Raw genomic sequence first — 123,578 nt, 5'->3', positions numbered from 1 at the left:
TAAGCTTCCTCCTAAAGTGTAACAAGGAGGGGACAGCCTCAGGTCCACAGCCTGGATCCCACCATGAAAAGGCAGAATTAGCTGTTGATGTTAAATGAATTTCCGGCAGGAGCTGCAAAGATACCTCATTAAGGTCTAGCAACATGGGTTGGACTTTCCAGTCATAGACAGTCTTGCACAGAATTTGATCCCAAGCTATTAAAGCTTTATCCATCATAATGAGTGCCTTGAATTTTGTTTGAAATTTTCAGCAGCGGGATGATGTTATTGGGGAGAGAGCAGATGATGAAACATGCATGACTACATTGTCATGCAAATGCCACAATTGACATACTTTTATCGGACATTGGGACACAAGTGTACAAGGGTGACATTTGTGTGATGCTGTGATTGTGCATGCGTTATCATGCTTTTTGGTATGATGATGCCGCAAAACATGGTGATGTGGGACTCCATTTACCACTAGCGCTGCCCCATTCGAGGTCAGGTTGTCAGCAAGGCCACTCTATAAAGAATGGCTGAGATTACGAGCTCATGTCACACTGATGCCAATCAGCCAAAGTTGATAAAAGCCTGTTTATTAACACCAGTGTCATGCAGTTGTCCAGCATCAGTGCTGGATTCAAGAGAGCTCCCAAACTGCAGATCAGGCATCTCTATCAAACTCTGAATCCAGGCCCTGGAATCAGCTGTAATTCTCTCTTATAGAAATTCAACTTCAGATCACCTTCAATCTTTCCAACCTGATCATCCAAAGACCCTTAAAATAACCCCATTTTAAAGGAAAGAAGGAAGTCCTTGCCCCGAGAATTGTTCTCTGCATGGCAAAGACAATCTAAAAAGCCTCCCAGAACCATTGGTAGGAACTTTTTGGAAAGGGCCAGTAAAAAAGGAGGGTGGTCTGCCTTGGAGAAACTTGGCATAATCTTTAATAAAACATAAATGAACTTTTGTGCCCAGATGAATAGAGGACAAGCTATTACCGAGTAAATGAATACAAATTACAGTATGTGCAACAAATAGAATGAAGTCTTCTAGCACTGACCAGAAATGAACATGCATTTCTTTTTCCTGTAACAGCTGGAAGCATAAGTTTCCAACCCTACTTTTTAGAGGACATGTGACTTGAATGCTTATTATACTGAAGCAAAAAGGAAATGTTACTCTTCCTTACCCAAATCTAAGGGAGAACTTTCTCTGCCCAGCCATCTCCCTCTCTTCTATTGTGGAGAATATCTCCTCTCAAACTCCTATCTTTGCTGGTATTTTCCCAAGACCACATAACACAGTGATGTATCATTCTCAAGATCCTTTACAGCCTTTCCACAAAAGCTGGTGACCATGTAAGCTTCATTGTAGTTTCTAGTGTTGATGGATTTATGAATGGTTTCATTAAATGTGTGTTTAAAGGATATCTGCTACCGCCCTTGTATTGGAAAGGGAAGAGAGGAGAAAAAATCTAAGCCATCACAGCAGATCAGAACTCAGGTGCTTACAGCTTATTACAGTCTATAACCAATTAACTAAGCAATTAATTGCAATACACTTGCCTGAGTTCAGGCACAGAGAGTAGATAGATATGCCGTGTGTAGATTTAAAGCATGCATGACACTGTTGTATTGCTAATAATTCCAGTTTAGGTACCCACAATCATAACTGCATTTCAGTTCTATTATTTCACGTACACTCTGTCCAGCAGTTTAATGCTTTTGTTTCAATTAAAGTATGCAGCCAGCTGGCCCTTGCATCTCTTCCTAGCTGTTCTTTTATTTCTCTTCTAGGAGATGGGAAAAATAGGCTGAGTTTGTGGATTAAGGAGATGTTTGGGATGAAGTTTGCTTCTCAGAAATGGCTGAGAATTGCAAGCAGTTTGTGAAATAGTCTGCTCTGGTGTGGAGGATGGACTGAGAATGTTTCAGTTAGTAATGAAGAATAGGGCCAAGCAAATCCTTCAGAATGTGCAGGAGCACATGTGAGGCATCCCTTGTCTGATCATTAGAATAGCTGTGCCTTCTTTCCGGCTCAGGATGCAATTTTGGGAGCTACTCCTGGCTGTGTCTCTGTGGGAATAAAAAGAAGTGTGGGCTTACCAAAATGACTGGACGTGGAAGCAGAGCATCAGCCTGGAAAAGGTGCAGCTGCTTTAACAATCCAAAAAGAGGTGCTTCCACATGCTCCAAAGGATCTCTATTGAAGTATCCATTCATATACTGAATGAATATATGGAGATATTCATTTACAAACAGTAAGTTAAATATATGGTGCATGTAACTGATAAAATGGCCATCTGAAGCTTATGGCTTCTTTATATGCCCTCTTTACACTGCTCCCAACTCAGGCTGGGCCTGCCTATTCCCATGACATGGGGTCATTTCAAGAGCTAAGCCAGCATTTTTCTGGCTCCACATTGATTAACCTCAAACTAGAGCAAAACTGAATATTCTGTTTTGTAGTGCTAGAGGTTCTGGATAGCCTGTTTTTTCTGCTGCTTTTCCTCTTCCTCACCATGCCTCCCAGCTTCTGGGTGCAATCAATATCTGCTGAAAATGAATTGTGCTAGGGAAGACAACTTTAACAGTAAATCTGGTCATAATCCTAATCAGTTTTACTGTCCCTGTACAAAAAAAAACACCCAACCCTACTCAGCTTGATTTTACCAGTTTTTTATAAGCAGCCTGGTCTCCTGCCTCAAATGAGTGATTGCTGTCTTTCAGATACAAATACAAATACACACACACATTGCAATATAAAAGCATGGGCACAGCTATTGTGAAAACTACTATTGCAAACATTTTGTAGAATAAGGAAATGTTTTTCCAAAAGAAGAGAATATGTGCAACTTAGGGTTGAACCATTAGGTTCTTGCTGCTGAGCTTGGTTGTTTTCTTACAGATGTTTCATTGCCAGGCTAAGTGTGAGGGGGAGAGGGGTTTACTGGCTGCTTATAATACCTTGCTAGGCTTGGTAGAAGTACGGCTTGGTAGAAGTATGACTACCTTTCCAATGGTTCCTTGATTAGGGTATTGTTTTTCCTTGACTGTTTATCAGGTGCAAACCCCACTCTTCCTGCACTGATGATGTTACCTAGCCTGGCAATGAAACATCTGCAAGAAAACAGCCCAGCTCAGAGAACACCAAGAACTTAATGGGGGAATATTTGTTTCTCCATGTAGCTGAGATCATGGGTAGTGCTTGGATCGTTGTTTTTGAACTCTCCTGTTGGTCAGCTGGAGAGAGAACTGATTGGCTTATGGTGCTCCTTGCCTGTTCTTAGCGTTTTAAGGCCAAGAGAAATAAATCTATTAGATGTTAGCTTTAAACTGGTTTTTGAGAGGTTGCAGAGTGGAAACAGACTGAAAACTGCCCTGGGTAAGCAACTCGAGTCTACCTTTCTGTAACAGAATGAAATGCAAGCAATTCCAGAAGACTCTTATTTTAAAATCCTGCTTCCTAATTAGCCAAAAGTTATGGAGCAAGACACAGCTTTCTCCCATCTGGAATCCTTCCATATTTTCCCACACCTTTTTGCTTACCAGAACAAAATATAACATGGAGAAAAAGATGGAATAGTCATAAGTTGTCTTTGCATTGATAATGCTGAGCGCTCTCCATTTGAAATCACCGTCAGGGCTGCAAATGAGAAATCCCACTTAAATGGTCCCTTGCATAAAAAATAATATCTCTGTAAGTCAAAAGTTAGCAGTGAGCCAGGCCAGACTTTCTCTCAAGGGGGTGTTTCCTTTTGTTTGGTTTTGCATTTCTAACATGCAAGTAGAGTTTTACAATAACTGAATTAACTTTCTGGAATTCAAAGTGGGGCTGACAGCTCTGCTGCTGAATCATTCTATGACTTGATTTCATGCATGTGTCAACTAACCTTTACCCGCAGATATTGGGACAGCCACTTCCAAAATTCCAAGCTGATATGGCTAAAACACTAACACATCCTGAATTGCTACATTTTATGCTGATTCTTGGACCAAAGACTTCTCAAAAGTATTTCCCTAAGATTATGCAAGCAAGGCAGAAAAATGGGGGGGGCGGGGGGGAGGCAATAAAGTAAAGGGCATAAAAATGCACAATAAAACTGGAGACACTAAAGTGCCTGGGCAAATAAACAAATTCCCTGGGTAAGTAAAAGAAATAAGGGTAATTGTCTAATGAAGGCATTTTACAACTGTAATGCCACAACTGACCATGTCTTGTCACTCACTGGTAAAAGCTGTATAATTTAACATGAAAAGAGATTGACCTCTCCAACAGGCTTTCTAAACCTGGGCACCTGCAAACATGTGGACTTCAACTGAGAAATTCCCAGCCAGCTACTGCTGATCATCCTGTAAATTGAAACACCCATCTTGCTCCCAAGCCATTACAGGCTTTAAAATGTAATGCCAATACTTTCCCTTAGTCCTGAAGAGTGATCTTCTGCCAGTATATTATATATAAACACACACACATACACAAATATACATACACTGTACACTCATACATACCTTTTTCCAGCAAAACTTGCTTTATATATTTTGTCTTGGGTCATAGCCTGTTTTGTATTAATTATAGTTTCTGAATCATTTTCAAGGGTATACATCCTCTATTGTATATTACATGAAAAATGGAAACTGAAATAAACCAAGTTATACACAAAACCAATATACCTAAATTAACTTATACAAATTAATTTATACAAATTATTTGTTTCCAAACTTCATGCATGTATACAAATCAGTAAGTTGTATATTCTGTTGAGTTGCTATAGAATTCTGCTTTTTGCCTGAATCTACACTTTATTTATTTATTATTGGGTGGATAACAAAAAAAGGTACCTTATAGAATTAAAACAAAAAGTTTATCACAGCTAAATCCCAAATCTCTTTTCAGCTGCCCCGGGTACAATCACCCAACATAGGATTTCCACACTCAAAAGGGGAAAATGCCTTCAGAGATTTTCATCTCCCAAACTGCTATTTATCTTGGTTCAAGGCCGAATCAGGCTTTGTGTAGCCTGTTAAGGGTGGGTGGTACCAGGATCCATTTGGAGATTTAAGATGTGGAATGCTTGCCCAAAATATCTGCAAGGCTTAAAGGCATCTCTTTTGGCCCTGAAGACTCCAACGCTTCCCAAATATGCAACCCTATTCATTCAGAGGCAGCTCCAGGGATTTGAAAAATGGATGTTAGAGGAACTGCAATGTTGTACCTTTGTATTGGTGGTATTACATTGTTGTTGTTTAGTCGTTAAGTCGTGTCCAACTCTTCGTGACCCCATGAACCATATTGCGCCAGGCCTTCCTGTCCTTCACTGCCTCCCTGAGTTTGCTCAGTTTCATGCTCATTGCTTCAGTGATGCTATCTAACCATTTCATCCTCTGCCATCCTCTTCTCCTTTTGCCTTCAATCTTTCCCAGCATCAGGGTCTTCTCCAAAGAGATCTCTCTTCGTATTAGGTGACCAAAGTATCTGAGCTTGAGCTTCATTATCGATCCTTCCAATGAGCAATCAGGGTTGATTTCCTTTAAGATTGACTGGTTTGACCTCCTAGCAGTCCAGGGGACTCTCAAGAGTCTTCTCCAGCACCACAGTTCAAAGGCATCAATTCTTTGGCACTCAGCCTTCTTTATGGTCCAGCTCTCACAGCCATACATTACTACTGGAAAAACCATAGCTTTGACTATGTGGATCTTTGTTGGCAAGGTGACGTCTCTGCTTTTTAATATGCTATCTAGGCTTGCCATAGCTTTCCTCCCAAGGAGCAAGCGTCTTTTAATTTCATGGCTGCAGTCTCCGTCTGCGGTGATCTTGGAGCCCAAATAAATGAAATCTATTACTGCTTCCATTTCTACCCCTTCTATTTGCCAGGAATTGATGGGTCCAGATGCCATGATCTTAGTTTTTTTAATGTTGAGTTTCAAGCCAGCTTTTGCACTCTCCTCTTTCACCCTCATCAAGAGGCTCTTTAGTTCTTCTTCACTTTCTGCCATTAGGGTGGTATCGTCCGCATATCTGAGGTTGTTGATGATTCTCCCTGCAATCTTAATTCCGGCTTGTGATTCTTCCAGCCTGGCATTTCTCATGATGTACTCTGCATATAGGTTAAATAAGCAGGGTGACAGTATACAGCCTTGTCGTACACCTTTCCCTATGTTGAACCAATCGGTTGTTCCGTGACCGGTTCTAACTGTTGCTTCTTGGCCCGCATACAGATTTCTCAGGAGACAGGTAAGGTGGTCTGGTACTCCCATCTCTTTAAGAATTTGCCACAGTTTGTTGTGATCCACACAATCAAAGGCTTTTGCATAGTCAATGAAGCAGAAGTAGATATTTTTCTGGAACTCTCGTGCTTTCTCCATGATCCAGCGAATGTTGGCGATTTGATCTCTAGTTCCTCTGCCTCTTCGAAACCCAGCTTGTACATCTGGTAGTTCTCGGTTCATGTATTGCTGAAGCCTAGCTTGTAGGATTTTGAGCATAACCTTGCTAGCATGTGAAATGAGTGCAATTGTGCGATAGTTTGAGCATTCTTTGGCATTGCCCTTCTTTGGAATTGGAACATAAACTGACCTTTTCCAATCCCGTGGCCACTGTTGCGCTTTCCAAACTTGCTGGCATATTGAGTGCAGCACTTTAACACCATCATCTTTTAGTATTTTAAATAACTCAGCTGGAATACTGTCATCTCCACTAGCTTTGTTGTTAGCAATGCTTCCTAAGGCCCACTTGACTTCACTCTCTAGGATGTCTGGCTCAAGGTCAGTGATCACACCAGTGTGGACATCAGGGACATTAAGATCTTTCTTGTATAGTTCTTCTGTGTATTCTTGCCACCTCTTCTTAATCTCTTCTGCTTCTGTTAGGTCCCTGCCTTTTTTGTCCTTTATCATGCCCATCTTTGCACTAAACGTTCCTTTCATATCTCCAATTTTCTTGTAGAGATCTCTAGTCTTCCCCATTCGATTGTTTTCCTCGATTTCTTTGCATTGTTCATTTAAGAAGGCCTTCTTATCTCTCCTTGCTATTCTCTGGAAATCTGCATTCAGTTGCTTATATCTTTCCCTTTCACCCTTGCTTTTCGCATTCCTTCTTTCCACAGCTATTTGTAAAGCCTCATCAGATAGCCATTTTGCTTTCTTGCATTTCTTTTTCTTTGGGATGGTTTTAGTTGCTGCCTCCTGTACAATGTTACGGACCTCCGTCCATAGTTCTTCAGGCACTCTGTCTACCAAATCTAATCCTCTAAATCTATTCATCACCTTCACTGTGTACTCACAAGGAATATGATCTAAGTCATACCTGAGTGGTCTAGTGGTTTTCCCTACATTCTTCAATTTAAGCCTAAATTTTGCAGTAAGAAGCTCATGATCTGAGCCACAGTCAGCTCCTGGTCTTGTTTTTGCTGTCTGTATAGAGCTTCTCCATCTTTGGCTGCAAAGTATGTAATCAATCTGGTTTCGGTATTGACCATCTGGTGATGTCCATGTGTAGAGTCGTCTCTTGTGTTGTTGGAAAAGAGTGTTTGTTATGACTAGCTTGTTCTCTTGACAGAACTCTATTAGCCTTTGCCCTGCTTCATTCTGTACTCCAAGGCCAAACTTGCCTGTTATTCCGATTACTCCTTGACTTCCTACTTTAGCATTCCAATCCCCTATGATGAAAAGGACATCTTTTTTTGGTGCTAGTTCTAGAAGGTGTTGTAGGTCTTCATAGAAGTGGTCAACTTCAGCTTCTTCAGCATCAGTGGTTGGGGCATAGACTTGGATGACTGTGATATTGAATGATTTGCCTTGGATACGCACTGAGATCATTCTATCGTTTTTGAGGTTGTACCCCATTACTGCCTTTCCCACTCTCTTATTGACTATGAGTGCAACTCCATTTCTTCTAAGGGTTTCTTGCCCACAGTAGTAGATATAATGGTCATCCGAATTAAATTCACCCATTCCCGTCCATTTCAGTTCGCTGATTCCCAAGATGTCGACGTTCAATCTTGTCATCTCATGTTTGACCACATCCAGCTTGCCTTGGTTCATAGATCTTACATTCCAGGTACCTATACAATATTGTTCTTTACAGCATCGGACCTTCTTTTCGCTTCCAGATACATCCACAGCTGAACGTCCTTTCGGCTTTGGCCCAGCCGCTTCACTCTTTCTGGAGCTACTTGGAATTGCCCTCCGCTCTTCCCCAGTAGCATATTGGACACCTTCCGACCTGAGGGGCTCATCTTCCGGCGTCATATCTTTTAGCCTTTTAACATTGTCCATGGGGTTTTCTTGGCAAGGATACTGGAGTGGGTTGCCATTTCCTTCTCCAGTGGACCACATTTTGTCAGAACTCTCTGTCATGACCTGTCCGTCTTGGGTGGCCCTGCACGGTATAGCTCATGGCTTCACTGAGTTACGCAAGCCCCTTTGCCACGACAAGGCAGTGATCCATGAAGGGGTGGTATTACATAATTTGGCCTAAATTTTTCTAGTGAATATAACTCCCTGACTTTGCTAATAAATGGACTTTTTTCTTCTTCCTTGTTTTCTGCCAGGCCAAGAACCTTGCTAGTAGTGTGGAATGAATGGCTTTTCAATTTTTAGAACTGGAAGAACTTATTATTTTGTTGTTGTTGTTCCTAAATGTTAATGGAATCTGACCCAAATTACATTTAATTTCAAAAAAAGCATTTGGTCTGCAGCCTCCATTCTGAGATTGAGTTTGCAGGATCTGTCTGAACTGTGGGCTGTCTTGCCACATCCACACCTCCCTGCTTTTTGTCACATCCATCTTGAAGAAGGGCTCTGGACTCCCCAACCTTGTGCACTCCTTTGTATCATTGTGGTTGATCCTAAGAAAGGGATTACCCAGCTGGATGTTTTTTTTGAAAGATCAGCATGGCTCTGATTGCTTTTTATAAGGCCATACAATAAAATGCAACAAGCATTAAACTCTAAATTAAGGTCAAAATTGAGTAATAAAGGACTGAAACTGATTTTAAAAGCTATAGCAAGATTTCAACGTCATGGGAAAATAAAAGGTCTAAATTTGGACATTAAATTTAGGATTAGATGAACTCCCTTTGAAAGGGCTTCTAAAACTAGGGAGTCCTATTGAATAATTTCATGGAGTTGGAAGGGACCACTGACAGCATCTAGTCCAACGTCCTGTTTACTGCAGAAATTCAAAATTCAAGCATCCCAGCTGCCTTTTCTTTGTTTGAAAACACCCATCAAAGGGGAGCCTACTATCTCTCTGAGTAACTACTCTAACTAAAAAGATCTTTTCGCTTTTTGTATGTCTCTTTGGTACATTTTGTGAAGGAGTCAAAATACAAAGGCTTGAAAACATTTGGTGGAATTTTAAATTCCTTTATCCATCTACCTTGAGCACTCAATTTTCTAAGGCTTATCATATTTTACACTTGCTTTTGAGGAGGGACACGACTGAACTGTATAAAATCAAGCATGCCCCAGAGAAAGTGGATAAGGAGAATAATCGGAAGGATTATTCATGCACTGCATATATAACCTGTGGAGTTCTGCTAATCTTGCTTGCTTTAACATCTGGACTGGATGCCTTCAGTGGAGGACCTCTATCAGGACTATTAATCTTGATAATTTAATGTTATATCCAGGCTGGGAGACCATGCCTCCAAATACCAGTTTCAACAGAAGGGTTATGATTCCAGGGTCTCATTGTGAGCATCCTTGAGGAATCAGGGAACAAACAAGATGTTGGACTAAGATGGGTCTTTGCCTGAACTAGCAGGACTGTTCTTATGTTCAAAAATGCCCTTTATTTGAAAAGGAGAGTTGCTACACTGCTTTTTGCATCTCGGTTTTTGGTCATCTTAAAAATGAATGTACAGCTTTAACTTCTAATGATTGTAGTGTTAGAGAAAGAGCTGAGGACCTAGAATGAATACATGAATACATGGACACACATACAGTAGCTGTAATAATACAAGGGTTTGATTTAATGTAAAAATGCATGGGCATACATAGTAGTAGTAATACCAAGTGTTTATATATGCAGACTCTTTTCTCTTGGTACCTATTCACAGAAACTGGATTTCAGGAAATATTGACATAACACATTCCTATTCTATTCATAATGTAGGAAAAGATAGCCTTGAAACTCAAGGGGTCACAAAGAGTTTGGCAGAGAATGCTGAGAGTCTGCATTTTAAAAGTGGGTGGAGACAGGATTCTGATTTTGGGCAGAGGTGGGGGTCTGAAGGGGTGAGATAAATGGCTTAAGGCTTAAGCCACCCATTCTGCTTATTAACCTCCTCCTATGAAAAGAAATGGGCCAACTCCCCCTCCCTCAGCAGTCTGGGAAGGTCCTGGGGGCTGTGGCAGCTAACAGGCAGCCTATGGACCACAGACATTTTGCACCTCATTGTTCACTCTGCCAAGTTGCCAAAAGCTGTCTTCATGCCACTGATCTCAGACTGTAACACTGGGTCTGTGAACAAATGTTAAATGTGCCCATATAATCATGGCTTGCCAGTGGCCCCTGGGTTGTACTGACTGCGAAACTAGGATTTTTAGAATATTTTCCTCTCTTCATCTTTCCATTGCCATTTCCAAAAACTTAATAATCAGATTTGCTTTGAAGCTGCATGATCAACTTGAGAAATTGCATAATTCATGCCATACTTCTTTTGTCTTTGTGTCATCTGCCAGGCATATTTCTTTCACGAAGACACATCTGGGGAAATCAAGGTAGTAAAACTAAGGTGCAGGTATGCGTATATAATTATACTAAATATATTAGGTGCTGGCAAATTGGTGCCTTCCAGATGTTTTAGACTTCGATTCATATTAGCCCTACATAGCATAGACAATGAGAAAAGATTATGGCACACTTGGAGGAGACAAAGACTTTCTGCCACACTTTTGAAATGTTATTGCATTTATTGGCCATGAAGGATCTTGGAGGAAAAACATTGTGATCATGTTGCTTGAAGGGTCAGCAATTGAATCTGTGGACCTTTAGTAAGCTTTTGGGGTCCCCTCCCCAGTTAACAAGTGTGTTAACACTGTCAGAAGCTTAACTAACCTAATTTATACTTTTGTTTTTAAGGTAAAAATTGTGCCATTGTAATTTGGCAGTTTGCCACCCAATGTCAGCACCTGGTTCCTGGCAGATTCCAGGAATTGCAAAGAGGAAAAAAAATTAAAAATGACTGTATTCAGTATATCTACCCACTCTAGTGCAGAGTATGACCCAGCCACATAAGTTCAATAAGGCTTTTAGCTTTTTTTTATGGAAAGGGAAGCAAAAGAAATGATCACATTTTCATCTTCTATTAAACTTTCTTAAGAAAGAGTAATAGAATAAACAAATTAAGAATTAATGGGTAAACTGCAAAAACAGCAGCAGCAGCAACACAGTCTTATCACACTTTTAAATACATAATTGTGGCATAGTTTCCCAACCTGGTGTTCTCCATGTGTTACAGTCTGACTCCCATAAAATTATGCTTAAGAAGTACTGGAACAAGGAGACCAGAAAGAAATGCAGTGCAGGAAGTATAGAGAATAGAAAGCCAAAGATATGTTGAATAATTGAGAAAACCAAAGAACATCAAAAAGAAATCAATATCTTGATAACAGAAATGCCTTTGACTGGGTTGAGCATATCAAGCTTTGGAATGTCCCTAGAAAAATGGGAATCCAAGAACATCTCATTGTCCTCATACAAAACATATACACAGGACAGGAAGGCACAATCCAGAAAGAATATGGCAAAAGAGACTATCTCCAGAAGCTCCATTAGCTTCTTGGTAAAGAAATGAGACAAGGCTGTATATTCTCCCCTTATTTATTCAACCTATATGCAGAATACAAATTGAGACAGGCTGGATTGGAAGAAAATGATCATGGTTTTAAAATTCAGGAAGAAAATTGCAGGAAGAAATAACTTGCATTGTGTTGGTGATGACACTACTCTGATTGCTGAAAATGCAAATGATCTGTAAGCTCTAGTAATGAAAGTCAAAAAGCACAGTGAAAGAAGATTAAATATAAAGAAGACCAAACTAACGACAACAGATACAGCAACCAGCCTAGAATTGACAATGAAGACACTGAAATGGTGGATAGTGTCTGCCTTTTAGGACTGATTCAATTACAGTGTTGATGGATTCACCGTTGGGAATCTTGAAGGGACAGGTTGGGAACAGATCATCCCACAGAAGGCCTATCTACATGAAGTTGATGGCAAATAATAAAAAATCTTATTGCATGACCACTTTTGATTCAGCTCTTGGGCAGGTGGCCTTTATATTCTGCTTCCTTCAATGATGGTAAGTTGTCCAGGTCCTGTGGGAGCAAGTGTCCTCAAACCATGATACCTTACTTCCATGCCTGACATTTGGTATAAGGTTCTTATTACAGAAAACAGTTTTGGCAAATGTAACATCAATATACCCTCATAGGGTATATTCTACCACTTCTAATTGATTGCCCACAGAACATTCTTCCAGAAATCTAGAGGCTCATCCAAGCACTTAATGGCAAGTTTGAGATGAGCATCAATATTCTTAATGAATCATCATTTCCATCCTGCTACTTTTCCATGAATTCCACCTTAACCCAGTACTTTTCTAATAGTGAAGCTAAGGCAAGAGAGGCCTAGATGTTCTGAGGTTCTCCATAAGCAACCTCATTGCCTTCTTCCTGGGTGTTTTTTTTTTTTTTTTTATGATTTCCTAGCTTACTGCAAAAAGTTTTGGAGCCTTTCTGAAAACCTTTGGTGACTGAACAGTGCAGAGAGTTAATTATGAGGTTGTTGTTCCTGGTAAGCAAGGAGAGGTGGCTGGATTACAAATGGTGGGTTACTGGAGATTTATTGAAGTACTGATTTGGCAATTCTATTGTTACATTTTGTTATGTTTATTGGATTGGAACTAAGACCCTCGAAACATTATGATTGAAACAGTATATAAATCTTAGTAAATAAATACATCTGCAGCACTGGGACTTTCTGGTGGTTTCCCATCTAAATACTAACCAATCTCAACCCTGATTAGATTTTTCAACATCAGCAAGGTTGTCTCCGTCTTCCCTATGATGTAGCTCTCAAAATATATAGTTTGTCATTGCAACACCCTAAAAATCAGAGCTTGGGAATGGAATTGTTAAAACAAAGATCTTGAGCTGTAGATCAAGCTTTCTCATCTCCCTCCATGGGTTGTTTGAATTTGTGGACCAGCCGAGGAGAGCCGATGAGAGTTCTCTGGGAGGGTAGATCAGCGAAGAGAAGCAACGTCTCGTCTGAAAGCACCAGGAAGTCATCGAAAAGAAGGCGAGAGGGAGATTTAGCTGGGAGGAAAGTTGTCCCCAGAGTGACTCCGCAGAGCAATGTCCACCGTTGGGCCAGTCTTCGGAGGCCAAATGCTTGGCCAAGAGCCACACAGCCTCAAGAGCAGAGTGGCGGGAAGATACTGCGATGAGGGAGGGAGAAAAGCAGGCAAGAAAGGGGAGGGGGTCACTCTCCGCGAGGAACGGGGAAAGGCACCGTCGCCTAGAGGTGGCTAGCAAATCGCCCACTCCCACTTCACACACTCTGCTCGGTGGGCTCCGGAGGAGGGGACACCGCGGGCGGCGTGAGAGTCCACGTTACCTGCGCGACGCCGCCCAGCCCCCAGCCCGCCCGGTAGCGGCAGGCAGCGGCGCGCTCTCCTCAGAGCGCGGAGAGGCTGGGCCGGGCGAGGCGAAGCTGGCGAGAAGCCGGACCTGCTTGGCGCTCCTCCCCGCCTGCGCCCAGCACGGCTGCCGCGGTCATGACCGATAACATCCCCTTGCAGCCGGTCAGGCAGAAGAAGCGGATGGACAGCAAGCACCGCGGCGGGTAAGCTGGCGCCCGACCTCCTCCCTCCGGGGTTCTTGCCGGGGCGGCGGCTGGGCCTCCCCTTTCCCCATTCAGGGCTCGCCTTTTCCGCGCCCCACCAGACCACTCCCGGAGCAAGCTTCAGCCATGGCTGCGGGCGCAACGCCCCGGCTCTGGTTCCCGGCCCCTAACCGAGGGCAGCCTCGGCTCTTTCGCTCCCCCACCGCACCCGGAGTTGCTACTTCTTGTGCCGCTTTCGGGAGAAATGCCGCTGGTCTGTGCCGGCCCTGCCCTCGGCGCCAGAGAGGCGATACCCGAGCTCCCGAGCCGGCCAGATTCCTCGGACAGCGACGGAGGGTATTTCCCTGGCTGGGTCCCTACACCGCGTCCTCCTTCGCCAGGCACCTTCCCCCTCGCCCGAACCGGTTCCCGCGACCATTTCCCCACCGTTCTTTGCCCCCTGCCTGTTGTAAACATCCGTTTGGATGCCGCCTCGGTGGCCAGAATGTTTCCCTCGCGTGGGGAAGATCGCAGTCGGCTTAGAAGGAGAAATAGACCCGGGAGATGGTTGAAAGGGCTGTGGTGGACCAGGGCCGGAACGGGCGGGGGGGAGGCTCGGGCAGCAGGAACTGACAGGTTGATTCTGACGCCATTTGTAGGTGGCACGCCCAGGCAGAGGCTGCCATTCCAGTCTGGAGAACCTGGATGAGGAAGGGAAGGGGGAGAACGAGGAGGCCCTGCCGGCAGTATCTTTCTCTAGAGCCAAGCTGGGAAGGGAAAAAGGAAGGAGACATCTCTTTCTAGGTAGCGTTCATACAACCAGGCGAAAACAATAGGGACTCAGACCAAATATGGATTTAAGGGAGTGGCTCCGCCCCCTTGACACATGCAGAGTCTTTCATAGACAGCTGAGCATATAAACTTTGGGCTGGTTCTCTTTAATCATTGGCATCAGTACAGTGCACCTTCTGGAATACTTCTGCCAGAGGTACCTGTGTTAGGCTAAACTTGTTCTATCTTAGTAATACAAATGCTTTTTTTCCCCCCTCCGGGAAATGACTTCCTTAATGGTTAATTTCTGGAAGAATTTTCTCTAAGATGTTATACTTGCCCATCAGGAAGGCCTGCCCCTAGAGTTGTCTTTTGACCTAGGCTACTGGATATTTTGTGCTTTTACAATTCCTGTTGAAGCTGCAAATGAGATAACAAGTTCCTTTCCTAGTCAGTTTCTCTGCTTGTTTGCTTGCTTCTTGCCTGCCTGCCTGCCTGCCTGCCTGCTTTCTTTCTCCCTTTCTCCCTTCCTCCCTCCCTTCCTTCCTTCCTTTCATGTAGCAGACCTGAAGTTCAAGTCATTATAGCTTTGGGCTCCAAGAACAGTTTATACTTCCTAAGAGACGCCTCTTTTGTTTCTGAAGACAAGGCAAACCATTTTTTGTCAAGGCATTTTATAAACCCGTATTTGCAGCATGAGGCAAATAGAGACATAGAGAGTGAAATGTAAAACAGAAGAATGTTGAATCTGTGCCTACAGATTCAGTGTATAATGTTAGAACACCAGATTCCATATGCATAAAAATGTGTACTAACACATTAATTATTCTGCTTCTCATGACGGGGGAAAAAGAATATTTAAAGCCAAGTAACCTGTTTCTGCATGGAATTAAAAGATATAAATCACTCATAGTAAACAGGTGTATTATATATGTCCAAGGCATGAAAGCTGGCTGGGTGATTTTGGGCCAGTCACACTCTCTCAGCCCAACTCACCTCACAGGGTTATTGTTGTGGGGAAAATAGGAGGAGGAAGGAGGATTAGGTATGTTTGTCGCCTTGAGTTATTTATAAAAATAAGAAAGGTGGGATATAAAAAAAATCTTATATATTATATATGACTGTATTAAATAAATTCACAACCTGCTTCCATTGTTTATGAGATGAGAGGAAATCTCTAAGCTGTTCATTTTTGCACATAAAAGTTCTCAATAAGATTCTGAGCTTTTGTTTTGCAAATGTGTACAAAAGGTAAGGTTTCTTTCAAGTCATGCTCAATTCCTGGTACTGGTTATTATATCATCCCTGTGTGTTTTTCTTGGCTGGCTTACAGAAGTATTTTGGCAATGTCTTCTTCCAGGATGTGTAAATGAGGCAGAAATAAAAAGATATGGCTGCTACATTTATGCTTCATTGTGCTCTGAAACACCTTTTTGAAATAAAGTTCAAAGCATTGTACAATCCTAGATATGAATGCTTTCCTGCTTTATTAGTTTTTGGACATGCATGAATGAGTTTTGGATATACTTAAGCCTTCCTCTGCCCTATTTCAAATAACCATTATTAACTGCATAGGAGAGAGGGGTGGCCAATACAAGAGGTATGTAATTTAGTTTGAAGAGTCAATATGGGAGAAACGGTTACCCTCTCCATTCAGAAACTCAGGATCCATTTCAGACATACATGCCTTCCTACCTACATACGTACCATAGCTACTTTGATCTAAAAGAGGTAAGAAACATCTGGTTCTCAAGGTGTGGTTGGACTACCACTCTTCCTGCTTCAGTCCTCATGGCCAATGATGAGGAATGGTTTGAGCTGTATTAGGACATTTGGAAGATTACACATTCCTGATATAAAAATGGTTAGGAGATCAGATCACAGATATTTCTGACCATTAAGTAAAGCAAGATAACATTTCAGACAGCAAGTAATATGGAGGGAGCAATAGCTGCATCCCCTTGGCTAATACTCCTCAGCTACCCTGAGCTTTTTACTTTATTGCACTGTTTCCCACCCTTTGCAACTACCTTTCTGTAGTTTTCGATTCCCAGAATTCTTAGCAATGGCCATATTGGCTGGGGAATTCTGGGAATTGAAGTCCACACATCTGAAAGTCACAAGGGTGTGAAGTACTGCTCTACTGGATATTGATTGATTATGTGCCATCAAGTCAGTTTTGACTCTTTGCAACCACATAGATACATTTTCTCCATCATGATCTGTCCCTAATTTGGTCCTTCAGATCTTCCAGTGGTGCCCCCCTCACCACTGTAACTGAGTCCATTCACCTTGCTGCTGGTTATTCTCTTCTCTTTCCTTCCATTTTCCTAGCATCAGAGCCTTCTCCAGAGAGCTAGGTTTTGCGTAATGTGTCTGTAGTAGCATAATTTGAGCCTAGTCATTTGTGCCTTGACTGAGAACTCTGATTTGTTTGATGATCAGACGTTTGTTTGTTTTCTTGGCTGTCCATGGTATTTCAGTTCTACTGGCTAACCAAGCTCTATATGCCACGTAGCCTCCCCTGTGTCCCTGTTCCCCCTCCCGATAGGGGCATCTTCTCTCAGATGCTGTGGAGTGCCCAGTATTGAAATGAGATCAGCCGAAATCCCATTTGGTTACCTTATTTGAATTGGAGTCAGTGCCATCTTGTTGTTCTTTGCTCTAGAATGCAAAGTTTCTTGGGTTTTCCTTCAAAGGCTGACTCATAAACCATTGCAGCAGAACACACTGCATTTGCCTGAGTCCCTAATAGACTAAAGAGCATATTGAAGTGCAGCAAACATGCAACAGCTAAGAGCTGATCATAAGGATGGGTATTTTGTTACGGATATGATAATGTCAAGCATTAGAAGATAAACACAGTTGAGTGAACTGGATTCATTTCTGGTGGTTCTGTTGACATGAAAAGCAAACCTCATAGTTGTGAAATGTATAGGCCAATTAGCACACCATTGCTGCAGTTCTTCCCTTTCTGAAGATTATACAGTTTCCACTGGAGTCTTCACTAACACTGCTGTGTATCTTGCCTTGTTAGTAATGCTTGCAGTAATTATACTGATGTAACCTTAGCTCCAGAGCTCTGCTAGTTACAGGCTGGAGAGTCTGTTTGTTCCAGCTGGGTCACGGAAGTGGTCTTTCCTATAACCATCAAGAGCTGTTGACACCACAGAACTGTGTTGCCACATTAATGTAGCTTTTTTTTTCTTTTTACCCTCAAACTGTCTACCTTCATGGCCTCTGGGGATTTTTTGTATTAGCTAGTTTGATTTCAGAAGACCAGCTTAAGTTTTCATTATTCCAGTTTAGTTCCAGTAAAGATGAACACATTTGATTGGTTAGCACCATTAGTTTGATAACATTTTGGTTAACTGAAAAAGTATTAACAGAGCATCAGACAGCCATGCCACTCATTTGTAATACTTAGTGAAAAGAATTTTTAAAGGTTACTCAAATTACAAAGGGTACATACTCCTTTAGAGGAGGCATCTCCATCTGTGTTTGAGGGATAGGAAAGTCTTCTTATAAGACAATGCCTGTAGCCTTCTGTGACCCATAAATATATAATTTCAAATTCCCAGTTATGGCTCGATCATTTCTTCTGCACTACAAGCTCCATCAAGTAATCTCAAAAGTATTAGATCCAATCTAAAATGTTGGCTTGAGTCATGATCTCCTAATGTGTTTTCTAGTATGTTCATTTATAAATTGCTAACTTCTTGTATTTTGTAGAACTGAGAAAGACCCAGGAAAGTGCACGCTTTTCATTTTGAGAAAAAACTATCAGCAGTTATGCTAGCATTGCTTATCAAGTTTCGGTAGTCATTTACTAGTTCAGATTGATATGCTAATTGTCCTAGCTGTTCACCATCTAGTAATCTTAATTTTTATTATCTTAGTACATGAGATATAGGGCTGTCTTGGAAGATGGGACTGAACCCCAACTAGTCCTCGTTGGGGCAATGAGATTAGTCTGGCCCAACTCAAAGTGCTGGTATAAGCCTTTAAAGTCCTAAAGGGGTTGAGATCAGATTACTTGAAGGATTATTTCCTAGCCAGACTCCAAGATCATCTTTGGAGATATTGAGGGGAGGCAGGTAGTTACTAAATGCAAGAACTTCTCAGTGATGAAACATGTTTCATTAATTTTTAGACATAAGTCAATATTTTTATTTTTTTTCAATGTTGTTGTTTTAATATGTAGTATAATATATAATTGGTGCTTGGGTGTTCTGATATACATCCTTGATGTCTTGATTATTTATTTTACCTTGCTTTTAATGATTTGCTCATTTTGTATATTTAAATATATTTTGTAGTTTTACAGTTAGGAAGAAAATGATTCATTGTTTATCAATACTATACTTGAAAAGACTGAGAAGCAGTGCAATTCATTGTTAATCCATAGCCAATATGAAAAGGCTGGAAATAGCTATATAAATTGGAACAGGAAGGCATTTCCCCTGGAAAATCAAAGCATGAATATTTAAATACAACACACAAGTTTCTCATACTGTAGACATATGCAATGATAGATTATGCATTCCAATCCTGAATCCACTTTCCAAGGCACTACCACAGTAGGTTTGCTTCTACGTACAAATCTATAGGATTATGCTCTTAATTGATTAATCAACACATTCATTGACTAACTGCTACATGTGATTGATTAAAGCTGTAATCTGTACCCACTCCTTGAGTTCAGTGGGACTCAGTCAAGTAGACCTATATTGTAACTTTCCTCAATCCCAGATTAATTTCAGATTAAAAGAAAGTTTTCTTTAAGTCAAGTCCAATTCTTGATGATTTTATAGACATCCCCATGTAGTACTGACAACAATACTGAACTGGTTCATTCTTGCCTTCTGGGATATTTTTCAGTTTTGAAAGGAGCTTGTATTATATATGTATTTGAATGATGAGGAAGCGAGGAACTTAACGCCAAGAACTGGAAAAAATAATAGAAAGATGTGCTATTATTCCCAAAAGGTCAGGGAAAAACATCTATTTCTTATTAAAACAAAAAACAAAGCAAAGAGGGGACATCTCCAAGAATAGTAATCTTTGAAAGGAAAACTGCCTTCTCCATCAGGATGTTCCTATAGTAATATTTCCATTTGTTCAGAGATTTTTCCAAACAAAAATTTAAAATTTTCAGGAATGCTTAGAGAAACCTTTAGAATAAAAATTCCTTATCTCTTTTCAGTCTCTGATTTGTTTACACAATGAAATGAATTGGAATCTTAAGGGGGATCTTGCAGAGAACCTAAAGAATGTCAGTACAATCTGGCTGAAAACTTGATATTCTTTTGCTTCACCCAGAATAAGAGATACACGAACAGGGGGTCTCCTGTCTGCTGGATAGAACTTTCCATTTCTTAGAGGTATACATGTAAATGTTACTAAACCAAGCAGGTGTGCCTCAGTTTGGTTGAATAAAATTAGGGATTAAATAGGAATAAGGAATTACATCTGCTCGTATGTTTTTATGGCCAGTTGTATATATTTTCCTTTTCTTTGTAGTCCGATGGGGTCCTTTGCTGTGTGCTTTGCTCCCAGCTATGATACGTGAGGCCTTGTGCAGAATCTGTATTAAAAATTCCAGGTTTTCCATGAAACTCAGTGGAAAGCTTGAGCATCCTGGATGAAATCTATTTAGCGCTTTTCACTGCAAGTTTGAAGCTTATTCTGAAGTAAATTCAATTTAATTTAGTGAGACTTCTAAGTAAACGTGGTTTTGGGGTAGGGCTATTTTTTTCTAGTGCCTAAGAATTAAGCACATGTTCAATTTCTCCCTGAAAATTAATTTTAGCCAAAGGAAGTGCTACACAGATAGTGCCTCTGAAAGGAGCTCCCTTTTGGGTGGTACGAGCCAGGGGAGATATATTGATGGAGATTATAGTGTCTGCCCTTTGAGGTAGGCCAGATCAGGAAGTGGACAGCACATGGATTCCAGGAATGCTACTTTATTATTGTAGGGTATAATAACAAAATCTTGAAAGCCTGACAGAGTTTCTCTCTGCCCCCCTTTATATCAAAGAGACTCAGGCAGGGTTGTTTTGAGTTCTTTCTTATGCCTTCTCCTATCCCAGCACTGAGAAGTCTTTTATTTTGCCTTAACTGTTCCTGCCTATATTCTTCATGTCTCCTCACTTCTACACATAAGGTAGGATTATTTGCAATTCCCCACCAAGATGGTTGAGAGTGGTGGCAGATTAACTCGGGCTGGGTCATGGGATGGAAGTAGCATTGGCTGCCATGATGGAGGATCTGTTGAGGGGGTGTACTAGGAGTAATGCATTCCTGCTCATGTTCTTAGATCTCTCAATAGCTTTTGATCCTATCAACCATTGCACCTGTTAGGTATCTCCTGGCAGGCTAGACTGGAACAGGCACAGAGATGGATAAGGTAGTTTTATTATAGAAAGGCTAAGAAGTCATTATGGAAAAAAAATAAGTGACTACTGTTTATTAAATGCAAGCTCTATTTATAAATCAGAGTTCAAATTCCTTGTGTCACTCTCTCCCACTTACATAAAGGTCTAAACGTGATTCATTTTGGGGCGGGGACAGAGTTTCTATCTGTTCCTTATTTTAGTAATGGCCTGATTATTATCAGGTTGTTTACATTTGACAATGTGAAAACTATCTTTCACAGTACCCTCTTAGACCAACTTAGGGAGTTGGGGGCTGGGGGCATGGTTCTACTCCTACATTGAGGGTTGGTTTCAAAGGTTAACATTGGGGGAGTAATGCTCCATCCACAACCCCTGTACTGTGGGGTGACACAGGGCCCTATTCTGCTCTGAAAGAATATCAGGAACTGCAGAAGTGAATTCTGTCGTAATGTGGATGATACGCAGGTTTTCTAGTTCCTCTGAGCTGGTTACTATTATATAAAATTGGTGATCTCCTGTTTAGATTATTGTAATGCTTGTGTGTATTAATGTATCATTATAGATTGCATGATACTGCAGTTTTTAAAGGTGCATTTTGATTGATACCTTGCTAAGGTTTTTAATGTGGTTAATAAAATAATAGTAATTGTTCTATGCACAGTATGAGAGATGCTGCTACTCAGGAAATGCTAATCTTAATTGATATGAAACTCACTTTGTCTAATATCCATTTCAGCTTGCAGTTGATAATACTTTACTGTACTTTCTTTTGTTTCAGGCCTGAAGGCACCTTTAATTGCACAAAAGACAGTATAATTTCAGCACCCTGTGTGCAAGATTGCATCTTTGTATTGAGAATATATGAGTATGAAAAAAACCCCTATTAACTCTGTGAAGGAAACTGGTAACTTTACTAGAAGTAAAACAATCCAATCTCTGTGAAACAAGTAGATTAAATAAAAGGCGGGGGGAAGATTGGGTAGTTTTGGATGCAACCCAAGAAGGAGCATGTTCCATAATAAACTCCCTTATACCAGAGCCGGATCTAGCCAGTCGTTATAGTTCATCAATGCAATGATCAGCTTGCTGAGGGACACATGATATGTGTTTTACCTGTCCCTCTGTTCTCTCAAAAAATCCATTATATTCCCTGATGATTGAGGGTTAAGGAAAGAAAGACAAGAACCTTTCCTAACAGAAAGGTTCTTGCCTAGAAAGGCGATGGACTTACCTTTTTAAAATTATTTGAACCGAGGATGGACAGACAATCATGGAGGATACTTTAACTTGATTTCAGCTTTGACTGAACAGAGGGTTGAATTCAGTGGCCTAAACACCCTCTTTCCCCTCTAGAATTCTTCCCATAATGAATAATTTGGCAATTGGGCTTCTGTTTGCTGCTGAATAAAATCTATTTCAAACCTGTACTACTTATGTAGATATACTGTATACCCATCACAGTTTTCCCTTTCAGGATAAGCAATGTTGCACTGCGTGTAAAAGAGAAATAGCTATAATAAGCCAAAGAAACCACAGTAAAAGCATGGAATAAGGAAAAGAGAAGAAAATATAGCCAGTGGAGTCCTTGGGGTTCTCTGAGCTTGGTTGTTTTCTTGCAAACGTTTCATTACCTGGCTAGCACTGAAGATGTTATCTAGCCGGGTAATGAAACATTTGCAAGAAAACAACCAAGCTCAGAGAACCCCAAGGACTCCACAGTGCAACCCTGAGCTACACACATTCTCTTCTATTAATATGGCCAGTGCCATTCATTATAGCTCTCCATTCCTTATAAACCAGGGTTCCTCAACCTTGGCGACTTGAAGATGTGTGGACTTCAACTCCCAGAATTCCCCAGCCAGACATGCTGGCTGGGGAATTCTGGGTGTTGTAGTCCACACATCTTCAAGTCGCCAAGGTTGAGGAACCCTGTTGTAAATCATCCTTGTTTCACCCATGTCCATATACTGATTTTATATATTAACTTTAAAAAAAAAATCTTACTTCTTTTTGATAATTTCATCATCTCCATACAACTACAACTTTCTCGATCTTCCCCTTCCTCTCCACTGATTTACTGTTCCTTCATGTAAGTAGATGGAGCCTAATTTGTTTTCTTTATTTGACCAAACCAGCTTAATATACTTCTTTCATGGTATTCACTCATGTATTCACATTCATTTAGCACCCATTCATTCTTGGGTACTAAATCCTATCTCTTCTTTAATAACTTCTTAATTCTCACTTTTATGCAACTCTTTATGTTTTTCTGACATACCCATCCCTCACTTCCATATTACAAAGTGGGCTGAAACATACTCTTCTACACAGCCATTTTCACTTCTTTCAACAAACATAATTACCTTGACATATCATCTATCTTTCTTCCAGCATATGCACACCTTAAAATTTCTTCATCCATTTTCCATCCTAATAAACATTCCATCAAGGTATACACCTTAATCGACTTGCTGTTTTTTTCACCATTTTGGTATAACTTCCAATCATTTCCTCCATTTTTCTTATTATACACAACTACACAGAATAGGTGCTTTAAACCTGTTAATATTTGCAGACAGAATATTGCAATGAAAAGAACATAAACAAACATGACAGGTAATGCAGTGGGCAACTGCAGTGCTATTGACCATTAAAAGACCTTTTAAAAACAAGAATAACAGGAAAAACCTGTAATCTCTTTAATTTCTTTGTGTTAGGGATCTTATGACATTTTCAACAGAGTTAGTTAAAGAAGACATCGTTAGTCACAGTGGCACCTAGTTTCTTAGGAGGCTGTTGTTTACTGACATTTCCTAAAATCTTTAAGGTAGATAATAGTAATGGCAAATGGCCTTAGATGTATTGTTTGTATCAGGATGGGACCCCTTTTTGGCATAAGGGGCTGTACTTTTTTTAGTATATTTCCAGCAGTTGCAAGCTAGACAAGGGCAAGGATAATTTGAAAAAAAAGTTGGGGATGAGTTATATATAAGTACATTTTATACTATGAGTTTTGAAGGCTGGCATACAAATATTTAAAATAAAGTGCTGCTTTATTGTACTGCTGTTTTAAGAGTGCTAAGCTCATTTGAAAGCTAAGAGTACCTGTACCTCATTTTTTAATGTTCAATTTGTCCAATAACAAATGCTTCCTGGGAGGGAGGGAGGGAGGGAGGGAAGGAAGGGTAAAAAGTAAAAACACAATCAACTATGTGACAGCCCTTTAAGTATTTGAAGAAAGCTTTCATCCTGCTTTTTATCCTCTTGAGGTTAAGCATATTCATTGCCTTCAATCTTTCCTTAGCAGTCTCTTGTTTCTTCTATGATGCTGAGCTAGTATCTTGCGATCCAGAGTTAGTGGAACTGCCAGTCTTTTCCTATTCTAAAAAAGGAAAATATAACATAAAGTATACATTATAAAGAAAGGAATAACAAAACCTTTCCCTGGGGAAAAGGGAATCAGGAATATCTAAACATACTCATCCTTTGTAAAACGTTTATTAAAACTTGTTTCTTACCTGTTGAAAATATTTAAATGTCATTATTTTTGGCTTTGATCTCCAGATCTTATCTATTGTTCTGCTGCATTTTCCTTGGAATTATACAAGCAATCTCTTTTCTGTGTGTGCATAGGAAGGTGTTGGCTGTGTTTGAATAATCAAATTCTGGTTTAATAAACCAAAACGAGCATTAACACTGTGACCTATGCAAGGTCTTATCACTCCTTCATTCCTGCAAGAGGCAAAATAACTCAGGAAGCTGCCTGGAAGCATGATCCTTATAATCCAAGATGCAGAAGTCAACCTTAAAACAAGGCGGTGTACCAAGGCAGTCCCAACCTAGGCATTAGCAGGAAGCTGTGGTGAACATTGACTTTCTTTCTTCCTGCTCAAAGAGGCTTCTTAAAGACACATGAAGGTTATGCATATTTTGACTTGTTAAATTAAGACTTGACTGCCTGAACAGCACCCTGCTGTTGCAAAGAGAGTTAGTTTTAAATTTCTAGATAACGATAAATGCCAATTTATAAGCAAATCTGGAAATAGGGACTGAATGATTGGTGGAAGTAAGAAGACAGCTCGTGTCAATCCTATCCCTCAGATACAATAAGTGATATGGCTCAGGGTTTTTTTCCTCCGCAAATCAGGATAACATAAGGGTCCATGATGTGGCTTAGGGTTAACTGTGGGTAATACACTTGTATATGAGTGTGCTGCCAGAAGACATAACTAATCATGGAAAGCAGCAATTTGTTCTCCCTATCAGCTTGTATTCCAGTCATCCATGTGGTAGCTGACCAGGCAACACTTACTATTTTCTTTTGATGTGGAGAGATCAAAATTGTTTAGTAAAGTGTGATTTTTTTTAAAAAAAAATGTGGTGGCCTGTTTGCTATTGGAGCTGCTATACATGGCTAGAAAGGCTGAACTTCCTCCCCTCTAACTTGTACTTAATTTTATCCTGCTACTCTGGCTATGCCATTGTCAGGTGAAATGAGTCAGGAGAAGCAGAGATGTTTTGGCTGGAGAGGGCCCATTTTGTGATTATTTCTGCTGCTCCTACTCATATTTGCAGGCCAAAATGGGGAGTTAACCATAATTTCACCCTTACCACATCCACAAAGTAGCATATAGAACACCTTAGCCATATATTAATCCATGGTTAATGTCAGGGTAGACCATACCACGGGTTAGCTTGTTGTGTGACCCAGGTTACCAAAAACACTCACCGCTAGCTGGTTTATACAACATGCTAACTCATGGTTTGTTTTAAATATTGTTTGTAGATCAATCCACTAGGTGAACACCATATTAATCAAACATTATCCTAAGCAGACAAAAGCTGTGCTAGTTTTCAAAATGCAGGTAGTCAGGAAACAAAAAGAAAACTGGAGAAGCATTCAAACTGGAATCTCCTACACACGATCCTTTTTTTAAAAAAATAATAATTTCATTGGACATTACAGTTAAAAAGATAAGAACTAATACAAACTAAAAAGAGAAAAAATAGAAAAAATAGAAAATACAGAAAAGAAAAAAAATATATATGAAGAAATGACTTCCACCTTCATAACAAGAAGTATAAAATTTTTAGTAACTTATCACTTTCTCTTAAAATACAATTTTCTCTTCCCATCTCTTATCTATAAACAAATCTTTAAACGTTGCCATTCAGTCCTGGTCAGCAAAAGTACATTAAGGGTTACCAGAGATAACAATAAATCTGTTTTAACCTTGATCAAATAAACCAACTTTATATTCCTTCCCTTTACTTTTAACAATCTTGATCTTTTTATATTCCTTCTCTACTTTTAACACTCTTAATCCTTAATCTGCTCAAATAATGTCCTAAAACTTGATTTTTTCTCATTTTTTCTTTGTCCCTTCTCACAAAATTCTTCAAGTCTCTTTTGTAAATCCAATACAGGTAGTCCTCAATTTATGACCATTCATTCAGCAACCATTCAAAGTTAATGATGACGCTGAACAATGGAACTTACGACTGGTCCCCAAAGTTACAGCCATTGCAGCACCCCCGCAGTCACATGATCAAAATTTGAGCACTTGGCAGCCTGCCTGCACTTACGACCATAGGGGTGCTTCATCTCCCCCCACCTATCTCCACCCCATCTATGCCCTTTTGGCCTCCTGCATTCCACGGCCCCTGCTGCCTTAGCTGGCTTTTGCCATCTTCTTGCTCCCGCTGCTGACCATGCATGCCTGGCCTGGATTTTCGCGAGGCAGCTGCTGGCCACATGAGGCTTTCTTCCCAAGGTCACGCACGGCAGTTTCCTCGCGAGACCTGGGGAAGATGGCCTCATGTGGCCAGAGGTGCCTCATAAAGGGCCAGGGTGGGCATCCCTCGTCAGCAGCAGGAGCAAGAAGATGGTGAAGGTCAGCTAGTGGCAGAGTGCAGGGTGGCAGGGGTCTTAGAGTGCAGGGCAGCGAGGGTAGCTGTGCTGGGGCAGCTGGGGCTTCCTGGGGCAGCTAGAGCTTTCCTGGGCCGCAGCTTCACACTGTGCTGCTAGATGGTAGGGCTTTGCGCTGGGCTGCTGGGCTGCAGCTTCACACCACACCGCTGGGGCGGCTACAGCTTTGCGCCACAATGCTGGGCTGAGTTTTCATGCTGTGCTGTTGGGCTGTGGCTTTGTACTGTACTGCTGGAGCGGCTAGGGTTTTGTGCCACACTGCTGGGGTGGCTGGGGCTTCCAGGGGCGGCTGTGCCTTTGTGCTGCGCTGCGGCTCGGGTTTTACATTTACCAAAACAGTTTCCACCTCAAAATTCTTGGGGATGTTTAACAGTCCTTACTACAAGTGTTGGCATCAACTTACTGAAGTGATAGATGTTATGTGAATAATAACGAACTGTGCAGTTTATTGGTTGCTATTTAACATTCCTGAAATAAGTACCTTTGTTTTCACTTTATTTTCCTAAGCTGCTATAAAAAACAACAGGGCTGATCTAACTGCTGCATCTGGGAATATGTTTTGCATTTCTGGCATTCATTCCTAAGAACAATGGCTGCCTAACATGAATTCCCAAGGCCACATGTTCTTCCCCCTCTCAGAAACATCTAGAAGTTGTTACCAAATTGTAATTTTAAATTTTACAAAAGGATGAATTATGAAGTATATCACTGAAGAGTAAATGTATAAACTATATTATATTTTAATAAATGTAAATCAAAATTTAGATTTTGTCCTGGCCACTTACTGCTTTTTAAAGCATGGCTCTGGATATACCATTCAAAGGCCAAGTCTTTAGTGCTTAGCTCAGGAAATGTGCATCTGTGTCCTAGAAAGTAAACTCAATTGAACCCAATGAATTAAATTTCTGAGAAAATAGGGTTATGGTTGCATTGCAAATCTTACTTCCTTGAAAGAATATTCAGGTGATTTGAATGGAATTTATTTCTAGACATAATCTGTATGACTGCAGACCTTTGAACAGTTCAGACATTACATCCTGACATTTATTTATTTTTAATGAATACTTAGCCATACGGTGCCAGTGCAGAAAACAATTGCTCCATTGAGGTGCATACATCAGCAGGTTTGAGCTAGCTGGAACCTTCTATTGGCAATATTTTTGATTCTTTTACCAAATAATCTAGACCATAGATAGTGAATAACTGAGTAGTATGTCCAGAACACCCTGATTAATACCTCCTTAATGCCATAAAGGAATTAGTTGCAGTAAAAATAATTCAGAGCTTTGTGACACCTTTAAGTCCTTTATCTCCACCTTTATCCATCCATCAATATAGATATAGATATGGAATGACATTTGTAGCTAGACTTCTCTTTCTCAGATATATGATATATATGTACCCACAAACACATAAACAGAAGGACAGAAGTTAAAAAAAAAAACAATTGTCAACAGCAGGGGCAAAAAGTCATTACATGCAACAGTAGCAATAAATCTAATATATTGGAGATCCCAGTTTTATCAAGAATAGATGAACAGAACATAAGAAAGGCCCTTCTGGGTTGGCCAAAAGCTTCTCAATTCCAGCATTCAGTTCCCACAATGGCCAATAAAATGCTGTAGGAACTCATGAACCAGAAGCAAGCTAATATCCTACAGGGGTAATATATTTTTCTAGCAATGCTAGGCTAATTAAATCTGATACTTGGAAAGGAACCCACAATTACAATTTCCCAGTTGGTTAGAATTATATCTGTTAATAGATTCTTATTTAGCTGTTTTACACTGAAGCCTCTTTGTTCAAAGTATTTTCCCCCCCTTGGTGAGTAATGGTTACAAAATCTTTAGCAGACTTCATGGGAAACTAGAAATTGCTTGCTGCCCTGATTTCTGCATGCTTATGATTGAACAGTTGCTACCGGTTTCTCTTCTACTTTCTATATTTTGTACAGTTAATAACTGCCCATTATTGTGTGTGTGTGTGTGTGTGTGTATTTTTTTTTTATTTGTATCACTGAATTACATGTTCATTCATCAAATTTCTAGGCTGCCCAACTCTGAGCAGCTTCACAAAATTAAAAAGCAAAAACATAAAAGAAGAGAACGCCATTATCCCAAGGAACAGATTAAAAATCAAAAACAAAAAACTATACCACATCACCACCAAACACTCTAACTTAAGACCTGGAGGAAAAGCCAGGTTTTTAGGGTTTGCTTGAGGGTGGGTAGTGTTAGAGCCACCTGAATCTCTGAGGAAGGCTGTTCCAGAAGGCCCGTGCTGCTACATGTTGTTTAGTCTCTAGTATTCCAGAAACTTACAGACTACTTGTGCTTTAAACTTATACTATCCATTACTGCTCTAATGCCTAAATCCTTTGACACACACATAGTGCAGAAACAAAGAGTTCCAGTAATAATGGAAATCTCATTAAATTTAAGTTGTATTGGCAAGAGTTCGAAGGCAGATTATTTTTTGCACGTCAACTAATATTATTACATGTATCATGTTCAAAGAACTCAGTTGAGCAGAATCAATTGCTACTGTGTAATTGTGCATTCAGCATTTTCTCTGTGTGCTTAGCAAGAGTTGTTGTGGAGGTTTGTGTGGGAGAAATTCCTCTGATTTTCCCAGTATGTGCCTTGGAGGTGCAGCAGTAACATCCCGTTGTGTTAATTCATTTAACTGAAGAGATAGGCCTTATGGTGGCCTCCAGATCTTTTGGACTCTAAATCCCACAAGCCTTTGATAAAAGTCTTACTGACAGGGGCTGATGGGAATTGAAACCTGGGATATCAGGAAGCCAGAAGTTGCCAATTCTAGCTTTAACAGAAGCTATCAAGAGTGCATCATGAAATACCTAGTAATTAAAATATAAAATATTTTAATATATATTATAAAATATATAAAGCACTTACTGAAAATTGTACTCATTGAATGCTCATCATACTGCTGTAAGTATCCAGGGGTAAGGATGGGATGTCCCAAGGTTCAATCCTAGCCCTTATATGACTTGGATGAAAAGGGGAAAGGAATCTTTTACCAGATTTGCAGATGACACATTGGGCATGGTAGTTAATATCTTAGAAGACAAAGTTAAAAATCAATCTTGATCGATTAGAGAAGTGGGGTAAAAAAAGCAGAATGAAATTTAACAGATGCAAAGTTCTTCACTTAAGAAGAAACTAAATCAAATGAACAGAAATAGAATGGAGTGTACCTACATAACAGTATGTGTGATAAGGATCTTCACATTGTGACTGATCAACTGGTGAATATAGTTCTGCCATGAGAATAGCAGAGAGACACACACACAAGGTTAGACCACATTAATAGAAGTATAGTTTCCAAATCATGAGAAGAAATCCTTTCTATTTTTCATTAGCCAGATTTCTTCTTGAGTTCAGTTCAGGTGCAAAGAAGGGCCACAGGGATGATCAGAAACTGGAAACTAAGTCCTATGTGGATCAATCAAGATAATTGAGTATGTTTAGCCTTAAGATGAATGAAGCAGGATAAGATACCAGTCCTTAAATATCTGATTCCTGCACTGACTGAGTAGAAAGTTGGGCTCAGTGATCTACATTGCTCCTTTTCATACTGTGATTCTGTAATTGTACAAAATACAATAATGGAGCTAGGTTTTGAAATGATTTTGGGAGTGAAGCTAATGAGGTGAGAAAGGAGTTCTCAGGCTAGAGAAAACCATTATGTCAACAGATATTGGGGCCTCTCAGGGCCAGGAAGAGAATGGCCAAGTACCCATTGACATGGAAAAGCAAGAGGAAAAGACCTAGAATTTAAACCTGGAAGCAGAGGTCTATATATAGACCTTGACTCTTGACAGAAGTCTTATAGACAGGACACTGTTAGAGTAGTTTCTTTATGCAGACAAGAAGGAAGGCCATACTATATCTGTGAATAAGCAGATCTGAATATGCAGGTTTAGTGTTTGGAGAGTGAAGCAGGCTCCTGAATATGGGGTTAAGTGTTTGGAGAGTGAAGATTTATTGTTGTAACAGGTACTGTGAAATGATCCTCTCCTTCAGTCTATTGACTTTCTCTCCTGGTACCTCTTTTGCCCTTTTGCCTTGTTTTTCTTCTCATTGTAATCACTTACTTGTTTGCCTATAAAGTGCAAGCTGTCAGTGGTGTTTAGTACAACTCTTCAACACCATTGTCTGGTGGCATGTTGTACTGGCGAAGAAGATGAGTAGTTTCGGGAAGCTCTTAGCAGGAGCCCAATCATTCTGAACTGTGTTAATAATCGTGTTTAAAAATCTGGAATCCTGATGAGCTGGAGTGATTCCTCTGGGAGTTTCTGGCAATTATGACATGCTTTAGTGCTCAGTTAATGAATACAATTTGTAGCTATTTTAACAATACAGTCATCTTTGTTGAGCATCTGCTTGAAACAAAGTATGCATGCAAAGAGATCATTCAGTGTCAGAGCAGAAGTTCTGTTCTAAGGTTACTGCTGAAGTAATGGATCTCCTTCCCAATGTATTAATTCCTAAAATGGAGAATGTGGATTAATGGAAAGGAGAGGAGGTATGAACCAATATTTGAATGCTTGTCATAAACACTTGAGAAAATGAGTTTTTATGTTTTTCCAAAAGGTAGTATTAAAACCATCACGCTGAAGTCATGTTCAAGAGCAGAACATTCAGCTATGAAAGTTGATGCGTTCTCTGTGTTAGTGGCTGAATAACCTCCTATCAGAGGTGTTGTAGTTCTTTCCTGTATTATAGATCCAGCTTTCAAGACTAAAGAGTCAGTTTTGTGTAGTGGTTAAGGCATCAGACCAGAAACCAGGAGACTGTGAGTTCTGGTCCCACCTTAGACACTATGCCAGCTGGGTGACCTTGGGCCAGTCACTCTCTCTCAGCCCTAGGAAGGAGGCAATGGCAAACCACTTTGGAAATCTTGCCAAGAAAACTTCAGGGACTTGTCCAGGCAGTTACCAGGAGTCAACAATGACTTGAAGGCAATTAAAAAAAAAAAATCAGGACTGGAAGACATTCAAGATCACTTTGAACACAGTAATTCTATGAAAATAATAAGTTCCTTGTCATCACTCATGAAATCTTATTGATAGGACTGACTGAAGAATTTTTTATTGACTGAAGAAAATAAGATGGCACCCTTGCACCTCTACTTTGAAGTCAGGCTGCTCAGATGTCATTTAGTCTTCTGAAAACATCCTCAGGGAAGGGAGAGGCTTGGATACAGCCAAAGGATCAAATCATCATCAAACTGGATGATGTATCAAATGGTTCAAATAAGCTGCACAACTGCCTTGCTGTTCCTCTCAAAGGAAGGCAAGGCAAGGCAATGGTAATGGTGGATGTTTGGGTGAGAAGAATGGCCCTTCATGAGACCTGTGGACCAGACGTGCCAACCTAGAAGGCCAGAGATTCAGTATCCCTGTTCTAAAAGCAGCAGATTAACTAATGCCTGACATCCCTCTGCCTTCTGCCTTCCTCCTTTACCGCTGCCTGAGGCAGCTGCCTTATACTCCTTCACTGAAAATTAAAATCTGCTGGTTTATCCCATATATAAATATTACAGCTAGGATTGTGGGAGAGGGAAATGGCAGTGTTTAATCTCTTGGCTTTCATTGACTATTTCCTGCTAAAATATTTAGTTTAGAAAGTATTGACCTAACATGGAAATCATGTTGGATTTGTTCTCAGCAGGATGTCTGAAAATGCCTTGTGTGTAAATTAATCTTTCTGCTACTGGGTGGAATATTTCTGATTTAAACTAAGCTAACATTTCCTAACTCATTCCTTATAACCCACTGGATTTTACAGCTGCTGCTTCTCTGGGGGAAGAGGGGAGTCAGAAGCTTTTTTTTTTTTTTTTTTAACCAGATAACATTCTTTTTACACTTATTTGCAAGCAGTTAGGTAGGGAGCAAGAAATGTGATATTTAAAGGAGAAAACAGAAACAAAACTACCTTGCTAGTTGATTGCAACTCCCCAACCTATTTCCTGTTTTGCAGCTTGCAATTTCATGGAAAACGTTTACAATTGAAAGTGTTGAATAATTCCTTAAGGAAAAATCACTTTTTTTCTAAGCATTAAGATATTTTAGTACTGAATTTAGTACTGAAGCATAAATATTAAAGGTTTAGTGGAGAATATTTAATCTGTGAGAGGAAACCTCTACATATGAGGGCTTTGTTCATTTTTTTCTATAACAGACATGCCTCTGCTTAATACGTATTTCAAAATGCCAGTGGAAAAATAATATATATTTCAGCTTTTATTTCTTTTGAATTCTCCCACATTAAACGTACACGTATACCTACCTATCACACTATTTCCTTTCAGGGCAAGTTTATGCTGAGTGCAGAAACTGAGTGAGAAGTAGTAAGCCAAAGAAATCAAAGGCATGAAATAACAAAAAGAAAAGAAAACATAGCGAAAACAAGTACAGGTAGTCCTCGTTTAGCAACCATAATTGGGACTGGCAACTTGGTTGTTAAGCAAAGTGGTCGCTAAGTGAAACCACAACTGTGCTTTTGATCTTACTTCAGCTTCCTTTTGCTTTACAAACCTGTGAAGGTTGTAAATGCAAGGATCAGTAGCAAAGTTATTTTTTCATCACCGTCTGCAAATGGTCACTAAACAAGACTGTCGCTAAATGAGGAGTACCTGTACATACCAATTCCATTCACTCAGCCTCTCCCGACGCTTCTGTGCTTGCAAAACATTGCTACTTACCTCATCCATACAACATGTTTATATTACCTTTTGCCATTTTTAAAATTTAATACTTGGATCCCATTAAAGACGTCAGCTTTGTAAGATTAATTAAGGAAGTTCATGAAAGAGCTTCTTCTAACCACTTCCTTCCTCCCCCCCTCACCATCCATCAGTGATTTCTCAAAAGCATAAAGTGGAGAGGGGGAGTCTTAAACAGTATGGGATACAATATTACAAGAAGTTCAGCCGTATCAGCCAAATGAAAATATGGCATTATTCCTGACATCTCTGCAAAAAAGTAGGATTGTATAACGGGTGAAGTATGGAATGTATATCTGAAAACACAGGTTGTTTTGTTTTTATTTGGCTATGAAACTTCCATGATAGTCCTGTGCAAGTCTTTCAAACTTTAATTTGGGATATAAGTACAATAGGTTTTCTATGCATACAATTAAATGGGAGAGAAATAAATTCACTAATAATGTGTTGAGAGGCCATGAAATGTCAGGTTAGACCTGCTGTTTCAGCCCCTAGTGTCTCAGTCTGGATTCACACACTGTGCTGCATTTACACTTAGCTTGCCTAGGGATGGTTTAGTGAATACTGTAAATGGCAAATGCCTGGATTTAAACAACATGCAAATCCATAAACTTTCAAGGACCACATTGGAGCTTTTTCTTATAGTAAGCTGCACTCAAAAATGGATTGGACTGGGTCACAGACAGAACAAAAACTAAGTTTAATTTAGTTTCAATTAAAGCTTAATTGAAATTAATTGAATACCTTAATTTGATTATCTGCCATCAAATTGGTATCAGCAGCTGCATAGTTAGAGCTTTTCCAGAATGATTCATTTAAACATAAATCTAAAGTTATTAAATACATGTATTTATAGATGGATATAATTCCAAAGGAATGCAAAAGTGTGTTGTACTTTGTCACTCTGCTTTTACTGATAAAAGTTGCAGAGGCCATGTTATCTCCTCTAATTCTTGGAAGAGATCTGTGGATCAACCAAGACTTTTGGAATCTATGTGTGCCTAAGACTTGTATTACTTGTGATTATATCACAATCATTAGGGTTGAAGTATCATTCTACTGTAAAGGATAAAGAGGGGGAAAAATCATGGCAAATTGTGATATGGACACTGTTCATTTAGAATTAGGAAGTCCTACAGAACTTTAGATTTACTATTAAGAAAAGTACTTGTCTGAATCCTAAATATTGCCAGATTAATGAAAAATATCCATAGAGAATAAGTGGACCACTCATAAATTAAATCCACCCCATTCCTAATGAGATTTTCTGAATTAAAGAATATGCATCTCAAATACGTCAAAGTGTGGTTTGAGGGCAGCGCTCCAGTTGGCCTCTGCAACTTTTATCAGTAAAAGCAGAGTGACAAAGTACGACAACACACTTTTGCATTCCTTTGGAATTATATCCGTCTATAAACATTGAAGTCAAATAAGCAGTGAAATAAAATGGGAGCCAAAGTTACTACATAGCAACTCTATTATCTCTAAAACTCTTTGAATCATTCCCCTCAAAACAGCTTGAGCAAATTCCAGAGTGGTTCAAGCATGTTGGTTTATGGGAAGAAAATTCAGAAGAAATTTAATAGAAAAAATTCTCAACAGAACTGCTTTGACACAGAAGCAAGTAGAGTTTGCTTCCAGTTCATCTTAATCCAATTTATGTTGATAGCATACCATACAAACATTTGAATTACATAGAATTCTCCCTCAGGCTGGCTATTAAAATAAAAAATAGGGAGGAGGAGAAGTGCTTCAAGGACAATGCAGGGTTCTGTGCAGGACAGAATGCTAATCTTAGAAGCTGTTCATATAAGATATTCTTGCTTTGCAATTCCTCTGTGATTTCTAGCAACTGACTCACCCAGAAATATGTACGAGGTGCTCAAAAATATGTTGATGAAGCAACATACTTGTTTCTTTTGTTGCAATATCACTTGTATATTACTTCAGCAAAAATATTAAAGATAAAGATGGAACCAAGCTATGTGTCTATTGCTGAAGAATGCATCACATTGTGATGCCCCTAGATTTGAAATATACAGGCATCAACTGTCAGCACTGCAGAAGTCACAGCATGCAATAAGAGAACAAATATCTGATTTCACAATTTCCAGCAATCAGCTTTAGCTTTAGGCACTAGGAAAAATCACTGGCCAGGAAAGTAACAGGCAAGTGTGAAAGTCACAGAATACAGCACAGAATCACTAACAAATCAACAGCTTGAAATCAGCAGGAAAAGATGTTTTCACAGTATGGAGATTAATTTTAATTCCTTATGTTTGTAGATAGCTTTGATAAAAGCATAGCTGCAAAAGCAAAGTGAGAAGTTGGCCATTCCAATAGGAACATGAAGCATGTGAGGTTTTCTCTATTTATGTGCCCATTTTAATTAATGTTTTTTATTTCTGCTTGCGCTAGTAACATCCTTGATTATCCTGTTGGGTGAAAAGTTGGGTGAAAAGGAAATGAATTAATTAAGCAAAATAAATGAATAAAACACTTATTTGTGCATTCCCAACTTCAGGGGATTTACTTTCAACTAATCTGCCTAAGACTCAAATCTGAAAGAAAACAAGGCCTGAGGCGCCACCTTCAAAACACACAATGACAGGTTGTAGCATTAAAATTTAGCAATTCAACAGCTATTGCTCAGTGAAGGCCAGACTGTCATTGGGTTTTTCTGGCATCTCCAGTGAGATAGATTCCAGATTTCAAGAGAATCAAAGATTTTAAGAGGAGAAATAAACAGCTACCTATCCCCCACTCCCCAAGTTTATAATTGGCTTGGATCTTCCCCTGGGAATGCAAGACAGCCTAGGCTTGGAAGGACTAATAAGCAACTGGATAAGAGCAAACATTAGGCAAGTTTCCAGAATTATACCAGAGAAATTCTTTTTTTCTTTGGCATAACAAGGGAGAGAAGGGGGGGGGGGGGAAAACGGTTTATCCAATCTGCATGTCAACTAATAAAGACATTTTTTTAAACTATAGGTAGTCCTTGTTTACACTAATTGGGACCAGAAACTCCATAATTAAACAACATGGTTGTAAGTTGAAAAACCATGTGACTCCGTTGCTTAGTGATGGCAGTTCTGGCAGTCCCAGTTGTCATTGTTAAGTGAGGACCACGTGGGCCATTAAGCGAGGACCTCACGTGAATGTGACTTCCAACTTCCTGCTGGCTTCCCCATTGACTTTGCTTGTGGGAAGTTGGCAGGGAAGGTCCAAATCGTGAGCCCGTCACTGCAGGACACTGCAACAGCTGTAAGTACAAGGCCCAGTTGTAGCTACCACTCATTCAGCACTGTCGTACATTTGAATGATCACTGAATGAGTGATCATTAAATGAGAACCACCTATATGGAAAGATTCTAGAGATGCAATAGTATGAGATGGTTACATGGTATCCTCAGATTGTTTGTATTTTTTTTTAATTTTTTTATCCCACCTTTATTATGTTTGTAAATAACTCAAGGTGGCGAACATACCTAATACTCCTTCCTTCTCCTATTTTCCCCACAACAACAACCCTGTGAGGTGAGTTGGGCTGAGAGAGAGTGACTGGCCCAAAGTCACCCAGCTGGCTTCCATGCTTAAGGCAGGACTAGAACTCACAGTCTTCTGATTTCTAGCCTGGAGCCTTAACCACTAGACCAAACTGCCTCTTACCAGATATTTTCTTATTGGCAGGACAGGATGCATCCAGAGGTTGTAGGTGGAAATATTGGAATAAGGTGTATTTATTTTTAAGCAATTTTTAGTCAAGCCAGCAATCTCTTTATTGGCAAATACAGAGCTAAATGCCCTTGAGGGAGGGTTGTCACTGAAATGCACTTTCTTCAAGGGAATGACAGCTTCTTCCACCACCCACCCAACGTCCCAACAACAAACAGGTAGAACATACAGTATGTGTTTTTAACTTTGTCCTTTTGGAGCTTTCATGTGAATGGCTATCCTTAAAGTTCTTTGGTTGAAACTGATGGTTTCTGTAGGTGGAATGATCATGCAAAACTGTACCAGGACTTTTTTTTTTAACCTCTTGTTGGTGGGGGAGGGGAAATTCCTCTCTCTCTTTAAAAAATAAAATTAAGCCTATTTTAAGCACACACTGTAGTTTTAATATATTCTCTGCCTCAAATTTTTTTAAAAGAGTCTTCCAAGAAGAAGTTGCTGAATTGATCTTGAGTCTGGTTACTTTATGCCCACAGCAACGGCATGGAAGTGATTTTCCACTGCTGCCTTCAAAAATGTTTTTCAACTTCCTGGTGATCTCCTATCCAAGTACTAAATAAATTTACCTAGCTTGAATGGAAATTCAGTGGTACAGTTAAGAGGGAATTCCAGGGACTGAAAAAAATAGGGAGGTTCTTGGAGACTGTGGTGTATCTGGGCCTCTTTAGCATATTTGTCTGACATCTGAAGTACATCTGCAACTTCTTTGTTGAAACAGTAGCTGCATATTTAAACATAGAAGAAGAGGGGCCAGCTCTAAATCGAACGAACTAAAGCTGTAAAGATTAAAAAGGTAGTGGATCTTAATTCCTGGTGGCTTCATGGAGTCAGTGTTGTTTTCTTGGCAGCAGAACGGAATTGGTCTCCCATGTCTTGTTCCAGAATATTTTTTACACTTCTAATAGAAGACCATTGAACGGTCATGATGGAGTGAAAGGGATTATTCAGTGAAGTTTCAGGGCATGCATATTCTCCATCCTCACATGCTCAACCAAATCCAAATAAGCCGTATTATGGCTAAGTGTGTTGTTCCACCTCAGTTATTATGGTTTGTAAGTTGTGGTCTTTTGCTTACTTTGAATCCAGCATCTCATGATTATTTACTTACTAGATTGCAATCGGCTTAGATTAATATGTGAACCAGATTATAGGGTTAAAGCTGCTCCTATTATTGTATGCATGAACGAGAGAGCCTGTATATACTTGCACAGCATGTTTACTCATGGTTAACTTAAGCCTTATTTACTCAGTAAACAGAACTGTGGGTTCATATGACATTAAACTATAAGCACCCAGGCTGGTTTTGCACAGTATACAGGGCTAAAATGTATTTGGCTAATTTGTGTTTCAGTGTGTTGTGCAAACACAGCCAGTACATTTCTTCCCGGAAATCCATCTTTTTCTTGCATTTTCCATACAAATGTTCAACCAGAAACTGTGAAGATTCCAAGCTCAATTGTCTTGCTCAATTTTTAAGGAAGAAGCATTTCAAAATCCTTCTTCAGGGTTTGATTTTAAGCACTGAAAAGCAGGTTAATGTTTTATAAATAAAAATAGAACAAAAAGTTTCAGAGGTAGAGAAATCTGATGTGCTAGAAGTGAAGTGGTCAATGTAGTATCCTGGTATCTGGAGGCTGGTTGGGTCTGGATGGAGAGAAATGCACTCAGGCTCAGTCCTGACAAGACTGAATTGCAGTGGTTATTTGAGCCCCCTAGGTCTGGGACATTTTCACCTTTGGTCTTGATGGGATTGTGCTTCCCCATTTGAGACTAGTGCACACTTTGGGAGTCCTCCTGGACTCGCAGGTGCTGCTTCAAAAGCAGGTAACAGTTGTGGCCAGGAGGGCTTTGTTTTGTACACCAGTTGCACCCCTTCCTGGTCCTGGAGGCACTGCTTACAGTCACTCATGCATTAATTCAATACATTAATGGCATAGCATTATGCTCACTTTCTTCATTTCTGACTCACTCAAGCTCTTCCAATCAATTTATGAAAAAGCTCCAGTGTGTCAGCCCTTGGGCTGATGAGCTGGTGTTCATGCAGCTCTTGTGACAATTGGAGTTTGAGTTCTCTGCTTTAAAAGATGGATACAAAAAAATATGCAAAATAGAATCAGTTTGTTCCAACACAGTGCTGAAGAGCTGTAAAAAACTGCTTTGGCTGAATTTTCTTCCTCTGGGCAACTAATAAAAGATACAACACCTCAAAGTGGAGAAACAATTTGTTCTGAGAGGTAAAAGACAAAAATATGATTTGGGAAGGCAATCCCAAATTACATTTTGAAACCATTGTTTGTTATTGGTTTAGAAATCCTAGTTTAACCATAGTTTGTTCTTGTGCTTGAATCTAGAATCCTGGATTATTTTTGTAGTTCTTCCCATTTTTTTGGCCCTGTCAGGAGCAATGGAGGAAAAGTGGCAACTATTGGCTGAACTTGCTGTCATTATTTTGCTTTTCTTGAGATAATAAGGTTTTTAAATTCTGGTTTTTCTATAGATGTTGTGAATGCCTAAGATGTTGTGGAAGAAGAGACCCCAGGCCTCGAACAGTTTGGCTTGGCCATCCAGAAAAGAGGGATCAGAGATATCCACGCAATGTCATCAACAACCAGAAATACAACTTCTTTACTTTTCTACCAGGAGTAAGTATGATCATAGGCATTGGTTAGGATCTATAATGAAAATCAAAATGACATTATGTGTGGCATGTTGTATTGTGCAAATGATACATTATGTTATTGGCACCAGTCACATGACACCACTGAAACAAATCATGTAATCATGCTGTTTGCATGATGATATGTGATGTCATTCCCTCCACAGATGCCTCTGTGTATGATATCCCACAAACCAAAGTAGAAGTGTTTTTCTTTTTTAAAAAAAATCTTCAAATTTTTTCTAAGGATTTTTTTCAGAAGGAGAGAAATTATCCAATAATTTCTTATGAACAGGAGTCCCCCCACCCCACCCCCTTAGTGATTATAGTAGCACCACTACTGCAAAAGCTTCATGGAAAGGGTTCCCTCATGAGATCTTCCTCAGGATTTAATGGAAGTGTGGGAAGCCAGGATATTTCCATACAGCCCTTGGGTATCTCCTAACTAAATAAATGCAAGAATGCCTCACTCAGTAAATATTTATTTGAAATCCTCTACTTTGGAAGAAATTTCAAAAGTAAATTATCTTTCATCCAACTGAGTAAGAACTGGAAGGAAAAAATCAGAACAATGTATCTTCCCAACACTAAACATAAGTCCAAAAGTACATTTGGAGTGAGGAATAAGATAGCTGGAATAACTCAAACTGCTGTTCTGCCTAGATGAAGATATTGTGTGTGTATGTGTGTGTGTGTGTATGACTCAGTAAAGTTTTGCTGTCCAATAAGACTTTTTTTTCTTTTTAGAATCCTGTAAGTTTAACATGTTTCTGTGGATAGCTACCCTCATCTTGCATGAGCTCCTTCCTTGTCACTTATTTGGCCTTCTCCCTCCTTCTCTGCTTCCTAGGTCCTGTTCAACCAATTCAAGTACTTCTTCAACCTCTACTTCTTATTTCTTGCCTGTTCTCAATTTGTTCCTGAAATGAGGCTTGGTGCACTTTACACATATTGGGTTCCACTGGTAGGTAATATCAGGTTTATTTATCCAAGAAAAGTTTCAGTGTTTGAATACAAGATGTCCTTTGTTAACCTTATCTCTGAGATCCAAGTAATGCTGTAACTTAAAATGGTATTTGTTAGCTTATTTTATGAAGCCTGCCCTTTATGTCTTTGGGAATTGTAGATGCTTGGTCTGACTTTTTAAATTGATTTAATAAAGGTTCACCATTCAGAAATAAAACCTTGAGCGGTACAGGAAAATGAAATGCACAGGGAGATACTTGATCCAGAGGAGTAATTTATCCCATAAATTCAGTTCAGTTCAGTTAAAAGAAATTCCCTTGGGTTAACTCCCTAAAACATAAGTTGTCATGGGAGCATTTTGGTAATTGTCTTTGGAACAAGTGAGTAAACACTGAACAAATGTTCACAAAGTAGATAGAGTTTGGCTTTGTTTGTTTCTGTTTTTCCAGATCCTTCCAAAGGTTAAACTATATAAACTATATATTGACCAATTTGGAAGTGAAGGAGGAGCACGCTGACCTGTACAGTTCCAATTGGTTCTGCTTGTTCTTCTCACCAGCAGTCTGTGTCTCACAAGCCACAGATGATTTGTTTGTTTAGTACAAGGGAGTGCTGTGTTTTCTGCATCAACAGCCGCACTTGGGTTTTGAACAATGTGTTAATTACTGTATTCCAAAAGACAAAGTTGGTGGGGCCAGGACCAAAACTAAATTTCATTTCATTTCACTTGATTTAAATTTATATTGCAATAAATTAAATCTGGTTCAGATGTGTTTGTTGACTCAACTAATTGTCAGAAGAAAAAGTATAGTGACATGCAGTTGGATTAAGAATAAAACAAAACACCAAATTTAATAAGGTTCATAAAATAAAATAATAAATAATAGAAATCCAGTTGTGTGTTCAGTAGTTTCAGCCACATTAAAAATTATCATGGATAATGATTTTTGGAGGTCTCCAGAGGCCACACCCAAGATTATCAGTTAGATTGCTGTGACTTATTATGCCTTTAGGGATTTTAGCTTCTTCCAGTTACAGCTTTTTCAACAAACAACAGTTTAGCAAACTAGGGCTTATGGTGACATGATTGGATAATTCAGGGCTGTTTAAAATAGCAAGTGGAACATCAAATTTTCCCTTCCCCCCAAAGTAGATCTATATTTCTTCCCATGGGGCAAAAACCAGCTTTGGGGGGAGGGACTTGAGATAGAGAAAGCAACAGAAAGGAAAAGGTTAAATCCCCCGTCCCCGCCTTTCTTCTCCCCCATTCCCAGTTGCAGTTATTCTGATTAAGCCTTTGTTTGCTTTTGAAAAGAAAAAAGTATTGAGAGATGGTGATCCCCAGTGGCTAGGCTTACATTTAGAATTCAACAAAGCAAGCCACTTTATAGTTTAGCATGAGAGCTAGAAACTTTTCCCCTTTTTAATAGCTTGCATTCTTAAAGTTTGGCCTCGTTTTATATGGCACTGAATCTGGCTGCACTACTGTATGTTGTTTGTTGTAGGGAGCTTTAGAAATTAGTTTGTAGTTTTTATAAGGCTTGCTTCAGACCTGTAGCTCATTGTAATTTGTTCAGATCACACGAACCATTAGAATTCAGCATGTGAGCTGTCAGGGTTATAAATAATAGACTTTTTGTTCATTGTAGACTGCTGAAACAGCCATTTTGGAGTCGAATAACAACTTGAGAGGAGTCAGTGAGGCAGAACAAATGGGATATTTTTAATTATTACTTGGAAGCCCAATCTTTAAATGCAGAGAGATTTTTTTCCCTGTATATTATGCATAAATCTTATAAACTGGATTTTGGGATAGTATTTCAGAGTAATGAATAATATATATTTTGAGCAGCAAGTTAAAATGTTATAATAATTGGACTAAAATAGTCTGATAATTGAATGTTACATATATACTTAGAAGAAAGCCTCATTACTTAAAATACAGTAAATAAAATAGTTCAGGTAAATATAAAAAGGATTGTTTTATTTAACCAAAGGATATTGCCATTCTTTCAAATAAGACATCATGACCCTGAATTCCTTTGGATTTGCTTTATTCAATATACTAATGATTTCCAAATTTTGGGGAGTTGGAATCCATCTCCTTGTATCATTTGCATCTCTTTGTAAAGTAACGTCAAGCCTTGAAGGCATGTAGTAATGTAATTCTGAATTAATGTTCATGGAAGCTATGCAAGGAGTGGAAGATTCCTAGAAATTAGTAGGGTGGATTGATTTCCTTTGGAGAGCTTAATTACATTTACAAAACAAATTATTTCCCTTCCATGATTCAAGTAGGAAGAATCTACACTGAGAACATTCTTAAACACATATATAATCCCAGTCTGGGAACATTTTTTAAATACTTAAAATATGTGTGAGAGAGAGAAACTATGAAGGAAAATGAACATGATTTTAGACTGAGAAGTTGAATTCCAGTTAAGGCTATTTCCCCCCTTCTCCCCTTCAGAAGGATGAAACCTGTAATCTCGCTTATTTAGCAGAAAGCCCTCTGTGTTCGGCGGGGGATAGTTCTAAGAACTGCACTGTAGAATAGCAAGTTGCGTGAGATGGAGGCACGTTAGCTTCCAGCAGTTTGCTCAGGAGTGCACGGAGTTATTAAATTTAAATAAAGAATTGCATAAATCACTGTGAGTGTGTGTCTTTTAAAAAAAACTAAAAGCATCACAAATAAGAATCTGAAACATTATTTTAATGAGCAGGATTGTGATCATTTGCAAGCACTAAGCAAGGTGATGATAGGGTTATCAGAATTAGATAAGGCTGGTCAGAATTAGACAAGGGTGGTCATATATTTATATTTCTTCTAGTGTCAAAGACAATTTGCCCATGAATATCAGTTTCTGGGATCACAAATGAGAAGGTGCTATTTCCTTCTTACTGAATGTGTTTTAATTGTTTTGTTTAAGGTGTTCATCACTGAATATTTTAAAAATAAATGTCATAGGAATATTTCAAAATACAATAAATACAATATCTTATCTATGGGGTTCCCAGAGGCATTGGTTGACCATTTGGGGGAACAGAACGATGAACTGGATACAAACTTGGTTGGATCCAGAAGGATTCAGACTATCTAGAAAGAAAAAAGAAAAGGCCATCTCAGAAATATTGTAGCAACATAGAAGTTGAATATTTGAGGCTTGAACGTTGTAGCAATGGTGTCTTTTAATGGTGCTTTTGTACTACCAGTGTTTATTTCTTCTGCTTTTTTAATCTAGTCATGTAATATAACGTTAGCCTCTACCAACAAAGAAGTGTTCCTTGTGAAACTGAAGTTTTAACTGAACATTTTACCCCTGATTCCATGTGGTGATGATCCAGTAATTTCCCATGTCTTCAGGCAGATTCTTTGGATTTAATCTATTTTCTTTGAATAATCCTCCCGCATTTCTCTTTCTGCCTCTTTAGGGCTTTGTGCTTACTGTTACCATCATCCGTGAGGCTGTAGAAGAGATCCGATGTTACATGCGTGACAAGGAAGTGAACTCTCAGATTTACAGCAAGCTCACAGCGAGGGGTCAGGAAATTGGCTCCAGCTTTCTCTGCTCACTGAATTCTTGACAGAGTACTACAGCATTGAGATCTGCAACTCAATCATATAATGATGATAATCAGAACAGCAGTTTTGGGAAGGAGGGGTTGACTGGAGAAGGGGAAGATGTTGTCAGATATGTGGACCCAGAGCTTTTAATTGCCCCTTCTGTAACTTGTGCCAAAGCAGAACTTTGTAGTGTCCTGTTGAAAGAGTTCTTGCTTTGCTCTAACCAAAAATTCCTGCAAATGATTGTTTTTCTTACAAGGTAAATTTATAACATACATAAAATTTGTAGTTACTTGGAGACCAGATAAGTAAGAAAAACGTGCTGCCATTTATGTGCAATGGTAGACCATGGTTTAATAGCCTGAAGTTTAAGCTGCTAAATTTCCCCCTTCCTTCAAAGTATGACTGCAAGCAGAAACCACCTGAACAAATATCATTATGGATTAATGCAGTGGGTAAATCGTGAATCATGGTTCATGGCTTACTATCTTGTACAAACGCAGACAACAGGGGTTGAGCACTGAGTAATTATGGTTTAGTGTGATGGGTGAACACAGCTGATAACTAGATTCAGATATCACACTAAACAATAATACTAGTTTTGGTTTAACGTAGTGTGAGCCCTGGTAGTTCATGAGCTAGCAGGTATGTCATAGTGTGTAATAATTAGTCAACAAATCATGAATGAACATAGTTTATTGTATTGTGTGAAATTGGCCACTATCTCTTTATCTTATGGAGTTGTTTGGAGGATACAGTGGGGGGGGTAGGCATCCATATGGAAGAAAATATATACAAAGGTAACAAATAGGGGATACAGATGTAGTAAATATGAAAGGACACTCTTAATCTAGACAGGCTTTTCTTCTCTTTCTTTGCTAATAACTGGAAGAGAAAATAACAAAACAGAAATAATCTTTACTGCAAAAATATTTGCACTGAATCTATTGTCCACTTAAATTTCTTAGTGGACGTTCAGACTTGCTATTTCTTTTTGATTGCTTGTGCTTTCTGGGACACTGAAAAAAATATTTTTGTGGGAAAAAGGTAAATCTATATCAGAACAAGTTTTTTTAACATGTGTCTTTTGGCCCAATTTTGGCCTTAAATTTGCAAATGAAGCTTCTGGATTTGATACCTTTTCTAGGCTTTTGGTTTAAAACCCAGGAGTTTTGTTTTCTCCCCTCTCCCTACAATTCATGAATACAAAGCCAGTAAACCAAACCATCATTTTTAAAAAAAAGTCCTATGAAATGCAAAGAGACCCCCTGCCAAGGGAGCACTGCTTTGATATAGATCATTGGCATTTACCAGCTGTATCAAAAAACAATATTTTCTCAAACCTTTTGTGCTCTGTTTTGCAAGTCATATTGTGTAGGGCCTCCTAAAAGCCAAATGTTTCTTGGAAGAGGGGGAGACTGTTTTTAATTCTTGTTTACATTTTGTTGATGTTTTACTTTGGCTTTCTGCTTTAAACTTAAATGCATGCCCGTCATTGTACTGTTCACAGCTGCATAAAGCTACTCTACAATGTTTTAAGAGTGAGGCATTACCCTTTGCTGATATTTGTGGAGTTTTTAGCATCAAGGATTGTATGAGCCATGGACCATATTTGCCAATAGAAAGATGCCAATAATCACCTCTAAATTGAAGAGGAGGGTGTCACTGAGAATGCTCAGTGTCTTGGGAAGAACAGAGCTCATCCATTCTTTTGGAGAATTTTAAAGCATTAATGTTTTTTTCTCTTCAGGCACAGTGAAGGTGAAAAGTTCTAATATTCAAGTGGGGGACCTTATCATTGTGGAAAAGGTATGATTAGATTTACAAAATGGTAATACCTTCCTTAATACACTCTGTTTCTTAGAACACTATCAAAGGAATCACCTTTAATCAGTTAATAGTTAAAGCATATTGAACAGCAGGTTTCTTCCATTTGATGCCTCTTGATATGTTGGACTTCAACGACCAGAATTCCAAGCCAACACATCTGCTGGGCACTAAAGTGGAAAAGCTATTTCATAATTGTATGCAAAATCAAATGTATTGCTACCAGATTGGGACTGCAAATATTCAGATGACCAGTACATGGCAGCACAGCGTTACATATACTTCTAGCTCTTTGCTGGCCTCTAGTAGTATACTGGATTTTGCATCTTGTAGCCTTAATTCTTGTTCAGAAGTTCTTTAGAATTTCAGGTAGGGAGCTGCATTGTTTGATCTGCTTTGGGCAAGACTTGCTTCACTTTGGACCAGAGGTGAAGGCCTGCTTTGGTTTTCAAAGACCTTTGGATGGTTTTCCCATTCAGAAATGCTGCTGCTGACATTGTTAATGCAAGAGGAGACCTTTTGAGGCTATTACTGGACCAACTTTCAAGGTGGGGAAGAGTGAGGAAGAGAGAGCATCATACTACAAAGATGAATTTGGGGGAAGGCCTTCTCTGCAAAGAGCATTCTGTTATTGTTTGACTTCTTGGCAGGTTGAAGGGAACAACTTCAGTGGCAATCTTCCTTTTTTTCCTGTGGAAATTAATAGAGACATAGCTGATTCCATTGGCTTATATGGATGAGAAGGAAGGCAGTTGTCTTGAAAACAGATGAAAGAGTAAAGGGAGAACCATCTCCCTGATGAGGACATTTGGGAGCAGAGGAATCATTGCAATGGAAGGAAACTTTCCTAGATTAGCTATTTTCAAAAGACAAGGATTTTTTCTTTTTTTCTTTCTTGGATAACTGCTTGGACACATGTTTTCAAAGTAGTAGTTCCTGCTTATACTGTCAACTTAAGCAGGAACCTCTGGAAGTGCATAAATTAGGACAGCTTTCAAAGGCCCCATAGCCTATGAAATCTCCAAAATGAAGATCTTTTTCATTTCAGTATAGGCCTAAAACCTTGGAAGCATCCTGCTTCAGTTCACTATTCAGGTTTGTCTTTAGAGAATGCATCCTCCTCTACTTTGCTGGTCTTAAGAGGTTGCTCTTTTCTGGTCTTTGGCAATCATTTAGGGTTGCCTTATTTGTATTTTATATTTATTACTTTTATTGAATGGTGTATAAAAATAATTTGTTTTTTGGTGGAAGAAAACAAATTGGATATACTATAATGGCAAAAAGGGGAATGTTCTCCTCATTCCCAGATCACTTCATATTTCTAAATTGTCTCTTTCCACTGTACTAGAAGAGACTGACACTGGAATTTGAAGTTATGTACTTGTTTGTGTAATTTAACCCTATAAATTTAGTTGGAGTGGAGTCATACAGTAATCACTATATAATGCACAACTATCAGTCTATTCTCAATGAGCTCCTCCTCCTAATATTCTTGTTGTTACTACTAAGTCTTCTTAGTTGTATACCATATTTCCAGTTAAAATTGTGGACTGAATGTTCATTGACTGCCTTTCTTTTCCCAATTAAGAACCAACGGGTCCCTGCTGACATGATCTTCTTGAGAACATCAGAAAAGAACGGTAAACATCTGGAACCAATTGTGAAAATAACCATTAACCTTTTGCCAGTTATAGGAGACGTAATAATCATTTTGAACATGTAACCTAAGTAGATATAATTTTAGACGTGGTGAGTCTGACCAACTCAAACACTCATTTTCAATAGCTCAGGCATCCTTTTTATTTTATAATTGGTGATTTTTTTAAAACATAGAGCTTGTTTATCTTGCAGGACATCCCGTTGTGTAAGGTCAAGCAATGTGAAGGAAAGGAAGATTGATGTGGCATGCTGGCAGTAGCTTGGGCTTCATTGAGCTTCAGATTAACTTCTAAGATGTCTCACCATTTGTTCAGGCAGCTTGCAAATTCTAGGCTATCAAGGCTTTAGGTTTATATAATCAGCAATTCTAATGCTTCTTCACAATATTTATTTACTTGCACCTAAATTGAACTGTGGGGAAAGAAAAGCAAGATTTTAAAACTACTTGGTAGTAAAGACAGTGGGATCCTTCCTGGGTATGATAATATTTATCAAGTTAACAGCTGCCAGTAGCACTGTTGACTCAAGTGCAATCATATTATATAGTCTTGGTGGTCACAGTCAAATTGTTTGTGGGTCATACAGAGACTGTGACCCAGATCAAAAGATGGTTTTGAGGCACACATGGAGCTGCTCTCAGCACTGAAGTCATGGGGTTATTTGGCTTAATGTTAGCCCCCCCCCCCAAAAAGAATAATCTATAAAAGTAAATGGTAAAGCCTCTACTTGCAGTATATCCCCAGGGATACTCTGATTTTTACAAAGAACCAATATTTTGTGTCTAGTAGAAACTAAGGCTGAGTGTTTAGGGACTATTGCATGGATCATGCCCTTTTTGACATGAAGGTGATGGGAACTGAAGTTCAACATGCAAGGAAGGGACCAGGTTAGGGAAGACAGGTCTACTCTGTTGGCTGCTCTGAATTTTTCTCAGCAAGATTTTTACTATTTTTTTTTAATGGAAGTCCCAGAGATCAGTCCAGCAATTAGTTATAAGTAAACACATCTCTGATCACTGAGTTACGATTCTTCCCCCATTGTACCATGTAAGCTAAACTTTTCTATAAAGAATTTGCTTTAAATAATGAGGTATCATATTTCCTATGTATAGCATGGGGAAAAAACATCATATTAACTCAGATGAAAACTTCTGTAGGGTCCTGTTTTCTCCGAACGGATCAACTGGATGGTGAAACAGATTGGAAGCTGCGTCTGCCTGTCAGCTGTACTCAGAGGTTACCTACTGCTTCTGTACGTAAGACAAAGATTGTTTTAATTATTACAGTCTAACATGCATAATTAAAAAAAAATCTCTCATTGACTTATTTGTTTATTACAACAATTTGTAGGCTCCCTGCTCATTGGAATCTTGGTGGCTTACTTGGGCATATCTTGGCCTCTGGTTCCTATAGGGGAGCTATAGAAGAGCTTTTTGTTGATTTTTTTTTCAGATGTCATTATGATGATTTTTTTCCCCCCTTTTCTGTCTTCTTACTCTTCCTCCCTTTGTAGGATCTTCTTCAGATCAGGTCATATGTGTATGCAGAGGAGCCAAACATTGACATCCACAACTTCATTGGGACATTCACAAGAGTAAGCATTGACTTTGTTGTTGAACAACAGGAAAAAAAGTAAAATTGTCTCTTAGAAACTTCAGGAGAGTGTTGGGCTTAAAGGCAGTTTCACAATTTGCAAAACAACATTTGGAGATGTTCCATATGTCACATATAGATTTTAGACCAACGTAGTGCTTTCTGTAATGAGCTGTGTTTGAGATATGTGCTGGATTAATTACCTTTTCATAAGGAGGGATTTTGTTCTTTGAAAGTGATGTATACAAAGGGAAGATTTACCACATAACTTCCCAGCTATAATTGCATCATAGCTTGGAGCCTTAGGAAAAACATTCTTGTTTGCAGCTAATGACTTCTTTCATAAAGCCCCAAGTTGCTTTGGAGAGTGCAGTTTTTACACCTGGAGAATACACAGCTTTCAAGATAAAAATTATACCATTCCATATATAATTGTAATTAATCTTAACAAAAAAAAGGTTAGAGATGAAAAGCATAAAGCATAGTTTGGTCTTGTACTACAATCTTGTAAGAGGAAATAATAGGATTGGCACTGAGTTTATTTTTAACGATACATTATGAAATATAATTTTCCAATTTTCTAATCAATATAAAGCATGGGAAATGGTTTGGGCACCAAACCATTGCTTGTCTTAACTATGTTTATTAACAAGCCATAATGGCTGGTACATATGTAGCATTAGACTATTATGGGGAACTTTATAACATCCTGCTAAACCAAAAGCTTGCTTTATTATTTTAATATTATCTGGGAACCCAGTCATTGTGACTTATTCCATAAGTCATGCTTAAAATAAACCATAGTTTACAGAAGGATATTTAAAAGGGAGACATACAGTTGCTCCATACAAGAAAGTTATTCAATTCAAACTGATTTGTTATTTAAACAAATATTATTTACACAAATAACAATATTTTGTTATTGTCCAGGAAGATCACTAGTTTTCATTCAAGGCAATAAGAGTAAGTGTTATTTTAGTATTTTGAGTTTCCCTAAACACTTCTGTTTATTAACTTCAGTTGACATGTAATTTCGAGTGGGTGTGGGGAGAGGAAGGCAGAGAGGAAGAAGACAGATTCCACTGAATAGTTTTCCCTGAATTAGAATCTTAAAAGGGTCCTTACTTAATATAATGTGTAAACGCAACCATGGAATTAAGATTGCTGGTCTACCTAGTGCAGATTTATCTTTTATAAGTTGAACAGGTTCAAGCTGACATCACTGTTTTCCTTTGTTCCTTGATCTATTTGAAATGAGATGCTCAGAAACTGCTACAGACAACCACAAATGATTTCCTGAATCTTTCAGATTTGTATGATAAGCTATGATGTATCCTGCAGTCTGGTAAATGTACATTACCATAATCTGGCAGAGTATGGGGTTGTTGGAAGAAGTTGCTTCTTGTAGCTTGCATCACTGAATGTCTTGACACATATCACACTTTAATATTGGCTTCACACCTGTGATAACAGATGAAGAACACTGAGGTCTTTAGGTCTAGAGGGTTGAAGCAACAGTGCGGAGATATCTACACATCTCTGATCATTTATGATTCTAGAAATGGTGTGTGAACCTTTTTTTGAAAAAAAATGCACAAGGCACTTATTTAGTTCTGTTTTTTTCTTGACTCTTTCAGGAGGACAGTGACCCTCCTGTGAATGAGAGCTTGAGCATTGAAAATACCCTCTGGGCTAGCACAGTAATTGCTTCAGGTAAGGCCTGATGTGTGAATTTCTGAGGGAGTATGTTAGCAATTTTTTAAAAAATCTCTTTGTAATTGAAAATAATCATCTCTTGTCAATGGAAATTAGGGGTTGGAATGAAGTTTTCCACTTGTCCTAACACCACCAGGGGTTTGAGTTGACATCTAATTACCCCTTTGGACATTTATAGATGAGAAGACCTTTGGAATTCCAATAAATAACCTTTGGAGAAAGCATCCACTGCTAGAATAGCACTTAATTGCTCCCTATATTGACATTTTAAATCTGTTACAGAAAGGGTGTCAGAGAGATTTTTAAAGGAAAGCTGGGATAAAAGATCTGCAAGTAAATGGCATTCCCCATTTGTAACTCCAAAGGAGAACATCTTATGAAAGCAAGAGCAGATGTATCAGGCAATAGTTAGAAGAAATCAAAGGCTTGTCTCTGAAGTGTATTTCAAGAAACAATCCAATTGCTCCTCCCCTGAGGTAGTTAAATATGCCCACCTCTTTCTATATAAGCTTTCCATCATGTTGAGCATTTAAAGCATGGATGTGCAGGGAGGGGAGTTCATGGTACGTAGTGATTGAGAGGCATGTCAAAGGCAGAACCTTCAAAAGAGATGAGACCAAAACAACAAATTGGGCAGTGCCAGGCAATGTCCGTGATTTGTTTGTTCTGTGATTTAATCAGACAACTGCTTATGCCAAGCGTTGCCTATGTTCTTTGTTGAAGCTTCCCTCAAACCTGGCACTCTGGAATGTGTTGCCCCTGCAGTTATCAAAATTCTCAGCCAGCCTAACAATCAGCTGTGATTTCTGAGAACTGCCATTCCAACACATTTGAAGACAACATGTTGGGGAATGCTAACTTCCATATATGATTTTTGGATTGGATTACTACAGGGTATGCATGCTATTTTCTTCCCAATCTGTGCTGAAATTGTAGATGTTTCATCTGTGACTCTTCGAGCGTCCTTGAAAGAGGAATGGATAGATAAAGTCACTCCCATGCGTGAGCTTCAGTAAATGCAGCTCTCTCCTGTCTACTTTTAGTGTGATTTAAAGTGGTCATGATTATAGGCCTGACTGACACCCTCTTCAGTCCGCCGATGGTCACGTTCACTGACGTAGATCATTAAGTTGACTCTTCTTCCTAAGTTGGGTGGTTAGTGAGTGGATGATGATGATGATGATGATGATGATGATGATGATGGGTTCATGTGTGCTCCTGAGCTGAACTCCACTTAGGTGTCCAATAGAAGAGAATATATGTAGCTCAGGGCTGAACTATGGAGTCCGCATTAATGATGTTACCTAGTTGGGTAATGAAATGATTGCAAGCAAACAACCAAGGTCAGAGAGCACCAAGGATTCCACCCAATCACCCATCACCTTCAGGGATGCCAGAAGTTGCATAAATAGAGTTTATGGCAGGACAGTCTCCAAGATTAGCGAATAATTAGAATATTTTCATATTAGCAGCTTTCTAATCTTTTTCATTATATGCATGCTAATATCCAGTCATTGTTTCAAATAAAATAAAATGTTCTGGGCCACCTAAGTTTCCTAACTTATTAAGGCCCAGGCAATGGTCTAACCATTATTATTAGTGGTAATCTGGAATCCCGATGTTAGTATCCCTGTTCACGTTTATAGACCAAATTGCACAGATTCCAAGGGAGTGGAGCTTAGCTATCATAGTCCTCATATAAAAGAAAAGCAATCATGATTTACTTGCCAGTTATCATCCAATAAATCTTTTAAATGTAATTAGTAAGATTTATCCTAAACATCTTTATTATAACCAAACTTGCAGATTGAGTTAGAATATATATAAAAGCCAGTAAGCAGGCAGATTTTAGAGCCAGGCATTCAATCATAGATAATTGTCTAATTTTACAGCATTTAATGGAAAAATACACTGCTAAAACTGGATCTTCACTATATGCTGCCTTCATTGATTTTACATTTGCATTTGATTATATCGCCAAAGATGTGGTGCAAACTTAAACATTCCACTGTAAATAGACCCTTGCTCCTGTTGATGAGTAAACTGTAGGAAAATTCTAGATCAAAATTTTGTTGCGGTACAGAGGGACAATACCCCCGATAAATCCCTGTCCACAGAGTAGGTAGGCAGACCTGTATCCTGTCATCTTTGCTGTTTAATATGTGTATTAATTCTGTGGTGATTAGGTTAAACACCTTGCATACCACCCTCCAAAACACACTGCAGTACTTTTGTACATGGATGAGGCAGTACTGCTATTTTATACAACACTTCCTTTAAAATGAGTTCTGTGCACTTTAGCTGGATACTGTCAAGATGAAGCACTGGAGACAAATTATTCTAAAACTAAGATCCTGCTGTTTGCTAAACGCCCAAGACAAACAGGTTTGGCAGCTGAATGAACATGTGATTGAGCAAGTTAAAATCTTTAAATATTTCAGGAGAATATTTCACTCCTCTGGTAAGCCCAGTGCCCATTGAGATTATACTGTTCAAAATGCCCCCAAATTGCCCACAGTCCTGCAATCTTTCCTTTATTCCAGAGGGGCACTGCTTATAGTTGCCCTTAAATTTTCTCAGCAAAAGTTTGCACACAGCTTTTATTTGGCCACATCTAGGAATATATAGCTTCTTGACAGAGTATAAGCTAATTTTTTAAGGTCTGTTTTTTAAGTAGTGTGAAGCATGCGTGACATAGTCCTTTGCTGTGGGGCAGGTGTGATTAGAGTGGAGACCAGAATATGGCTGTGTATATTTTTACACTGGTTAAAGTTGTTCATCCCTGGGTGCTGGGGACCCCTAATTCTTGTGGATAATCTTGAATCACCTTGAGGAGATCTATTCACCAAAAATTACAGAATTAGGGCCCCTCACGGGATGCATTACTGATAATGGGTCACAAAAAGGTGATGGATAATTTGAAATATTATGTGTTGGATATAGAAAGACAATTAGATTTGTCGGCTCTTCCTAGAAATGTGTTTTTGAGTAGCCAATCTCCTTATGCTAGACCAGCAAGTTATCTAAATCAGATAACTATTCCTAATTTTAGAAGAGCATTAAACTTTAGCTGTTTTAATGCGCTCCTGAGAACTGTACTTGATGGAAAGTTTAAGAAAATTCTGTATTCTTCTAGACTTTGTCCTTGTGGTGAAGGGGTGGTAGAAGATACAACACATGTATTGCTTTATTGTTCATTCCATGAAGATGCATGGTTATGTTTTATAAACCCTTTATTAACTAAATTTCAAAGATGTACAGATTTATTTTATGTACAATAGTTATTAGTTGACCAGTGTAATTAAGTTTCTTTGAATGTGACCAAATTTTGTTTTATTATCTGTAAAATTTGTTGCCATCAATTACATTGAACATTTAGACATGGCTGATTATTTTGTTGTTATTTTATTTTTACCAAATTTTCTTTTATAATATGCTGTTTTCTTTTCCCTGGTATATTCTATCCTTTATGCTTTTCTAAATGGGATACTGGTCATTGCCTGAAATAAAGGACTGACTGACATAACTTACTGGAGTAAAAATTCTTAAATTCCCCCCAAAGGTTTTCAGAGGAAAAGGTGCCACTGAATTATAATGTTTAATTCAAGAGAAGGTAAACATCATTAGAATCATTGGGGGTAATCATGCTACCTGTTCTTAATTATATTCATTTTAAATTAAAATCACATCTCATTTAGTTTTGATCTTAGCTGTGCATCTTTGTCTTGGCCCTAACACTTTCCTTGTCCTGATCTCTAAGTATGACTGTTCAGCCCAAAAAAAGATTGCTCTGCTGATTTTAACAACATGTTGTTTGTTTTATTGTTTAGTCTTTGAACTCCATCAGCATTCTCAAAGTATTGTGCCTATGCATGTAAATTATATTGGTTAAGACCTGATTATACATTAATTAAAGCTCATGAATAAATCAATTACAGTGGAAATTGTTTTCCTAGGTATGTTGGTTGGCAGTTTTGTGTTGTATTGGAGCTTTGCTAACCATCTAGACTATTTGTCCAACCTAGCATACTCAAGTAATATTTTAGACTCCACTTTCCATCAGCCCCAGGCATCATAATCAATGTTGGCTAGGAATGATTGGCATTGCAGTCCAGCATATCTGGAAGGTTTCAAGTTGAAGGATATTAGCCTGAAGACCAAAGCACACATCTACTATATATCACAGTCTAGAATAACATTACTTTGGCATTATGGTATTTTTGCCAAAAAGATTAGCCAGCACAGTTGAACTTGCAAAGGGAAAAACACAGCTTAAGTGTTAGTGACATACAGTATACTCCAGATCATCCTCAAGGGACTTCTGGGGAAGACAGCCAACTAAAGATGGCTCTATGAAAAAGCGGAGCAGACGTTTGCGGACTTTTTTAAGGAGCCAGTTAGCAAATCAGCTCTTTTGATCCTCTCTGGATAAAAGAGAGAGACATGAGATTGCCCAAGCTGTTTCTTCTTATGGTTGTTCCTTTTCCTCATGAAGAGACCTCAGGACAGTGATCTCTGGTGGTGGAGGAGGGGGAACCTGGAGACAGAGGAATTAATATTTGCTCTAGCTGCAAACGGAGCCTTTCAAAGGACACTGAGTTCGTGCATTTCCCTTGCTAACTACCTTTAGAAATTGCTTATTAATGGCTTTAATGAAGTTAGACACCTTCAAAGGGACAAGGCTGAAAACACCCAGTGAGTGAGTGCCTTCAAACCTTAATAGAAGAAAATGAAGATTTATTTTTTATAACTTTTAAGAATTTAAAATAGCAAAAAGCAAGACAAGGTTTTGGCTACAGAAAGTTTTAAAAAGATTAAAGGCTCATAAAATGTTGAACTCTGAATATTAAGACTTTGAAATTATTTTTAAAGAATAAATGCATGTTTGTGGGAAATAAATTATCATGGCGTTTAGAAATATCTTCGAGGAACTCCACCAAGTACTGCGTCGAGACTTTGAATCAATTGTGGTAGCTATGTCGTGCCTTTTTGGGAACAGTCTGCCTTCAGAACAAGATGTTATAGAACAAGATATACACCAAATTCCATTTGAGAATAATATGAATGAAACTTTGGATGAGAATCTGCCATCAGAATCAAAGAGAAAACTGTACGAGGTTTTAAAAATTAAGAAGGAAATAAAAAAGACAATCCCAGAGAGTAATGGGAATAATTCTTTTTAGTTGGATTTATGAAAGAGACTGCTTAAAGAATGGAAGAAATTTGTAATAAGAATTAACAACTATTACAGAAAAAGATTGTTCTACATTAAAAAATGGAATATAAAATCGGCTTATTTGACCAGGTTTAAAATGGGCATGTTGTTACTGTGAATGGTTCTTTTTGGATTTACTGTTATTTTGACTGGAAAAATGTGGTACACTAGATTTGCTTATTTGGTGCTTAAACTCTTTATTTTATAGCTATTTTCTGTATCCTAATCGTTTAGTATCTAAATGCTTAGTATCTAATTGTGTGTGTGTTTTGTTTTGTTTTTTGGTAGGAGCAATTAGCTCTTTTTGTTAGGTTAAATTTTAGTCTTTTTTTTTGGTATGAGGATGCTGGAATTACTTTATATTTGTGAATAGTTTAGAGTTGAGATATGGAATGTTTATGTGAATGGGATAGGTTGTTATTTGGGGTGGTTATCTTTGGAATGGTTGGCATTTCGAATGGGTTGTTGGAGTTTGTTGCTTTTTTGAAGGAGAAACTCTCTCTTTTTGTTACATTAAACTTTAGGTTTGGTTTGCTTATACTTTTTATGCCTGTTAAATGGGCTTTTGCTAATAGTTAAGAATCGAGGTGTAGAAAGTTGAGTTTTATATTTGTTAATTAGTTTTAATATTTTAGAGCTCAATTTGGACTTTTTGCTGACAATTGTCAGGTTCAGCCCAAGAAACTCAGCGAGACAATGCAGGAACAGTTCAGTTACTCTATTAGCTTGCACCTACTAGACAGACTTACTCTAACCCCCCAATGACAGCAACTAAACACTCTGAATTCCTTAGGGTGGTGCCAGTCTCATCCTCTTAGTTTTCACATGCTCAGGCTGCGGGCTGAGGAGATGCTTGAGTTTCCTCTCCCTATGACCTTGGACCTCCTCGCTCAAGTCTTCCATCACATCAACTGGATAAGGAGAAGATGTTACTTATGGGTTATGGGATGAAGAATTTTATATTTCTTAATTAAGAGGGATGAAGAAATTATGAAATTGTTTATTACTTGTTACGATGATGGTGGAGTTTTTTTGTATTCTTTCTTTTCTTTTTTCTTTTACTTTATGTTATCTTTTATTCTTTTTAAAATCTTAATACAATTATTGGAAAAAAATACAGTATACTCCACTGACGTGTGCCTGCATGGTCATAGAATGTATGAGCTGGTGACCTAGCTCAACTATTTGTTCAGTGTGCAGGACTCCGCTGAACCATCCCTAACAAGTGGCCATCAGCACCATTTGAAGCCTCCAGTGAGAAAGAATCCAGCTCTATCCTGGCAGGCTGTTCTAGTGCATTATATATGTAAGACCAGTAAGCATATAATGGCTTACATTAATATAGTGTATGAATGGTATTCCTCCTTCCATCCTCAGGAACAGTTGTGGGAGTTGTTCTCTATACAGGGCAGGAGTTGCGCAGTGTCATGAACACATCAAATCCACGGAGTAAGGTAAGGGAAGTGATTTCCTCATCTCTTTCATATGGCCCATTTTAGATGCCTGATCATATCTGTCACACATTTCACATGAGTCACTCAGGTGTGCATATAAAACATCTTAGATGAAAAATGTAATGTATGAGTTGGTGCTGCTCAGACAGTGGCTTCATGTCAACCAGTTCCCACAGGAGGATTATAGAAACTAGCTTCTTGGACATTCATATCAATATCAACTATGTGTCTGCACACAGAAAACAGTGTCAGGGAGAAGGGTTTAGCTTAGTTTATTTATTACAGTCAAAGGACAGCTTATCAAAGTAAAAAGAAAAAATTCGAGTACAGTATAGTATTACAAATATAAACTTTATAAAAAGTTACAACTAAAAACTCATTCCTGTTTCCCTCTAACATCTCTGTACTAAAGACTACCTCTGCTTTACTGCTGATAATCAAAGTCTTGTTATCTTTAAATGAGTCTGATGTACACAGGTAAAAAACATCAATGTAGTCAGAAATAATAGTGCACCACAAAAATAAAGAAGAATGGTAGCCCAGAATAACCATCATCATCATCAACAACAACTCACAGCTCACCTGATCTCCTGACCCCATGCTTGGAAGATCAGCCAGGATTTAAGGGCCTTCCAAAGGACCAGGAGGGTCAGGGCCAACCTAATCTCAGGGGGGAATGGTGTTCCAAGGGGCAGGCACAGTAACAGAAAAGGCACACTGGGTCCCACCAAATGACACTTCTTAATAGATGGAAGCCAGAGCACACACCTCCTGGCAAACCTGACGGGCCAAGTAGGGACAATTAGAGAAAGGCAGTTCCTGAAATATCCTGGCTCTGTTCCATGAAGGGCTTTATATGACCTGGGGAAAGTACCTCTTTGAAAGCCTGGAGAGTGGTATCAGTGATGCTGAAGCCTCTTTTCTATGATCCCCAAAGTTCTTGTGATCATCTCTCCTAAATTTAGCTGCAAACAACAGCAGCACTTTTCCCTATTCATTTTTTATGGGAAATGAAACAAAAATGAATATTATAATGCTCCAGTAGGTTTAACAGAAAACTTAGGGATAGACCTCAAGCCCATATTATCTGCCAAAGTCTCAGTTTTGCCCCCCATCCCAAGAGATGTCATCATATCATGGGCTCATCAACTATTTATTTAGCCCGTGAAGCAGTTTCTTGCCTCTGGTATAAACAATAATAATGAGCTAAGTGGATAATTCCGGTGTGCGACTAATGAAGATTATTTGGTCCCTGATCTTTAGCCATCTCAAATCCTGTCATGCTGCTTCACTGTGGTGGGAGTGTGTCCCTAGGAGGAATGAGCAAAGAATACCAGGAGTGTATGCTAAGAGTATAAATTCCTAGCAGGGTCATCCAAAATGTAAAGGTCATCCAAGCTGCCTAGCTAAAGCAATCAGGCACTTATATCAGGGAATAGCCCTCATCACCACTGTAACTGAGTCCATCCACTTTGCTGCTGGTCATTTTCTTATTATTATTCCTTCCACCTTTCCCCGCATTATAGATTTCTCAAGGGAGCTGGGTCTTCACATAAGTGTCCAAAATATGATAATTTGAAGGTCTATCTAAGTAGTCACTAAAAACTGACACTGACTTGATGGCATATAATCAATTGATCAATCAATCAATCAATCTATTTTAAATAGCTCTCACACTTAATTTAATATGGAGGATTGTCTTTTATTTTTGCTGTACGCACATACAATGTGGATTTTAAACTTGGTTAGAGACTGAACTCATACAGACAGGTGACTTTTATTCCTCCTTCCATATAGTTTATCCTACCTGTTACCTACTACACATCTGCTGGATTTTCACAACATGCTAGACTATGCTGAAATGGGTTTGGGTAGTTGTCAGCCCTGTAAGGTGGAACGGACTATGAAACAGACAATGCACACTTAAAGCTACTTTTATTAGAATAGTTATAGAATCTTGTGGGTCTGAATCTTTCCTCTGTTCTTCAAGGCCATCCTCTATACTCACTACAGTGGTTCAAGTGTATTGTGGGAAACCCAACCATTATCTAAGCATGAACCAAGCATGCTTATGTCTCTGTTATGATTTTGTTTGAGCATAGCTTGTGTTTGAGCAACTGTGTTTTCTTAACCTGGATTTAGGGGTTAACATATTGGAAATGCAGTGCTTGTTGAGGACAGGAATTAGAGAATCGTGATAATCTGGATCAATCTTACCTTGTATGATGCTGTCCCGACTAGAATCATAGTATGTAAAGTTTGAAGAAATCTTAGAGGTTCAACCCTCTAAGTCCCTTCCTATCCCCTATTGGAAGTCAATGCCTGCAGATCCCAACTGGCCTGTTTTTGAAATCAGAACCACATGGAATACACAAGACTGCAGAAAGATGTGCTATACCTTTTTAAAAAAAAATAATCTGGAGTAGTGTATGATATTTTAGTTTGACAGCTGCTCTGAGATTGCAATAATTGTTAATGCAAGCAGTCGTTTTCTTTCTTTTTTTAAGATTGGTCTCTTTGACTTGGAAGTCAACTGCCTCACCAAGATACTCTTTGGGGCCTTGGTGGTGGTCTCCCTTGTCATGGTCTCCCTTCAACACTTTGCTGGCCGCTGGTACCTTCAGATCATCAGATTTCTTCTTCTGTTCTCAAATATAATTCCTATCAGGTATAAATGTGTTTGTTGTTCTCCTTTAAGATAGTGCCATATTTTTGGTGATGTTCTTTTTCATTTGAGTCTTAGTCAAACATACCATAAATATGTTACCTAACCGGGTAGTGAAATGTTTGCAAGAAATGAACCAAGCTCAGAGAACCCCCAAGGACTCCACAGTTCAACCCTGAGCTACACATATTCACCTCTGTTGATACCATAAATAACTGATATCGTTCGCATCCTTATTGTAAGCCTACTTGTTTATTACATCACCACCCTTGTTGTTTTCAAATGAAAACTGCTTCCTTGAAGACTAAAACAAGCATGCTGGAAGTTCCTACATGATGTACTTGTTGATGGGTTCTGCTGTTTCAGACCATGGCCAAGTTTACATGAATGGGCGAGTTGAGACTCAGGCTTATCCACTTAGAGGATGAGAGTGGGCAGTGTCTGCCTTTCATTCTTCATTAGCAGCAAGCCAGATCCTGTGCTTTAAATAAATCACAGTTTCCCAAATCTGTGTGCCATAACAAGTGAACAGTATTTCCCTCATGTGCATGCAGAGTGGAGGGGGCAGCATTGCAAGAACTGACTCATTCATGTATATATTCATCTAAATAAACTATAGTTTGTTGCCTGAAAAAGGCCTAAAGGTAGAGTTGTGAATATTAAAAGAAGGAATGAGAAATTTGGGGCCCTCTGGATGTTACACAGCTAGCACTCCCCACATTCTTATCATGGCCTATGCTAACTAGCTCGGTTGAGTGGTATAGTTCATCAGCATTTGGAGTACATTGATTTCCCAGCTCCAGTTTGGGGAATTATCACTTTGAAAATATTCCTTATATTTAAGAAATTCACTTAGAACTTTTGGCTTGATGTATGTCATACATACAAGGAGTATTTTAAATGCAGGAAGTTTAAACATTAAACATAGAGAACAAATTACAGCTCTCTGTGTGGAGGACTCTAAATTAAAACTCCTTCCTACATTGAACTCTTTTTTTTTTTTTTAAACAGGGGTTGAATCCATGCATCACACTAAGCCATAATGTGCATAGCCATCCATTCCTAAGCATTCTGACACCAAATTACAAAAAAATGTCATGATACAAGCTCTGTCCTTTTATACTTGTGTGACAATGTGGCAGAGTTTGCATAGTGATATCAATAGATGTGTTGTCACTCACCTTCCCTTCTGCCTTCCTGTGGATGCCTACGATAATGTGGTTTATTTTGAACTTAGTACAATGTGTGAACCAGAGTACTATGGCTTATTCAGCAAACCATAGTTAAAACCTGCTAGGCATTATGTTTGAAAACAGCTAGAGATCTAGTTTATGGATCTCCCATATATCATGTAGCTTAACTATGAATTTTGCATTGGATTACCCCATAGTCCCTATTATATTGTTTGTTAGTAATGGCCAGAGTTCAAATGACTGCTTCAAGCCACATCTTACCTTGTAGCAATTTTTATTTGGTATGATCCCTGTACTGGGGCACAAACGTCATCTGGAAGAACTCTGCTCACACCTGTTCCACTCTGTGGCTTTAGAAAAGTGAGAATGTGTTCCTGTAGAACCCGTATGGAAAGCAGCAGGTGGTTCATCCCTCATCTATTTTTTATCCCTGTGTCATCCAATGAGAGTTGCAATCCCACTCATCTAGATGGAACCAAGTTGGGGTAGGCTGCAGGGGACCAAACCTCTTCAAATATTGCTTCACACCACTATTTAAGGCATGTTTTTGAATAAATTCCTAATAACCTACTGTTGCTCCCCCCCACCATCCTCTCTTCCTTTCATGTAGTTTACGGGTGAATCTTGATATGGGAAAAATTGTCTACAGCTGGATGATCCGGAGGGATTCTAAAATTCCTGGCACAGTAGTCCGATCTAGCACAATCCCAGAGCAGCTAGGAAGAATATCCTATTTGCTTACTGATAAGACAGGTATTTTCATATATAGTTTTTTGCAAGACATAGAATCTGCTGCAATTTTTTGTTGTTGTTGTATTGGTAAAGATCATTGTTAAATCTTGGTGCATTTTTATGAATGTACGAAGTGGATAAGAGATACGTGACAAGTACAGAGTCACTTCCTTGTGAGATGGGTGGTGTCTAAATTCGAAATATAAATAAATAAAATAATATTTTCTGGCCCAAAGCCCACCTTTCACCCTTGAATGGTATGCTGGGCACTGCACTTTAAAAAGTAGTGGCTGGATGAAGGAGAAAAAGTAAATTTAATTCCATTTATATTTAATTAACATTTTAAAAATTGTTCATGTGATTACTTTCCTCCAGCGTATTTAATACTTTTCTGTCTTTTTTATTTTAAAACTTACAATCCTGTAACAGTATTGTGACATCTCTGGGGGTGGTTTTCATGGCCACATGTGGTCTTCAGGTTAATGCAGCCCTGGGGTTAGAGACTTGGAAATGGTTCTTGGCATTTGATTTGCTCTTTTCTGAGCCATGATATGTAATTTTATTCCTTTCCTAGGGACTCTAACACAGAATGAGATGGTTTTCAAACGTGTCCATCTTGGAACAATGGCTTATGGATTTGACTCCATAGATGAAGTTCAGAGCCATATTTTTAGCATATATACACAGGTAAGATCAACAAAATTATGAGAATATATCAGAGATAAGGAATGGTTGGATTCATAGATGTTCCTGAACCATAGTTCCAGCTTCAGGAAGTGATGCATACATCACTTTGAGCTCCTGTATGAAAGATGGAATATAAATCCATCCAAGCTAGAGGACCATGGGTCTCCCACTCCTGGAATATACTGTCTAACTAAACTCTGAAGAACCAACTTTTCGTTAAACACAGCATTCAGTGCTACATGGCACACTGTTTTGAAATTGACTAAAATTTCCTTATTTGTAATATTCCTGACATTTTTCCCCATTCTACTTTCTTCAGTTTTCATTTCCACAGGAAAAACTGTTGAGGAGGGGAAAATATCGGAATGATTGCACGTCTTATAATGGGGTTTTGGTTTGGTTTGGTTTTGTGCCTTTGAGTCATTGTTGACTCCTGGCGACTGCCTGGACACGTCCCTGCAGTTTTCTTGGCAAGGTTTTTCGGAAGTGGTTTGCCATGGCCTGCTTCCTCGGGCTGAGAGAGAGAGACTGGCCCAAGGTCATGCAGCTGGCTTTGTGCCTCACAGTCTCCCTGTTTCTAGTCTGATGCCTTGACCAAAGTGGCTCTTCAACAGTTAGGCAAGTTTCCTCCCTGCTTCATGTATCCTTGTAATAACAAAAATTAGGCACTAGAGAAATAATGGAATTTACCCAGGTCTTTAGCTGAATGTCTGAAAAACCATCATGTTCTTCATTCCCTGCTCCAAGAAAGATAGAACCAGGAGATTTTTCTTTGCTGGCTAGAAACATTTTAGCTCATGTTTCTAGATGGATGTAGAAGAGGGGAAGGAAATAACACTAGCTTAACACTGGTTTCCACAAATCAGAGTAATATGAGAAGTACACTTGGGGGACAGGCAAAGCTTGTACTTTTTAATGTGGAGATTCTGAAGCTCTTCACATTTTATAAGAAATTTGCTTCAAGGGGGGAGCAGGATCATATCTTGCCCTCTTCCTCCCAGAACTTGCCTTCAGCATAGCCCAGAGGTTGGCAGTGCAGCATCTGCAGGAATACCAGGAAACGTCTTCAGAAACCTCAAACTTGAACTAACAAAAATAGATGTCCAACATCTTACAAAATTTGGTAACCGTACGAGATTTCAGCCACTGGGGGGTTACCCATGCAATCCCCTGAAATGGTTGCTGACCTCAGTATAACCTGCCAATGAGTGTGTGTGTAAATGGTATTTATCCAGGCTCTATATACACAATCAGGGACCCTTAAATAGGCTGCCTCCTTGGTAATTTGTCCCCATCACAAATTAACTGGAAGCAGGAAAAGTGAATCTGCAGATCACTGTTCTATTTCCTGGCTCCAACCTGTACCCAAACTCAACTTTAATTAATATAGTTTCATTTAATAAGATGAAAGAAGCAGCTAACTGTGGTAAGGGAATTTTTCAATGAGTGCAAGCTTAAATGTAATTGAAAGGTTAGAGTCTCTGGTAATTGGAAGCATTTGCTGACCATGATTCATTTAAACTGTAGTTCTGATTCATTGCTCTAATTATTGGTACCATGCTATGCCCTTTGACCTGGAAGTGAAACTTTTGTCCTCTTGACATAAGAGGTTAACAGAACAGGAAACTCAATGGTTATATATTCCCCTGTGACCAGCATAATTTAGTAATTGTGAAATTACCTGGAAGGTTTGATGCAGATTCTGAAAATAGTAATAAAAATTAAACAATCAACTTTCTACCTCCATAACTGCCCATCTGTTTCTTCTTTTCTGTTTATGAATATCATATCCTATACATTTCATTAAGCATCTTTTGCTGAGTTTTTCCCCTTAAATTTATGTTTTGATGGGGCTAAATGTTACCAACCAAAACTAATATGTCCTTTCCTAATCAACAAAGAACACTCCTGTACAGTTGCCCTGGTTTCTTTCTTGGTCTAAACTAAGGCATGCAACAGATAGATTGGGAACATGTCTTGGCGATGTACACTGATAAAAGCTGATGCTCTGTTCTGTAAAATTAGGGACAAGGAAAAGCTTTTCCCCCACCTCTAAATTTAAATTGCTGAAATTAATTGGACATGACAATGACCTTAATTCTGCTATTGATAACAAATTCCCAACTTACTGTAAGTATGTACTTGGGGGTACTTGGTTGATCTAGGTTTCTATGAATTACAGGGTCTGTTCCTTAGAATGTTCTTTAGCTGAGAGAAACTTTTGATGAGAGCTCCCACCGTATCTCATTTTTCCGTACCACGTAACAGTAATTTCACAAGGAGTTGTTTGGGAGAAATATTGTTTTTATTTTCTACCTCTCCTGGAGATTTCTTCACTGCAGTGCTATAATATCGCCAACTCTTTTGCTTCCTGCATTATAATATTATCCCACAGGGAGGATCTTTGGTATTGGAGTGGACAATTTACCCTCATCAGAAATTCCCCATGTAAGAAACTAGATCATAGACAGCAAGATTACTTATGGATCCCTAACTGTCCTGTCTCACCCACGGATTTCTATCAGATCATTTCTGATCCAGTCACCAAATTCACAAGCCCTTTCCCCAGTTCCACATTTTCAGTGGAATCGGAAGTTGTTTGCCATTCCAGGATAGATAAACGTTATACAAATCCTGACCCAGATATTTGCCTTCTCAGTCCTGGGACTCCCTGTATGAAGACAATAGAAACTAATGTGTTTTGGACATTGGACCTTTTGCCCATACCTAGTCTTTCCTTTACCAGTTATGGCTGCTATTGCTACTCTGTATGATCTTCAGATTACTTAAGGCAAGTGAGGGCACGTTTTCTACCTGAGTTGGTAATTATCTTTTTTCAGTGGAAAGCAGCATCCAAGATGGATTAATGTGTTCCCTCCTCCACCTTCTCCCTTCTGTACCAATTGAAAATGATGCAGTTACCAGAGACCTCAGTCCTGGCTGATTCCCTGCAACACTTTGGATTTAATTTGGAGGAGGTGCTTCAGAACACACATTGATGCAGCACTTGATGATGACTCATTAAAGCAATCATGTCTGTTTCCAGGATTGTGTAGCTGCGGCAGAAACCTCCCCACAACCCAAGTATGACCACTGACTGTTAGAGAGTATTTTGGAAGCTGCCTCTTATGCTTCTGCTCACCATAATGTTCTGCTTCCGTCATGTCTTCACCTAAGAATGGTGGGTTGGGAACTTCCAAGGCATTACTTCTTCAGGACCCAATCCCTACAAGATATACACCACCCTTGGTTGCCTTCAGTAATCTGGAGACAGGCACTGACAAGGAGCTATACTGTGTCTGGGCTTCCAGCTGCCTTCCATCATCACCAATGAAGATCTCAGTTTGTCTGGTAGTACATCTGTAGATACTTTCCTGTATAGATAGATCCCAAGATGGATTGACCTTATCAAAGAGAATACTAGTTTAACTTAGATTCCTACTTTACTGTATTGCATAGAGGATCCACTTAGTCAGAATTATACAGACTTATGATGTATTGATTTTTTAGCCATGTAGACCTTCCATGACAGCATCACTTCATTCCTTACATGATGCTAATCAGCATCACTTCCTTACAAGAAGGAAGTGGCTCGTGTCTTTTTGGCCAAGCCCTCCAGCATGGTTAAACAATAATAAATTAATACAAAGAAAAGACTGCGACTGCAGCAGTGACATTTTGAAAGTATACCTGGCTTAGATCCTGAATCGGGAAGCCAAGGCCAAAACTGAGGCTCTCACTTTTGAAGAGGAGAGATTCTTCAGTGAGAAAATAAGTAATACACTGGGCAGAGTTCAAAAGTTTAAGCCTTTGGCCAAGAGAACGCATCACAAATTCTGGAAGACACTCCACTGAATCCAGGGCCCAGTGCTTTTCTCTGAAGTGATAAACTTTCTACTGCCCTGAGTTCTGAGGTGATCTTCCCATATGTTTTTGGACAAATGTCCAGGGTTGAAGAAACCCATCTTGTGGCTATCCCCAACACCTGTTCTAGCAAGACCATGATGATACCCAGTTTGAAACCATCTTAGCTTCTATTTCCTAAACTAGTTGTCCATCACTGCAGATGTAAAGATACTCCCTATAGTGAATATCATAACCAGATTCCCTCTAGAATGCCCATGATTTGTGTTTCCCTACTGTTGACTCCTATCTATAGATTTAATTGATTATGTGCCATCAAGTCATTTTTGACTCCTAGTGACCACATAGATGGATTTTCTCCATGACGATCTATCCCTATCCTGGTCTTCCAACAATGCTGGGATACAGTCACCACTGTAACTGAGTCCATCCACCTTGCTGTTGGTCATCCTCTTCTTCTCTTTCCTTCCACCTTTCCCAGCATTACAGCCTTCTCCAGAGAGCTGGATCTTGGCATAATGTGTCTAAAGTAGGTTAATTTGAGTCTGGTCATTTTGAGTGAGAACTCTGGGATGCATATTTTTATACTGCAGTTATGCTGTACCATCAGTAGTATTTTCACTTCCATTTAGGCTCTAACCTTCCCTGGACCATAAATATTACAGATTAGATTTTAGTCGAGAAGAAATGCTGCATTTGCCATGGCCATGTTGCTTTCTTTGGTTTCATAAACTTTCTCTTCTGGAGATAAAGCAATTCACAGAGGCCACAATGAAGGAGGACAGGTTACTTATTTGTAATTTTGATTCTTGAAGCTGACATCTGAGAATTCACAGAATCTCCCCACCTCTCAATTCAGGTGAGAGCAGTGCTGAGGGAGAGAGAATGTTCTTGCTGAAAGATTCTTCCAGATGCAGAATATTCTGAGCGGGCATTTGTCTCTTGAACATTTAATTTTAAAAGTGAATGCTGCTATGAAGTTAAACCTTCACTGAATAATGAATTTATTCCATGTGCTGAGAAGTGGCCCACCATGCACAGTTGTTAAAATGACTGCAATCATATTTCTAAGTCTGCTTTAAAAAAAACATTACTGGTGTAGACTGTGTTCCTCTCCTTAGAATATTAAACATTTTGCCTAAAAGTTAGACTGCAAAATTAAAAAACAAAGCAAAACTGTGCATATTTAAATCTTACTGGCTTCAGTGGGAACATGTATGCCACCAACACATGTAAGTGGTCCTAATTTTGTAACTGCTTACTTTTAAATGGTTTGTGCCATAAATTCATTTCTCCCATAAGAACATGCACATCTTGAGAAAATCTAATGCTGGAAATTCCAGTGGCCTTCATGGGCTAAGCAAATAAGTCAGTTCTTTCAGTGAATTCTGTGTTACTTTTTCTATCCTACAATCTGTTTTTATCATCAGATTTGATCTTCGGAATGGCCAGACTTGTAGGAAGGATATTAATTGCAGGATATTAATTGCAATTAATCCATTTTTCCCGTCTCTTCCTCGCAGTCCCAGGAACCACCTGCTTTAAAAGCACCCAGCCTGGCTACCAAAGTACGAAAAACTCTGAGCAGTCGTGTCCATGAGGCAGTGAAAGCAGTCGCGCTCTGCCACAATGTGACTCCCGTCTATGAATCAAATGGTGTGACAGATCAGGCCGAAGCTGAGAAGCATTATGAAGATTCTTGCAGGGTATACCAAGCTGCTAGTCCTGATGAGGTAAAATAGTCCTCAAAAGAATGTTACTGACTTTTTATTACTTCTTAATATGCCCCCTTTCCCCCCCCCAATACAGTTAATGGTATTCTGAGGGATAACATATGCACAGCTGTTAAATTTCATATGACATTAGTGCTGAGAATTTATCCATGGCAATGTAATTAGTTTATCTAAATAAGATTTCTCAAAAACCTACAAACAAATTTTGTATTAAAAGTTAAATCTTTCATGATAAAAGTTTGACTGAGAATATAATTTCTTTAAAGATATTGGCAATATAAGCCTTCCCATTGTCTTCACCCCCTAAACAGCTGGCTACCTTCTTTTAAAAAAAAAAAAAAATGGGTTGCTTGCCTGAATTTTGATGTCGCTAAGCCATTCCCTGTAGGAAACTCGTGAAATGGGCTTTTAAAATCTACCTTTGAAACTCTATAGTAATAAAATATTGTTAAGGCGGGAGGGCCAGCTTATGTTGAAATTGGAACAACACCTTGAAGGTCCCTCTCCCCACCCCCCCTTTTTTGAACAGCAAGGATAATTTCTACCAGTTGGCACAGCATTGATTTCCTGAAACACAAAGCAGGGTTTCCTACATTTGTTTCCGGCGTGCATTCCTGGGCTAAGACTCCTGAAAACATCTTTATAGGAAGATCAGTTACAGCCTCTAGGGCTCCGTGATCCTGCCAGAGTGAGGCCTTACAGTAACCGAGGGGAAATGTAAGAGGTAGAATCTGATCAGATAGCTTGCCCAGGAGAAGACGTGACCAGCTGGCCTTTAACCCTGATAACACCTCACTGCTTCCCTGGATGTGTAAAAATGTGTCGATCAACTACGTTACGAGCAGCTGTTTGCGGGGATCCTGCCATCCAAATGAGACTTTGAAGTATGGGCAACAAGAAAGAAGGGTTGTGTTTATATCTCTTTAGGTCTGAAGCAGCATTAATCAATAGCCTTGTTTGCCAATAAATTCACATGAGTTCATGAGCAAGATGGAGCGTTGAAGAGCTAGGAAGTTACAGGAAGGCTTGCCAATCATTGGTGGGCTAGAGCAGGGTTCCTCAACCTTGGCCACTTGAAGATGTGTGGACTTCAACTCCCAGAATTCCCCAGACCGCATCTTCAAGCGGTCAAAGTTGAGGAACACTGGGCTAGAGCAAGATTACTATCTTATGTACTGGTGTAGGCTTTCAACAGTGAAGCCGTGATGAGCTTCCGGGATGAATGGCCGTGGTCTAGTTTTCCTCTGTTCTGATGTTTCACCAGAAGCTGTGGCTGGCATCTTCAGAGGCAGAGTGAGTTACTTTGTGGTGTACCTCTTGGCGTGCCTCTGAAGATGCCAGCCACAGCTTCTGGCGAAACATCAGAACAGAGGAAAACTAGACCACAGCCATTCATCCTGAAAGCAGATCACGGCTTCACTGCTGTCTTACGCTCTTTGCCTATGTGGTAGTCCACGATTTGCTCTGATGAAGGATTGTTGGAGATCTTTTATGTTTTTAAGAAAACTTGTTTACAAGTGCACAGATTTCAGAGAGGCGTTTTTTGGTTTAACACAGCAGTCGTTTACAGAAACCAATGTCAGATTGTTGATTGGCTGTCTTCCCCATTCCTAAAAGCCGTGTGCCTTTTCCTTTTATTAAATCTATTACTAAACCTCTAGCTAAGAATAGCATTTTAACAACACTTCACTTAATGCTTGGAATAACATAAGTGCATATAACACAATCACATTAAACCTCACACCAGCCCTGCAAAGTAGGCCTGTCCTCTTATTTCAGTTTGGGGGCAAAGGCTGAGAGAGATTAGTCTACCCAAACTAATCTGACCTCAAGGACTGGATTTTTGGCTTACCATTTTTTCTTGTAATTTGTAACCACTAGTTCCATGTGATAGAAACAGAGTTCCTGCACGAAAGCCCTTTTTTTGAGAAGCTTACTCAGCACCACCCATCCATGACGACTGTCACATACTTACAGCAAACTCATTTATTGAACATAGTTAGGTAGCCAAAACAATACCACTGACACAAAAGATAGATACTGTTACGCTCAGGGAAATTCTTAAATGTGCCCAAGCTCTTAAAAGGTGAGACATTCCCCCACCCCCAGATCAGCCCGATGAGAATTGTGTTCTCGGTAGTGGAAAAATGCTGACTAAGGAGGGTGAGGGGAGAAAAAGGGGAGTAGAATGCAGCGAGCTGGGAATGCAAGTCTTGTAAGAAGACATTCCTGAGAAAGAAGTGATCACGCTGCATTTTTTGTTGCAGCTCCTATGCGCAATTTACAAATGTCAAATGACGTCACTAAAGCTCAAGAAGCAAGAAAAGCTTGCTGTATGGGAAGCTAATAATGGCCGGAGCCTGGGATCTTTCGCTTGTTGGGAGTGTATCCTGTAATTAAGTTTCTATTGCATATTTTATTACTGGAGAAAATGTTTGGGGAAAGAGATGCAGAGCAAAGGTTTGGGCATGTTATTTTCAGAGTAATTCCTTGGATCTTAGAGCGAAAGATAAGCTGATCCCTATACTCAATGCACTGTTTTCTAGAGCATCCTATCCTAGGAACGTGGTTGAGTAACCAAGCCATTGCTTGAAATGGAGGCAGGGAATTTTCTTTTTCCTTTTCCTTTCTTCATTGTGGAAAAAAGAAATGAAAAAAAAAAGTTTGGCAACAAAAAACAAATGTTGGTACTTAAAAAAACATGTGTTAAGAACTTTTTACAATTTACTCAGAAGAAAAGTATCTAACCTTCAAGGGATTATATGAAACTACCAGAAAGCATTGGGACAAAAGCGAACTTACTGTTATTCTATTTATAACCTTTCAGGGTGCTGAAGTTGCTCAGTCATTTACTTCTGAGATTCTACAGCAGTGTGTCTCAATCTTGGCAACTTTAAGATGGGTGGACTTCATGGCTGGCTGGGGAATCCTGGGAGTTGAAGTCCACCCATCTTAAAGTTGCCAAGGTTGAGAAACACTGTTGTAGAGGGTTGGGATGAAAGGAAAGCAGGACTGGGAATCTTGGCATCATTGACAGTGTGGTCTCTCAATTGCTCTCAGGCTCCAGCCATAATCATACAGACCAGGCCTGCTAGTCCCAGGTGTTACCACTCTAGAAAAGCGCTTCTAGCCAGGAGGGGAAATGGTACAGTTAACAATTGAGTCACTTTGTTCTTCGCTTTGCCTGTTTCCCTTCCCCCTCCTTTTCCATTCGCTTGACCTCTGAACCCACTAGCTCAGCAGTCTATCTGACCTGTGACTTCTCTTGTGCTTAGGTGGCCTTGGTGCAATGGACAGAAAGTGTTGGCTTGACACTGGTGGGAAGGGATCAAGCTTCTGTGCAGCTGAGGACCCCTGGTGGCCACATTCTAAACTACACCATCCTCCAGATTTTCCCTTTCACCTACGAAAGTAAACGAATGGGAATTATTGTTCGGGTAAGATGGAGAAGCACGTGGGGGAAAACGTTCTCTGTAAATTGGGGTGAGATCTCAGGGTTTTAGGAACCAATTTGTTGTTATTATTTCTTTTTTTATTTATTATTGAGAAGAAAGAAAAGAACACTTAGAAGGTACTTTAACAAAAAAGGGAAGGAAATACAACAAAGAAAAAATACATGTTAATATGTCATTATAAGAGTAAACAATTATGTTTTATTGTGAACTGTCCAGAGTCACTCCTTCGTGAGATGGGCTGTGTATAAATCCAATATATAAATAAATAAATAAAAGTACAATTCTATATATACTTACCTAATGCAGATATTATTTGCATTAGGTAAGTGTGTGTGTGTGTGTATACATATATATATACATACACACACACACACACACACACATATGAAATAAATGTAAACGTATATATAAATATAAATGTATTAGAAATAAATAGGTACCTGAATAATATTATCATTATTTCTTTATTAGGACATTTTATAAAGCAGAGCCTGATGCAAAACAAGTAATTATCTGTAAATAATTCTCATCTCTTCTTTTGCTATTTCCCTTTTCTTCTTGTCTCCAAGAATAGTTGTATATAAAATACTTCATTCAGCTCTATTCCATGCATACATTGAAGCAGAATATATTGCATAAAAGGCTATGCAATAAGAAATGTGTTAGTCTGTAAGGTGCCGAAATTCTCTTCATTGTTTTTGTTGCGAGATATTAAGTGCCTTTCCTCACTCATTTTTTACACTATCATTGGAACAGTCTGGAAGCCCATTTTGCCTTCTGTCCCCGTAGTATTGCATACATATTGTCCCTAGGTCATGAATCATGGAGAATTATCCCACAGTTTTCTTGTAATGGACAGTAAGAGTGACCTTCAGAAACAGGAGGAACAGCCACAACAGTCAGACAGAAGTGGGTTACTTGACCACTCGTTCAGTAACCGTTCAGTTACGATGAACCAGTGGGACTTATGACCAGTCCTCAAAGTTCTGGCCATCACAGTGTCCCTGCAGTCATGTGATTGGGATCTGGGCACTCGGGTGCCCAGCTCACGATTATGACATTACAGTAAGCCGTGATCACATGATCATGATTTCAAATGTTCCCTGCTGACTTTCCACAAGCAAAGTCAATGGGGAAGCTGGCAGGAAGTCAGAGATCACTCCCATTCCCACCGCCTTTTCGCCCATCCAAACTGTGTAGTGCCCACAACACCCCCTGTGGCATCCGCACACCCACCCATGTATAGAGCCTACCTGCAGCACTCCCCACACCCGCATGGCACCTGTGCACCCGCTGGCATGTAGCACCTACCCGTAGCACCCCCCATGGAAGCCACACACCCACTGGGAGTGTGTAGCACCTGCCCGCAGCACCTGGACACTCAACTACCAGCCTGCTTGCCTGGGACTATCTTCTCTTCCTGCTTAATGACCCACAGTTCCGGGGTTACAATGGCAACTAGGACTGCCAGGATTGCTGTTGCTAAGTGATGCAGTCATGTGACATCACACTTTACAACCAGTTCGCTTAGCAACAGCAGTTCTGGTCCCAATTGCCATTGTAACCCAAGACTACCTGTATTACCTTAACAAGGAATGATTATGAAGATTCTTAGCACAGTGGTTCCTAACCTTTGATCTGGGGACCACTGGTGGTCCACAAGGGTCCTGCATGCGGCAGGCACACATTACCCCTCTGGAGGAGGGATTATGATGGTGGTGGTGGTGGTGGTGAAAACATGCAAAATGTTGGCATTCTTGTGAGATTTGGTGAGCTCATGATATTTTAGTGATTTTTATTGTTTTAAACTTAGAGTTAATGTATGTGCATGTTTGTTACATGTGCCCTGATACCTAGAGACATCCCATTGCTAATGCCTGACTTATATGGTGCTCTTCAAAAACTGTTGATGGAATTGTGGTCTGCATAAAGGGAATGGCTGGGAATGATTGCTATAACATTCCTCTGGAATCTTAATATTAAAATGTTTTGGGCAGAATGGAGCTTATAGTCATTCCATACCCCCCCCCCCAAATACCTGTTTTTGCAAGCTGCTTTCATTTCCTCAGTTTAATACTGCTGTTCTTGTTAATCAATTAGAAATCATGAAGTTTCCTCCAAAGGTACTGCAAATTTTCTAAGAGATCTATTGGAAGAACCTGATCTACCTTCTAACGCCATCCTCTTGAATTTGATCAGAATTCTCTCCAAGTAAATCAGTTTCACTGGATCTTCCAGCAGTGGGGAAAATGTCCACTGAAATTTTCTCTGCCAAATTTTCTCTACCAGGCTTGTAGAAAAGGTTCAGAGAGGCTCATTTAGTTGGTGATGTTTCAGAATCTTCATGTTTCCTACACTTCTAATTCCTATTACCCAAGTCATGACTATAGCATAGTGATGCATACATTGGGACATTGTTTATCTTTCTTTAAGAGGATGAAAATACAGAAAGATGGAATTTTGATGTGTACAACATGGAGAAATAGGAAGAGAAAGGATGTGCAAGACTCACATCCAAAATCACTGTTAATAGCAAGATGTTTGATCATGTTTGTTTGGCTTGTAAACTTTGTGGCCGGGTTAAAAAAGGCTAAATACCTTTATAGATTCTCTAGCTGCCTTTGTAGATTTGCTTGCAGTCTCCATATCACTGAGTTTTGTAGTGTCTGCTTTTTAAGAGGTGAATGTTAAAGATTTGTTGCTTTCATAGTATCTGGTCCCAGGGATCCTGCTATAGCCAACAAACCAGACAAATAAGGTGGTTGGTGTCTCTTATTGGTAGGGAGGCAGCTGTTTGTTCAACCACAAAACTTTCCAGTCTCTCTTCTTCTGAGCAGTTGGAATGGAGAATGGGTTTTTTTTGCAACCCAGAAACTGCTATTGTCATGTGTCAAGTGGGAGTTGGGGGAGGAGGGAAAGGCCTTTGAACCTTGGCCCAAAATCAGACTATGGTGGAAAAAGATGTGGTTGAGAAACAATACAACTGGCAAATCTTTCTGCAGATTTATACTTGTAATCGTGCCATATCATGGGAATGTGCTAACCTCCTACTGAACTTGGTGAGAGGAAATGACTAATGCAAGGAGATAGTTGATATGATATTTATATTGGACGAAAGATCTAAACTCTCTTAAAACTAGTTCTGCACTGCAGGAAGTGGACTCTCTTGTTAGTTTCCTACCAAAAAGTTATTAAAACATATCTTAACAGTTTAAAACACGTAATGCACAAACATTGATCTTAATTTATGTTGGAGATATTTTATTTTAAGGAGTTTTTTTTCCTGGCATCCTTGGGTTTGAAATTGGAAGTTTGCATTGACACATGACTCCTTTGTCATACATCCTGTTGTCAAAGATGACAATAATGTGCCACATGTAAAAGCCATTGGTATAAATAAGGCTGCTGTGTTCCATCTTTGTGTTGGTTTGCAGCCTCAAGATATTACAGTGCTAAAGAAGCTTGTTGATCAAGTTCAGACTGCATATGAACATTAAAAAAAAATGTCCAGAGTTGGGGAAATGAAATTCATGAAATTCAAAAAACCTTAGTAGATTGATTTGTGAGTAAAAATGCATCAACTTGGCTTCTTTCCTGTTTGCCCCAGATTTTGAGTAAAAACACTGTCAAGGCTTGGCTTTGTGTTGAATACTGGGAAACTAAAATATAATCTTACGTAGAGTTGCCTAAACAGTATAATGTAGGCTGTAGAATACTGTACAGTTAAATAGTATCAGGGAGAAGGAAGCCTAGGGAGAAGGTGACAGATCACATGGAGAGAACTTGCAGGACTTATCCAGCCCATGGTCTTTGATCCATAATCTGGTACAGGTAGTCCTCATTTAATGACCACAATAGGGACTGGAAAATTGGTCATTAAGCAGGGCAGTTGTTAAGTGAGTCACCATGTGACTGGAGCCGATTTTACAACCATTTTTATGATGGTCATTAAGCAAATCACCATGGTCATTAAGCAAATCATGTCATGTTTAGCTGGAATTTGCTTAACGACCACATGATTCACTTAATGACTGCGGTGATTCATTTAACAACCATTGTAAAAAGTTTGCAAATAGTGGTCATGTGACTGTGGGAGTTGGGGCGACAGTTTGCAATGGTCATAAGTGCAAGTACAGGTTGTAAAGCACTTTTCCAAGTCTGTCGTAACTTCAAACTGTCATTAAATGAACAGTCGTGAAGCGACTACCTGTACAGAGTATCAGATCAACTGGCCTACCAAAATGAAGCTCTCAACAGCTGTCATAATTGTAATCCTGCTTATCATAGAAAAGTCAGTGTCAAGCAGGAAGAGGGAGGGAAGTCTCTTTACCCTTTCTTCATCTGAGGAAGGAAATCATTCTAGTTCCTTAATGAACCTACTCTACAATGCCTATTGAGGGGAAAAGTCTTGTATTTGCTCTCACTGTTAAACACATGATGTTGAGAGGTCAGCCATTCCCATCTGTATAGAAGGCATTTCTGCAAGCCCAAGTCTCAATGCCAGATGTAATTTCCCTTCTGTTACTTTCCAACAGAGAAAGGGAACCTGGGGTCTGCATCTACCACTTGGGGGGAATAAGAGGGCTCCAGTGGGCAGGGCAATAATACAAAGTAGATGGGGTCCTATCACACATTTGGGCATGACCAGGATTTTCTCTCCCCCACCCCCTTGGTTTTGGCAGGAGGAGATTTTCTTGGCTTTTGATTAAGCTAAAAACTTACGCTAAAACTTCTGTGTTTTCTACCTCAAAATCATGAGAAACTGTGATTGCACTATTCAGTAATTGTGAGCAAAAGTTCTTGGGGTTGCAAAAATGAGATTTGTGGGACTTTGACCCATTCTAGCTTCTACAGCCTTTTAAGGGTTTCCTGAGCTTTTTTGGCCAGTTATCCTCTTTTCACTCTGTTTATATTGTTGAGATGAAGTCCTTGATGGTAGAATCTTTATGGATTTGCAACAAGCCTGTTCCATTAATTTCATTGGGTTTGTTTTTTCATCCGGTTGACTGATGACCCCTGCCACAGATCTCTCGTCTAGGGCAGTAATTTCCATTCTTTTCCCTTGTGTTACATATGCATTGAAAGATTTTGAAATCTAGTTCATAAGTTTGGGGTCAGCTATGTGGCAACTGCAAGCACCTTCAATGTATAGAGTTTGTATGATCCCAGAATTAAATAAGTAAAAGACAAAAAAGACAAAATGCAGAAATTGTTCAAGATTGTCAAGCCTCGTGAGATGTTGAGGTTTTTTATCTGAAATCTTACAAGATGTCAGATTAATTGAAAAAAGCCAAAGTCTTGTGACATTTTCATGATATTCCAAGATTTGGGCCATTAACATTTTGGTACCAGCATTGAACTTTGGTGTCTTAGCAATATTGGAATACTTGGTGCTGGTTTTTACACTGCATGAGTGATAAGCTAATTTTCACTCAATGTGTCTCCAGTTGTGTAAACCTTATTTAAAGGATTTCAAAGTAAGACTTTCCAAACTGGAGTTTTTGTTTTTTAATATGCTTTGAATCTTATTTTGGGTTGAGTTTTGTTCTGAAGAAATACAAATTTGGGAGATAAAATTAGAGGTACAGACTTTCAGTAAAATTACTTTAAGAAAAATGAATACCAAACTCATGTTAAAGTGAGGGTGGGGGGCATTGAGATAGTATGACTGGGTGAAGGTCACCCAGTCAGCTTCCATGGATGAGGGTGGATTTGAACTGGGTCTTCAGTTCTTATCTAACATCTTAATCACTACTCCACAATGGCTTTTGGGGAATCCCAAAGATTTTAGGAGAAAAATGTGCTGTCGGAGAAAATCATTTGGTGGGGAGAAAAAAAACATGATTTCAGTTATGGAACTTGTGCTCAAGATTTGAGTCTACAGATTTGAACTGCATACAAGTACATATTTCTTATTTATAGACCAACTAATAATTATCTCTCAGTATTCTCTATGGACTCGGTATTAATCCCAGGTAGGTAAGTATAGGACTTCAGTCTTAATCCTGTGATTTAATACTCAGTTTCAAATGGATTAAAAAAAAAAAAGATAAAGAGAATGTACATGCATGTATTTTAAAGCTAAATGTGAACTAGTGTAATGTTTTATCCTAACCAAAAGAATGGTTGGAATGAGGAAAAAGTGGTGACCTTTTTCCATGCAGAACAGTGGGAACTTAACATCAGCCTGGGACGTCAGCCAGTAACACCTGTTGTTAAATAGAACAGAAACAGAAGATGAGAAAATCAACCCATTCTCTTTTCTTGATGGAGCCTACATCATCAAATGCTGTTTCAGACAAAATAAAGTGCTGGCACATAGAAAATTAACAGGTCAGGGAAAAGGCTAGGCTAGAATTGATTTCCTTGATATGCTAGTTTTATATGTGGGGAGTTTTGAGTTTGTTTTATGGTGGAAAATTCAGTCATTGGAGCACTTCCTTCAAGTATAAATTATTACTGAACAAGCACAGATTTATTACTTCATTTGATTGTTAGTGTTAGCTCTTAGAAGCACTGAATTGGAAAGGAGCTCAAACGCTATCTGGTCCACCCCCCTGCTGATATGAGAAGTTCATAAGTGGCCACCCATCACTTCTTCTTAAGTGGCCACCCAGCTGGTGCAGAAAATCTTCAATAAAGACTTTTCTACTTCCAAAGCTATCTGTTCTACTGCCAAACACCTTATACTAATAGAAAATTCCAGCATTTAGACAAAATCCTATGTCATGTAATCTTAACCTGTTACTATGGGACATACCCTTTGGAGCAACAGAAAAGAAATTTATTTCACCCTCTATATGTCAGCTCTGCAAATATTTGAAGAAAGCTGTCCTGCTGTGAATTTAATTAACTGTTTTTCAGGCTAAATGTACCTTAGAAGCTGATAATACTTAGATCAAATTGATGCAGATAATAAGGAGCAAACAAGGTAGTACATAAATGACATATGTCCCACCTCACTTTTTAAAAAATTAGTTGCATGAGAATGATTATCTGATTAAAAGAGAGACCATTATATACTTCGGGGGCAGGGAAGTATAAAATCCTTTCCCCAATGTCCCCTCTTTTTAAAAAGAAAATGGGCATGCAGTGGTCTTTTTATAAAAGAGACTCCCTCAGCACCAAATTGAGTCTTACACACTGTGCCATTTGGGGAGGGTGGAAGGCAGCAATTCATAGCAGAAAATGGTTGTACACTCTTCTAACTTTGGTCTGCCGGGGATCCATGTTGTTGTTTTTGCAATGCCAACAGAACTTTTCTTTGGTGCTCTAACCCCTTTAAAGCTGTGTTTTGAATGTTACTATTCTTTCTTCTGAATTGTACTACTTTATATTCTTTGCAGACAGCAGGTTTTCCCTTTGTTGATTTAGGGTTCTTCAAGTTAGGCATTCTTAGGATGGCATACAGTGTGGTATTAAATTGATGCATTAAGTATTTTATGAAGAGTTATTAAGTATCTGTACTAAAACAGGAAGCCTGGGATCCCCCCCCCCCACCTTTGTCATCTCATTTCTTTCCTCTTCCCTGCTTTCTGTCTCTTTCAGGATGAATCTACAGGAGAAATAACATTCTACATGAAAGGGGCGGATGTGGTTATGGCAGGCATTGTTCAGTACAATGACTGGCTAGAGGAAGAGGTACAGAACAGCATTCTCAATGTTGTGACTTGTTTTACATTTGCAAGTATGAAATCCTCATTAGGGCAAGAAGCCTTGACTGAGTCTAGAGAATGCTTTGAATGCCCCTGATGATAGAACTCAGCCTTCCTCACCCGGCAACTTCCCTATCTGTTGCACTACCACTTCTATCATTAGCAAGGGGTGGTGGGGAGTGTGCTATGCTTATAGTTATAAGAAAGGATAAGAGTAGAGCACTGTGTGTGCATAATGGTAACATCCATACACAAATGTTGCATCTGCAGATATACTGCATGCAACTTGCTTATATAGAAAGTCCTCATTAGAATGGTCTTTGGCAACTTACCTGCACATTAGTAACTCTATGCAGAGTCTGAAACACTTAGAAGTCCCCATCATTTAGAATGACTCAGCAACATAATATTTGCATGGCCTTGCATGGGAGAAACATAAGACTGAAACATCATGTAAAACATGTAGGCAACATGGCATCCACAGGCACCAATGCAACTGGTAATTGTGTTAATGCTCCAAAATTAAGCTGAAATTTATTTATTTATTTTTTGCTGAAATTTTAGGAGGTTGCTAGATCACATGAGATTCTAGTGAACTCAACCAGGTTTTCACATTTAAAAAAATCCAGATCTCATGTGAGATTTCACCTTAGTTCAACATTCTCACCAAAGATCTAATAACATGTTAGGGTGAAACTGCCAAAGTCTTGCAAGATTTGGGGGTTGAAAAGATTGCCAGACCTTGATATAAAACTGTAACCATTACTTTGGAGGTGATTTTTAAAACTACAGTTACAATTTCATGACTTGGTCAATAAAATTATAGTATTAATGTTATGGTACAATTCCATAAAAAAGTGAAATTTTGAAATTCTGCTCTTTGATAGAAAAGAACAGGGACAATTGTTAAGCTAATATTTATTTCCAGTTGCAGATTAGCTTATTAGAATGTGTATAGTAGTAGTAGTAGTGGTAATAATAATAATAATAATAATAATAATAATAATAATAATAATTCCTTTACAGTGTGGTAACATGGCGAGAGAAGGACTAAGGGTCCTTGTAGTAGCAAAGAAATCCCTGTCTGAGGAGCAATATCAAGATTTTGAGGTAAGCAAATTAAATATGAAATAAAATGAATGTCTGATTTACCTCTGGAATGAATGGGAAAAAATGTTTTTTCTAAACAGGTTAACCCTAAACTACTGTGCTTGCTGTTCCCTTTCTTGGCAAAGATGTAATTGGCCATGGTCCATCATGCATTAGACCATCATGCATGATCAGACTGGAAGGGCTACCTTTGAAAATTTTGGAAAATGGATGAGCGAGTTGGCTGGATAGAATATATGCCACTTGTACAGTATTTTATCATTTTTACTGGATGTAGCTTTTTTATGATTGCAACCCTATGGGCTGTTTTTTACCTTTGAAAAATGTAAGTAGCCCTTTCTACATTTGATGCCCTCCAGAACTGGGACTATCTCCCATAATTCCCCTACCAGCAATTCCATTGCTAAGAATTCTGGCAGTTGAGGTTCATGCATTTGGAGGGCATCAAGAGCGGAAGAGCTAAGGTGGCCATATTGACACAATATGCTAAACTTGGTTACTAAGTTAACCTATATTCTATGTTCACATGGTATGTATAAACTAATCCAATGGGCTGGATTTTCACCACACACTAAACCACCAAAATCCTAACCAGAGTTAATAGCCAATCTAGTCGTGCTGGGCAAATGCAGCCGCTAGATCTTTAACTGGCCTGATTAAGTGAGCTGTGCAAAGCACTTTATAACACATATACCAAGAAAGAGTCTAGGCCAAACAGGAGGCATGAATATTTCATAAGAAGATTATCAACCCAAGCTTGCATGAGAAGGAGAAACGAGTCCATACAATTCTGATCAGCTCCAGCTAGCACAGCCAGAGAACATGTTGTGGCTCAACATGGCTGGAGGACACCTGGTTGAAGAAGGCCGTCTTGCATTGTCTTCTGCTCCACCACCCTTTATGATTATTCCAGGATGCAGAAGGACAAAGGCTAACATAAAAATGACTTATGACATGAGTGCTGGTCTGGATGTGCTCCTAGTGTATCAGTGGCAGCCAGCTGGCAGCTCAGGGGCCACATCAAACTTGTGGATGGCAGCCAGTTGACTCACCATTCCCCCATGTTCTTCTAGCAGATAAAGATTCTTGTAATGTGGGCCAGTCTCTTCCCATCTGGCTTTAGGAGGGAGGGGAAATCTCTCTCTCTCTCTCTCTCTCTCTCTCTCTCTATATATATATATATATATATAGAGAGAGAGAGAGAGAGAGCGCCTTTATATATATAAAGGCTGCCCAACCCATATGCTTCATGCTCTGGTTCTCCTCCTCCTCCCTGGCCTAAATGTGCTGGCAATTGCAAGTGAGGGAATATATTTGATTCCACACCCAGTTTTTTGTAGTATGTTGCCCAATTTATTAAATGAGGGGGAAGCCTTTTTTCCCCAGCTGGGGCTGCATTTTATTTAATCTTCTCTGACTTCTGGGAGCCCCCAGGGGACATGGTGGTGATGCAGTGACATCTTTGGAGGGAATGGGGCCAGAATGATTTATCCAAAATTTTGTGCGTGTGGATGCATGTGGATGTATGTTTCTGTATGCATGCTTTTATTTTGTGATGTTGGACACATGAAGAAGGACAAGAAGATAGATCCTAATCCCCTGCAAAGGTTTAATACAACTTGGGGGTTAAAAACAGAGACTATGAGAGGAAAATTATTAGTACCCATTAGTATGTTTTAATGTTAATTTTGATTACATTTAATAAAAGCAAAGCTAGCTTTGATATGGCCTTTAGGGCAATAACAGGAAATAAGTAAACTTGCAAGACTAAGCAAACTGCTGATGGGAAAGACATGACAAGGACAAGGGGAACAGGGTAGTATGGTAAAGTATGGTTGTTGTTTAGTTGTTAAGTTGTGTCTGACTCTTCGTGACCCCATGAACCATATTGCGCCAGGCCTTCCTGTCCTTCACTGCCTCCCTGAGTTTGCTCAGTTTCATGCTCATTGCTTCAGTGATGCTATCTAACCATCTCATCCTCTGCCGTCCTCTTCTGCTTTTGCCTTCAATCTTTCCCAGCATCAGGGTCTTCTCCAAAGAGATCTCTCTTCGCATTAGGTGACCAAAGTATCTGAGCTTGAGCTTCATTATCGATCCTTCCAATGAGCAATCAGGGTTGATTTCCTTTAAGATTGACTGGTTTGACCTCCTAGCAGTCCAGGGGACTCTCAAGAGTCTTCTCCAGCACCACAGTTCAAAGGCATCAATTCTTCGGTGCTCAGCCTTCTTTATGGTCCAGGAAGTTATGATTCAGTTGCAAATCCTGGGAGTCATGTCTGTGGTTTGTGGTTTTTGAGGATAAAAGGGATTGCAACTAAGGGGTCGGGACCACTTGGTCAAGCTATCTTGCCTGATAGCTTGTTCTTGTTGGTCTGCATTGCAATGTGAATCTAAGTAACTACCTTATATACTATTGGTCGAATTTTACTTGCTTATTGAACTAACATTTAATAAAGCTTTTAGAACTTTGAAGTGACTTATGTTATGGTGTGTCTGTCTCCCGTGTTTATCGTGCTTTTTTCCCTGACGACCAAAAATTACGCTGCTGAATTTTAACTTTCTGCTGCCAAAACCGAATAGTGCAATCTGGCTGCTTTAAAAATAGAGGTGGGAGGCATTGCTGCTGGCCTTTGGGAAATTTGGCCTGCTTCTTCTTATGCATGTACTTTGCTTTGATGTAAATATCTAGTGAACGAACAAGTAGTGAAGGGGTGTATCTCTTGTGATCTTCCTTAGGCCCGCTATGTCCAAGCAAAATTAAGCGTCCACGATCGTTCCCTGAAGGTAGCCACTGTAATCGAGAGTCTGGAGATGGAGATGGAGCTGCTCTGTCTGACTGGAGTAGAAGATCAGCTACAGGTGGATGTCAGGCCAACCCTGGAAACTCTGAAAAATGCTGGCATTAAGGTATGATTGAATGAGAAACCGAAAGTGTAAGATTTACTGTTTTTTCCCCAGTCTGACAAGTATACGGATGAATAAGCATGAGAGCAGTATAATGAGAGGAAGTGGAATGTAGCATTCCACATCATTAGGAGTGCCTTTAATAATGCTATTAGTATATAAAGCACTATCAGTTAAGTACCTACACTGTTTACAGAGTCACATCTCAGGATTCTGGTGTGATATTGCAACAATCTTTGGTGGAAGAACAGCATTTCCCCTTCAATTAACATACTAATTTCTCAGAGCAGAATGTTCCACTAAAACTACATTATTTTCTGGTTGGAAACAGCACAACTGAGGGATTTGACAAAGGTGGACCTATAGAGGCTTCCCACCACTCTGGATGCTGCTGCTGATGAGACTTTTGTCTCACACTTTTCCAGGGTAGAGTCAGACAAGAGTGGGACAACTGCCAGGCAAATATATGTAAAAACAATATAAAATAATTAAACCTGCTTAAGATACGCAAACAGCCACTGAAACTGTCATCAGTTCCATCAAGAATGTTTCTTCAGAGGCAGATCTCCTTTCTAAAAGGCAGAGAGAGTGACAGCCAAGTACAACTTCCAAGGAAATGCATTTTATTTATCTAAAAAAATAAATATCCTTTATATCCTCAGCTAGATGGCAGCACCTAGCTGACCTTGGCTGATTTTTAAAAACTAAGCTGGGTCAGACCTGGTTAGTATCTGAATGGGAGATTCCCAGGAAAAACTAGCTGAAGGCTAGATTGGGAGGTAAAAGAAGAACAATATCTCAGAAGAAGGCAACAGCAAAACACATCCATATCATTGCCAAGAAAAGTTCAAGGATGTTTCATGAAGTCAAAAAGAGTCAAACTCAAATGGAAGGAGATTTTATCTTTATCCTCTGTATAGTTTTATAGTAGAGATTGTTAATAGGGACATTCTCCAGCTGTGTGGACTCCCAGAATGGCTGAGAGTAGGAGTCCATCTACCCAGAGAGCAGTCATGTTGGAAAATGTTCTATAGCTTAGGAATCACACCATAGGTAGCCTATCCCCACATATCCGACAAACAAGCCTTCAGATCATAACTATGATATCTGTCTGGCCTTTGTATCTGGACAGATTCATACCATAATTAGGCTCTAAGACACTTACACCCCTAAAGGTGAACATCTCAGAACTTCCTGTGGTGATAGATATTTCTCATCCTGAAAACTAGTTTTTCAACCCATAAGATAGTGCCTAAAATCCATGTGAAGCATTACAGAAAATAAGATATAAGATGGGAACGATAGAATTCTGGGTTACTACTTAAACCTACAAGGAGATTATGTTTATTTTTTAAATATACTCCCATGTAAAGGGCCAAGTTTGGTTTTTTTTTTAATACATGTGAGAAATCCTAAACTCTGATAGTTGTGCATTAGTATTTGTTTATATAAGAGTACATTATAGACAATACCTCATCCTGAGTAACATGTAGTTCAGCTGAATGCCACAATTTCACGATAGTCCAGTTTGGTTGATAATGCTGACAATCTTGTACAAAATTCTGTGCATATGGTATAAAGAAAGTACTGAAAAGTGTTTCCTTCTGGCTAACATGAAGCCCTGTATGATATATAGAATGCCTATCTGAAACCGTGGGACTTTGGATTTTTGTCCAAAGAAACAAGTTTGGAAAGAATGGCACCATGAAGTTTATGCTTATTTTACAGTTTTCCATTAAGGCCAAGACCTGAGCTTTGGGGGAAAAAAGGAGGGTAGATATAAAATGCAAAATGTAGAGAAACACCCAAGGTCACGTTTGTGCCACTTAGAAATGCTTCCTAAGCTTTTGGCTTCGCCTGTGGAAAGTGTTCAATTCCTGTCCATATCAGTCATAACACTTCCCAGTGTGAAGTCTCTTATCCCAAAATAGACTAGGTATCTTAGGAAAGGCACAGCTGCTTTAAAGACTTGACATCAGGCATGATGCTCCCGCATGTTCCAACGCATCTTTTTATCCTTGACTCCAAAGCACTGTACCCTTCCCACTACACCATGGAATTGTCATAAATGTCAAAGAGAGATTTGCAATTTACAACTAGCAATGTAAAACAAAATGTGTAGCAGAATTTATGGTAAAATTTATGACAGGTTACATGATTATATACCATATCACTGGTGTCCATTCCATAAGGTGTATTTCCCAACAGCAGCAAAAATGTTACATTGTGCAATGTGCAAAACAGGCCGAGTCTATTTGATTCCACTGATGATTAAAAAGCTTAATTAGAGGCCTGTGTATAGATTTTGGCTGTTGCATGAAAGTCCCTATGAAGTTGTCCACATGGTTACTGTCTTCTCATGATGTGCAGTGACTCACTCTGTGGATGTGGCAATTTTCTTCATGTCACCACAGGCCTTTCTTGTTGCATCTTCTACACACAAACAGCCTGTTGCACTGAGACAGCTGCCACATGGAGTAGTTTAAAGCTGCCTTTATAGAACACCCATTATTGTATTATTGGTGCCAACGGTCTTAGCTACAGTTTCTGCTTCCATCTTCAAAAATGGGCAGGACTGACTCATGTTTTTGCAAAATATATCTCTCAGTTCCCAGTATTGTATAAAAAGGCCCCTGTTTTCTAACAGTCACTTCAAAATTCCATGTAATTTATTTGAAATACATAATTGCTAAAATTGCTTTTGTCAGATGCGTTTATAAAAGCTTTAAAGAATGATGGAATTTGAAGAGACCATTGAGGACATCATGCCTAAACCCCTGCTCAGTGCAGGATTTCAATTATATTTTAAGCATTCCTAACAGATGGCTGTCCAGACTCTGCTTGACCACACCTAACTGATGCTAGGAGATCCTTATGGATAGCATTTCACCGCATAATTTCTTCACTCTGGCGGTTCCTAACCTAATCCTCTTTAACATGCAAAGCATGGTGAGGCCCTTCAGAAGTTATATACCTTTGTCATAGGACTTAACTTCCAGATTTGCACCTGTTCTAGTTTGTCTGACTGCTCCTTAAAATGTGGTATCCAGAAGAAGACATAGACTCAAGATGTAACGTAATTACTATAAAGGTGTAAGTCCCTTCCATCTGTTTTTACAGTGCCTACATGTCTAATAGTTAGAAAAAACTATAGCACATCGGGGGGTTCTGCTCCAAATTACACTGGAGAACCATTTCTCCATTATCTTTCAGTATTAGTAGGTTAGATGCTAAATAGGATTTTAAAAATTTCTCAGGATTGATGATGTAGAATGCAAGTCAGGGCTTACAGTAGATATGAAAGCAGATTCACACGTCGTTATCATGATAGGCTTTTATGCCTAAAATAAATAAGCTGCCATTTCTTTTGTAAAGTTTGACAGATATCCATGGGCTTGAAAACAGGTACAGAACTTATTACTGTGATACCCAGCTATACATTTTGCATGGATGTAAATTGTTCCCAGAAAAGTGAAGGTTCTTCACGTTATAAGACAGTTGTGACAACTCCACAGCAGAGACCCACTGATTTATCTTTGCTGTTGAATGTGGTGGTGGAATTTTTGCTTATGGCTCTTTCAGCTATAAGAATTTTGGTTTTGCTTTAGAGTCATATCTGTATTAGAGGCTCCTTTCATATAATAAATTAAACACTTAACATTAGTTTTATCTCTGGCTGATGTGCTTATAGCAGACATTTTTTAACATGGAAGAGATTTCGGGAATTTTGCATTCACCTATGAAGCCTGAAGTAGTTTTACCATATAACTCTGTATACTGTGTAGTTCAGCTGAAGATTCAAATAAATCTTTTTGACTATGTGGATCAAGTTGATGTCATTTCTTAGTGACCACATAATTTTTCTCCAGGACAAACTGGTCCTTCATGTCTTCCAATGGTGTACCCATTGTCCATCCATCTTCCTTTTGGTCATACTCTTCTTCCCTTTCCTTCCATCTTTCCCACCATTATAGATTTCTCCATAGAGCTAGGTCTTTGCATAATGTGTCCAAAATAAGGTAATTTGAAACTGATCAATTGTGCCTGGATTTGTTGTATGATCATTTGTTTGTTTTCTTGGCTATCCATAGGAGTTTTCTCCAACACCAAAGTTCAAAAGTGTCAATACTCTTTCCAGCCTGCTTCTTCAAGCTCCAGCATTTGCTTCCCTAGAGTATCATAAGGAAAACCATTGCCGGCATGATTGTGATCTTTATTGGTCTTTATTTCAGGACTGTTTGCTCAAATGGATTAGTATAATGCAGAAGAATGTGATTAGATTTATTTCCCCCTTACTCTCCTGCATTCTTGTATTTACTTCTTGTTTTCTTGGCAACAGTGTGAAATAAGTTGCCATCAACTTCTTCCTGAAATTATTAAAATTTTAATTTTACTTCTAGATTATCTCCCTGACAATTCCTAATGGTCTCCCATCTAGTGCCAAGAAAAACACATGGGTATGTCCACAGGAAGTCATCAATCTCTTGAATCAAAGGGGATTTTTGTATTTTTATATCATCAACTTTACTAATTAGATCAATTGATTGATTTGTTAGATTTATATTCCATCTTTCTTTCAGGAGCCCAAGGCAGCATATCTAGTATTTCCTCCTTCATGTTTTCCCCACAACAATAATGCTGTGAGGTAGGTTGAGTTGAGAGAGAATGATTGGCCTAAGGTCACCCTGTGAGCTTCCATAGCTGAAGATAGACAAACCTGAGTCTCCAGGATCCTGATCTTAACCACTACACCATGTTGGCTTCCAAATATCTAATATTATATTAACTTCCCTACAAGCTAAACATTTATTAAGTGCCTTTTTATCATTTACCATTATTTATTTATTACATTTAATGCAACTTGCCTTTCCCTTGAGAGTTGAATGTGGTTTAAATGTGGGCTTCCTCTAATTTTATCCCCAGAACATCAGCCTTATAAGGTGGCTTGAGAGAAAGTGATCCACACAAAGTCACCCAGAGCTCTGAGGTTGAGTGGGAACTTGAATCTGAGTCTCCAGGGAGATTGGTCGAAAGCAAGCCACTGCAATATACTGGCTCTTTGTTACTATTCATGTGAGGTTATGATTTTTTTTATTGTAGGTATGGATGCTTACAGGGGATAAACTGGAAACAGCCACGTGTACAGCTAAAAATGCACATCTGGTAACCAGGTCTCAGGACATTCATATATTTAGACTGGTGAGTAATACAAATAAAACTAACTTACTTAGCACTTGTTCACAGAGTTATATTTTGAATCAAGGGAAATAACATCAGCCTCACTGTGCATATAGACTACAGCCTGAATATATAAGCCTAACCTTGCTCCAAACATCATTGCATCTGATGGGTACTAGAAGTTGGAAGTTCAACATGGAAAAAGAGCCCTTGTTTTCTCCTGTGTTCCTTGGATGAAATAATTTCTTGCAGGCTTAATTTTATCAGGGGTGCAGTGAAATGTAATTATTTCTCCACCTTTATCACATCCACAAAGAGCTGCCCAGTGGGCCTTTTTACTGTGACTCGTTCCTTGCTAGGGAGGAGCAAAATGCAGGATTATTTAATAAGCCATTGTGAGGAGCATTTTAAGCACCTGGTGGATAAAGTTGCTTGGATTTGCTTGGAGTTGGAGGCCAAGTTCTGTGGAGATGACAGCCACCTCTATATTAGATCTATGCTCCTCCTGGCTGATAAAGTCCTCCTGGGAGGTGATATGCAGTTGGGTCCATGCAATAATATCTGTTTCTTTGATAGAGGGGGTAGTGCCTCCTGCATTGAAATAGGATACCTGACTGCTTTGGACAATTTTTGTCCAGTCTTCAATCTTCCCTTTCTGGGAAGGTTGTTGAGGGAAGGGTTGGGTTACAGCTTCAGAGGATTTTGGAAAATACAGATTATCTAGACCATCTTCAATCTGATTTCAGGGCATAGTACTGAGAAGCATTGGTCAGGCTTGTTGATGATCTTTGGCAGAGCCAAGGCAGGGATAGTGCAGCCACCCTGGTTCTATGTGATCTCTTAGCAGCTTTCAGTATCATCGATCATGTTCCTGAATGGGATTGCACTATTCTTTTCAGGATTAGTGCACAATTTTGGGGTCTTTCTGGACTCACAGCTTCTGCTTGAATAGCAGGCAGTGGCTGTGGTCAAGAAGGCTTTCACAGAAATTAATTTAGTCTGTCAGTTATGCCCATCCGTGGATCTGAAGCCCCTTAAGTCAGTCATTCATGCTTTGGTCACCTGATGTTTGGACAACTGCAGTGTGCCCTTGAAGATCACTTGGAATCTAGTACATGGGCAGTTAAGGGCATGCCATCATATGTCCAGGTAGCACTTCTGCATCGTAAGGTGCAGTAGTTACCAGTAAGCTCCTGGGTGCAATTTATTACTTATAAAGCCCTTCATGGCATAGGGCTTGGCTATCTGAATGTCAGCCTATTTCCAGTGGTTTCTGTCCACCCCACACATTCTGATGTAGGTTGGCATGCTCCAGGTCCCATGTGGTGGGAACCAGGAAGCAGGCCATTTTTGTCATGGTGCCTGCTCTCTGAAACATCATCCCTCACCCCCAAGATTCATATGGTTCCAATCCTGGACCTATTTAAACAAACCTTTAAAACCTGTCTCTTCCCCCAGGCTATAGGTTAGAGTGGGTGATGGTCCCTTGTAATGTGTTATTGGCTTCTGTGGCCTTTTTTTTTTTTTTAAGGTTATGCATGTTCTCGTTTTTACTGTCTTATTTTATAAGCTCCCCAGAATTGTGACAGATTGGGGCAGCCTATACAAGAGAGAGAGAGAGAGAGAGAGAGGAGGGAGGGAGGGAGGGAGGGAGGGAGGGAGGGAGGGAGGGAGGAAGGAAGGAAGGAAGGAAGGAAGGAAGGAAGGAAGGAAGGAAGGAAGGAAGGAAGGAAGGAAGGAAGGAAGGAAGGAAGACCCACAAATACAAAAGTGGCAGGGCTTGGATCAAGAAACTGCACCCATCATCTTGCAGATTTTGGCACCCACGTCCACATATGCTGCATTCTCTGCTGACATTAAGTTTTTATGTAACTCAAGCTACCTGTTCTCCTGTCTACCTGTCCAGGTGACCAACCGTGGAGAAGCACATTTGGAGCTGAATGCCTTCCGCCGCAAGCATGACTGTGCCCTGGTGATTTCTGGGGATTCCTTGGAGGTGAGAAGCCGGCTGGACTCACAGCTCCTGCTTATGCAGCAGGTGATAGCTATGGCCAGAAAGGCTTGTGCACAAATTCATCTTGTGCAGTGTTTCTCACCCTTGTCAACTTTAAGAAGTGTGAACTTGAAGTCCACACTTCTTAAATTTGCCAAGATTGAGAAACACTGATCTAGTACATCAAGCTCTTACAAGGGACGGGGGTTGGCAAAGGAAAGAATCTCTGCATCCCATTACCACATTTGTTTCTTTCATGGAATAGGTATGCTTGAAATACTATGAGTATGAGTTCATGGAACTGGCTTGCCAGTGTCCGGCAGTGGTCTGCTGCAGATGTGCCCCAACACAAAAGGCTCAGATTGTACGCTTACTCAAGGAGAGAACTGGGAAGCTGACCTGCGCAGTAGGTAGGTGTCAAGCCCCACACAGGTGACAAGGAAGCAAGAAATACACAGATTTTAGTAAGGTATCTTTGAGGCTAGTCTTGGAGTATATACAGAATCTTCAAAACTGCAAGAGGAATGTCCAACCTTCATTTACAGTGAACTCATTAAGGAGTCTTTTTGAAAGATTTCTTCCTAGTTTCTGGCCACCTGGGCTAAGTTGCCATCTGTAAAATAAGCTACCAATGGACTCCCCTTCGGTCTTTCAATTGTTTCTGTCTACTTTCCTTTCCTTTCCCAGCCTCCCCGCAATCTCTCACAGTAGGGATTCTCCAATGGGATTCTCTAGTTCAGCGTCTTTTTTGTACATCGGTTCATCCGTGCATGCAAAAGAGAGAAAAGCTGTGATTTAAAAACCACATACCCAGGGGCTCTCCATTTCTCTGGGGTTACAAAAAGATTGGAGAGTTTCTGAAGCAGCACCCCATGAAGTGAAAGGAGCCACTGCCTGAAGGAAAGTAAATCCATGTATGTAGCTATGAGGCAGCCCTTTGCATCCATGTGTGATAAGCTGGGACAAAATGTAGAGAAGGTTGGAAGGAGCTATTGAGTCTAACGTCCTGCTCACTTGCAGAATAGCAATCGAACCATCCCATGATAAGGATAGATATTTTGGTGTTCTTGGAACAGATCGTCATGGAGAAAATCTATCTGTGTGGTTGCTAAGAGTTGATAGTGACTTGATGGCACATAAGCTATCGGTCGAGTTTATTGAGAAGCCTTCCCAATCTTTGCAGCAAAGCATGATCATTGTGCTACATCTCCAGAGTTCACGTTGTCAGAGAGATGAGACAATTCTTCCTCACCCCATATTGGGTGACAGAGTGTTTGAGGAGCATAAACCCAGCAGTATCTGTGGCCCTATGTATCAGCCCTGCTCTTTATTTCCATGGATTTAAATTCAGAAATGTTCCAGGCAAGCTAAAAGTACAGTTCTTCCTAAGGAAGAATGTATTCATAATGAAAGAAAATAACATTTTAAATTCAGTCCCTAGTTACATACATGCAAACTTTTCTTAAGGGGATTTTCATTTGGAAATTGCAGTTCCAACTTGAGTGGCTACTAATAGTGAAAGGTTTTGTATTTTCGACAACTGCAGGTCTAGCTCCTATTCCCCAAATTTGTGGGTTTTAATTTTAGCCATCATGTTTTGCTGTCTCTGCTTTTCTTGTAAGCAGGCACTGAGAAAAATGCTCTGCTCTTTTATTTAATTACTCTGCTTGCTTATTTTACTCATCATGATCCTGAGAAAAGACATAGTATAGTTAAAATGTGAAAAGAGATAATGAAATCTGTATTGAGTGACCTGGAATAATTGTCCAAAGAAACACTAAACTGCAAGTGATATTAGAATACCCAGCCTGCTGTTCTTTTTATTTTATGTTGCATGTATAATTAAGCTCTGGAATCCATTATTGTAACGATTCAAAAGAACATCATTGCCAGCTATGAACTCTAAAGCTAAAATGATTTGTCTCTTTATGGTTAGCTATAACAGACCAAGTAAAACCTAAGCAGATCCAGCCCTGGCTAGCAAGGGAAACTGGAACTGGCTTTCAACCATAAAGAAAACTGCAAAAACGGGATGTTCTTGTGATTCACTGCTTCCACCATTTGCCATGTGTGGCTTCCAGATAACTTGTGAACTTAAGCCAAATGTGTTTCAAATGTATCCATCTCATCACATAGGGGAAGATTTGTGTTTCTTTGTCTCTGAGGGTGTGTTTTTCTTTCACCTGCTAGTTAAAAATCATTAGCTTGAGGTTATGAGCTGTTTCATTCACTAGAAACATCCAGGTAAACTTGGATGTTCATACACCCCATTTGAGTCCATGCCCATCACTTCAGCTTGCCTTCTAAGGCTGTACAAAAGTGTTCCAAACAACTGGAAGCATTGCTATGTTGGAACGGTCCCCTTTTCAGTCCAGCAACAAAATGTATGCCCAATTAGGCTGTAAGTGTTGGTTTTAATACCAGGAGTAGTTCCAAACAGGGCTCTTATTTTACAGCTGCCTCACTCACATAATTTTACACTGTAGACTCAGGAACAGTTTTCCATTTGTAATTCCCCATGTTTCACACCACAGCTTCTGTTTTCTTCTTACCTTGATAAATCTTTGAAAACAGAAACATACTATAGAATAGCTATGGAACATACTTGGACTGCTAGCGCTAAAAGCAACTCAAGGTTTTCCTTGATGTTGTCTGTTACAGGTGATGGTGGAAATGATGTCAGTATGATTCAGGAGGCAGACTGTGGTGTTGGTGTTGAAGGAAAGGTAAGTCAAAACATAATGTTTAGTTCGAACCCAGTCATACTTAGTCCGAATCAGTCATACTGATAGGGACTTAAGGAAAGAGGGATATACTTTATTTCAATGGATAGTCTGTCATAATATCACTTGGACTATCATCTAATTCATGGAATGCAATCTTGGAAGCTCTCTGGAGAAAAGGTTTCTTTGTTCATCAAAGACTCCTCCTCCTCGGGCAATGATTACTTATTTCTATTTTTAAGATGAGAAAATCATAAAAATGTAAGTATAATCCCTAAAATAGGCATGACACAGTGGAAAAGTTAAAACCTTTCTTCTGAACCTACAGATATGATATGGTCTCACTCATAGTTTTGGCTGGTGTCAAGCCTTTTAAGCTTTTGGACCCAATTTAAGACATATGCTTTTGGTTAAACTGTGGTCCTGCACCTTTATAGTCTGATTTTATTCCTAACTTAAGAGTCTGGGGGATTGCTTTCACAATATTTTCCCTCTTATCCGTAGAATTTATGAAATAATCTTGAGATAGTCACAGCATCCGTAACATCTAGTGTAAGCCATGATGACATCACGTGTCATAATATCATCACCCAAATGATGTGACTGACACACAAATTACATAATTCACATCATTTGTGCAATGACATATGATGTTCTGATGCCTGTGTCCCTTCCTTCCCTCCCTCCCCATCTCAGATGCCCATGACTGCCTCTCAGATTAGCTTGTGTTTCTGGTTTGTTCTGCAGATGACAGGAGAAAATCAAACATGCCCTTCTGAGCTCTTAGATGTAAATGGGATAAAAATCTAATCATAGGTTAGAGTCTATCTTGCAATCTGATAATGGTAAAAAAAAAAAAGGGGGGGGGAAATGTGCTATAAATAAATAATGATAAATAAAAGAAGAAAACTGAAAATGATCTTGAAAATGCTTCGTCTTCTAAGACTACAGTCTGCATATGCTTGCATGGCAGTAAACTCTACTAAACACTGATGGGCTTACCTCTGAGTAACATGCATAGAATTGCACAGCAAGTCAACCAAAAGGAGCACTATGGGAAAGGCACATGCCATGTTCATAGGCATATGCCTGATTGTAATGAACGTATGGGCTGATAAAGGGAGAATATGCTTCAGAACTAGAACAATGTTTGTTCTTGTGGCAGGAGAATTCTGGTTTTTGTAATCTGACGATGGAGATTCTCAATATTTATGTTTCATGGTGTTCTTAGGAAGGGAAACAAGCTTCTCTTGCAGCAGATTTCTCCATCACTCAGTTTAAGCACCTGGGCCGATTACTGATGGTGCATGGAAGAAATAGCTACAAAAGATCTGCTGCTCTCAGCCAATTTGTGATCCACAGAAGCTTGTGCATCAGTACCATGCAGGTCAGTGGTGTTACTGTACTGTCTTTAGGGTCCTCTGCTCATTTGGCCCTAGACAGGATCAGGAAGTGAAAGTGAAAACCCACGCACAGGATTTTCATTTTTTTTTTGAATGACTGCTCCCAAAGGCAGCGCAAATAGAAGAAATCAGTTAAACAAGGACTGTGCATTGTTTCTGTTTATGGTGTAAACAGAACTTACAGTGTAATTTCCTACTCTCTCAGGTTCAACTCATATGGTTTCTCTTCCATGTGTGGAAGCAGATAGTAGTTTGTCAGTGAGTTACACTGGTTTGGGACCATTTCTCTTTCCATTTGATATCTTGCATATATACAGGTGCACATACCCTCTGCATCACTTATAATCTTATCGAGTAGGCATATCTTTTGGAACCCATAGTAAAAAAAAAAAAAAAAAAAAGTAGGATTTAATTTGCCATGAGCAACAATGGTTCCTTTTCTAAATTGCCAAATCTTTTGTGGGTAGAGAAGACACCTGTGGTCTCTTCTCATTCGTGAATGCTGAGTGCCAATCTTTACTACTTATCTCAGTTGCCAAATGATGAAGGACCAACCCTTTCCATTAAGAGACAGCTGCACAGATATTTGTCACTGGTTCTATTTTGTTTTTGCTTTGAAGCCTAATAATTCCTTGTGTTTTCTTCCATAGGCAGTTTTCTCTTCGGTGTTTTACTTTGCTTCTGTTCCCCTCTATCAAGGCTTTCTCATAATTGGGTAAGAGCCAAGCCATTCCCTGTAGTATCTTTAAAATGTATAATGAGATTTGTTTGAAGCCTTCCTGACTTTGAAAACATTCATGGCAATGAGTGGCATGGACTAAAATGTCGCACTCTTTCCTTCCTGCCTCCACTGCTGTTATCGGAATAAAACAGGAGACTTTGAAGATGCACAGTTTCAAAGCAACTTTAATCCAGCAACCATGAAAAGCACATGGATCCTATTAGGACCAATTTTAGCTGTTAAAGCAACTTTTGTATCCCAGAAGCAATGTTGTGTGTGGGGGGGTGTCTCTTCTGAAAACAAAAAGCAGGGTGCAGATTTTTTTAAGTAAATAAAATTGTGCGGCCATGCTTGTATAATATGTCTCTTTTGCAGAAAAAAAAATAAAATTAATGCCAGCGCCCCACCTCACCATTTTTTGGGTGAAAGCCCAGCAGCATAAGAAAGGTTTGAGGCTGAGTCCTGTTGCGTTTGGGATAAAATTAAGTCCTGGATCTTTGGACCATTTCACACATAATATAGCAGCATACTTTGAGGTTTGGTTCAAAATACAATCTGGCCAAGAAAATGCAAGCAGTTCCAACTCTTGATGTGTACATGTGCATTTTTTGCAAATCTGGTTGCCACATTTATGCAGCACATAAGACTTACTACTTTTTTCTTTAACAAAATTTATATTTCAGAGGTCAGGCAGCTCTTAGACATCAACAATGGGGGAAAGTTAGCAGCTGAGTAGTAGAGTATCTAATTTGTATTCAGACGGTCCCAGGAGTTGATCTTTTCCAGTTCAAAGTATCCAGTAACAAATGCTGAGAAAGAGAATCAGTCACTAGAGCATCCTGACCTGGTTGAATTAAGACACTGAATGGTATTAAATAGCTTCTTAGGACATGCAGTCCTTCCTCTCTTAAAATTTTAATATTCAGGGTTATTTAGCAGGAGTAGTAGTAAAACACTGCACTTACACAGTTTTAACATAGATGCCCTAGAGTTAACTTTGATTTCTGGTTGCCATAGAAACACGTCCACATAGTTTTTGTAGTAACGGTACAGAAAGGGTTTCCCATTGACTTCTTCTAAGATTTTCTTAACTCCCTTCCAGCCTACAGTCCTGAACTCCCTGGTGGTCTCCTCTTCACTGACTAGTCAGATCCAACTCTGCTTTGTTTCTGAACCCAGACAAGATTGGCCAGGTGCTGTCAACTTATTGAGACAACATAACTTTAGCCATGCATTTTCTATATATATAGTGTGAGCAGTCTGCAGTCCTAGTGTATTTACAGTACAGTTGCCCACTGTTTTGAGGTAGGAAACATAGAAGGTGTAGTGCAGATCCTAAAATAGGTGGAGGGAGGGAGGGAGACCTGTAAGCCTTCTAAAAAAAACCTAAGGTGGGAAAAAATGGGTTCTACCCTTATATATCACTCTGTCTTCCCACTTTGCATCATTACTCCTTGGCCAATGGCTATCAAAAAGATTACAACCTCTGGCACAGGTAAATTTAGAAATTTACATAATTGCCCCTGCTTTTATATTTATATTTCTTACCTTTTGACAAATGAAGAGAGGATTTCCCAAGAAAACTAAAATGGTAGACTATTGTAAACTTCAGCTGGCATTTCTTGTCCCTTGCTTTTAGGTATTCTACCCTCTACACCATGTTTCCAGTATTCTCTCTAGTCCTGGACAAAGATGTCAAAGCAGTAGTGGCCATGTTGTACCCAGAGCTCTACAAAGATCTCCTGAAGGTTCAAAGTTTCTTCCATTCCTATATCTTTCAAGTTTCTGCATGTGACTCTGAGGTTAATGCCTACAAGATGAATTTCATTTTTATTTTTCTGCCCTTTCATTTTTAGGGAAGGCCATTATCTTATAAGACATTTTTAATCTGGGTCTTAATAAGTATCTACCAAGGTAAGAGGTTTCCTTTGTTCATCATGGTGTTTCTGAAAATTTGAAAGGAATTATTCTCCAAAATTGGCTTTGTATAATCCCCTGTCAAAAAAGAAATCCTGCCATTTTCTGGTTCCACTAGTTAGAAAGAGAGCTGGCAAATTTTGGAGAGTCCTGGATTCACTCTCACTGACCACCAGGAGTTCTGTTTAGTTTCTACTGACTGATCAGGTTTCCCCAGACTTTGGCTGTGGTCCTGCTTTCCCCCTGAGCAGAAAGCATGTAGAGTGGCTGGTAAAACTAGTGGTCTGGAGGTAAGCCAGAGATATGCAGCCTAAGAGCAGTTTGATCTCCAGTGTCAATGTGAGCCAGACAGAGCAAGGATCAACAATTTTATAGGATCAGATGGACTCTTGTTGGTCCTTTATATCACCTGATGCCTACCATTTGCAGAACTATGATTCCCCTTTCTGCAGTGATGGAATTACAGCACAGCAGAGATGAACCCAGCAAGCTGTCACAGATAGTAAGGTTCTTGGTTCTGTTGCTGTTATTCCACCCTTGAAACTGCTGGTACATTAAAGTGGTTCTAATGAAGACAGTTGCAGTCTCTTCTCCCACATGTTCCTTGGCAAAATCATTGTTACTATCACAGCTTTCTTCCACTCCATAAGTCAAATGCTGCATACCAAAACTATTTTGTCCAGCTGATGGGCTTCATTCATATAAGTCTTCCTCCATTTTTCTACTAAGAGCTGCAGCTTGTAAGTACTCCAAGTAGCCTGAAGCAATACTTCCTAGAGCTTTGCTGCATGCTTACCATTCTTACTGAGTTATACCTTGAAGCTATACCTTTTGGGGATCTGCCTTTCATCAGTTGCATTTCTGCTGATCAGCAGAAGGAAAAGGAAAGCTGTAGCCTAGAACCCAAGAAATAATTGAATTCAGTGAGGGAGTTGAAAAGACTTTGTCCTGAAATCAGTTTTCTGGCTATGAAGTATAATAGTGGTGGTTCACACTCAGGAAGTAAGATAGAGATTCCACTGCTAAAGCAAAAGAAGTATTGCAACCAATTGTCCATCCGTTTTCAAGTATATCTTTTCATTCACAAGGGCAACTACTTTTTGTCATCTTTGTTAATTTAGAAAAGCAGCGTTGGGAAGATAAACATGTTGGGACAATAATAGAGATGCATATTACAACAGAAATTATTTTTCACGGGCTAAATCCATGCTGGAAACAGTGTCAAGGCCTTCATACAGAACACATAGCTTCTGGTCAGTCAGAAAAAGTGAGACATCGTGGGAAAGATTTCTAAGCCAAGAGTCTTCTCCTATTACATTCTGTGGGTCGGATGACTTCACCCCTTGATGGATCACACCATGCAATTTGGCTAGTAGCTATTGCCCAAGAATGGCCCAAAACCAAGCTCAACCCAGATGGTGGAAAGGTTATTCTCTAAGTCTGTATTTTATGGCTTAATCTTGAGTCACTGGTCAAATTGCTCTTCAAATTAGGCTGTGGATTACTCATCAGTGCAGATTACTCATGCTGAGGACATGACATGTCTGCAGCTGAATCTCTAGGATATTGTGAAGCCATTCTCTGATCAGCCAGAAGCAGAATGCAAAGTAATTCTTGTCTCCCCATCCCATCTCCTCACATGCTCACCTACCTTTATTATATACATATGAGTGTGTGTCTGTGTCAGTGAATGTACAGTAAGTCCTGCTGAGCTTAATGGATCTTGCTGCTTATGTATGCTTTAGATTATAGCTAAGAATAAATTCCAGTCAAACTTGCAAGATTCTGTTATTATAGCCAATCTCTATAAAAATAGTTTTAGCCTTTTTGTGAAGTTGATTTCCTGGTCTGGTTTACCTAGTGCGGCTGACAGAATCATAGACTTGGAAGGAGGTTTTTAGGCCATAGAGTCCAATGCCCTTGCTTTGAAGCAGTGCCTATGAAGTAGGAAGGATTACTGTTGGAAGAAAACAATAATCCATGCACACAGGTATGAGAGAGCACTGATTCCTGAAAGTATATTTTCCTTGGATTCAAAGCCAGTGGTCTCTCTTCCCGTGTTTCCTCCTGTGTGTGTGGTAAACTGGTTTGTTGTTTCCCAGTCTTGCTCGGGCCTGTCGCCTGTTTACATTCTCATGTTCCTACCCTGTGAAATGCCAGCTACTAACAAAATCTGGCCATCATCAATTCCAGCTCCCAACTCTATTTGGGAATTCAGATTAGAGCATCCCTGAGAGATGAATGTTTTGCCTCACCTTGAGCATGTCTAATGATGGAGAACCCACCAGCCCTCTGAGCAACTTGTTCCACTAAGGAATTGCAATACTATAAGGAAATCTTTAACAGTTAAATACTTCTTTTGTCTTGTGCTGTTTTTGTGTTTTTTGTATTGTTCTTTGTTTTTAGCTGTTATAACCATTGTAAACTGCTCAGAGTTGCTGGGAGTTGGGTGGCATATACCTGTCATAAATTATTCCTATTATTAATTCTGTTTTCAAACTAATGTCATGTAAAAAATAATAAATTCTGCATTTTTCTTACAAGTTTTCATTAAGTTTGGTGAAAGACAGTTTGCTGTCTTTCAAAAAATACAGTAGTACTCTCTTCTGCCTCCAACAATAGTATAAACTCAAAAATGGCAGCAAAGAAATTCACAAGACCTGAGAATAAAGGTAGGAAAAAAATAGAACCTTGTTTCACAGAGGAAGAAAACTTTTTAGCAATTGCAAGGCCAGTTTCAACACATTATTCCAAATACAGTATATGCAGAAAGCCCTTGTGGATGTGGAACTGGAGCATGCTGTTCCTAGCCTGGTAGATACAGAAGTCAGTGGAAATACATGCAAGCATCCGAGCGTACTAGCACAGTCTTCCTCTGTGTCGAGCATGCAGGAGAAAGAAAGTTCCCATCTGATTTTGTAGTATGGAAATGGGACTGGGCTTTCACAAGAGAATCAGAGCTTCCTAGCATTCCTGTGCCAATTTCCAAACAGGCCAGTAAACATTTTTGCAGGACAGGCTCCTTTGCTTTGCAGGCTTATTTACAAAGCTAGAATGAATCATGTTGAAACAGAGTCACTAGATAAATATAAAATCACTCCATACACACTAATCATTTCTCTTTAGGAAACCGCATTGGTACAATGATACCAACTCCCCTTCAGAATAGGCCAGGTCAAGAAACTGACACTGCAAGGACTATGAGAACTCTATTTTATGTTGATAGGGTATAATAACAGAATGTTGAAATCCTGCTTCTGCAGTGATCAAGTACCAAAGCCAATTCTAGTGGGGAGATGCAGTCCTGCAAGTTTATAGATTGAATTATTCAGCCTTCCCCACCTTGTGACAGCTTTGTACTGGGCTGGCTGACAATTACAGACTCATTCCATCAGGAGGGTAATAGGTTTGATCATACGCAGGTTGAATGAGAAGTAATGCTTCCACCCCCATAATTTTAATAAATGAAACAGGAAGATAATTCTTGAAATGAGCACTTTTGTTACATGTATTTACTTCTCCACATAATTACTACCATTCACTAAACACTTCTGCCAATGATGAACAAGCTTCTTAAAGCTTTCACAAAAGAACTCCACTCTTAAGCCAGGTCCTGATAGTCCTTTCCATCTCTTCATTTGAGTCCAGCAAATGCCCACAAAGGTATTCTTCCAGTTTGGCAAAAAGGTGGCAGTTGCATGGTGTCAAGTCTGGGTTGTATGGTGGGTAAGGTAAAATGGTGAGATCCAACTTCACAATTGCCTCTTCAGCAGCTCATGAGATGCAAGACCTAGCACTGTATTGTCACAACAAAATTTCCTTTTTGTGCTTCTGAACTCTGCTAGTTTCAAAGTTTTGAGTATTGCAAAATAGCTCATTTCAAGGATTATTTGGAGGCATTACTTTTCATTCAACCATGTACATTATAGCTAGTCTACAACAATTGTCATTTTGGTTGATGCTGTAATTCCTTCTTTCATTTTCTCTAATTACAGGCAGCATAATTATGTATGGTGCACTTCTGCTTTTTGAGTCCGAATTCGTCCACATTGTGGCAATTTCCTTCACATCCTTGATCATCACTGAACTGTTGATGGTGGCACTGACCATCCAGACGTGGCATTGGCTCATGATAGTGGCAGAATTACTCAGCCTCTCATGCTACATTGCCTCGCTGGTCTTCTTACATGAATTTATTGGTAACTGCCTTTTGTTTTGTCTTCCTTAAAACTTTCTCAATCAATTACTTGCAAAATGCAAGAGCACCAATATTGTGCTAAATAGTGATGTTAGAAATTGTTGATAGTTTATCCATTACATTTTTACTGAAATTGTGAAGTGTAGGCAGTTTGGTATGAATTATTTTGCAACTGTAGGAGATACTCAACTGAAATGTTTCTGATCAAGCTTGATATAAACATCAAGAAAGATGATCTCATAGGAATGGAAGATCAAGATTAACAATAAGAAGCATATCTTGGTTTCAAACCAGTATGTGTCTCAGCTACTTGCTTAAGGGCTGGAAGGGGTGGGGTGGGGTTATAAAAGCTGGAGTGAGAAGCCTTCTAGAAAAGAAAGGCTTCACAGCTGTTCTGAAATTGCAGAGATGGGAAATCACCCAACTATCCCCCACAGTTTCCCTAATTGACGCTTTTTCTGTCAACTAATATATGTTTACTAAGGACTTGTTTTCTATCTATTGTTAGTTGGGTCATGTCGTGAAAATGGAACAAATCAAGTAATTGAAGGGTTTGACAGTAGAGAGAGAACATTAGAACATTTCAGCTCATTTGCATAGCTGTCTCAAATTTACAGTGAAACAGTAGTTGTGTCCTTGATTGACAATTGGAATGGTCCCAAATCTGAAACTGTCAATGCTGAATTTTAAGTTTACAAAATTTCTATTTTTATTCTCCACTTCTGTGCAAAATTTGACAGGTAGCTTTTTAATATACAGTATATATTATTCCGCAGCAAAACTTAGCGCTGGATACCAAGTTTCATGTGCAGATTTGTACTTCAAAGTATAACTCTCTTGATTTTATTTTAAAAAGTCAGAGTTTTATTTTCCAGTTATAAATTTAAATCCATTTTGTTGGTCTTAAGAGTCCTGTTCTACCTTTTAAAATGTCCAGACATTATTTAGCAAGAAAATATGTTAGGGAATAATCCTGCGCTGAAAGACTATGGGAAATGGCTGAAATGAGTAAATCATCTTTCCAGTCATCTCATCTGCCCCTAGAATTGGCCCTTGGTGATGTAAAGAAAACTTCCACTGTCACTAAAAATCTGCTAGGCAGAATTCTACTAGCATTGACGTAGGGCCATCAGAACTGTGCTGTAAAAATCCAGAAGGCTTCTAGAATGCTGCAAAGAGACAATTTTAATTTTTTTTTTATTGCCATCTAATAGTCATCTGGATTTTTGCAACTGGTAGCCTTAATTGAGGATTAATATGAGGCCTGTTGGATCCATGTGAACTGCTATAGTTAATTTTTTTTCTCTGTACTCAGCAGGCTGGGGATAGGAAAACAAATGGGCCCCAAAGGTAAAATTAAAACTCATTGCTATGGTATTGCCATGAACTGGCGGGGGTTTTGCTAAGCAACAAACTGGTATCATTAGAGTTTCCTGTTAATTCAGTGATTCAGAGTTCATAACTCCATTATAGTTGCTACCAAAATAGATGGACTATTTAAGATAACACCTGCAATGGGATTCTTAATCTGTATTTTTATTAAAAGCTAACAAAACTAGCTGTGAAAACATGTTTTTTTAGTTACAGTACATGACAGACAACCATCTTCTTCTTTCTTGTAGATGTTTACTTCATAACAACCTTATCATTCTTATGGAAGGTGACTGTGATCACCCTAGTCAGCTGTCTTCCTCTCTATGTCCTCAAATATCTGAGACGAAGGTTTTCTCCCCCAAGTTATTCAAAACTCACATCATAGGAGCAAGAACTCACTTTTCTTCTTTGCACAGTACTTACAGACTCAATAAATGTGTATTCGTCATAATCAGAGCGATGTCTGACAGTTGGATAAGGAATCTGCATTGGCTGGAGAACACTGCTGAAAGACTGAATAATTCAGTTAAAAGAAATATCTCACAGTCAAACGAAGCAGGGAGAACTTACATGGGTGATCCAGTTTTGTCACTTTATATTTATCAAACTGAAAACAAATGCATGTAACTGGGAAGAAAAAGCTGTCTGCCTGTGTCTACTTATCTGGAAAGTGCTGAGTCAGCTGTTGATATGACAATTTTTTCAAATGTATTTTCCTTTTTTATGGGGGTTGACTTATTTAATTTCCTCATTTTTTTTATTGCTACTTAACTTTTGAGTTCAGGTCCTCATTGTAAACATTTTCTGTGCCTTGGGAAATGCTTTCAACTGAGTGACACAACAGTGTACAGTTAGCAGGCCACTGTACATACCTCATGCCGTGCTGACCTCTTTGATGTGGTCCAATGCAAATCAAAGTTACTGATTTCTATTGGCTACAATTTCCTTGAATTCTCTGAGAAAAAGGAATTCACAGACGAGTATTTCCAGTTATGACATCTTGTGATTGTTTTCTAAAGGGAATACGTGTTGCTCATAAAGAGGAAATTATTGAAAAGATTTGGGGGAGAAGAAAATTGTAGCCCCATATCCTGGTTCTGCAAGGACAAACAGCCCATTTATTAACACTAATGTGAGAGTGGAAAATGGATGGCAGAAAGTAAGTTGAACAGTCAGAAGCTTAAGTTTCACCCTACAATTCACCCCCATTACTTCTGCAACCTCCAGCTGTCTTTCCTGAGGTTTCTTCCAAATGGTTCATCAACTAAAAACAAGCTTGGCTGCCAAAACCAAAGAGAATAAAGTGAATGAGATAATTGACAGGTAAGAAAAAGGATCAGACATTAGGGCTGGGAAAGTCTCTAAGAGTTATTGAACAAATGTTTGCGCAAAGCTCCCCTCTGAAGCTCCTTCACAAACTTTTAGTCATGTTGTTTTGTGTCATTCTGGAAGATGCTTTGCTCATATGTGTGCAAGAGCATCTTCTGGCCAATGGAACGCCCAGAAGGGACTCAGACGGATGCAGAAGTTGTTACCTCTATGGCTTGATCTGTTCTGTCCAGGCATAAAGCTCCTTGTCACTGCCTTCTTGGATACTTGTTAAACATCCCTATTAAGATTCTTAATGCTAATTCTCCCAAGCATATCCCCCAGCTCAAATCACCACTAACCACCAAGTCTGTGCTCGATGAGGTAATGAATATTTTCTCCTAGTATGCAGGTTTTATTAGACTTTTCCCCAAGTTCTTTATGGCAATTATAAATGTGCAGTTGGATCCTCGCTCTGGACAAGTGGAGAAGAAAAAGTGGGAAATCTTCTTTGCTGGTCTTTGCTGCTTCATCTTCCTTTTCATTTCCTTCACTGCTCTATGAAAAAGGAAAAATTCTCCCCACTGAGCAAATGGCACTAGGCTGATTTGAGCATTGTGGCACTTGGAGTTTAGATTTCGTGTAGGGGAGAGATGGGGTCTAGAATGTTATACTCAGCTAAAATATTGTTATCAGTTTAGTTGAGCAAATCCTTTGAACTCTGATGCTTCAAACTGGACACAGTATTCCAAGTGGGCTATGACTAGGCAGAGTAGAGTGGAATAATTACTCTCACGATCTGGATTCTGTATTAATCCACATTAATGCACCCCAAGATAACATTTGTAGCGGCTGCATCACACAGCTGGCTCATATTTAATTTCTGGTCAGTAAGGACATCCAGATCCTATCACATACACTGCTGTCCAGCCAGGTCTCCCCCTTCCTGTACTGGCACCTTTCATTTTTTGGTCTTCCCAAATGCAGAATTTAACATTTCTCTGTGTTAAACTCCATCCTCTTCACTTCAACCCATCACTTAAGCCTGATTAGATATTTTGAATCTTATTTCGTTCCTGAAAAGCATTAGCTGCTCCCGGCTTGGTGTCAATCTGCAGACTTGACAAACATCCTCAACTCCCTCATTCAAGTCATTGATGAAAACGTTGAACAGCATAGGATATTGTGATAGCGTTCCACTTGAAACTTTCCTTCAAGTGGAAATGAGCCCTTTTTGAGCATGGTCATTGAGCCAATTTTGAGTCCAACAGCAATATCATCTAGACCAGAAGACAGACACAAAATAGGAATTAAGAATTACTGCTTTTTCCTTGCAATGGACCTTTGCAACTTCTTTTGCTTTATTTTAATTTCTGACATACCCTAATACCCAATTCTAGATTGAAAATACCATTTCCCCCCCTCTTTTTGGTTTTAACTTAGTACATAGGTTTGCCTGTGCTGTACAGCAGACCGGGCAATGACGCTGTCTAATGATTTCAATAAGATCTTGTTGAATTGGGCCTGTTGTTTTAGTAGCAGTGAAAAATTTTTATGGGGTCAGTTTGTTAATTCAATGGACAATGTTCCTCCTTTCTCATCTGTGCTTAGGAGCAACAATGGCAGAGTTTTATTTTGAGAGATGGACTATAATATAGTGTGGTCAACAGCCAGTGATTCACTATTTAGTTAGCTTAAATTAATTCACTGCTAGGTGCCTTCCAGATAAGCTGATTACACCTATAAACCCCAACCAATGCAGTGAACAGTCATGTGATTCGGAATTCTGGGAGCTGTACTCAAACACATCTGAAGGACAGAAAATTGGGGAATGTTGAAACTATGTTCAGCATTTTCATTATCTCTCTTTGTTTTGCATTTCTAAAGGCCAAGTTAATTTGTGTAAGGATACCTTTTGCATGCACACATCTTAATGGGAGAGGCACATTCACTTGAATAATACATTTCATTGTTTTTCATAATGCAATGATCATCTTTCCATTGCTGGCCATATTAACACATGTAACAAAAAAGGGAATGCATTTATTGAACTGAATAAATGCATTTATTGAATTTAATAACTCAGTTAAGGAACTCCTATATAGCCGCAGTAACAAGGACTAATGTAATCTGTTGTGTAACACATTTTATGGACTCTCTCTGACTTATTGCTTTTGTAGCTAACAGCTTACACTGACTAGTCTGAAATGTCTTTCTTTCTGAAAGTCAGCTGCATGGTTTAAGTTTTTGGGTCCTTTAAAAAAGTAATTATAAAGAGCTAGTTGTACTTAAGGAGAAAATGAAGTACCTTTCTGTAAAGATTTTGAATTTTGATAATCCTATGTCTCGGGGAGTATGCCTGTTCAGTCCCATTGAACTGAAATGGAAGTTGCACAAATGTACTCTTTAGAATGAACTGTAGTATTTTCAGTTGGATTTACACTAGCAAACATTGTTCTAGATTGTGCTTTACTCTTTGGAAAATAGGAGATGATTTGGCAGCATTACTTAAGGTGGAAAATATTTGCAGTTCATCTACAGCTTTATGGAAATTGCCGATAAATATGATTTCTTTTTGCAGGTGGTTACTAAAACATTTTTGGATCAATACAGTGATACTCTCCCCATGTTGCTGGGTCATTAAATCAGTCCAGTTATGTTCCTAATACATTCCTGATTATTCTCTGTTCCTTGCCACTTCTGAATCTTAAGTGCATTCCCAGATAAAGTAGAGTGGAAATTCTGGGCACACTTCGGAGTAACTCTTCTTGAACTCACTGGGGCTTATGCGTAAGAAAGTATACATTAGACTGGGCTGTAAAGGACACTTTCCTTTACATGACTGAAGGATCCAGAAGTAAAATACTATTATCCTAATCCTGTGTAATGAAAGAGACTGCAAATGGGGAGGTTAGTTGGTTGATACAAGTGAAATAGCTGCTATTTCTTCTATTTTTTTTTCCTGCAGGAGAGGGGATAGGCACTGATATATTTGGGGAAAGGGCACAAAACTTGCATTTTATTTTTTTTTACCAACTATAGCTACTTCCTTACAGTATCTTTTATTTTTTTATATAACTTTGGTGCTTGTATAGAGTAGTTTTCCCCAATTAATTACCTTTCATTTTTGTTGGACTTCTGTTATTCCTAATCAGCTAGGAATAGTGAGAATTGAAATTTGGCATCTCTGGAGGATGCAAAGTTGGGAAAAGTTGGTGTAGTGGAATTATGATGTTAATTCTCAGTGATGTCAGCCATTGTCCATTGGATGCTTAAATAGCCCCACTGCACAAAGAATTTACAAGAATAGAGACAAAGATACCAAGAAAGCAAGATATCTACTATTACTGTTTAAACACTGGGACATTTTGATAACTGCACAAATTCTGTAACGGTGTTGATTTCACATTGGAAATAAGCCTATGTGGTCATTACATTGATAGGGAACACTTGGGGATAAACCCATGATGGAATGCGTCAGGGTGAGTGAACCTTTTCCCCTTCGAAAGTAATTGAACTACAGTTTCCAGTAGCCCCAGACAGCAGGACCATTGGTAAGGGGTGCCGGGAGCTGTAATTTATTCGAGAGTTGAGAGTCCATAGATTCCCCGCCCTGGACTGCATCAGTTGCCACTTGATGCTGAGGCAAATGCTTTCAGTTCATGACTCTTGCATGCTGGGCCTGGTTAGAAGACTTGCATGACATGAAAACAGAAATGTTCCTTTTAGGACCTTTATGAGTCCTTGGGCACTTAAGGCATGGAATCATTAACGAGACTTTTCATTTGTAGGACCTTCTTTCATTTAGGCCTTTGTGAGGACTGCATTTTGCGCCTTGCCTTTTCCTCTTGGCAGATGATGCCATCATCTCCAGTGCCAAATTTCCTTTGGACTCAGATACATAACTTACGCCTGAGGGCCACGCAGTGCTTTATGCAATAGGTCAAGGGCCATGCTCCAAAAAATGGAACTAAGATCCATTTAAGCTCTCCCCATTTCAAAAAGTGAAAAAAGACCAAAAATTCTGGGAGGGTCTCTGGGGAGCACAGAAGGGAACACCACATACAGCCTCCTAGTGATGCTTTTTGTACTTCTACCTTGCAACATGCATATCATACAAGAGTACTATCTTAAGGAAATATCCCTGAGGTGGATCCTTATACAGGTAGTCCTCGTTTAGGGACCATTCACAGTTATGACAGTGATGAAAAAGTAACTTTACTACCAATCCTCGCATTTACGAGCTTCACAGGTCTGTAAAGCAAAAGGAAAGCTGAAGTGAGATCATATGCACAGTTGTGGTTTCACTTAGTGATTGCTTCATTTAACAACTGAGTTGCTGGTCTAAATTGTGGTCACTAAATGAGGACTACCTGTATATTAGATACATTAGAGCCAATGATGGCTTACTAATAGAAATCCAAGGGGAGGAGATTGTCTGCCCAATAATCCCATTTCTGCAGCAGATTAGGAATAGTATTTAATAATCCTCCAAAGACTACATCAACGAGTAACACATCTAGCATAGTCTCATTACAGAAAACTAAGACTGAGGATTAAGGCTGGATGTAAAACTCATGCCTGAGCATTTTAAATGGAACAGTTCAAGGGGGAATATATTTCATTTTCCCTGAACACTTAAACTTGTGCTTGAGAGTATTCCAAATCTTTCTGTTAATTGTGACCAGGTTGGTTACCATCACCTAATAAAATATGTATTTCTAAGCTTTTCAAATGTAGAGCAGAAAACCCTTCCTCTCTCTCCTGTGTTGGAGGAATGAATCCCAATGTCAAATTATTTGTGATGCTAATGTTTTGTACTTGTCCTCTTGTCAATTGAAATGTGCATATTCTTGATCAAAGAGAAATATACATGCAAATTATGTAATTGTCATGTGCAGTTCCATGTTGCAGATGTGTAAGAACTTTTAAAAAGGGAATGGTTTAAAACAAGTTAACAATAAATTTTATGGAACTTCATATCTACTTGATTTGGCAGTGTTGTCAAGGTACTGTCTTGGTCAAATCTTGAAATTTCTTCGCCTCTGTTTTCTATTGCTACAGTCTCAGGTTAACATGGATTTAGCATGACCATCACACTAGGTGATCATAATAAACATAAAGAAGAATCTTCTGCATTAGATAAGTACACATGTGGAAGAGATAAAATAACAATTGGCAGATAATAGTAAGGCTGGAAGGGGGTCAAAGGGAATGCTCCAATCAGGCAGAAACTAGTGCAGTTAGAAGAAATTTACTTAAGAAAATGGGTCTTAAGTAAAGATTTGAATGGATCTAGGTAATTGGACCCAGCACTATCCAGTTGCTGCTCTTCCACTGTGTAGTCCTGTAGGCACCTGCCATGTTGAATCAGAAATGTTCAACCTATTTTAAAAATTATATTTAAACTTTTTAAAAATTGAAATCATATTGCACAGTTGCTTTAGAACTATCTTTTAAAAGGTTTTTTTAAAATATTAACCCATATAGCAGAAAATTAGCTGAGGGCTAAAATGGCAGGTGTAGCTGGATATAGCATCAAGCCAGTGACTGAATTTTAAAAACTAAGCAGGATCGGATCTAGTTAACACTTGGATGAGGGACCACCAGGAATTACCAGGGCTGTACATAAGACAGGGACATGAAAAGAGCATCTTGGCAATTCCATAGTTGCCAAAAAAAACAAGGCATCAGGAGTCAAGTTTGATGCGAAAGGGACTTGACTTTAAAATGACAGAGAAGCAACTGGGTATTTTCTTCATTCGTTTTTGACTAGCACCATCATCATATGCAGTTATTTAACTCCTCTTGCATCATTTTTAAAACCAGAGCCCAAGTATTTGGTCACTAACTGAAGCACTCAAACATGTTGATAAAATGAAGCCACCAGAAAGGGTTGATGATGCTATGTCAAAATGGCAATAGGGGTCATTTGCTCAAGGCGTATGTCAGACTTACATATGTCAAGTCTGTTTTGTGGGAAAGAAAGAAGTCTAATGCTAAATGTTAAGTCATAGGAATGAGAGAACCTGCAGAACTGCAATAGAAGCAAGAAGAAGAAACCTTAGTTTTCACGGCACCTCTCCCCACATCAAAGCATTCCCAACCCACTGTCAGCTGTATTCATGTTTATCCATCACACACGCACGCACACACACACACAATAGCATGAGCCAGAATGTTTTATTGTGTGAATTAAAATACAAACACTCTAGTTTGTGTTCTCATTATAGAGTCTGTATTGAATCTGTGCACAGATGCACAGTCAAAACTGAAACATGTGAAACACATTTTTGTAAATAAACATTCTAAAACTAAAATCTTAAAGCCATGGTTTTCTGTTAGAAAGGAGTGAAAACAGTTGTAACTTCAAAGGTCATGATCAAAGATGACCGTCTCTAGACAGCCACAATGACAAAAAGGACCGTTGAGTTGGAATTATGTTTCGGAGCCATGGGGTATCATCCCCATACCAGTGTGGATTTGTCTTAATGTCAGCATGATGTTTGGTTGCTACATTGCTGTGGAGAACAGTGCAAAGCTTGCACACTTTGCCCACTAGGTGGAACCTGAGTATTAGATGAGCCTTCTCAAATGTGTGTTTTCTAGAACCAGTTAGTCCCAGAGTACCCAACTGTCCTTCAGTCAAAATTATAAATGCAGCTATATTTGGTTCAAGGGCTGCTGGAATGGTTTGAATCTATCACATGCTTGCTTTTACAAATTCAGCCCTTTGCAGTGGCAATGAAAAGGTCTTTGGTAGCAAAAATGAAATACTTCCATCAAATGGGTGATGACCAGTTCCCAATAAAAACAGGGAAATGATGAACAGGAAAAATGATCCAAGGCAAGAACATGGCTCATTCCTCATATTTAAGGCATAATGTAGGCTTAGAAATAATGATTTCTAATTTATCAGGTTGCATGAACCTAGCAAATCATGGATTATGCAAACCATAGCATAGCATATTGTGTGAACCCAACTGCCACACTTTGAATCACCATGTCCCATTTTTTGCACAACGGACTGCATTTATTACGCTGCCTCACTATCTTGGTTGCAGTATCTCTGATTAATCTTGAGCTACTGTGTTGCCTTCCAATGGCCAAAAAACCTCACGGAATGTTGGATGGGACAATATTTTGTCTTATGTATTTAATGAATATTCCAGAATACCTTTGCAGCACACACAAACCAAGCCCAAACAAGAAAAGTACAAACTCAAAACTAAGAACAGAGAAGCCGTGAGAAAAATCAGCACGGAACAAATTGCATCACGAAATAAAATGTTCAAAACTTGAAGAAATACCTTTTTCATCTGGTGCCCAAAAGTTAATAAGATAGAAAGTGAGCCTTCTTAGAATGAGTATTCCATAGCTGAGACACGGCCACTGAGAAAGGCCACATCTCAGGGGGCCTTATAAAGGTCTCAGTGTATGGGTAGACTAATGTTATGCACCCCAAGACAGTTCATCACTTGAGGCATGAAGACTCTCTGGCATTGGAGGCAAGAGAAATCTGCCACTTGCACTACAGTACTGATTCCACCCTTCTCTATCCTTCCTGTGGACTTTTCCCTAGCAGCACCATCACCATGACACTTTGATCAACAGCTAGTCTGGAGAATTCTGGGAGTTGAAGTCCACACATCTTAAAGTTGCTGAGGTCGAGAAACCAGGTCTAGTATATACTGTACTAATTTACAAAGCTCAACTACATGCAAAAACAAACATGTTATGTTTTGGCTTGATATGTGAATGTTAACTCGCCTCTCAATACAATCTCCTTCACAAGGTCGTTGCTATCATAAAAGACACACACGCTACCAGGAGCTATTTGAAGAAAAGATAGGATGTAAATGTAAATTGCTTGATATAGTTATTAGTAGTTTGAGAGTTGGTCTTTCATTGTAACCATTCTCAGTGAATATAACAAAAATGCTAATAATACCGATAGCCAAGATAAAAGTGAAAACAGAGTAACTGCATTTTCTGTTTTCAAATAAAACATGCATCTAAGGACACCCTTGAGCATCCCCCCCCCCTTTTTTTTTTTGCTTTCCAATCCAGCCTGTATGGCTGGGATTTCCTGGTGCTGTCTTATCCAGATACTGACCACCTCCAACTCCACTTACTGGTTTTCTGGGATCAGCCAACATCAGCTTGGTGCTGCCATTGGCTATTCATGTGCCTGTAATAAGACTGTTAGAGAGAAGGGCCAGACTGCCTTATTTCTCTACATCATTTTTTTCTAAAATGTAGAGGTCTAGAACCAAGATTACTTGGTTTTGTGCTTTTGAGCCAGTGCTGACTCCCAGTAACTGCCTGGACAGATCCCTGCAATTTCCTTGGCAAGATTTCAGACGTGGTTTGCCATTGCCTGCTTCCCAGTGCTGAGAGAGAGTGATTGGCCCAAGGTCACCCAGCTGCCTTTGTGCCTAAGGGTGGACTAGAACTCACAGTCTCCCGGTTTTTAGCCTGCTGCCTTAACCACCACACCAAACTGGCTCCCCGAACCAAGGTACCCAATGGAAAAAGGGACCTAGAATTAGGATACCTGATGAAAAATGGTCCGTGGCAGCCTTTTAAAAGGGGGAAGAGAGTCCCTAAGTCTCTTGGACCCAGCCATGAAAGGATTTTCATGGCAAGCACTACATCTCAGCTTGGCAGTCAGTGGACTGGTAAGCATTAATTTTGGTTTTGCTACTCTGCTTGTCCTTGTTAATAAACCTCATTCATTTCAATGGCTAGTTATTAAAGTCGTATTTGTTGTATTAGTCATTAAAATTAGTTTTGTTCTGATACACTCATGGGTGGTACTAGCCCTTGTTTTCACAGGGGGAGAAAGGGTGTACTAGGTGCGGTAGCTGGGGTGGCAGAACTGATTTCCCCCAACAGCCAAGGCACCAAAGCCCTGTTTATTCAGACATTTTTGTGGCAGAGTTGGAAAGAAATGGCAGCAGCATCCCCTAAAACTCTTTCTCAACCTCAGCGACTTTAAGATGTGTGGACTTCAACTCCCAGAATTCCCTAGGGAATTCTGGGAGTTGAAGTCCACACATCTTAAAGTCGCTGAGGTTGAGAAACACTGATCTAGAGGCTGGGGAATTCTGGGAGTTGAAGTCCACACACCTCAATGTTGCTGAGGTTGAGAAACACTGCCCTAAAATGCTAAGTCCAGGACGTTCTGGGAAAACAAAGTGGCTGCCAGATTGCAATAAACCGGAATGTCCCAGGAAATTAAACTTCCCATTCCACTCAATAAGAGAGAAATGGGTAACAACAGCAACCGTGAGCAAGGGGGGAAAACCAGCAAGAAACATTCACTCCCCATGGTATTTGTTTCGGAACAAATGGCACCACTTGGCCCCCGTTAGAGTTCAATTTTTCATTTGTTCCAAAGCAAAGATGTACCTCCACAGCTAACATTAGAAATCAATCTGTCTGCATATTGGTCTGTCCAACCCAATCAGCACTGTCTGCTCTGGCAGGGAGACAGGCAGTTCTTTAGCCAAGGCCCTGTTTAAACTGAACGTGTCGGGGGTTGAACGTGAAACCATTTTCATGTAATCCATATGTCATGCCACTGAACTGCCATCCCTTCCCTATAACAAAACATTTGTAGTTTTTCACTATTTCATCAGTCTTTCCAGAGCAAGATCATTTCCAAAGTTAATTCTCATTGCCTGTCCCCATCCCCAACCCCAGCGCCTGTCATTATTGCAACTATTGACCGAGGAGAAGATTGGAGAATTGAATCCGTCGAGAGAAAAGGCATAGATTTCATAATTACAGTAAGCCCTTTTCCTCCAAATGTTCCTAATTTCCCATTTGTAAATGGGTTACATAAGTTTTGTGTAGTGGGCCATTATTATAAAAAGCTGTCCTGAATTAATGGTGAAATGTAATTAAAAGCTAGAAATAGTTTTGGAGAGACACAGGGAATTTCTGCAATAGTTTTTCACACAAACATTGCATAATGTTAAAAATGTCACAGATTTCCGTTGGGTTTCAGTTCATTCTTCATGTGGCTGTGGGTTGTAGAAGACTTTAAAAAAAGCTTTGCAGAGTGGTCAATGCTTTTGGAGCTCACCCATGGTGGGCTAAGATTCCAGATTTTAATTTTAATTTAAATTACAGCTTAAATCTTTAATTTCCCTCTTTAATAAATTATGGCTGTTCTGTGGAAAGCACCATATTTGAATGCTTGCTAGTGGAATTATAGAGACACATGGGGGGAAGAACATATTATCAGAACCACTAGAGGACCATAATAAAAAAGAAGCTGATACCCCCATTCCTTTCTTCATGCAGAAGTTGACAAGACTGACATCTGAAATTAATTTCACTAAGAGATCGTCCACATGCTGTGCTTGCTGTGACACAAAGACACTCCACTAACCTTTTGTAGATGTTGTGTCTTTATGACCTTGCTTCCATCTCATTGCAACCCAGCATAAGACCTCCTGTGAGGACAATCTAGGATGCATGGAGGAGGAGGAGGAGGAGGAGGAGGAGGAGGAGATTTATGATGATGTGGCCTGGATTGGTGAGCTGTTCATCTCTAATTGACCTAGCAGGTCAAGTCTGAGAATGTCCCCTCTCATCCAATCACTGGGCAATATACCTCTTCTTCAATGTTTCTTTGGATGCAAGGGAGCATGCAGAGCCCCAGCTACTGTATCTGCTTTATTCAAGATAGTTGTTGCTGCCTTGGAATGAGTGTTGATATATATAGGTAATGTATATAAACCCACAAAACATCTGTATTGTCGAAGGCTTTCACAGCCGGCTTTCACGGCCGGCATACTGATTTTTTATCAGCAAAAGACAAAAGGGATCCCCTCACCGCCGCAGGAGTATACCGCATACCATGCAGTTGCGGACAAGTATACATCGGGACCACAAAACGCAGCATCCATACCAGGATAAAAGAACACGAAAGACACTGCAGACTACAGCAACCAGAAAAATCTGCAGTAGCTGAACATGCTCTCAAGCACACTGGACACAAAATCCTATTTGAAAACACAGAGATACTGGACAACACCAACAGCCACTATACCAGGCTATACCAGGAAGCCACTGAGATTCACAAACACCAGCACAGTTTCAATAAAAAGGAGGAGAGCCTAAAAATCAACAAAACCTGGCTACCAATCCTGAAAAATACAGCCTGCAAAAGGTCAACGAACTCAGCTCAACCACCAGGACATGTGAATAGTTCACACAATGAACTTGCTAATCACCCCCAGCAGCCCCTCGTTAACAATCCAATAGAAGAAAAAACCCCTGCCTAATCCCCAGGAAGATACACACAGATGTGACACCAAAACAAGCAGCCACTCAGTAACCCAACCCCCCCCACACCCCCCCAATCCCCCCTTTCCCCCCTCTCAGATCTCTATAAATACCCACAAAAAGGGTCACATCACCCTGGGCACAGAGAGAACTGCTCCTGTCTGTGCTCCTGCACTCTGAAGATGCCGGTCACAGGTGCTGGCGAAACGTTAGGAAACAAAACTTCCAGAACACGGCCACACAGCCCGGAAGACCCACACCAGCCACCCACAAAACATCTCTTTCATAGAAACCAAAACTCCATTCTTCCATTTAAGCAATTCAACAATATTTATCTAATGGCTGAAATCTAGGCTGCCTAAACTTGAAAGACCCTAGATGGCAGCAAAGGAAAAAAATTAAAACCATAACTCTTTGCTGCCAACTAGTGGTCTATAACTCAATAGGTTGATAATCTATAGTTTAGCATAGGAATGGGAGGAAAATGACTGAATAGAGGTTCCAGATGTACAAGCAAGGTCCCAACACACATTCTGTATGGCAGTTAGTGGCAGCTTTTCCTGCAGTTGGTTACATTGGGCAAGACTGGAATTTCAGCTAGGGAGAAATCACCAATCCCTGCCCTTCCATTGTCATACAGTGTAGCTATATAGTAGCAGTGCAATATGGCTGTTTCAAGTCCACCTTGAACTTGAAATTCCATAGATTGCTTGCAGCTGCCGCCACGCTCCCTTCCCCTTTACTCTATTTTCCCGCTTGATTCCTTCACGCCTTTTCTTTAGTCTCACAGTTATTCAGCCTTGCCGGCACCTCGAGGCGAGATAACACCAGACCTGGCCTTTATTCTTTATTCTGCATTTCCAGAAAAGACATCTCCCCAAAATCCTCGTCCCTGCGCCATGTCTGGGCTTTCCGTCTTTCGCAGTCACCCACCAGGGTGAATTGAGCCAGGTGCTGGGAGGGGGTCTCCAGGTCCTCCTCACACCCCTCAATGGGGTGCATTCACTGTGGGAGCAGCACAACTTATGCTAATATGATTTCTTTCTGCCTGTAGAATGGAAGGTATACCCAAGAATGCATGTGTGTGGGTGAACCCATTGAGTCTTGAAGTACTCTATGGTGGCTGCAGAGAGTGCTGTCTGTGAATGGTGCTCACTGGATACCAGCTGTGAAGCTGATGGCCAATTTTTCTTTTATCTCTTACTGACTCCAGCTCTACTTCAGCTTTAAACCTTTTGTGCAATGAGAGGAGAGTAGAAATGCACTTAGTGTAAGTGATCATGCCAATCTCATAGATCTTTTCCTCCATTATGTGACTTGTTATGTGCAGAACAAGCAACATGTGCATGATGGGGGGTAATTCCCACTAAGTGCATCCCCAATCTTCTGTCATCTGTCATTGTATAAAGGGTTTAATATCAAAATAGATCATATGTTTATTTTTACTTATTTATTTACATGCCACTGTGTGCCTCCTGCATCAAAGATTCTAGGCAGCTTAAGCTCAAGCAATAAAACCATAAAAACAAGTCAAACCAGAAATTCCAAGCATTGCCTCCAGTAGTAACCCCTTTTACCCAAGGTCTTCTTGGAAAAAAACAATCTTTGTTGCCTTCTGAAACGTTAGCAGGAAGGAATCATCCTAACCTCGGGTGGGGGCAGGGGGCAACCTTTGCCAGAGCCAAGGCTGGTCTCTGAACCTTACCCCTTCACATCTCAAGTGGGGGATTCTTAGCCTGCCAAGCAGATGGGCGTATTCTATCTGGATCAGATGGTCCCCATGGTAATAAGGACCGGAGCTATAAAGCAGGGTTCCTCAACCTTGGCAATTTTAAGACGGGTGGACTTCAACTCCCAGAATTCCCCCTTGCTGTCTGGGGAATTCTGGGAGTTGAAGTTCACCTGTCTTAAAGTTGCCAAGGTTGAGGAACCCTGCTGTAAAGGGTTTTATAAATTACAACCAGCACCTTGAATTGGACCTGGAAGCCAACTGGTAGGCAGTCCAATTCCTGAAAAACGGTGTTATTTTACTGCTTACTAGCAGTAAGCAAACATTTGGAGTGGTTGAGGTTCCAACTGCTTTCAAGGCAGTCCCATGTAGAGCAAACTTCAGTAGTCCAAGTGCAAGATGATAACTATTGCCCTTGCCTCCTGGTCCAGAAAATATATTTGAATGCATTGACTTATATTTCTACTAACAGCTTATTTTAGAAAGGGTTATAAAGGTCAACTATTCTAAAATCACCCAATTCCAAAGAGGATTGAACATGGGGGTGGCCTTCTTTGGAGCATGACAGCTCCCAAGGGCTCAGAATTTTCCAGCAGTGAAAAATAAACACATCTAATTCCTAAATAGGCAATAAACTTTTGAATTTACCTGATATCTGATTCATCCTGGCAGCACAAAGAAAATGAGAGAGAAAACAGAACTCCATAATTATGGGCCAGCTACAGTCTTGAGAAGGTGATAATAAAACATGCTACCAATATTTCTCAATATAAAAGAATATTTAAATAGACACAGCAATCTTGGATACATATAATTAGGAAGACTTTTCTAGTTGAAGCCTAAAACCCCAGCATTGAGTATCCCCTCCATAATCCTTCCCAAACTTGCCATGTGATGGGGCAGGGATTAGTAACTATATTATGACTAATCATGAATGATATTCAAACAATTTTACTTTCAATTTAAGTTAAACTTTTCTTTATAGAGGTTGTTACAGTGAGTAAGAGATAGGTTAACCAAAGTCCATTGCTACTGCAACAATCATGATGAAGGTTTAAATTAAAACATGAGTTAACACTAGCCTTTCCTTCTCCGTGGGTCTAGGTTTATAGATTTATGGACTGATAGGGAATTTTGTCATAAGGGCCCACAAAACCACATTGGACATGCCAACCATATGGCCAAAGTGGGGGTAGGGATAAGAATTATCCTAGAATAAAACTACACATCAAAACTGTTCCTCAATTCTCTCATTTTTCTGAAAGCTTTGCTTATGGCACATATGTACAGAAAGGAGATTTTATCCTGTGCAGATATTTTCGAAGCAGTAGTAACAAGAACAATCTGTGCAAAAGAATTTAGTGCATTAAAGATGATGGTTATAGCCATTCTCATTTGTCCTTCTATGTGAAACAGATTTTTCATTTAAATATGTTCTCAAAGTAGGTTGAACTACATCCAGAAATTTATTTGCCATGAAGAAAGCAAAATTATCTATGCTATAAACTAAACTGAGGTAACAAATAAGATGACCGGCCCACAAAATGCTTTTTTATTTATTTATACATTAGATATGTACTCCACTGCATCAAATTGACTCTTGGGGGTTCACCGACATCAATGAAATACAATAAGATACCCATGGTAAAAGAATATTCAAACAATCAAATATAAATAATCACACAATAATCAGTCAGTCTGATGGCATTGGCTCATCCCCCAAAGGCCTCCAAAATAACTCAGTTTTTAATAGCTTGCAGAAAGCCAATAGAATTGGGGGGGGGCAGATCAAGCGTCTTGTTCCCCCCAGAAAAGGCATTCCTACAAGCCACCATCCCCTTACCTCATGAAAGTGGGGGGTCATGAGCAGGTTCTCCCAGGATGTCCAAGTCAAGCAGGCTGAAGTTAGACAGAGAAGGTATTTCTGCTAGAACTTTACTGCCAAGCCATGTAGGGCTTTAAAAATCAAAACCAGCATTTTGAATTGCACTTGGAACTAATAGAGAGCCAGTGCAGGGTCCAAAGCAAAGATATAATATGCCCGTAACAGATCCATTGCATGAATGGTTTTCAAAAGTAGCCCCATACAGAATGCATTGCAGTAGTCCAGGTAAGTGGTAATGAGAGGATGAGTTACTGTTGCGAAGTCCTCTCACTCCAGCTAGGGCTGCAAATGGTGCAATAGCTGAAGGCCTGCCTGGCCACAGACTCCGCCTACCCATCTAACAATAGCTGTGAATCTAGGAGAACCCCAAGTCACAGACCTGCTCCTTTACAGGCCATACCATCCTGTATAATCTCCCCCAGCCATTTCACTTAAATGTTAAAAAACAGGGCAGAAAGAACCAAACCCCGGGGCACTCACAATTGAGCAACACAACAGCTGATCTCTCTTCTCCTGCTACCACCGATTGAAATTTCCGCTGAAGAAGGAGCAGAACCACAGTAACACAGTGCCTCCACTCCCCAACCCCTGCAGGCAGTCCAGAAGGATGCCATGGTTGAGGCTGCTAAGAAGTCTAGGACCACTGTAGATGTAACATCCCCATCAGGTCAGGACAAAGGTCCTCCACAAGAGCGACTGATGCTGTCTCCCCTCCATGCCTGGATATGAATCCTGACTAGAAAAGGTCCTAGCTTATCCTTTGAGAAACAAGTGCCAAATCATTGTGCCAAAATTTCAAATACCAATTATACACTGTTGACACTTTAAACCTCAACAACTGTCTTCTCATTTCAGAATGTGATATAAAGGCAAGAAAGTATGAGAAAAAGAAGGAAGATGAAAAGCAAAACTCTTCTTCTCCCAGATGATGTTACACACATGTATGAAAGAGGTGGAGTTTGCATCCTGCTGGCATGGTGCTGCTTTTGTCATTTTGACAAATGCCTCGGATCTTGCAGATGCCTCTGTCTCCCCACCTCTTGAAATATCTTTGTTTGCACAATCCAGGCCCATTATCATGAACTAACAACATCTTTCTGCGTGATCAGAATTATTTCTGGCCAGTTTAGGTGAAAAGCATGTTACAACCGGAGGTCATTCTCAGGTTACTGGTTTTCCTACAGTCTTGTGCATAACACTGCACTCATCAGATACAACAATCTTGCTTTTCTTTCTTTCTTTTTTTAGTTCACTACCAATGAGATGAAAAGAAAATGAATTACCAGCCCCCTGTCCCATGATACCAGCTTCTTACTTCACTTGGAACTAAACATTCAACAAAGTAGATGTTGTAAACCTGTATTCCCCAGCATGGTTCTCTCCCTATGTGATAGGATGCCAATGCCCAGAATTCCTAGCCCACATGGCCAAAGGGAAATATGGGAGTTGCAATGACAATAGAGAACCCTTTTTATTCCCAAGATCTCAGACTCACTGTCCTATTAACAGGATTTCAGGTTACAGTAGATACTTCTCCTTGGTGCTTTGGAATGGTTCTCTCTTATCATCAGCAACACAGAGTTTGAGAAGACAAAAGATCTGCCTTTGTTAACAATATTGGGCTAATTAACTGTATTTTAAAAATTATAAATATTTAAAGTCAGCAATAATTATATGCTGTCTAGATAGGAAAAATGTAGATATGTAAGATGAGTGCAATTGCTCCAGTTCCATAAACTGTTTAATCAATTAACAGCATTTCTGTACCATGCCCCATCACATAGGCTGCAAATATCATTATCTTAGGCTGAACAAGCCAAACATTTACAAAAATATCTTTTTACTCCTCTCCCCCTTGCACGCTCTTTCCTTGGCTATGCTTTCCTTTCCTTTCTCCCTTTCATCATCCTGCACACACAGACTACCATGCAACTCTTTTCCATCTATTTGGGTTAGGCAATTTGAACTACAACTCACATCTGCCGCAGCCCAAATGGCTGATGGTCAGGTATGACTGCCTACCCACGGATTATCCATTCTCTCTTCCGTTCATGTTTTCTGTATGCACACAGCATTGTTCGTTCTCCTTCTTTCCTGTCCATCTCGTTGGTGGTATGGTTTATGACTTCAAGGCCTTCCTTAAAAGTTACTTCAAACAATCTTTTAGATTTTAGATGTTTTAAATTTGCTTGCCTTCCAAATTCCTCTTTTCCTTCCCACTTGGCTATGGCCATATGTGACAATGGCATGGGGAGGGGTAACATAGTTTAGAAAGCACTTTAGACTAGAACCAAAGATGCATCATCTAGAACATTGTTCTAACTGTTCTAGTTGGGTGGGTGTAGGAGAAAGAATACACAGGAAAAGGATACCCACCTTAATATAGCCCACATCCATGCAAAGCTAATACTCAGTCTATTAATCATTTGTACTGTTTTTTGAGAAAGGTAATGTCTAACATTTTCCCCAAAGAAATGAGATGTAACTTTCAAATGCCGAAAGCCAAAGCAAATCTTCCATGAATGACTGGTGATATTATTCCACAAGTATGCCACCTTTTCTCCAGTTGAATAATGTCACTGAAATGCTGTCATCCAATGCTCGGCCCATTATGAAGCAAAGTACTTCATGCACAGAGCAGTACAATTTTTTACATCATCGGTAAACTTGAAATTTGTGGATGAAAAGGCCACTTTTATAAGGATCTCTGTTCTCTTCAACAACACTTCCTTTCTGACCGAGAGGAGCCTAAAGAATTGCTGCATTCTGAAGTTGTGCTTGGTGGATGACTAACACTCTTGGATCTTTCTACAAACTGGGACATCCATGGAATTCTTGACACAACGAACATGAATCAGCTTCCCTGTGTTTCACTTGGATTTTAAAACTTTAAAGGGTCACTAAAATTCACAATGCAGTAGACTTTAGCTGTGGTGGTGTCACAAAGTTAAACAAGACTAAGGCCTAAAGCAAAACAGAAGAGGATTTTTATACCTTAAAGAGTCTTAAGGGCATTTTAATAGATGCAACTGTTCTTGTCCTTCTGCAACATGTTGAATGCATCCAAATGTCTTTTCTGTATTCCTGTTAGAACTGGTGGTCTTCCTTTGCAACTGGCCACAGGTTCATTTCCAAGGTCTGCCAGTGAAAAATGGGATGATCTTCTACAACCAAAAGCAACCATAAGAAAATATATAATTCATCCCATGCAGTGACCGCATGGGAGTTTCACTTCCCAAATGATACCCTGACCATATCTACTTTATCACTAATTTATTTCAAAGACTTATAGCTTACAATTCTTTAAAAAATAAGATTTAAAGGAGGTTTACCATAATTATACTTGTAATTATTATGCCTGTAACCTAACAACAAGAAAACATGCAGGAGACAAAAAGCTGGCAATTCTTAACAGTTAAAAGGAAATGTAATTGTAATCCCAATTGCAGTGTAAACATTAGAAATCAAAGGGAAATAATTAGATGATGGATCTGGCTAGAGAAATTATAGAGATGATAACCAATCCAAAGTGTAATAGCCATATAAAAGAGTATAAAATGGGAAAGAAGTAAAAGCTACATGGATAAAAGGTAATCCCCCAAGTGAAGCGTGATTTCTGGTAATGACTTCCATGCAGTTTTCTTGGCACTATTACAGAGGTGGTTCCTGTTGCCTTTTTCCAGAATGTTTTTTCTACTTCCCAAATGAGCCAATAGACCTGGAACTTCCAGATGTTTTCCTATCCACCATGAGCTAGGGGTGACCCTCCTTAGCTTCCATGATCAGTCACGGT

At 39.5% G+C, this 123,578-nt stretch overlaps 1 protein-coding gene across 1 annotated transcript; it reads left to right on the top strand.

Annotated features, from left to right (window-relative positions):
• Positions 1-13,391: 13,391 nt before the first annotated feature.
• On the top strand, positions 13,392-109,850 carry ATP9A (ATPase phospholipid transporting 9A). The gene is made up of 28 exons (XM_007423740.4): positions 13,392-13,845; positions 39,905-40,049; positions 40,914-41,027; positions 44,462-44,570; positions 46,345-46,403; positions 48,010-48,061; positions 49,237-49,331; positions 49,593-49,673; positions 51,310-51,385; positions 57,981-58,057; positions 60,565-60,725; positions 62,526-62,668; positions 63,222-63,334; positions 68,722-68,931; positions 72,207-72,368; positions 79,935-80,027; positions 81,068-81,151; positions 83,888-84,058; positions 89,156-89,254; positions 91,140-91,229; positions 91,492-91,636; positions 93,888-93,952; positions 95,181-95,336; positions 96,003-96,067; positions 97,713-97,821; positions 97,930-97,987; positions 101,986-102,189; positions 103,811-109,850. The coding sequence occupies exons 1-28, from the start codon at positions 13,778-13,780 to the stop codon at positions 103,945-103,947; spliced, it is 3,141 nt and encodes a 1,046-aa protein (XP_007423802.1). The 5' UTR covers positions 13,392-13,777; the 3' UTR covers positions 103,948-109,850.
• Positions 109,851-123,578: the final 13,728 nt, after the last annotated feature.

This window comes from Python bivittatus, unplaced genomic scaffold (assembly GCF_059951505.1).
Source record: "Python bivittatus isolate LINGU-HERP-01145 unplaced genomic scaffold, Pbiv_v1 ctg000700_np1212, whole genome shotgun sequence".
Taxonomy (NCBI): Eukaryota; Metazoa; Chordata; class Lepidosauria; order Squamata; family Pythonidae; genus Python; species Python bivittatus.
Note: the sequence above shows the minus strand (reverse complement) of the source record. Positions and strands in the feature narration are given on the sequence as shown.

Excerpts from the sequence above, each read along its gene's own strand:
- ATP9A (XM_007423740.4), top strand. The coding sequence starts at position 13,778 with ATGACCGATAACATCCCCTTGCAGCCGGTCAGGCAGAAGAAGCGGATG. Across the intron at positions 68,932-72,206 it reads AAGCTGCTAGTCCTGATGAG|GTGGCCTTGGTGCAATGGAC; the intron begins GTAAAATAGTCC and ends TCTTGTGCTTAG. Across the intron at positions 91,637-93,887 it reads GAAGCTGACCTGCGCAGTAG|GTGATGGTGGAAATGATGTC; the intron begins GTAGGTGTCAAG and ends TGTCTGTTACAG.